Below are 103,688 nucleotides of genomic sequence, written 5' to 3' on the forward strand. Positions count from 1 at the left end.
GAACAAGACACTTGACTTGAATATTCTTGATCTATATATAAAACAACTGTCCAGCTTTATAGCCAACAGCCAAATGATCCAAGACTTCTCAGAACTAAGTTACTTATTCAATACAAGTCAAAAACTATTCTCGGGGCAAAGCAATGAAATAAGAAGTGCTGCTTTGGAGCTGCTTCCATTTTTCTCTCCTACCAGCCTGTACAATATTAGCAAGGATAGTGACAGCTTTGTCTCCACATTACTTAATGTTATGTCTAAGGACTTACCACTTGACCAACAACTTACCATCAGAAATTTCACTGATACCGTATTATCACTGATCAAGCTAATAGAGAAATGTAGCAATGACTCGATAGCCTGTGACAGCGCAATATCTGACTTCCAAGTGTTGGCTATAAACTTGGTTGAGGTCTTCACCACCATTGGAAATGGGACACTTAATTTGAAAATTTCCAATGAAACTTTGGTGGAATTGGAGAAACTAAGTAGTTTACAAATATCTCTGATCAATAATATCTTTTCATTGCTTTGGAGTCTGCAAAACACCACTGATGATATGTCTGGAGATCTACAGAACATCTTCCAAGATATCCTATCAGCAAGTCAACTGATATTAAATATCACCAAAGAGCTAAATGCAGCTCAGTCAGACTTGGAAATTCTTAAGAATTACACACAATTGATGGTTACTATTGAAAAAGTTGCTTCGGCCAACAATGTAACAGCGACGCTTCTCCAGATATTGAATTTATGGAAGGACTTTCAATGTACTAACCAGAACTTGTTGTGTATGGTAAATCTCACTTCCCACTTCTTAGAGTTCCTTCAAACACTAAAAGTTCCTAAACCACTCATGGGACAAGTGTTGGCCGCCTCTTCCATTACTAAATACTGGATGAGTGAAATAAATGCAACTGCTGATGTATACCAACAGATAGTCTCTCTGTATGAACTTACAAGAACTACCTTGCAAAGTGAACCTACCCTACAAACAATACTCCAAACAATAATGGATATTTCCAAGATCATACAGGATATGAAGATCGACAACACATCCTTCTCCACAGTGGAAGACCTCATCTTAAATATTTTTAAGACGTTGCAAGATGGTGACCTCCTCAACTCAACTGCAAGTCTTCCCCACATCAACAGCACACAATTTGAAAAGGTGCAAACTGAAGTCAAGATTATAGAGTGGTACATTATGTATATCAAAAATATGACAGAAAACCAGAATATATCTGGTGATCCATATGTTCTGTATAGACTGATACAAATTTCGCTGATGGATGTCATGGCAGGTGTGCATAACTGGGTCGAGGTTTGGAATAGATCCAACTTTTCATCTCATGAAATAGAGAATTTGCTTCAACTATTGACCAGAAATGAGACAGAAGCAATGGGTCAACTATGGCTCCATTTATCAGATATCCTCCAACATATGAACTCATCTCAAGGTCTTAACACTGCGGAGTTTACAACAATCTTGCAAATTATCAACGGACTCTTGGCCGGAGAGATGAATGTAACACAGATAGATGATATAGTGAAGGTTTTGCAGACTGCTATCATGACACACAATATCACCGAGGGTGCAGAACTTTTCCAGCTTTACAATCTAATTCTCGAAGTTCTTAACCAAACGTATTCCAATGGAAATATGAATCTCACGCAGTATTTCCAATCTTTGTTGGAGTCATTCCTAGCAATGGATTGCCAGGACGTTTCCAGAACATTTACCCATATATATAAATTTATATTGAATACCACCAACCTGAAGAATCCATGGGTGGATGAAATGTTTATTTCAAACTTCACTCTGGAGGTTTGTAGGTTGTTGCATTGGAATAACTCACAAAATGACTGGTTTACATTGCTCCAAATCTCTCAAGGCCTCATCTCCTATGCAATTCCTCTTGTACCTGATAGCATGAGTAAATATTTGACTGCATCCGAGTATATCCTTCAGGTGGCCTCAGAAATACTTGCAGAGCCAGATGTGACACAAAAGAACATAATGAATATTCTGAATGTTGTGCCGGTCATAAGTGAACTATTCAATATCAGTGTCATGGACTGGGGACAAAATGGGATTTTCCAGAAACTGGCTTATTTCTTACTGGATCTTGCTTGGACTTCATCTTCTCCCAAAGATGTTTTGCTTCTTAAACTGCAAAATTTTGCCCTCACAATGGCACAGGATATACAAGATATACTTAAGGCACAACCGCCCTCTTTGCACAAGGCTTGGATGTCGTTTGCATTGGAAGTGGTGGAAAACTTTATGAACGGTACACAAGATGGATCTTCTGAAGACAGGTCAGTTCAATGATATGTTCATAGACAAAATAAGGGGGACACACCAAGTGGCATATAGTGTAGTATGTTACAATAAGTCGAGATATAAAGGTAAGAGGGCCTGATTCGCTCCTTACCTCAGGGCATTGTGAGTGGCCACAACAGCCAAGTAGTGTGAATTTAGACCCCAAATTATGGTGGCAGTAACTCTTGTCCTTGCATCAACAGTGCATTGTATCAGTGAATACAATATCATCTGGGTTGGGGGCCCATGTAATGGAAGGAGTTGGACAATGCATGCGCTGGAACGTATGATGGATCAGACACTGTATTCATGAAAATAGGTCAAAGTTTATTCGATCAACAGGTACTCCGCGTTTCAGGAATGCTCCCTTGTACAAGTGCATGTGGCTTGTTGCTCTTTCGAGGAATATTGAGCGACAAGCCACTTTATGCACTTGAGAAAGGGACCATTCCCGAAACGCGTAGTGCCTGTTGATCGAACAAAGTTTGGTCTGTTTTCACGAATACGGTAATACGGTGTATGATGCATCGTACATTCCTGCGCACACATTGTCCAACTCTTTCCATTACATGGACCCCCAACCTAGATGGTATTGTATTCGCAGTTCGATGATATGTATCTCCGAACTTAAGTTTACGACAATATGACTGGAAGGTTTACAATATTGCTCAATCACAACCACATTGATGTTGAAAATGAATATTAGAGAAACATTCTGGGAATTTTTTTTTTGTTTAATGTTTGGTACATTTGTGTTTCGGGTAAATTGATGTCTATTTATATGATTTATAGGGGTAGATTGCCATTCGAATACATTTCTGGAAGAAGCCTAGGAGACACAGGATAGTTCCTAATAGTGGCCTAATATGGGGCTTTAACTTTAAGTATCATTTGCACAATATCCAATAGATGACTGGAGATCCTGAGATGTTTTATGTCCGTTAAATTTATGATATATAATAAAGATTTTATCATTTACTTTCCAGATTACTAAAACAAGTTTGGAATTCATTCAGACAAAGTGGCCTGGAGAATGCAATACTCTCCGAGTTCAGTGACCTTGTTCTGCATAATAGCTATGCCAGTTCTGAGAATGCACAGCTCCTGAAAGACCTGCTGCAACTTGTATTCAATATTACAGATTCTGTCATATCTGAGGCACCTCTCACCACAAACACGACCATAAATGTTCTGCAAATGGCCCTCAGTAGCATTCTACAGACTGTTCTTACACAATATAAGAACGTAACAATGGAATTGAGTGGTCTTCAAACTGGAATGGACATGGCCATGATTTTCCATGACCTCCAGTTGTTATTGGACAGTATGCAGATCCCAACCAATGCCAGCAATATTGAAGCTAGCCTTTTCAGTCTTATCTCAAAGTATGTTCAGATTTTCCTTTCTAATGATACTCAGCATATGAAGCTTCTTCTGGATGCAGAGAAGATATTCAACGAATTTGCCCAGATGAACACCACCATTTCTATACAAGAACTTTCTGCCATCCTTGCGAATTATCTACCCCTAGCAGGGTCCAACAATGAAACACAGGCGTCTCTATATACCATCCTTAATATGTGGCAGTATCTTAACAATCTGACAGGAGCACAGTCCAATGACCTGAGTAACATCACCGTACAAATGCTACCAATTATCCAGTCCATACTACACAAATCTAGCAATGTTAGTGAATTAATGTCTTGGCTTGTCAACATTATCTCTGACCATATACCAATATCAGAACAAGAAGGGTTTCACCAAGTCGCTAATGCTACACAGCTCCTTATTGACGCTGTGCAGACATGTAGTGTTACTACGATGACCTGCCCAGGTCTTGCTGAAGAAATACAGAACTTTGTTCTAGATGTAAGTCAGCTTGAGGCCTTCACACAAAACAGAAGCCTGGCGAATGGTTCTCTTCTGCATTTCGGACGTTATAATGAATCACAGATCTCCTTGATAAACAAAATATTTCTCTTACTTTCATGTGCCATGGGATATCCATCTAATGCTTCACTAAGCCAAGGTGGAGTCTATGAAGATGTTCTTAGTCTACAAGACTGGATCTTTAATACAACAATGGAAGAAAGTCTAAATTTCACCACTAACTTTTCTCCTCAAACTATCAAAGAAATACTAAACTCTGTTAACATTACCAAGTTTATACTCCAAGTGGAAAATGTTCTTCAAGCCTCTAAGTGTGCCAACTACTCTGACAAAGATGAATTATTATGTAAATTAAATGCAACACTTCAGCTGACATGGCTTCTGAATCAGCTACCAATAGGACACACAATTCATGGCAATTTATCAGTCATCTCCTCAATATTAGGACGATGGATAAGTAACTTTAATACTGAGATCTCAATCTACCAACAGCTCATTGATCTCCATAATGTAACAGTTTTAACACTTCAATATCAGCCCATACTGCAAGCGCTCAACACATCTCTGGTTAATATTGTGCATGTTCTGCATGACTTTGGCATATTGCAGAATATCAGCATGATAGAAACAGATATAGTCACCAATATACTTTCAGGGATAATACAACAGCTTGAGTTTGGACCAAACATATCTAACCACTCAAGTGTCTTACATTATAACGTCAGTGATCTTCTAGAATCCATGCAATTGGAGTTCGGTATTGTCAACTGGTTGTTGCTTCACTTAGAAAATCAGACAGGACTTTTTGCCAACTCTTCAGGAGCCACCATGATAAAGTGGATGATGACTAACTACCAACAGATCGCCATCATAGTAAGAGATGTAGAGTCTGTGGTCAACTCGTTTGACCAACTTTCCCCTAATGCAACTATAGATGCTGTGAAGATGTTGTTGGAAGATCTGCTGATGACCTACTTACCACAAACTGAAGATGGACAGTTAATAAAGACTTTAGAGACTGTTATAAATGTCACAAGAATTCTGCTTGAAGTAACTGGCCCAGACATGATCAACCAGATCCATAAGTTCATTAACAACTTTATAACACTTCAGTCAGATATTTCCAATGACCCAACTAAACTTCTTGATCTTCTCTCAGCCATGAATCAAACTGGTCTTATTTCTGAAATAGGACAGTTCATCAAGTCCTTCAGCGTTTCCAACGATATGCAATTTCTCCAGCAGTTCCTGGATGTACTAAATATATTTAACAATTTTGCTCAGAAAAATAAAAGCATAAATGTTCAAGAACTTTCTGCCATCTTGGTGAAATACCTACAACTTTCTTCAGAGACGGCTAGTGATGTACAACATTCTCTAAATGTCATCTTCAACCTTTGGGGGTATCTTAACAATGTGACAAATGGACAGTCCAGTAACTTAAGTAATATGACTATACAACTGTTACCACTTTTAGAGTCCCATCTTCTACTCAATGAGAATACCAATATAAGTGAAATAATGTCTTGGGTTGTCTACACTATTTCTCGACACGTACCACCAGAAGAACTGGACATGTTTGAAAAAGCAGCAAATGCCAGCCTGGTTGTTATTGAGGCGTTGGAGACATGTGTTGGTAACTCAGTCACTTGTGTAGATCTTAATAAAGCAGTCCAGAACTTTATGGCCAATGTAGTCCAGCTTGAGACATTGGTGCACAACAGAACTCTAGCGAATTGTACTCTTCTACAGCTTACATCTTATAACCAGTCACAGATTGTCCTAATAAATGACCTATTTCTAATGCTTTCCTATGCAATGGGACAATCATCCAATACTTCTACAAGCCACAATGGAGTCTATGAAGATATCTTCACACTACTAAACATGGTCCTCAATACAACAATGGAAAAAGAACTTAACATCACCATTCCTCTTCATCTTCAGGGCCTCTCAGAAGTATTAATGTCTGCCAACATTAGTCAGGTCCTTCTACAGGTTCAAACACTGCTCAGTACATCTATTTGCACCAACCGGACTGACATGGAACCATTTCTGTGCAAATTAAACATGATATTGCAAGTTACACAATTTCTGAGCCAACTTCCACTGCCACAACCAACTCATGATAACATTTTAGTCATCTCTACAATGGTCAAAGACTGGTTAAGTCATCTAGATAATATGTCGACCTACCAACAGCTCCTTGAGCTCTATAACGTGACGGTCCTAGCGTTTGACCAACAGTTCACATTAGAGGCAATAAACACAAGCTTGGTAAATATTATGTATACGTTACATGACATGGGTATACTACAGAATATTAGCTTGAACGACAAGGGCATTGTCATGACCATTGTGTCTGAGATGATACAGATATTTCATTCTGGAATCAGTACGAACAACCTTTCCAGTGTTTTACAGTATGACATCACTGGAGGTCTGAAGGCCATACTATCCCAACTTCAGACAATGGACTGGTTAATGCTACAAGTTGCCAAAATACAACAGAATTTCAATAGCTCTTTGACTGGACATACAATGCACTCAATAGTTCAATGGTTTCAAGATAATAACCAACATATTAGTCTGATTCTGAAGGATGTTGAACTTATGATCAATTCATTTAATAATTTCAATAATTTGACAGATATGATCCAGGTATTCAGTATGGTTATTCAGAATCAACAAAGCCTGATACATCAGATTGGAGGAGAACTTCAGAGTTTTACTAATATGTCTTTTATTTGGAATCTCTTGGATAAAAACTTACAAACTGATGCAAAAATTGCTTGGCTCCTATTACAAAAGATGGAAAGTGTCAACATGTCCTCGATTATAACTTCTGTAGATCATCTGCAACAGATCATACAGAATATAAAAGGTCTGGATTTGGGATACACGTTTTCCAACAATCCAATCTCGGAAAAAATATTTACTATAATTATGGAAGGGATGAAGATCCTCAAGAATATCCAAATTAATGGACCCATAACAAAGGAGGATATCTATCAAATGTATGACTTCACCTATTTGTTAGTTCAGGATGAACAGACTTGGGTTCCATTTCATAATATATCTACAATGGAAGCTGAGCTTTTGGATGTTTTGTACTTAGCAATGACACAATTCTTAAGAGGTAATGGTTCTCTGGCCAATAGTGCTCAAGATGTTCTACAAATACTGATACAGGACATAGTCAAGAATACTACTATAAATGGAACAGAAGAAGTCACAACGTGTAAATGGCCGTCCATTTATAACAGTTCTGATGCCAACGCCACCGGAAACCACACTTTGGGTGACTTGATTTATCTAACATTACAGAACTCCCCTGTGTTCCACAATGTATGCCGTAATGGTAGTTTGGCAGAAGAGAGAGCATGCTTAATCCAAGTGTTGAGAATGTCCATGACAATCCTGGCAGAATTAAACAACATGTCAGGGCTCCGGGAATCTCTAATTCAGTCCCTTAATGATAGTCTCACCTTTATCTGCAGCAGTCTGCCAGATCACAATGCCACACAGATGATGACAAATCTCGAAGCTTTGCTTTTCAATCAGTCCAGCCCAGTCCACCTTCTCATTGAATTTATTGTCCAACACTACAATTCCACCTTTCAGACCTCCGATTTACAGCAGGCATGGACACAAATATCACAGATCATCAAAATTTTAGTTCCAGTTGACAGTCACATTTATGACCTCATTGAGACCGCAGTCAATTTGACAATCCAGCCCAACTGGTTAGGATCCTGGCAGAACTTGGAGAATATTTTTGCCATGAACTGGACAGTTTCCACTATTGACTTATCTCTTTCTGTACTGGAAACCATGAGAAGAACAGTTGTTTTCGTAGATGGGGTCATGAATGGAGAGGCACTCCAGATCTATCAGGCAATAGCATCATTTGTGAACAATCCAGTCTTCTCTGCCCTCCTCAATATGGCCACCTCTCAGCAGATTAACACCACTATATCCTCTGCGGACGAATGTAGAGATGTTGTAAATGCGGTGGCCAACTTTTCCAGCTCTGTTTGGCCAATGTTGAATCAAACACAATCAAGCATAGAAGAAATCCTCTCTAACGTTGGTTTACTGGCCTGTGATACACTCTATATACAGTCCACCAATGATTCCTGGATATTAGGCCTGGAAATCATTAATAATGTATTATCCAATGTGGCCAAACACATACCTGCTGAACTGACTGGTTATTTTATGGCTACCGAGAAGATTGTTTCCTTCATGTCTGGAATTCTTCAGTCTTCAAACATCTCCCAGGAGAAGTTATGGAATAGCATTTACGATCTACTAATCCAACAGTTGAAGATCTTTGATAAGACAACATTTGTAGCAGACTGGTTAGAAAAAATTCCCGTACAGAACATAACCTCTATTTTGTTCAACTCTGGCAATGTTTCTGTGTTTGATCAAGTTCTTGTTTTAGAGACTGAGCTTTTGCAATTACTGTCAAGCAGCCTTAATGCTTCAACGTACTCACAAGGAATTTCAATTTTATCCGATTCCTTGATGAATATAGGAAACAATATCAGCAGCTTAAGTGGAAGGAGTGGAATATCTCAACAGTAAGTATACGCAAATGTAATGATTAATATACACACTATAGAAACCATTATAACGTCACTACGATAGAGTCCTACTGCTTAAAAGGGGTTAGGGCGGGTTCACACCTGTGCCCGGTCTCCGCTTTTAGGTTTCCATCTTTGCCAACAGGAGATGGAAACCCGGTAGATAGTGTCCGCCCGTGAGCGCCTGTGATTGTTTTGTGGTCTCCGCGGCGAAACCGTTTTTTTTTTTTTTCAAACGGACACAAAGTCGACTTTGTGTCCAGTTAAAAAAAAACAGTTTTGCCGCGGAGACCAGAAGACGCTCACGGACGTACGCTTTGCAAACCCACTCAAAAGAATGGGTTTGAAAAGTGACTGCAGGTTTTTGTCTCCTGTCCAGTTTCTCGGGTAGAAGACAGAAACCTCAAAACGGAGACCAGGGCGCAGGTGTGAACCCGCCCTCACTATCATAACATCAGATATCCACAGAAAAGATAGCAAGTGCCTGAATGCTTGGGTATCTTTTTTGGGACCTCCAATAGGTAAGGGAGGTCTCTCCTGTTGGAATGATGGTCAGGGATGTTTGCTGACTCTCCATTCCACCTCTTTGGGACTGGTGCAATATGCCATGCTCAGTGCTTGGCTATCTTAATCCCATGGACTCTGAATTGTTGGACTCCTTTACAGCGTCACATTTGTAGATGGTAAATAACACATATGACTATTACTCTAACTACTGCTGATTCATCTCCAAATGAGATTTTTCTAAAATTATAACAGATTGGTGACTTAAGTTACATACTTAAAGGGTTTTCCGACCAAGACAACTAATCCCCTTTCCCCATATGTGGGTGTTTGACTGCTGGGTACCCCACCAATCATAAAGAAGGATATGCCTTGGTCTTCATACTGAATTGAGCGCTGATCATGAAAAGGTTCTATAAATGAAACAAACTGTTTCCTAAAGCTTTTACTAATAGAGAAGAGCGAGTAGTATTAGATCGAGTAGGTATTCGATCAAATACTACGGTATTCGAAATACTCGTACTTGATCGAGTACCACTCGCTATTCGAATGGAAAAGTTCGATGCAGAACCAGCATTGATTGGCTGAATGCTATACAGTCGGCCAATCAACGCTGGTTCTTCTCCTACCTTTAGAAGTCTTTTCCGCGCAGCGTCCCCGCGGCGTCTTCCGGCTCTTCATTCACTCTGCCAGGCATCGGGCCTGGGCAGAGCCGACTGCGCATGTCCACTTGTAGTGCGGACATGCGCAGTCGGCTCTGCCCAGGCCCGATGCCTGGCAGAGTGAATTCAGAGCCGGAAGACGCCACGGGGAGAAGACTTCTTGGAGGATCCAGCCCGACCCTCACTTATGTACTTGGTAAGTATAATTTGATCGAACGTTGCCTACCCCTGAAACGAGCATTTTCCCCCCATAGACTATAATAGGGTTCGATATTCGATTTGAGTAGTCGAATATTGAGGGGCTACTCGAAACGAATATCGAACCTCGAACATTTTACTGCTCGCTCATCTCTATTTACTAATAATTATTGATATTGATACAATTCTGTATTATCTTTTGCAGACTTAATAATGCCCTGACAACATTCGCTGTTAGTGTGCCGGTTCCTTCATTGACAGAACCTTATGGAACTGTCATGACGTGTGTGAAAAATGTGGCCGCCGACCTTTCCGATCATCAAACGGGTATAGTGAATGTCACTTTGTAGCCAGCACTTCAATGTCTTCAGCCATTCATTATACAAACTTTAAATGGTCTTGGCACTAAAGTATAATAAATAGCTCCAATAGCCAAGGCAGGAAAACCACTAATTAAGCAGGATTCTATAATGCAATATAGATTTTCCTGCAATTAATGCACTTACGGAGGATTCCAGAATGTGCACTAAAGAACTGATTTCAGTATGGATTTTCTTCTTGTAAAGTCTCTTATTAATCATCTTATCTTCTTTAGGGCACCTTGACGTGGCAATTCAGGATTTATTTAATCAAAACGATGTATTAGCAAATGGATCGATCGTTCCAGAGTTACTTGACCAAAAGGCAAGTTATCTAAAGCAATGTCACTTCATATAACACTATATATTTTCTCACATTCATCCTCATCTCATCCATAGACCCTTTTATTCACTTTGGCATATCTGTCATGGCGGCAGGCCAGATTATTGCTATGTGGCTCATAGATTAATAATGTGGGCTGATCCGCTATCAAACAATAGATTACAAGTCTGTTTTATGCTAGTGGTAGGAGGTGAGATAACAATGAAGAATAAAATAGATTGTACGTCTCTTCAATAATACTACAGCAGTCCAATTGTCATAGGAAAGTGTCCATGGGCATGAACTAAGACCATGCGAGGGCCCTATTCCTATCAAAATATGACCATTGGGGTCTGGTCTCTGGGATCTTCTTCCAATACTAAGAACAAAGAATATGGACTGAGGTCCATGGTGATTGGGACATAGTTGTAGCTAAAGGGGGCTGTCTCACCCAGACCCTTGTACTTAAGTGGCCCCAAAGTCCCCATTGCCACATGGGAAACAGTATATTTGAAATGGCACATGGTAGGTAGGAAACTTGCTGCAAAAGTTGCATTGCTGCCTGGGGTTTCCAAATTAAAGTACTTGTCCTGGAGTTGCAAAAATTGAGCCAAGAGCAGAGAATGTATGGATACTAAAAAGCCCTCAATGTTCACTGTTTCAACCCCCTGCTTCTCCAGCTCCGATTAATCCCATTGGTTTGTGCCTACGACCTGTAGCAATGTTGTGTCATACATGTACATATAAGTGCTACAGCCAATCCCTGACTTCAGTGGTCACAGGCCACTGCGGCGACTAGTAAAGTGCTGCAGTAGCCCCATGCACACATATGCTTGAAATAAGCGGAGACCAGCAGGGATCATGGGAGTAAATGCCCTGGAGCAGCAGGGAACAAAACAGGTAAGTACCGTAAGTATAGGTTTTTCATTTCATCAGTTTTAGTAACCCCTTTACGCCTCTGGGATTGTGTTACTGCTTGTTGCACTGTGGATGGATGGGATATCCAAAATGTACTATAAGACAACACTTTTAATAGTAAGAAATTACATGTGCCATCTTTAGTTATAAGTGATGATTTTTCTTCCCTACAGATAACTCAACTGAACAACCTTACTACAGTAATCTGTGGACTGGGTACATCTAATAGTACAGAGTCCTACTGCTATATACCATGCCAATACCTCACAGTGCTACAAAGGGTGGCTGATGTCACAACTCCTGGGATAAAAGCCGCCCAGAAAACACAAACAACACAAAGCAAGAGTATACCAATGATGCTCCTATCGCTGCTAGAAAGTCTATACCTGGCTCTTGAAGATGAAGTGAATAAAATAATAACTTCTGCGTAAGTTACTATAGAAGACAATAGGTGGATAGGAATAAATTGTACCTGTAAAGTGTGTAAGTATAGATATTGTTTGAAGAGCTCAGAACAGGGGACGCCTAGGATAAGAGCCCCGATCATTTGTGTCTTATTACATACAAGATGCCAAAGTTCTAATTGATCTATATTAAATATTATATTGTAATGGAATTATCCGAAAGCGAGACAGGGACGCCCCGGCCTGACATATGTATTATAGCTCATACCAGTTTTCCAGATCTCTGATGTGCCCATGGGTGTTGTGTGTTTAGTGAGGGCTCTGTAAAAGCTCCAGAACTTTAGACTTTGGTTAGTAAAATGTCTTCCTTTTCCAAGTTCCTAATTACTTTCTAATTACATCATGGAAAATAGACTTGCACATTCTCAGTCAGCGCCCTCTATTGGTGTGCATACTTGAGGCACTGGCATCCTAATTACATCATGGAAGTCAGATTTGCATATTCTTCCCATGTTCCTTTGCAGTGGAGCGCTCATGGCTTAATAAGACTCCACACACCTAAATGGTGGTCTCTCCCTATGGAGTGACAATATCCCCTCAACCCTGTCTAAGCCTCTCACCTCTGCCAGGTCAGTCCTCTCTGCGCCAAGCTGATGAGATGCAAGTACATCGAAACAGCTGTCCTTGGCTGAGAGACTGTATCTGGTAAAATCCCAACATCATTGCAAACAAAGGCCTCTGAGAAGGTTGGCATGATGTTAAAGGGAGCGCCCCCTATAGGTTTGCTTGACTGAGGCGCTATCTTCCTAATTACATCATGGAAGACAGACTTGCACATTCTCAGTGAGCGCCCTCTATTGGTCTGGCATCCTAATTACATCGTGGAAGTCAGATTTGCATATTCTTCCCATGTTCCTTTTCCAAGTAAGTGATTCTGATTTACAACAGAACCCAAGTTTTGTGTCAGTAGACATGTCTAGGACATATCTAGGATTAATAGAACAATTATCTCCCCCATTTTCTTTCAGACTTCCAGTAAGTCAATTATCAAACATCACGGCAATTCTAAGCAACCTTACCAACTCAATGAATGGAACAATCACAGCACCTAAAGGTACGATGCAAAATAAAATAATCACTTACCAGGGTCAGACCGTGAGCGATCTGGACACCCGGGGACTACAAGTCATGCTACTTTAAAGCGCTACAACCAGGATACATTTGGCGTAGCTTTAATAAATTCCACTTGAGGAACATTTAATATATCACTTGCAATTTTTTGCTGCTGTTTTATAGCAAACTCTAAAGAGGTTTTAGTTCTGTGAATAAGGGGCTGTTCCCACATAGGAATTTGATGTTGATTTGGATGGGGGGGGGGAGATTTTTCCCCCAAATCAGCTGCAGATTCCACCCAGATACTACCTCCCATTGATCTTGGCAAGGATTCCATGGCTAATTCGGCCGTGGTGTTGACGGCTCAAGACTCCTCGGGAAGCTGCAGCAGAATGCCGATGCCATGGATAGCCAGTGCCAAAGAAATTGTAATGGGAAAATGAAAAGAAATTCCTCTTTATTCTCCGACATGTGAGCCTAAAGGTTTTGAACTTCTCTTAACCATTAGTCGTGAAATGGTTTTCCCCACCAATCTGATATTGATAACCTATTCTAAGGATATGTCATCATTATTTTAGCCTTGCCATACCCCTTAGATGGCAAGTGCTTAGGTCACCACTCCTACATCCAATATTTTCAGTACGTTATTTATGAGTATCATACATAGAGACAAAAAAAATGCAGATTCCTGTAAAAAACATAGACCACAAGTATGGAGGTATCAGGCCAATAGAACTCTACATGGAGATTTAAAGGGGCTCCAGGTTTGTATATGTTTGGGAAAAAGGTTTTTACAGTACATTCACTGCACTAGACAAGTAGCATTACTTACATAGGTGAGAGTCACAGGCGTCTGGCCACCCCTACCGTGATCTGCAAATCTAATAATCGGGCAACGGTGGACCGCCTATAGGGATAAAGCTGGTTATCCAGGTCACTGTTACAGCTCCTTATTTTCCCCCTACAGAAAGCTCAAAGCCCTATAAAACATATCTTGCAAGCATGAAAGTTCTGGTCTATACATGTGATACATCCAATGCTATTAATAATAAAACATATATTAATACTATCTTTAATTTTCTTACAGTAACGTTAGCAAGTATATTCCACAACACTAACCAGGTCAAGAAGGAGCTAAGAGAAAAAGTGAACCTGAGCGAGCCAAGTATCAATGCCCTGATGGATGTGGAGATCCCAAGTAACAAAACGGACGTAAGTTTTGCTTTAGCTTTTAATAAATACAGTCCTATGAAAAAGTTTGGGCACCCCTATTAATCTTAATCATTTTTAGTTCTAAATATTTTGGTATTTGCAACAGCCATTTCAGTTTGATATATCTAATAACTGATGGACACAGTAATATTTCAGGATTGAAATGAGGTTTATTGTACTAACAGAAAATGTGCAATATGCATTAAACCAAAATTTGACCGGTGCAAAAGTATGGGCACCTCAACAGAAAAGTGACATTAATATTTAGTAGATCCTCCTTTTGCAAAGATAACAGCCTCTAGTCGCTTCCTGTAGCTTTTAATCAGTTCCTGGATCCTGGATAAAGGTATTTTGGACAAACAATTCAAGTTCAGTTAAGTTTGATGGTCGCCGAGCATGGACAGCCCGCTTCAAATCATCCCACAGATGTTCAATGATATTCAGGTCTGGGGACTGGGATGGCCATTCCAGAACATTGTCATTGTTCCTCTGCATGAATGCCTGAGGATTTGGAGCGGTGTTTTGGATCATTGTCTTGCTGAAATATCCATCCCCGGCGTAACTTCAACTTCGTCACTGATTCTTGAACATTATTCTCAAGAATCTGCCGATACTGAGTGGAATCCATGCGACCCTCAACTTTAACAAGATTCCCGGTGCCGGCATTGGTCACACAGCCCCAAAGCATGATGGAACCTCCACCAAATTTTACAGTGGGTAGCATGTGTTTTTCTTGGAATGCTGTTTCTTTTTGGATGCCATGCATAACGCCTTTTTTTTTTATAACCAAACAACTCAATCTTTGTTTCCAAAATGAAGTTGGCTTCTCCAAATGTGCTTTTGCATACCTCAGGCAACTCTATTTGTGGCGTACGTGCAGAAACGGCTTCTTTCTCATCACTCTCCCATACAGCTTCTATTTGTGCAAAGTGCGCTGTATAGTTGACCGATGCACAGTGACACCATCTGCAGCAAGATGATGCTGCAGCTCTTTGGAGGTGGTCTGTGGATTGTCCTCGACTGTTCTCACCATTCTTCTTCTCTGCCTTTCTGATATTTTTCTTGGCCTGCCACTTCTGGGCTTAACAAGAACTGTCCCTGTGGTCTTCCATTTCCTTACTATGTTCCTCACAGTGGAAACTGACAGGTTAAATCTCTGAGACAACGTTTTGTATCCTTCCCCTGAACAACTATGTTGAACAATCTTTGTTTTCAGATCATTTGAGAGCGGGCTGTCCATGTTCGGCGACCATCTAACTTAACTGAACTTGAATTGTTTTGTAGTAAGAAATGGTCCAAAATACCTTCATCCAGGATCCAGGAACTGATTAAAAGCTACAGGAAGCGACTAGAGGCTGTTATCTTTGCAAAAGGAGGATCTACTAAATATTAATGTCACTATTCTGTTGAGGTGCCCATATTTTTGCAGCGGTCAAATTTTGGTTTAATGCATATTGCGCATTTTCTGTTAGTACAATAAACCTCACTTCAATCCTGAAATATTACTGTGTCCATCAGTTATTAGATATATCAAACTGAAATGGCTGTTGCAAACACCAAAATATTTAGAACTAAAAATGATTAAGATTAATAGGGGTGCCCAAACTTTTTCATAGGACTGTATGTAATGACCCAACACACCATAAGATCTAGTGGTCAGAATAAAAGACAGAAACACTTGATATACTGAGACAACTGCTCACAAGAAGACAGATAAAGCTCCCCCCAATGTAGGTTATCATGGTGATACAATGAATCCTATACATGGTTGGATGGAGAGATACATTGGACTACATTGTGCATTGGATCATATTATATAGTAGGAAGAGTATATAGGCCCATGAAAAACTGATATTTTTGATTTTAGGCCATAGACATTAATCTTCGTATTTGTTATGTCCCCTATTCAGATTGGCGATTGGTTTGTCACTCTGTATCGGTGTAAAACAAACAACTCTCTGGTGGCCGAACCATTGCAAGTATTTTGTAACTTACCTCCAGATAAAGGATACCAAATGGCCATAATATTTCTCAAGAACGTGGATATTCTTCAGTTAGTCTACAGGGTAAGTGTACACAGTAAGACTAAAGCTATAGGTGTCTGCATTACCTTATGGTGCCTTTATATATATTCCAGTCCTTACAGCGATGTGGTGTGTTATCTTGCAGATGCTGGTTCCATCAACATGGCAAACTAATATTGAGTATATCATTGCTGCGCTGAATAACTTGCTAAAGTCACTTGACGAGCTCTTCGCAAAAATGCCTTCCACAGACGAATTAAAGAATCTGATGCAAATCATGAACTTAATTTCTGGAAGTCAGACCAGGCGGAAAAGAAGCGTGGTAAGTTTTACAGAAATAACTTGAATGTCAACAAGATATTAAGCAAGTCTTCTAAGAAGGATGGGGTTGTGTTCCCCACGAATCTTGAAAGTGGATTCTGATCCAGTTGGACTCTCCTCCATCTATTCCCTACCTCTTGCTAGTATTCATTAGGAAGAAGCCTGACAAAGGCAAGTGCACCTGTCGAACCTTGCATTGCATTTAATGGATGCAAGTGCTTTCTGCACTTTCGCCGCGTTGCGGAAACGCAGCTTTTTTTGTTGTTGCAGTTTTTTGAGCCAAAGTAAGAAGTGGATTGAGCAGAAGGTAGAAGTATAAGAACTTCCTATACATTTCCCATTCCTTTTGTAGACACTCCTAGGTTTGGCTCATAAAAACTCAACAAAATCAGCAACAAAAGAAGAACGTAGGCCCTCAACCTTTCTCTGTCTTCTATTAGATTTGGATTGGCTATCCTAGTGGCCATGTCCATACCAAGGCTTACCATCGTGCTCTTCCTTCTTCCACGTGTGGATTTCATTCAGAAAATTGGCAGTAGGTAGAAGACAGATGGCACAAGATTAGACCACACAAGCATTGTTTATAGTCTGTTACCTGGACGAGATGTAGACAGAAGATTTTAGGAATTTGTTACCCAAAGCTGTTTTTTGAGATGCCAAGGTACCTTTAATAATATAATGAGTATGGTATTTTGCTCGTCCCTTTTCAGGATCCTCTAGCATCTTCCAGTAGCCGAGCGACCACTTATTCAATAACTGATATTGCAAGATTTATGTGTATGGGGAACTACAAGGCCGTGTTCAAGGCGCTCTACTTACTATACCCATCGATAACACAGTCATCTTCCTCTACAACCCGAACCAGCGCGCGATCCCAATCCATTAACCAGTTATATGGCATACCTACTGACAGTAAGTGCTGACTTTGGAGACTACAGGCGTTCAGGAAGTTTCCTTTCTCTGCAATGGATTGATGTTATTTCTCTATTTTTCAGACGCTTTCTGCTCAAACTTGTTCACAACTCTTGTTCAGACGAGCAGCGGAGCCGGTACCTGGATGTTGCTGAAGCCGATGTTATATGGACAAATACTTTACACACCGTACACTCCTGAAACTATGCAGATAATGAATACGGTACCAATTCAGTCTACGTTACTGCTCTATCTATCACATAGATAATATACGAAGCAGCATAGACACATAGTTGGGGTACAGGCAAAGAATAAGATTTGATGTAGCTCACAGTAGGAACTTTTCATTCACTGCTGTCAAAAAAACAATGGTGGACAGAAGTGACATCAAATGAGTTTCTGCTATTCTTAGTCCTGCTGGAAATCGCAATTTCTCCGTAATCCACACATTATTGACATAGGGCTTGGCATTACCATCTAGCAATGGTAGATTGCAAACCCATAAACCTCCACCCTTATATACATTTTTAGGTTCCATTCAGATCATTTTTTACAACTAACACAGTAATGGCGAACCTATGACACACATTGTCTGAACCAATTAGGACGCATCTTCCATGAGGCGACCCGAGGCGATGGCCTCAGGCGGCGCCATGAAGCGACCCGAGGCGATGGCCTCAGGCGGCACCTCATGGAATAAACTGCGGCATGTTCACTTTCTTCCAGAAACAGCGATGCCACCTCTCCATAGGTTGTATCTGGTATTGTGGAAGTTAATGAAGCTGAGCTGTAATACCACATACAACCTGTGGACAGATGTGGCGCTGCTTTTGGAAGTTCACAGGCCAGTTTTTGTAATACTGAATATCTTCACCTTCTTAATATTCTTTCATTGTTCTATCATTTTATTATATTTTGGCAGACGGCTACTATGCTAAGTGAAGTGGAAGGTTACAAGATAATGTTCACTACTTTATCGAACGATATTCAGCTGCTTATGGATAACATGAATAACATAAACCAAGCCATGAAGCTCATTAACTTATTACAGGTAGGTAATACACTCACGGTACAGACGGTATAACACGGAATATTACATGAGCTATGTTTGTTTCATGGCTCTAAAATTCATATAAAGTCGCATACTATGAAAGGGATCCAGTTGTTTGAATCTCAGTTGGGGAGGGCTATACATGTTATTATATCGTATAGAATATTTTTATACATGCGGTAAGGTTATCATACTATTAACTACTACGACTCAACCTCCTACCTCGGCTACATTCATTGCTCCTCCAGCTAAGCTTTAAGAGCATGAAAATGAATTCATTGTGGTCCGATCTTAGACTCCGCCTTGTCACAGACGAGCCTCCGGCAGAACCAGCGTTGATTGGCCGAATGCTGTACAGTGTATAGCATTTGGCCAATCAACGCTGGTCAATGCATTCCTATGAGAAAAAGTCAGCTCCCGCATAACCGCAAGCTGCCAGCTCTCCCAACTAGCAAAGACGAGCCTGCTGCAGAATCAGCGTTGATTTGCCGAAAACTATACACTTTATAGCATTTGGCCAATCAACGCTGGTTCTGAATCGAATCTTTACTGTGAAGAGAGAATTACTCGCTCATCTCTAAATGACATAACTGTTGTGTCCTTCTTTACTTTTCTTTGTAGCCGGACACATCAAGATATGTGTGTTATGGGATGATCAGCTTTTCAAAACAACGTGACTTTGCAATATATCATACCTCTATGTATGGCCATCCAGCGTTGTCAATAGGGTTTTTCAATCATATCACAATATTGAATCTAACTGGTTTCATGAGAATTTTAACCTAGTTAGGGTAAGGGTGGACATATCTGTAGCAATATGTGAATTATCTAGATGGGGTGGTCAGCTCTTCAGGACAGGATCAGATTATAGTTTATGTAATGGGGGTGTTATTGCTTCAGTGTTACTCTTATATGCATGTGTTCAATCTCTATACAGTAAGCACTGATAGACAAGTACCTAGTTGCACTAATATCTGACTCTATGTGCCAGTAATGTTGTATGATTTGACGTCTGAGCATTGTGACCCAAATGATCATAGACAATGGAAGTCGTGCTAACAAAGTGCTTTGCAACTTCGACTCTCCTGGGTTTTATCCTGGGCATCATGGCAGGGGTCAAAGTAACACCATGCTTTCTTAGGATTATGCACAGTCAATGGTCTAACAGTAGCCAGACCTACACCGATAATAGAAATATCCTCTTAATATTAGGATTATAAGATTGAAATACTGTAATGATAAAAGAGATTTTTAGTATTATCGTTAGGGTTGAGCCGATCTTGAGATTTCAGGATTGATTTTAAAATCCAATTTCCGATCATTTTCCAGCCGATCCCGATCGTGAAATTTGCTCGATCGCCGATTGGGATCTGGTGTTTCTCAATCCCGATTGCTCGACCCTAATTGTATATTATATATAGTAGGGTTGAGCCGATCTTGAGATTTCAAAATCCGATTTTCGATCATTTTCCAGCTGATCCCGATCGTGAAATTTGCTCGATCGCCGACCGGGATCCTGATCGCTCAACCCTAATTATCATAGTTAATTAATAATGCCATGATATTCATGATTTTATCCTTTGCATCCTTAGGGTTTTCTGAACAATACTGTTATTACGGGATTTCTACAGGATTTTCTACAATTTAACACCACTGATCTATCTGCAAAAATAGCCGCAGCTAGTAAGTGACTGAATCTAATGGTATTGTATCTACAGTGCGAGAACAGATGGAAGGCCGCTTAGTAAAAACGGCAGATTCAGTGCAAAATGAATATAGTAAATTGGAAAAAGATTAGCCATGTTCAGAAGTGCAATGTTGTATTAATGCACTAGAAGGCGCTGTCTACCACAGAAAGATTCTCGGAACAGCCATTGAGCTATTAACACTGCTCATGTCCAATGTACAGTATAGCAGTAATACTACAGACAGTGTCCGCAACTGTATAAAGTGAATATAACACCGTATATAGCGGGAATATAACACCGCATATATACAGATGGGAATTCGCATGTGTCTGGAGAACTTCCTCAATGTTTCTATAGTTGTAGCTCACAGTTTATATACCGTAACATCAGAACTACAATATTTTACCGTTCGCTTTTTCAGATGTTGCCCCATTTAAGACTCTGTTTTTCATGTGTCTTTCCACAGATTCTTATATACAATTTTTGGTTCAAAATGGACCTACCATTGCATCCAGTCAAAGTCTAGTTCAAGTCCTGGAAAATCTCTTGTCCTGCGTCGCGTATAATCGTATTAAACCTTTCAACAGCGTTACTCAGATGATGGTAAAGGCCAATGAGCTTCAGGACACCAATGAGCTCTTTGCAGGTGATGAACTGAAAATATTTTTATTTTATTGAAATTTTTAGATTTTTTTGCAGAAAAATGAAAATAACATAAATAATGAGTTGCATGTAATAGATTTCGGGGAGACTATAGTAGCGTGCACCTAACCTCTCATTACGATCACATAATCAAAGTGGGAATGAATGGAAAAGGTTTTTTTCGACCATGTATCTATTAAATTGTATCTATTATTAAAATATACAGATATTTATCCAATGTGGTCAAAGCCATAAAGACAAAACGGCACAAAGCCAGAATTTTATTTTGTAAAAGTGGTAATGTACCAAAAACTAGATAAATTTGGTACCAACCTTGGTATGACTCTTGAAGTAAAGAAGCGCTACAGCTTCTGAAGTCAGACCGAGTGTTAGGGAATTGCTTAGATGACAATTCCCCAGTAGCTGCTGGAGAACCCTGGAGGAAGGGGCACAAGAGACAGTGAGCTCTAAACAGAAGACCCCCACTGTCCCTTCCTCTTGCCAGACCCTATCCTATGTAATAGGCGGAAACTTGGAGACGACCCCTTCCTATATATGTGACACACAAAACATAGACAAGACAAACAACAACAAAGGGAGGTCAGCTAGCCAAGGGTTCGGTAACAGTAGAGCAATGCAGTGCCAAATCGAAGTCCAAAAGAATAGTCAATAGGAAAAGTCAAGGTCAGGATTAAGAATACAAGAAAACTAACAGCAAGAGAAAGCCAGCAAGCACGAGGCAATAACAGGCACCAGGGTGAATGTAAGCCAAGACTAAATAGGGGAGGATGAACCCTCCCTGGACCTGACAGGAATCAGGCAGTCAATCATAGGGCAAGACCAAATTTAACTACTTCACGGACTGAGGCAGACAAGGGCAGAAGACAGGCGTGGTGCAATTCAATCAATTACAGAACTAGAGCCGTGTTCACACAGTGCAACCAAAAACTCTAAGCAAGGAACTAAACTGCACACACCTCCTGCACCATCGCATGCAAGCAGAGGGTGGTGCAGTGACTTGAAGAGGCAGAGATGTTACACTGAGGTAACATTTATAACACGGAAGTCACATATCACATATCAAGAGTGACAAAAGTCATTTAATGAAATACAGATATTGCGATAGCAAAGAATGTAATTACAGTATTTAACCTTTATTGGAGAGTCGCAGCTCCATCTGAGGTTATTTTAGGAGTCTAGGACTTTTTGTTTCCCGAAAAATGATGGAGTCCTTTATAGTCTAAGTGTTCTATCAGGATCGGTTTGTATCTGTCATACGACATCCATTCTTGTTGGGATCTTAATACAGATCTGAAAGTAGACTTTTATTGATTCTTCAAGTCTTTCCTTCATCGTAACAGTAATTTCTTTGTCCACACAGCGGTTACTTTCCACCTCTCGGGTACCAGTAGGGACGGACGCTCTGCTTCTGGATTACCTAAACAAATAAAATATACTATCAGCATGCGCTCCCTACTATCAGAGGACACCAACTACCTCCGAGATTCTAACTGGGTTCCTGGGCCACATACTGCGGTGAACAAATACAGCCGCGGCTTTGTGTACTTGCAGGAAAATATTGATAGGGCGATCATTCAGATGCAGACAAACAAGACACTGGACAATGTTGGTGTACAATACCAGCCCATGCCTTTCCCCTGCTACACTAAGAACAGGTACGTTGATACAAGACCAAGACTGTAGAACCAAGACTGTAGGACCAAGACTGTAGAACGATTCTAAAGTCTTCTATACTTCTCTATCATGGTGTTATAGTTAACAAACGCCAATTAATATCTTGACCCTTTCTTATCTTGGCAGTTTCCTCTATAGCATGGCCTTCTCACTTCCCATCGCCTTGATGATTTCATGGGTGCTCTTCATCGCAGCCTTTGTAAAGAAGCTGGTTCACGAGAAAGAGCTTAGGCTACATGAGGTATGGCAGGCTAGGATAGGCGTTTTCTAGAATGATTCTTGTAGACTGAAGCATGGGGAACGGCTTAGCCATGTGGTGGAGCATAGCAATAGGCTTCTCCAACTGGTGTATTAAAGGAAGTCTATCACCACCAATGACAGATGACCTCCCAAGAATTGTTTAGTCTCGGGTTCCGGTGGCTCAAGTCCAAGATTCCTTGCAGGTTAAAAATCTTTGGATAGAACCAGAAGTGAAATTATAATACTCTGAGTCTCTTCAGACCCCAGAATATAAAATAAAAAAATTATACACCCCCAGGGCCGGCATCAGCACACGGCATAGTCGGGCAAGTGCCAGGGCCCACAGAGCACATGAAAAATGAATGGGAAAGGGCGGAGTCTACTTAAAAGTGGGCAGAGCTAAATTTGCCGCGGCGCGCCGCACATTTTGTCCCTCTTTCTACTCTTCAAAAGTTGGAAGGTATGGCGTAGGTGACGCCGCGCTCCTGCGTGACGTCACTCACTTTGTCCGCCCGCAGCGGCGTGCAGTGTCCCGAATCCTGCCTCATCCACAAGGGGGCCCACTGAGGCTCTGTCACCCAAGGTCCCATAAAAACCTGGAGCCAGACCTGTACTCCCCTTCCCTCCAGTCAGCGTGCCCATGTGTCCACTGTGGACCAATCACAGACCTCAGCAGTGACCCTGGGGACAAGACGTCATTAGGAGAAAGCCCCAAAAGGTGAGCAAAGTATAAAAGTTGAATGTTTTTTTTCACCTCCCCTTTACCTTTTATACTTTGGTGTCTGAAGAAATCCCAGAGTATAATAATTTATCACAATGCATGTAGCGGAGGCCATTTAAGACAAATCCCCAATTGTTCGATTTCATTACATACCAAACAATTTGGAATATTTGTGTTGTACCGTGCTTGGAACTAATTGTTTTGCCCATGTCTACTGCTGACAGTCTTCTGTTTGCCAAAACTATGATGTTCCAAGTTGGAAATTTTTTAAAATTCTGTAAAGTATTGTTCAGTAACATTCAATTTTCTCCTTGCAGTATATGAAGATGATGGGAATAAACTCCGGCAGTCACTTTTTCGCTTGGTTCATTGAATGCGCTTGTTTCCTGATCATCACGGTTGCCATTCTTGTCCTCATCCTTAAGTTTGGCAAAATTCTGCCGAACAGTGATGGCTTCATTCTGTTCCTATTCTTCTTGGACTACAGCCTGACAGTGATAGCGATGGGTTACCTCATCAGCGTCTTCTTCAACAACACCAATGTGGCGGCTCTTAGTGGCAGCCTCATCTATATCATCACTTTCTTCCCATTCATTGTTGTGGTTTCGAAGGAAACTGACCTGTCATTTGCTGGAAAAACCTTGTTGGTGAGTTTCAACCTTGTCCATTTTTTCCTGGTTTGTTGCTTATATGGCTCTATTCACACCATGACTGATGCGTCCATTTCATGTATATTTGGGACAATCTCCCTACACATGAACCAGACATATAGCTTGGATTATGCTATATATTTCCATCATTCTAAGGCCCGGTATTCAGTTCGGGGGGCCACTTGGGGACTTTTTAATGCGTTCAGTATTCCATTTGGGGGTCTCCAAGTGGACTCCCTGAAGGGAGATGTGAACCAGGTCTCGAATGGGTTTGCAAATTGAGCGTCTTCTGCCTCTCCGCGGTGAAACCGTTTTTTTTTTTAACTGGACATAAAGTCGGACAAGCAGGACTTTGTGTCTGGTTAAAAACAACCGGATTTGCCGCGGAGAGGCAGAAGACGCTCATGGGCGGACACTTTGCAAACCCATTCAAGTGAATGGGTTTGAAAACTGACTGTCGGGTTTCCGTCTCCTGTCCAGTTTCTCGGACAGAAGGCGGAAACCCACAAAGCGGAGACCGGGCGCAGGTGTGAACCCATCCTCATTGGTAATAGGTGTACACTGTGTGGTGTATATTTTTTGCAATTGGTCCCAATAAAGTTGAAGAAAAGGTACACGTATGCCATCCAGACACATGTAAGAAGAGTAAGCGGCATATCCTGGCTATACAGACATCTATGGATATGTCCAAGACTTTTCCATCCTATGCCCTGAATGTCGGTACTAAATATGGTGTCAACAGAGTCTTAACTATTAGCATGGTAAAACCGACACAATGGCCCCAAAATGATGAAATTAGTAATTTCTTGTCATTATTTTAATTATATTTAGAGTCTTTTTTCTCCGACGGCTTTGAGCTACGCCACGCAGTATATTGTTAGCTACGAGGAACGAAATGAAGGTGAGCGTCTCATTAATAAATGTGTAATTATTAGAACACACAAAATCTCTATAGTCTTTGTGTTAACCATATAATATCTGCACAATACATCAATCTGGGAGAACTCATTCAGATATCAATGTCTATCCTGAAAATTAAGGTTGAACAATCTGTCGGATCTGCACAAAGCATGTTATAGGGCAGGAGGAGCTGAGCAGATTGATGTATAGATTGGTGGGAAAAGATTCAGTATAACTTAATTTATTTAAATTCCTGTATATTCTGGACTTAGGAGTCCAGTAGGCGGTCCTACTGAGTGATTGACAGCCTTTGTATGAATACACATGAGCAATAAATATCTGTCAATCAGAGAGTAAAACCGCCCACTGGACTCCTAAGCCCAAAATGATCCAGAATCCACGTCCAACAAAACAGATTCCATTAACAATAGCCAATAGCTACAATGTCCAGTCTGTAGCAAAAGTGATACAGTAAATCCAGCTTAGGAGAAAGACATGATGTGCATAAAAAACATTTATCTCCATGGAAATCAGTGAACGTATCCGTTAATTAAAAATGTTAATTAACAGAATTTTAGTGTTCCGCTTGGATAATTATGAAAAGATATGGTAGCATGGGAAAATTTAAGTCCTATTCATTGTAGAGGCAGAGGTGTAACTTTTAAGCTCCTGGGTTATAAGGTAAAATCTGTAGCTATGGTGTCTTATATTGTAATGAAGCCTTTGGGCCCCCCAGCCTCCATGGGCCCGGTAACAACTGCTACCTCTACACCTCCTATAGCTGCGCCCCTGTTTTATATTTTGGAAATTGTAGTTACTACAGATGAGCGAACAGTAAAATGTTCGAGGTTCGATATTCGTTTCGAGTAGCCCCTCAATATTCGACTACTCAAATCGAATATCGAACCCTATTATAGTCTATGGGGGGAAAATGCTCGTTTCAGGGGTAGGCAACATTCGATCAAATTATACTTACCAAGTCCACGAGTGAGGGTCGGGCTGGCTCCTCCGAGAAGTCTTCTCCGTGCAGCGTCCCCGCGGCATCTTCCGGCTCTGAATTCACTCTGCCAGGCATCGGGCCTGGGCAGAGCCGACTGCGCATGCCCGCACTACAAGCGGACATGTGCAGTCGGCTCTGCCCAGGCCCGATGCCTGGCAGAGTGAATTCAGAGCCGGAAGACGCCGCGGGGAAGCTGCATGGAGAAGACTTATAAAGTTAGGAGAAGAACCAGCGTTGATTGTCCGACTGCATAGCATTCAGCCAATCAATGCTGGTTCTGCATCAAACTTTTACATTCGAATAGCGAGTGGTACTCGACCGAGTACGAGTATTTCATATACCGTAGTATTCGATCGAATACCTACTCGATCGAATACTACTCGCTCATCTCTAGTAGTTACCTGTTGTTTGTCCATAACATATTACTTGTATTGCCGGACCAATCCTTTGTTTGCCGTTGCAGGGATGCAGTGGAAATACATGTATACTTCCCCCATGCTCGATGATTCCTTTTCTTTTGGCTGGTTGTGCTGGATCATGGTGATCGATACTATGATATACTTTATTATCGGCTGGTACATAAGGATCGTGTTCCCTGGTAAGTATATAAGACTTTTCTGATTACATGACTCCCATCACTTTTACATCTGATGTTTTCTATGCTTCTTTAAGGAAAATACGGCATTGGCGCTCCCTGGTACTTTCCTTTTCTGCCATCTTTCTGGGCTGAGTGTTGTGGATTACCAAACGTCTGCTCAAAGAAACCAAGTGGATTGATGATGTCTAATATTGTTGCTCATGGCATCACCGAGAAAAAGGGTAACTAGTACAAAAATCAGCAAATATCCAAACTGCTTTGAACTGAATGCTCGGCCAACGGCTGTTCCCACTCCCCCATACATACGCTTTCTCAATTGAGTCTAGCATGTTTTGTCAATGGGGATGAAGCTACACGCCCCTAAAAACAAAAGGATCTGTTGTTGAAATACAACATGCCCGATGCCGAAATCGGCAGATCCATTTTTCTTTTATATGTATGGAGTTTATTGCTTACCAATGGATTGTGAACTGTATATTAATGCAATAAACTGATTTCCAAAATGGGCTACACCTGTCCATGGGTTGTGTCTAGTTTTGGAGCCCATCTCCAATGCACTGGGCTCAGCTGTAATACCACACACAACCTGTGGACAGGTATGGCACTGTTTCTGGAACACAGCCATGTTTTCTTATCCTATAGAACAGGGGTGCCCAATACGTCGAACGCGATCTACTGGTAGATCGGAAAAGACGTATGGGTCGATCGCGGGATACAGGGATCCCTGGTGTCTGCTTTTTCACAGTGCAGGCTGAGAGTCATCTTCAGACACTGGCAGGCGGGGCTGCCGCAGCCCCAGCCTGCCAGTGTCCAGAGATAACTCTCAGCCTGCGCTGTGAACAAACATACACCGGGGATCCCTGGGTGGCCACAGAACGCCGCTGTCTCCTGCTCTCACAATCCGCCCGGCCCCGCCCACATGCCCGACTCTGCCCACAGACACGCCCTAGTAGATCTTTTGCCATGGTCAGCTCACACGCTGAAAAAGTGTGAGCACGCCTGCTATAGAAGAACCATCCATTGAGATCCCCGAAAAATATCATGAAAACACTTAGCTTGGACTACAAATCTAGTACACCCCGTTATACTATGTCTATGTATTCTATGTCTATGAAATCCTATGGTCCACATGTGAGTAGCGAACATGCTACAGCCAGACTAACTTACATTGGTATGAACCCTTCTGCAGGAGGCGACCTCTATCCACACAATGAGCAGGAACCTGAAGATCTAGACGTAGGCGTTTCGCTTCATGGCCTAACAAAGATCTACCAGGCAAAGGCGGCCGTGGAGAATCTGAACTTAAACTTCTACGAAGGCCACATAACGGCATTGCTGGGACATAATGGAGCCGGAAAAACAACCACACTGTAAGTTATGGCTGGGTTGCTTTGATGGACAGACATTGTTTTAAAGGGATACACTTAAATTTAGGGAATGGTCGCTTTACGTGTCTTCAAGATTAAGCCCAGGTAAATATATGCCTATAGATTGGTTCAATATATTTGTATATGGTCTTATCTACATTAGTGGATTATAAGGTTAAGTTCAACATGGGGTTTCTTGGTCAGGATTTTGAAGCCATATCCCCCTCAAAATCCCCTCAAAATCCTGACCAAAAAGACAGCTCCCATTGAAATCAATGGGAGCTGGTCAGTTCTTTTTTCTGGGAGCCATTTGTTCCGGCTCCCGGAACAAAGAAGTGACATGCTCATTCTTTCACGACATCCGCCTGAAGACACTCCCTCCCGACTAGGCCCATTCATTTGGGCCTAATCTGGAGTGGAGTGCGGAGTGGATGCCGGTGCATCCAGTCGCAGGTACCCGTATTTTGGTCTGGAACCTGTGGTGCCCTCCGCCTCTGGTTCCGGACCAAGAAACCCTGTGTGAACTTACCCTTAGTGAGCAGGTCTGTAGATATCTTAATCCCCCACTCCATAAACTCTATATATTGGTCAGAGTTTTCTATATACATTAATTTCAACAGTAGACACTCCTGAGCTCCCTCTAGAGGCAGGTGTGGAGAGCTTGAATTCTGACCTTTAATGCTATTAGAAAAGTGTCATGATTTTCTCTCCCTGTAAAAGATTTCACAATTGTCCATTTTTTCTTCAGTTCCATGTTGACAGGGCTCTTCAGCGCCTCCTCGGGAACCATTTATGTTTACGGAAACGATATAAGAACGCATCTTGATCTGGCCAGAAAAAGTATGGGCGTCTGTATGCAATATGATGTCTTATTTGACTATCTCACCACAAAGGAACATTTGTTGCTCTATGGATCTATTAAAGCGCCACAATGGAAAAAAAGGCAGCTGCACGAGGAAGTCAAGAGGTACATTCATGATATGTAGTTAGGTTATCCTTAGACATACCACTACTATAACTAATAGGAATGATAATAATATCATATTAATGGGGTTTCCAGATTTACTTTAGAAAAATGTCTCCAGAAACAGCGCCACTCTTGTGCATGGGCGGTGTCTGGTATTGCACTTTTTCTAATCCTGGCAATCCCTTTACCTCTATCTATGCAGGCTGTATAAAGCTTGGTTTTTCAAAAAGGCAAAACAGATTTTGGTCAAAGTGATACAATAACATATACCAAGGTTATATATTTAATAGGCCGTGTACAATAGCTCTGTCTCTTCTTGTATTAAAGAGCTAAACTGTATGGAAGAGGAAATGAATAGTGTTTCAGGAAAGTATATTAAACCAAAGAGGTATTACAATTCTGGTACTTGACAGTACTTTAAATTACATCTCTTCTAAAGCAAAGGTTAATAAACTAAGGTAAATAAGGGCCATAAATCAATTGCAGAAAGCAAAGCGGAAAAAAAAAGAAGAAGAAATATAAAAGGCTCGTTGGTAATTTTTTTTGAAAACTATCAAGTGTGTATGGCTCTAGGCAGTTATTGAAAACAAAGGATGCGGAGTAATTTCAGTGGGTGCCCTATAGCCCAGGTTCTCAGCCCATAGTACGTGTTGCCGATCCTCGTGCTGTGAACAGGTAGCACAGTGTACAGTACGGTCATAGCCTCGGGGGTACTTTGATGTCATCTGTCTGAGTAGCGGTACTTTACATAGGTACATTGATAGACTGCTTGTAATAGCAACCCCCGGTGATCAAGATGGATAGGTACCATATATACTCGAGTATAAGCCGACCCGAATATAAGCCGAGGCCCCTAATTTTACCACAAAAAAACTGGGAAACTCGAGTATAAGCCTGGGGGGGGGGGGGGGGGGAGTATGCAGCAGCTACTGGAAAATTTCAAAAATTAAAATGGTCGGAGTTTTTGGGTGCAGTAGTTGCTGGGGAAGGGGAGGGGGTGTTTTGGTTGTCTATCTGCCCCTTCCCTGAGCTTGAGGACTGAGGTTTTTTTTCCCCCACTTTGAATTCGGCCTGGCTAAATATAGGGTATCTGCAGTGCTCCTATTAACCCCTTCCTGATGGAACAGGAGCACTGCAGATCCCCTATATTCAGTAGACCGGGCACTGCCAGACACAGGGATACCTAATGTGTTTGTGTTTCACAGTCATTTTCTACTTTTATATGTATTCTAGGGAAAGGAGGGATTTAGAACTTTACATTTTTTTAAAAAAGCTTCTTTATTTTTTCCCACTATCTTATGGGAGATTCTATACATTGATATTGCAGCTGGTCATAGACCCCCCCCCCTCCTAAAAAAAATAAAAAAGCTTTTTTGCTGACTCGAGTATAAGCAGAGGGGAGCTTTTTCAGTACAAAAACTGTGCTGAAAAATTCGGCTTATACTCGAGTATATACAGTATGTATGTTATTCCACTTAGGCTTTATTAGCCATGCATGCACAGTAGAATACAGTACAGCTTATACTGTGTTCTCCATAAAATAAGCCCAGATATCATTATCACTGTCCATAAAATTTCTCCCGCTTTATCAGATAGAAAGCCCTGCATTATGTCCGTAAAATATTGACATCCAGTGAGAGAAAAAATGAAGGAGCTCACCATCTCAGACAGGGACAGAGATATGACTAATGGCTCAGGATAGAGCAGAAGCTGTACTGTACACTGCTGGGGATTCATGACGTGGCCTTAGTGGAATAACACCAGATTGATATGCACCAGATAATTGTGAATTTTTTCAAGAAATTTTGTTTATTTATTGCTATTTGTTGATGTCATGAGCTCTTTTAGGCAGTAATACATACATAAAGCACCTTCCATGGCTCAATTGGTTGTTGATCACCACAGAGCTTTATAGTGATCTGTTGTAAATCTGGTTTAGCAGGCTTAGCTATGTTTTGGCGTATTTTACCCCTTACGGTGTTTCTAGAAGATTGCTTATTGGGAAGAATGTATTAGGTGACATATGTACCATATGGTGGCACACAGAGTGCCTACAGTTCTATTATATCTGTGACATATTGCAGGGTTTGTAAAAGAAAATGGGATGTTAAAGGGATTACCCAGGGAGTGTAAATTAACTTACGTCCTCTGTTGACTTTTAAGAAGCTTGGACCTAGGGGTTTCCTGCTGTGGACAAATGGCAACGATCCCTGGCCAAAAACAACCAAACTAAAACATACTGAATGTTCGCTGCGACAAGTGTAGATTTTTATATTTTTTTGATATTTTTTTATATTTCCTATTTTGACGATTATAAATAAAATACAATAAAATATTAGAAATAATTACAGTAAAATATTTGATAAAGACATATTTATCTTCAGTATTTGCAACCATGGCAGGTGATCAATGACCTATCCAGCGGGTCGTAATTGAAGTCCTTTTTTTTCTGGAAGGATCTGGAAGCATTTAGCGGTTTTCCTCCTCTCGGTCTCATGTGGAAGTTACAGGCGGAGGTTCTGATTTATCACTGTTAAATATCTGCGGCTCCGAACTTTCTGATCAATGGTCCAGAAAAATGATAGAAGATGGCAAAAAGATGCCTCATTGCATTTTTTTCTCTACCGGATGATCCTATATTGATTGCGAAATGTTGTGGAGCACTTTGGAATGGCGTATACACATAAAACACAATATAAATGCAAATTCCCATTAGGGGCTCAATCCTAGTGCACTTGGAATAGTCTGAATGTGAAGACTCCGCAATAGGGATGAATATTTTTACTGGGCACGTTGCCTGAGATCTAGGAGTAAAATATGGAGTTTATGTGTCTATGATATTTAGATGTAGCAGAGCTGTAGGTGTCATTAAACTGTTTTCTATCTTCCTTGCTTGTGTACTCATCTACCTTACTGTGGTTAGGTAGCGCGGTACATTAAAGGGAACCGGTCAAGTAGAAAATGCAGCCTATAGAGCAGGAGGAGCCGAGAAGATGGATGTATAGAGTTCTGTGGGAAATAGAATTCAATAGAATATATCATTTATTCTAACTCAGAGACTGAATGTCCATACACATATAGATGTCAGTCATTGAATAGGACCGCCCACTGGACTCCTAATCCCAGAAAAAGAAGAGAAACGTATCTAAGGTGGCGTTCTAAGGTGTCCGTTACTAGCATCCATAACAAAGTATCAACAACGGACACTGTTCCGTCATAAATCCGTTAAAAATTCCATTGATTTCAGCGAGATTTTATCAGTCCATCTTGATCAAATCCGTCACCTTTCTGTTTTTTTAGCAGGGTGCGTTTGGTCAAAATAATGGACTTACGATGGAGTTTCCATAGGAGAATCCGCTAACAATCGGCAGAGAGAAAAGTCCTGTAAGGAGGATTTTTCTCTCTGGTGATTTCAGTATAAAACCAGCAGAAACCAGGCGGAAATCTGTTGGACTCCATTATAATCTTTCGGACGATGGAGACCCAAATGCTGGTGTGAACCTAGCATTAATGTCCGTTGTGATAGGCGTCCATTTTTATTTAACGGACTCTATGAGAACGGACATCCAATGGTAGTGTGAACACCCCCTAACAAAACTATACATCAGTCTTCTCAGCTCTTCTACGCTATAGCGTTCTGCCCACAAATAGAACTATAGTTATGTGATAAGTTATTTTTAAAGGGATTCTATCACTAGAATCCCTTTTTTTACTAAGTACACATAGGAATAGCCTTAAGAAAGGCCATTCTTCCCTTACCTTTATTATTCTGATCCGCCCCGCCGTTCCTGAGAAATATCTTCTTTTTTCCAGATGTAAATGAGTTTTCAGACAGCACTGAGAGCGTTCCCTGTGCTGTCCGAAAACTCTCCAGCAATGCCCAATCTTCTCCTCCGGACCGACTCTTCTCCCGCTTAATTGTCACGTCTTCATCCAAAAGAGCAAACTAATCATGTCCGCCAGCCATTTTCCTGTGGCCGAATGACAGAAGTCACAGGCAAATGGCCCAGAGACATGCGTAGTGAGCCATTTTCCAGTGGCTGAATGGGAGAGACCACAGGAAAATGGCTGACAACATGTACAATCGGCACTTTTGGAAGAAGACGCGACAGTGACATGGGAGAAGAGGTGGTCCGGGGAAGAAGATGGAGGCGTCGCTGGTGAGTTTTCAGACAGCACAAGGGACGCCCCCAGTGCTGTCTGAAAGCTCATTTACATATGGAAGAAAGAAGAAATTTCTCAGGAATGGCGTGGATCAGAATAATAAAGGTAAGAGAAGAATGGCCTTTCTTACGGCTATGCCTATGTGTATTTATACGATAGAATCCCTATAACATGCAGTCCTATATAAAACTATACATACCATGATGATAAATTACATCAATGATAAACCAAGCTCTTGGGCCAGATTAGTACATGGAGGTCGTCATTCAATTGCCATCTGTTTAGCCTTATGTAGACACGCGCAGGTCTAGTAATAACTAGAGATGAGCGAACACTAAAATGTTCGAGGTTCGAAATTCGATTCGAACAGCCGCTCAATGTTCGTGTGTTCGAACGGGTTTCGAACCCCATTATAGTCTATGGGGAACAGATACTCGTTAAGGGGGAAACCCAAATCCGTGTCTGGAGGGTCACCAAGTCCACTATGACACCCCAGGAAATGATGCCAACACCTCTGGAATCACACTGGGACAGCAGGGGAAGCATGTCTGGGGGCATCTAACACACCAAAGACCCTCTATTACCCCAACATCACAGCCTAACAACTACACACTTTACACACTCAATACCACCTCTCTGACAGTAGGAAAACACCTTGAAACATGTGTATTTGGCACTTGCAGTGAGGAGAGCTTGTCACCAGCAGTGAATTTGGCCCTTGTAGTAAGTTGAGGTTGGCACCAACATTTGTTTTGAAAATCAGGGTGGATTGAGCCTCTAACCAGCAGAGTTTGGGCAAATTCATGGTGGAGGGAGCCTCTAAAAACCCCAGTTTGGACCAATTCATGGTGGAGGGAGACTCTAAAAACCCCAGTTTGGACCAATTCATGGTGGAGGGAGCCTCTAAAAACCCCAGTTTGGACCAATTCATGGTGGAGGGAGCCTCTAACCAGCCCAGTTTGGGCAAATTCATGGTGGAGGGAGCCTCTAACCAGCCCAGTTTGGACCAATTAATGGTGGAGGGAGCCTCTAACCAGCCCAGTTTGGACCAATTAATGGTGGAGGGAGCCTCTAACCACCCCAGTTTGGACCAATTCATGGTGGAGGGAGCCTCTAACCAGCCCAGTTTGGACCAATTCATGGTGGAGGGAGCCTCTAAAAAACCCAGTTTGGACCAATTCATGGTGGAGGGAGCCTCTAAACAGCCCAGTTTGGGCAAATTCATGGTGGAGGGAGCCTCTAACCACCCCAGTTTGGACCAATTCATGGTGGAGGGAGCCTCTAAACAGCCAAGTTTGGACCAATTCATGGTGAAGGGAGCCTCTAAAAACCCGTTTGGACCAATTCATGGTGGAGGGAGCCTCTAACCAGCCCAGTTTGGGCAAATTCATGGTGGAGGGAGCCTCTAAACAGCCCAGTTTGGGCAAATTCATGGTGGAGGGAGCCTCTAACCAGCCCAGTTTGGACCAATTCATGGTGGAGGGAGCCTCTAACCAGCCCAGTTTGGGCAAATTCATGGTGGAGGGAGCCTCTAAACAGCCCAGTTTGGGCAAATTCATGGTGGAGGGAGCCTCTAACCAGCCCAGTTTGGACCAATTCATGGTGGAGGGAGCCTCTAACCAGCCCAGTTTGGGCAAATTCATGGTGGAGGGAGCCTCTAAACAGCCCAGTTTGGGCAAATTCATGGTGGAGGGAGCCTCTAACCAGCCCACTTTGGACCAATTAATGGTGGAGGGAGCCTCTAAACAGCCAAGTTTTGGGAAATTCATGGTGGAGGGAGCCTCTAACCAGCCCAGTTTGGACCAATTCATGGTGGAGGGAGCCTCTAACCAGCCCAGTTTGGACCAATTCATGGTGGAGGGAGCCTCTAAACAGCCCAGTTTGGGCAAATTCATGGTGGAGGGAGCCTCTAAAAAACCCAGTTTGGACCAATTCATGGTGGAGGGAGCCTCTAATTAGCCCAGTTTGGACCAATTAATTGTGGAGGGAGCCTCTAACCAGCCCAGTTTGGACCAATTAATGGTGGAGGGAGCCTCTAACCACCCCAGTTTGGGCAAATTTATGGTGGAGGGAGCCTCTAACCAGCCCAGTTTGGACCAATTAATGGTGGAGGGAGCCTCTAAACAGCCAAGTTTTGGGAAATTCATGGTGGAGGGAGCCTCTAACCAGCCCAGTTTGGACCAATTCATGGTGGAGGGAGCCTCTAAACAGCCCAGTTTGGGCAAATTCATGGTGGAGGGAGCCTCTAACCAGCCAAGTTTGGACCAATTCATGGTGAAGGGAGCCTCTAAAAACCCGTTTGGACCAATTCATGGTGGAGGGAGCCTCTAACCAGCCCAGTTTGGGCAAATTCATGGTGGAGGGAGCCTCTAAACAGCCCAGTTTGGGCAAATTCATGGTGGAGGGAGCCTCTAACCAGCCCAGTTTGGACCAATTCATGGTGGAGGGAGCCTCTAACCAGCCCAGTTTGGGCAAATTCATGGTGGAGGGAGCCTCTAAACAGCCCAGTTTGGGCAAATTCATGGTGGAGGGAGCCTCTAACCAGCCCAGTTTGGACCAATTAATGGTGGAGGGAGCCTCTAACCAGCCCAGTTTGGGCAAATTCATGGTGGAGGGAGCCTCTAAACAGCCCAGTTTGGGCAAATTCATGGTGGAGGGAGCCTCTAACCAGCCCAGTTTGGACCAATTCATGGTGGAGGGAGCCTCTAACCAGCCCAGTTTGGGCAAATTCATGGTGGAGGGAGCCTCTAAACAGCCCAGTTTGGGCAAATTCATGGTGGAGGGAGCCTCTAACCAGCCCAGTTTGGACCAATTAATGGTGGAGGGAGCCTCTAAACAGCCAAGTTTTGGGAAATTCATGGTGGAGGGAGCCTCTAACCAGCCCAGTTTGGACCAATTCATGGTGGAGGGAGCCTCTAAACAGCCCAGTTTGGGCAAATTCATGGTGGAGGGAGCCTCTAAACAGCCAAGTTTGGACCAATTCATGGTGAAGGGAGCCTCTAAAAACCCGTTTGGACCAATTCATGGTGGAGGGAGCCTCTAACCAGCCCAGTTTGGGCAAATTCATGGTGGAGGGAGCCTCTAAACAGCCCAGTTTGGGCAAATTCATGGTGGAGGGAGCCTCTAACCAGCCCAGTTTGGACCAATTCATGGTGGAGGGAGCCTCTAACCAGCCCAGTTTGGGCAAATTCATGGTGGAGGGAGCCTCTAAACAGCCAAGTTTTGGGAAATTCATGGTGGAGGGAGCCTCTAACCAGCCCAGTTTGGACCAATTCATGGTGGAGGGAGCCTCTAACCAGCCCAGTTTGGACCAATTCATGGTGGAGGGAGCCTCTAAACAGCCCAGTTTGGGCAAATTCATGGTGGAGGGAGCCTCTAAAAAACCCAGTTTGGACCAATTCATGGTGGAGGGAGCCTCTAATTAGCCCAGTTTGGACCAATTAATTGTGGAGGGAGCCTCTAACCAGCCCAGTTTGGACCAATTAATGGTGGAGGGAGCCTCTAACCACCCCAGTTTGGGCAAATTCATGGTGGAGGGAGCCTCTAACCAGCCCAGTTTGGACCAATTAATGGTGGAGGGAGCCTCTAAACAGCCAAGTTTTGGGAAATTCATGGTGGAGGGAGCCTCTAACCAGCCCAGTTTGGACCAATTCATGGTGGAGGGAGCCTCTAAACAGCCCAGTTTGGGCAAATTCATGGTGGAGGGAGCCTCTAAAAAACCCAGTTTGGACCAATTCATGGTGGAGGGAGCCTCTAATTAGCCCAGTTTGGACCAATTAATTGTGGAGGGAGCCTCTAACCAGCCCAGTTTGGACCAATTCATGGTGGAGGGAGCCTCTAACCAGCCCAGTTTGGGCAAATTCATGGTGGAGGGAGCCTCTAAACAGCCCAGTTTGGGCAAATTCATGGTGGAGGGAGCCTCTAACCAGCCCAGTTTGGACCAATTAATGGTGGAGGGAGCCTCTAAACAGCCAAGTTTTGGGAAATTCATGGTGGAGGGAGCCTCTAACCAGCCCAGTTTGGACCAATTCATGGTGGAGGGAGCCTCTAAACAGCCCAGTTTGGGCAAATTCATGGTGGAGGGAGCCTCTAAACAGCCAAGTTTGGACCAATTCATGGTGAAGGGAGCCTCTAAAAACCCGTTTGGACCAATTCATGGTGGAGGGAGCCTCTAACCAGCCCAGTTTGGGCAAATTCATGGTGGAGGGAGCCTCTAAACAGCCCAGTTTGGGCAAATTCATGGTGGAGGGAGCCTCTAACCAGCCCAGTTTGGACCAATTCATGGTGGAGGGAGCCTCTAACCAGCCCAGTTTGGGCAAATTCATGGTGGAGGGAGCCTCTAAACAGCCCAGTTTGGGCAAATTCATGGTGGAGGGAGCCTCTAACCAGCCCAGTTTGGACCAATTAATGGTGGAGGGAGCCTCTAAACAGCCAAGTTTTGGGAAATTCATGGTGGAGGGAGCCTCTAACCAGCCCAGTTTGGACCAATTCATGGTGGAGGGAGCCTCTAACCAGCCCAGTTTGGACCAATTCATGGTGGAGGGAGCCTCTAAACAGCCCAGTTTGGGCAAATTCATGGTGGAGGGAGCCTCTAAAAAACCCAGTTTGGACCAATTCATGGTGGAGGGAGCCTCTAATTAGCCCAGTTTGGACCAATTAATTGTGGAGGGAGCCTCTAACCAGCCCAGTTTGGACCAATTAATGGTGGAGGGAGCCTCTAACCACCCCAGTTTGGGCAAATTCATGGTGGAGGGAGCCTCTAACCAGCCCAGTTTGGACCAATTAATGGTGGAGGGAGCCTCTAAACAGCCAAGTTTTGGGAAATTCATGGTGGAGGGAGCCTCTAACCAGCCCAGTTTGGACCAATTCATGGTGGAGGGAGCCTCTAAACAGCCCAGTTTGGGCAAATTCATGGTGGAGGGAGCCTCTAAAAAACCCAGTTTGGACCAATTCATGGTGGAGGGAGCCTCTAATTAGCCCAGTTTGGACCAATTAATTGTGGAGGGAGCCTCTAACCAGCCCAGTTTGGGCAAATTCATGGTGGAGGGAGCCTCTAACCAGCCCAGTTTGGACCAATTCATGGTGGAGGGAGCCTCTAACCAGCCCAGTTTGGACCAATTCATGGTGGAGGGAGCCTCTAAAAAACCCAGTTTGGACCAATTCATGGTGGAGGGAGCCTCTAAACAGCCCAGTTTGGGCAAATTCATGGTGGAAGGAGCCTCTAACCAGCAGAGTTGTGGGAAAGCAGGGTGGAGGGAGCCTCTAACCAGCAGAGTTGGTGGAAATCAGGGTGGAGGGAGCCTCTAACCAGCAGAGTTGGGGGAAATCATGTTGGAGGGAGCCTAGTATTAGCAGAATTGTGCAACGCTTATGGTGGATGAGTATGAGGATGCGGAGGAATTGGAGAGGTTGAGTACAGACATGGAGTTTCATGTTGGGGTGCTTTACACAGGTGGGCACAAAAATGAAGGCTCTATCCAGTGGTGGTTCATTTTTATCAAAGTGAGCCGGTCGGCACTCTCAGCTGACAGACGGGTGCGCTTGTCAGTGATGATGCCACCGGCTGCACTGAACACCCTCTCAGATAGGACGCTGGCGGCAGGACAGGACAGCACCTCCAAGGCATATAGGGCAAGTTCAAGCCACAGGTCCAACTTCGACACCCAATACGTGTAGGGCGCAGAGGGGTCGGAGAGGACAGGGCTGTGGTCGGAAAGGTATTCCCGCAACATGCGCCTATACTTCTCACGCCTGGTGACACTAGGACCCTCCGTGGCGGCACTTTGGCGAGGGGGTGCCATCAAGGTGTCCCAGACCTTAGACAGTGTGCCCCTCGTTTGTGTGGACCGGTGAGAACTTGGTTGCCTACTGGAGGAACTGCCCTCCCTGCCGCCAACGTCACATGCTGGAAACATCTCCATCATATTCTGCACCAATTGCCTGTGGCAAGCATTGATGCGATTGGCCCTCCCCTCTACCGGAATAAAAGACGAGATGTTGTTTTTATACCGGGGGTCAAGGATAGCAAAGATCCAGTACTGGTTGTCCTCCATGATTTTGACAATACGCTTGTCGGTTGTAAAGCACCCCAACATGAACTCAGCCATGTCTGCCACAGTGTTAGTTGGCATGACTCCTCTGGCCCCACCGGAAAGTTCAATCTCCATTTCCTCCTCATCCTCCATGTCTACCCATCCGCGCTGCAACAATGGGACGATTCGAAGTTGCCCGGAAGCCTCCTGTATCACCATCACATCATCGGACAACTCTTCTTCCTCCTCCTCCTCCTCCTCCATTAAACGCAGTGAAGCGGACAGATGTGTGGACCTACTCTCCAGCTGTGACGGATCGGATGCTATCCCTAACTCCTCTGTGTGATCTGAGTTATCCCTGATGTCAATCAGGGATTCTCTCAGAACACACAAGAGCGGGATTGTAAGGCTCACCATCGCATCCTCAGAGCTCACCCTCCTTGTGGACTCCTCAAAGACCCGTAGGATGTCACAAAGGTCTCTCATCCATGGCCACTCATGGATGTGAAACTGAGGCAGCTGACTTTGTGGCACCCTAGGGTTTTGTAGCTGGTATTCCATCAAAGGTCTCTGCTGCTCAACCACTCTATTCAACATCTGAAACGTTGAGTTCCAGCGTGTGGGGACGTCGCACAAAAGCCGGTGTTGTGGCACATGCAGGCGTTGCTGGAGAGATTTTAAGCTAGCAGCGGCTACTGTCGACTTGCGAAAGTGGGCGCACATGCGCCGCACTTTCACCAGTAGCTCTGGAACATTGGGGTAGCTCTTTAGGAAACGTTGCACCACTAGGTTGAAGACGTGGGCCAGGCATGGAACATGTTGGAGTCCGGCAAGCTCCAGAGCTGCTACCAGGTTCCGGCCGTTATCACAAACGACCATGCCTGGGCCCAGGTGCAGCGGCTCAAACCATATTGCCGTCTCATCGAGGAGGGCATCCCTCACCTCGGAGGCAGTGTGCTGTCTGTCCCCCAAGCTGATCAGCTTCAGCACAGCCTGCTGACGTCTACCAACGCCAGTGCTGCAACGTTTCCAACTCGTAGCTGGGGTCAATCTAACAGCGGAGGAGGAGGCGGTGGCGGAGGAGGAGGCGGTGGCGGAGGAGGAGGCGGTAGAGGAGGAGGAGGAGGGGGGTGTTCTTCTCGTGTCCCTGCCAGGAATGTTAGGCGGGGAGACGAGGTACACCGGGCCAGTTTGGGAAGCAGTCCCAGCCTCAACTACATTCACCCAGTGTGCCGTCAGTGAAATGTAGCGTCCCTGTCCGCATGCACTTGTCCACGCGTCGGTGGTCAAGTGGACCTTTGTGCAAAGCGCGGAACTAAGGGCCCGCCTGATGTTGAGTGACACGTGCTGGTGCAAGGCGGGGACGGCACACCGGGAGAAGTAGTGACGGCTAGGGACGGCATAGCGAGGTGCCGCAGTTGCCATCAGGTCCAGGAAGGCGGGAGTTTCAACAAGCCGGAACGCCAACATCTCCTGGGCCAGCAGTTTAGCGATGTTGGCGTTCAAGGCTTGCGCGTGTGGGTGGTTAGCAGTGTATTTCTGCCGCCGCTCCAATGTCTGAGAGATGGTGGGTTGTTGTAAAGAAACGCCTGATGGTGCCTTTGATGGTGCAGGAGAAGGAGATAAGACAGGACCAGGGGAGGATGAGGTAGAAGTCAACAAAGTGGCGGAGGCAGATGAAGTGGTGTCCTGGCTCGTCCTCTGGAGTGCATCGCCAGCACAGTCAGCAGTGGCAGTGGCAGAGGCAGAGGCAGTGGCAGTGGCGTGAACGGCAGGCGGCCTTTGTCCTGCCGTTGCTGCCTGCCACTGATTCCAGTGCTTGGATTCCAAATGACGGCGCATTGAAGTGGTGGACAGGTTGCTCTTCTCAGAGCCCCTAATCAATTTCGAGAGGCAAATTGTGCAGACAACACTATATCTGTCCTCGGCGCATTCCTTGAAAAAACTCCACACCTTCGAGAAACGTGCCCTCGAGGTGGGAGTTTTTCGGGGCTGGGTACGAACTGGAACATCTTGGGAGATTCCGGGTGTGGCCTGGCTTCGCCTAAGCTGCTGACCTCTGCCTCTGCCTCTAGCTACCCTTTTTGGTGCTGCACCTGCCTCAACATCCACACTACTTTCCCCGCTTGACATCCCCCCTGTCCAGGTCGGGTCAGTGTCCTCATCATCCACCACTTCCTCTTCCAACTCCTGTCTCATCTCCTCCTCCCGCACAATGCGCCGGTCAACTGGATGCCCTGACGGCAACTGCGTCACATCATCGTCGATGAGGGTGGGTTGCTGGTCATCCACCACCAAATCGAATGGAGATGGAGGAGACTCTAGTGTTTGAGCATCTGGACACAGATGCTCCTCTGTTAGGTTCGTGGAATCGTGACGTGGAGAGGCAGGTTGAGGGACAATGAAAGGAGCGGAGAACAGCTCTGGGGAGCAGGGACAGTTTGGGTTATTGTTCTGTAAAGCTTCGGAATTTTGGGAGGAAGGAAGACAAGACTGTTGGGTAATAGGAGGAGAGGAGGCAGAGTCTGACTGGCTGCTGGACAATGTGCTGTAAGCGTTCTCTGACAGCCATTGCAAGACCTGTTCCTGGTTCTCGGGCCTACTAAGGTTTGTACCCTGCAGTTTAGTTAATGTGGCAAGCAACCCTGGCACTGTGGAGTGGCGCAATGCTTGCTGCCCCACAGGAGTAGGCACGGGACGCCCTGTGGCTTCACTGCTACCTTGCTCCCCAGAACCATTCCCCCGACCTCGCCCACGGCCTCGTCCACGTCCCTTTCCGGGAGCCTTGCGCATTTTGAATTCCTAGTTAGAAATTGGCACTGTATACCAGTAGTAAAAATTGTGGGTGCACGTAACCCCAATATATTCTTTGAATTCCCAGTCAGAAACTGGCACTATATGGCAGTAGCAAGAAATGAGGGTATTTGTATTCCCAATATACTCTTTGAATTCCCAGTCAGACAATGGCACTGTATACCAGTAGTAAAAATTGTGGGTGCACGTAACCCCAATATATTCTTTGAATTCCCAGTCAGAAACTGGCACTATATGGCAGTAGCAAGAAATGAGGGTATTTGTATTCCCAATATACTCTTTGAATTCCCAGTCAGACAATGGCACTGTATACCAGTAGTAAAAATTGTGGGTGCACGTAACCCCAATATATTCTTTGAATTCCCAGTCAGAAACTGGCACTATATGGCAGTAGCAAGAAATGAGGGTATTTGTATTCCCAATATACTCTTTGAATTCCCAGTCAGACAATGGCACTGTATACCAGTAGTAAAAATTGTGGGTGCACGTAACCCCAATATATTCTTTGAATTCCCAGTCAGAAACTGGCACTATATGGCAGTAGCAAGAAATGAGGGTATTTGTATTCCCAATATACTCTTTGAATTCCCAGTCAGACAATGGCACTGTATACCAGTAGTAAAAATTGTGGGTGCACGTAACCCCAATATATTCTTTGAATTCCCAGTCAGAAACTGGCACTATATGGCAGTAGCAAGAAATGAGGGTATTTGTATTCCCAATATACTCTTTGAATTCCCAGTCAGACAATGGCACTGTATACCAGTAGTAAAAATTGTGGGTGCACGTAACCCCAATATATTCTTTGAATTCCCAGTCAGAAACTGGCACTATATGGCAGTAGCAAGAAATGAGGGTATTTGTATTCCCAATATACTCTTTGAATTCCCAGTCAGACAATGGCACTGTATACCAGTAGTAAAAATTGTGGGTGCACGTAACCCCAATATATTCTTTGAATTCCCAGTCAGAAACTGGCACTATATGGCAGTAGCAAGAAATGAGGGTATTTGTATTCCCAATATACTCTTTGAATTCCCAGTCAGACAATGGCACTGTATACCAGTAGTAAAAATTGTGGGTGCACGTAACCCCAATATATTCTTTGAATTCCCAGTCAGAAACTGGCACTATATGGCAGTAGCAAGAAATGAGGGTATTTGTATTCCCAATATACTCTTTGAATTCCCAGTCAGACAATGGCACTGTATACCAGTAGTAAAAATTGTGGGTGCACGTAACCCCAATATATTCTTTGAATTCCCAGTCAGAAACTGGCACTATATGGCAGTAGCAAGAAATGAGGGTATTTGTATTCCCAATATACTCTTTGAATTCCCAGTCAGACAATGGCACTGTATACCAGTAGTAAAAATTGTGGGTGCACGTAACCCCAATATATTCTTTGAATTCCCAGTCAGAAACTGGCACTATATGGCAGTAGCAAGAAATGAGGGTATTTGTATTCCCAATATACTCTTTGAATTCCCAGTCAGACAATGGCACTGTATACCAGTAGTAAAAATTGTGGGTGCACGTAACCCCAATATATTCTTTGAATTCCCAGTCAGAAACTGGCACTATATGGCAGTAGCAAGAAATGAGGGTATTTGTATTCCCAATATACTCTTTGAATTCCCAGTCAGACAATGGCACTGTATACCAGTAGTAAAAATTGTGGGTGCACGTAACCCCAATATATTCTTTGAATTCCCAGTCAGAAACTGGCACTATATGGCAGTAGCAAGAAATGAGGGTATTTGTATTCCCAATATACTCTTTGAATTCCCAGTCAGACAATGGCACTGTATACCAGTAGTAAAAATTGTGGGTGCACGTAACCCCAATATATTCTTTGAATTCCCAGTCAGAAACTGGCACTATATGGCAGTAGCAAGAAATGAGGGTATTTGTATTCCCAATATACTCTTTGAATTCCCAGTCAGACAATGGCACTGTATACCAGTAGTAAAAATTGTGGGTGCACGTAACCCCAATATATTCTTTGAATTACCAGTCAGAAACTGGCACTATATGGCAGTAGCAAGAAATGAGGGTATTTATAACCCCAATATATTCTTTGAATTCCCAGTCAGACAATGGCACTGTATACCAGTAGTAAAAATTGTGGGTGCACGTAACCCCAATATATTCTTTGAATTCCCAGTCAGAAACTGGCACTATATGGCAGTAGCAAGAAATGAGGGTATTTGTATTCCCAATATACTCTTTGAATTCCCAGTCAGACAATGGCACTGTATACCAGTAGTAAAAATTGTGGGTGCACGTAACCCCAATATATTCTTTGAATTCCCAGTCAGAAACTGGCACTATATGGCAGTAGCAAGAAATGAGGGTATTTGTATTCCCAATATACTCTTTGAATTCCCAGTCAGACAATGGCACTGTATACCAGTAGTAAAAATTGTGGGTGCACGTAACCCCAATATATTCTTTGAATTCCCAGTCAGAAACTGGCACTATATGGCAGTAGCAAGAAATGAGGGTATTTGTATTCCCAATATACTCTTTGAATTCCCAGTCAGACAATGGCACTGTATACCAGTAGTAAAAATTGTGGGTGCACGTAACCCCAATATATTCTTTGAATTCCCAGTCAGAAACTGGCACTATATGGCAGTAGCAAGAAATGAGGGTATTTGTATTCCCAATATACTCTTTGAATTCCCAGTCAGACAATGGCACTGTATACCAGTAGTAAAAATTGTGGGTGCACGTAACCCCAATATATTCTTTGAATTCCCAGTCAGACAATGGCACTGTATACCAGTAGTAAAAATTGTGGGTGCACGTAACCCCAATATATTCTTTGAATTACCAGTCAGAAACTGGCACTATATGGCAGTAGCAAGAAATGAGGGTATTTATAACCCCAATATATTCTTTGAATTCCCAGTCAGACAATGGCACTGTATACCAGTAGTAAAAATTGTGGGTGCACGTAACCCCAATATATTCTTTGAATTCCCAGTCAGAAACTGGCACTATATGGCAGTAGCAAGAAATGAGGGTATTTGTATTCCCAATATACTCTTTGAATTCCCAGTCAGACAATGGCACTGTATACCAGTAGTAAAAATTGTGGGTGCACGTAACCCCAATATATTCTTTGAATTCCCAGTCAGACACTGGCACTATATGGCAGTAGCAAGAAATGAGGGTATTTGTATTCCCAATATATTCTTTGAATTCCCAGTCAGACAATGGCACTGTATACCAGTAGTAAAAATTGTGGGTGCACGTAACCCCAATATATTCTTTGAATTACCAGTCAGAAACTGGCACTATATGGCAGTAGCAAGAAATGAGGGTATTTGTATTCCCAATATATTCTTTGAATTCCCAGTCAGACAATGGCACTGTATACCAGTAGTAAAAATTGTGGGTGTATATAGCCCCAATTCTATTGCTAGGGGACTTGCAGGGTATTTCTGGGGTGAAGGTGGGGGGGCACACCGTTGGAACGGGTATCGGGGTATATATCGGGTATACGGGAATACACTGACAGTGTATTCCATTCAGGATCCTGGGAAAGCTGGGTTGCGGCGATTGAGCCCGTCAGTGCCACGTTACACTGACAAGCTTCTCCCTGGAATTTAGCTCTTACAAGAGCTGTTGGTTGTCTTCTCCTTCCTATCCTAGCCTGTCCCTGCCTACCCAGAATCTAAGCCCTAGCTAGCTGGACGGAAACCTCCGTCCTCGGTGAATTGCAAGCTCAGAATGACGCGAAGCTGGGCGTCGCTGTTCTTTTAAATTAGAGGTCACATGTTTTCGGCAGCCAATGGGTTTTGCCTACTTTTTTCAACGTCACCGGTGTCGTAGTTCCTGTCCCACCTACCCTGCGCTGTTATTGGAGCAAAAAAGGCGCCAGGGAAGGTGGGAGGGGAATCGAGTAATGGCGCACTTTACCACGCGGTGTTCGATTCGATTCGAACATGCCGAACAGCCTAATATCCGATCGAACATGAGTTCGATAGAACACTGTTCGCTCATCTCTAGTAATAACCATTCCGACATGGCGTTCCGGTTTACACCAGGCATATTTCTACATACTGTGGTTAACACTGAGTAAGTCTCTTACAAGGAGCAGATTACCGCAAAACAAATGAATTAATTCACTGTCTCATTTAGACAAATGTAATTGGAAAATGTAGTGCGCTAGTGGGGTTTGCTTTTTCTTGTCATTGTTATGTACGGTTAGGCTGAATAGTTTTGTACTCAACAATAACTCACTATAATGACATCTTCAACAATTAAAATCACATACACTGTAACCGCGCTTGTCAAAATACTGCAGAAAAACGGAAGAAATAGTAACCTGTGGCTACAGGACGATACAGGAGAATAGCTGTATCTAACACTGACTAAGCTTAAAGGGAAAGTCATGGGATATATATATATATATATATATATATATATATATTAGAAATTGGCATTATCCTGTTGATAGGTTACTATTAGAGATGAGCGACTAGTACTCGATCGAGTAGGTATTCAATTGAATACTACGGTATTCGAAATACTCGTACTCGATCGAGTACCACTCACTGTTCGAATGTAAAAGTTCGATGCAGAACCAGCATTGATTGGCCGAATGCTATACAGTCGGCCAATCAACGCTGGTTCTTCTCCTACCTTTAGAAGTCTTCTCCGTGCAGCTTCCCTGCGGCGTCTTCCGGCTCTGAATTCACTCTGCCAGGCATTGGGCCTGGGAAGAGCCAACTGCGCATGCCCACTTGTAGTGCGGACATGCGCAGTCGGCTCTGCCCAGGCCCGATGCCTGGCAGAGTGAATTCAGAGCCGGAAGATGCCGAGGGGACGCAGTACGGAGAAGACTTCTCGGAGGATCCAGCCCGACCCTCACTCGTGGACTTGGTAAGTATAATTTGATTGAACGTTGCCTACCCCTGAAACGAGCATTTTCCCCCCATAGACTATAATAGGGTTCGATATTCGATTCGAGTAGTCGAATATTGAGGAGCTACTCGAAACGAATATCGAACCTCCAACATTTTACTGTTCACTCATCTCTAGTTACTATGCATCTAATATGCAAATAACAATGCATATGCAATATGCTGAACCTTGAGACGGATATAGGGTTGAGCGATCGGAAAAGATCAGATCCCGATCGGCAATCGAGCAAATTTCACGATCGGGATCGGCTGGAAAATTATCGGAAATCAGATTTTAAAATCGATCCTGAAATCTCAAGATCGGCTCAACCCTAGACGAATATGATTATCTATTCTATTTCCATGTTAAATGCTATAAAATATATTGCAGGCTACAACACCATACATTGCATTAGCAAGGAAGTTATAAGACAATCTCTGGTATCTGTAACATAAAATGCGTCGGATTGTTTTCTACAGCAGACATTTCAGTGCTTTCCTCCCCGTGAATACTGTCATGTATTTGTCAGAAAACAGAAGTCCTTGCCACGACTTGACCACTGGGTGTCGCTCTTTCACTGGCGGCTGCACATGACATTGAATTCTCCAGGAGCCAGACAAGCCGCACCGCAAGCTGTAACTCGCAGCTCCCACTCTTTAATAAAACATAAATATGCAGAGAGATGAAATTCCCCTTGAAGAATATGTAATCCTCATGCATACAGTGTTCCATAAAGACACACAGAGTAATACTGATTCCAGTCTTGGCCTATTAATATTCAGCTTCCAAATGTTTGTTACTTTGTTTTCAGGACATTAAAAGAGACTGGATTATACAGACATCGCCACAAACCAGTGAAGGCTTTATCCGGTGGGATGAGAAGGAAACTGTCCATATGTATAGCTCTGATAGGTGGCTCCAAGGTGGTCATTCTAGATGAACCCACCACTGGGGTGGACCCCTGTTCAAGGCGAGGCATCTGGGAAGTCATTTCCAAAAATAAAAAAGGTAAGGGCTAATAGAGAAGCGCAATTGTTTTCAAGATGGTGAAGTAAACCCGGGCAGGAGACTGTCCTAGGAATATAATCCCCAAATCTGTTTTAGGCTAAGATCTCCTCTGCAGACTTTCTGCTACCATTACACCGATAGGGAAACCGCCAGCATTTACGTAGATGCAATTGACATGCTTCAATTTACAAAAATGCAATGGTTTTGGAAACCGTAGCGAGTTTGCTGCCAATATTTTTCTGCAATGTGGATTAGTCAGAATCCCATCCTGTAAGATGTTCCATTTTATGCCATGGCGTTTCAGCTGTGGCAAAATCGTAGCGTTTAGGCTATGCGGGACCCCGGCCTAAATCTGGAATAATAAGCAAGTACAATACTTTCAGAAGAAGGGGGCTGACATTATTTCTGGTGGCATTAACTCATAAATGGGGTTGAGCCGATCTTGAGATTTCAGGTTCGATCTTAAAATCTGATTTCCGATCATTTTCCTGCCAATCCCGATCATGAAATTTGCTCGATCGCCGATCAGCATCTGATCTTTCCCGATCCCGATCGTTCAAGCCTACTCATAAAAGATGAGATTTTACATTTTCGATTGTTAAATTGTCCATAAATTGGAAAATCTTACATATAGTAGGGTTGAGCCGATCTTTCTCGATCATTTTTTCTGATCATTTTCCAACCGGTCCCGATCGCGATTGTGAAATTTGCTCGATTGCCAATCGGGATCCGATCTATCCCGATCGCTCAACCCTAACATATAGGCAATACTTCGCCAATCCTTATATCACCTTCCTATTAGAAAATAGTAGGGACTCGGACAAGATAGATACCAGCAAATAACAGTGCGGGAAGAGTACAAGCTAAAATAATAGAAATATACCAATGACCCTGAAGGAGAACTGGGTTTACAACTTTCTTCTCGTACCTACCATCTACAAGTCTCTGTTTCCTGCTGTCTGTTGTGTCCTGTTATCCTCGTCACAGTGACAAGTAACAAGACACCGTTACAGTAACCTTCGGCTCACTCCATGTTAGTCACAGATCTAGGAGCTTTGTTTCACGCTGAGCATTTTTTGTTACAAAACTATCAGTATATAAGAGACAGAAGCTGAGCTCTGATATATAAGTTTATTGGACTGGCATCAGGATGCTGCCCGGACTCCTAGTAGAGACAGTGAGAGTCCTGATGACTCCGCCCACACACAGCCTGCATAATTCGTGTGTATAGCAAAGACTGTCAATCATCCTGTGTGGGCGGAGCCATCAGGACTCTCACTGTCTCTCCCAGGAGTCCTATCAGGATTTAGGCTGAGGCCCCACATTGCGGAAACGTTGCTTTTTTTGTTGTAGATTTCGATGTGGTTTCTGGAGCCAAAGTCAGGAGTGGCTACAAAAGGAATGGGAAGTATAAAAGAAGTTCTTATACTTCTTCTTTCCATTCCTGGCTTTGGCTCAAAAAAATGCAACAAAAAAAGCAGCTTTTCCGCAACGTTTGGCCTCAGCCTTACTCTTCTTATTACTCAGAAATCCTACTCCAGATCATATAATACTTTACATCCCAGAGCTCAGTTTTTCTCTCTCTACACCACATCCCCATCTTGGTAAATCACTGATGTTACGGGAAAAACGACATGTTGGGTGGGACTTAAAGGAACTGCAATGCAGTACCGATCTACACTGTTTCCGTAAGTCCCATAGAGCTGAAAAGGAGCTTTGGAAACAGCACAGCTCTTATTTACCTCTATAGGAATTGCAGAAACAGCATAGGCCAGCACTGTGTCTGCAGGAATGGGAATAACCCTGTAAGCTTTGCATCCATATCTGCGATACGTCTCCGCACAAGATTAACATATTTTACTTTCTATTTCTGGTTCCATGTTATTTCAGACAAAACAATCATCTTGTCTACTCACCACTTGGATGAGGCGGAAGTGCTGAGTGATCGCATTGCTTTCCTTGAGAGGGGAGGCCTGAAGTGCTGTGGTACACCAAGGTTCCTCAAAGAGAGATTTGGAAGTGGATATCATCTTACTCTTACCAAAAAGGTAAGTTCTTATGAATCTGGAAAATCAGATTAGATGATACAGTATTGGTATTGGAATACAGTTCATCCTACCATTAGTAAGCCGCCATTAATAGCAATGATGGCAGCCCCGGATTCACATCAGAAGAGCATGTAAGCACAGACTGCCTCAAGGTGGGCCTACACATTACATGAATATCAGCCACACCTAACAATTTTGACAGGACTTGACATCCATGTACAGTATTTAGGAATATCCTGACTCGCCGCCAACTCAAATGAGATCCCTGTTTTGTCAAAGGAGAAAGGAGTCTGACAGTGGCTTCTTTCCCTCTCCCCATTCAGAACCCCAAGCCAAGTGGACATGTGTATTGGGGGGTCAGAAGAAACAGCAGAACGATCCTTTAGCTGACTCAAGGCTGTCTATGGTGTATGGCCATCTTTGGATAGCACATTATATGATATACAGCATTATAACATGTCTCAATTCTTACATATGAAATAGAATAATACGGGGCTCTGCTCATAGCATCTTACCCCTTCACCTCTTGTCACTGACAATCACTGTGATCAACCAGTTAACATATTAAAAACATATATGTCATTTTCATAGGGATACCTAATGTTCAGTTTAGCCATACGAAGATTTTCCTATCAGCCGGATCCTTTCCCCACCATTCCTCCGTAAGGGTGCCCATAGGCACTGACCTACTGTGCCTGTATGTAAATCCAACCCCACTACTGACATACAAGCCCAATATATCCTACACTGTAGATTCCCCTAGCTAGGGTAAACCTTTAGGGCCCCTTCACACGGTTTAGCCCTCAGCTCATTCCAAGCCGTATACACGAGCGCTTCTAAACACTTCCCATTCACTTCAATGGGAGCGCGCGTAAAGCCGGCTTTACGAGCGCTTCCATTGAAGTGAATGGGAAGTGTTTAGAAGCGCTCGCGTATACGGCTTGGAATGAGCCGAGCACTTACGCCGTGTGAAGGGGCCCTTACTTCTCTTGCATTCTGCTATTAGGCTTTGTTCCATTAGGTTCCCATCGCTTGTAACATTAGGATAGGTTACTTGTCTACTCCGCCATCCTAATGGAAACCCAGAAATAAAAAAGCCATGATAGATCAATTGGATCCTTTAGGATCATCCCTACACATCATGGAAGCCAACATGGAAGTCACGTTGGTATATATTTCTAAGATACCTGTTTGGCATTGATACCAGCAGGGAGACATTGTCTAGTGCGATGCAGCTCCGTAAGAACAAATGTGATAACTAAGACACTTTCCGATGCCATTCATTATTCATTATTCCTTTATTCATGTGATTGCGGCTCATCAATTCAATACAAGTCCCGGCTGTCATTACAGCAAAGTGGCCCATACATATTAGTGAGACAATGTATAAATAAAATCAAATGAAGAGGTTTTCTATGGAAAACATTACATCTACAAAAGAGTTAACAGCGATGCGTTTCGGCCGTCTTCTTCCCCCCAACTCAGCCCTAACTCTGAGAACAAAAGTTACCAAACAAAATTAATTCTTCTCTGGTCTTAAAATACCGGGACTGAAGCATCTTATTGGGTTGACCTCAACTGTGAACCAGCTTATCGACTCCAGAAGTTCTCATTCACAATCCAGACATGGCTTGATCACAAGGCCATGAAATAAAAGCAAAGGCAGAATAATGATGCATCGTGCATGCATAAAACTATGATAAGTGGGCGCCAGGACAAGTAGCAGATTCCGACGTTACTTTCATAGCCCCGTCCGCCTAGGCATAAAAGAACTTTGTGATTGAATGCAAAGACCATATATTAATGAAGGCACTGGAGATATACAAGGCCAAACAATTAGACACAGACATGCTGCTCTTTTTCCATGGAAACCCGACAACTGAGAGTTGAAAACTGTACGCTAAATGCAAGGGTTTTGCAAACCAATTAATAATCTCATTTGTATCCATTCTGCACTTCTCTGCTATCGGAATGACCTTGAATAAACAGACCAAAGTCTTTAAATGTCTCTGAAAGTTAAAGACATTGTTTTTATGTCACATCTACATAAAGCTATGGAAAGGTGTTTATCGATAGCATTAACATTACAGGTAGTCGGTAACGATACCTAAGGGCACAGGGAGCGGTGGAGGATACATTCGTTTGCACTGATGTTGTGGCCATTACCACCAAGGATGTTATATCTTATGCCTTTACAGGTTTCCTGTTTGTATTCAAAGTCTTACAGACCATACATACTATACTAAGATTTCTGGAAAAAAACCCATGCAAATAAAATCTCCTTGGTGAATAAAGGAATACGTGCTCTAGCACCACCTTTTGGAAAGTAGTAATTTAGTGACATGACCTGGGGTTAAAGCCCAACCGGAATATCTCCTCCAAAAGGAAAGCTATTTCAGGCACATTGCAGGGGTCCCATGTACCGGAAATTAAACCTACACTCAGTGGTGTAACTAAAGTCCGGGGCCCGCTACCTCATCCCTACAGTGAATTCTCGATAGTGATGGTGACGGGTGCTAAGGAGTATAATCCACCTTAGTGTGGTTAGGTGGATCTGGGGGTCTCCTTGGCTTATGGGTCAGATGGAAGCTGCAATCTCAATACTGATGCCAGTGCTTATGGGCACCCTAAGGATCCTGGGCCCCAATGCAAATGCACCTCCTGCACCTCCTCAGGTTATGCTCTTGCCTAAGCCAGTCTAAAACCTGGAGTAGGTTTCAGCAATAGCTTGCGCCAATATAATAAATCTGGCAAGCCAAGGCGTCTCCATCATCTGTACAAACGTTTTTGAAAAGGGGTGAACAGGGCATAGAATGGGAAAACACTGGCCCGATTTATTCTGCCTCGGACACCAGTCTGGTATACAAGGTATGAAAAGTTGCAATTTTTTTATTTCATGTGCCTGGGTTTTTTTTTTTTTTTTTTTTTAAATGTAGATTGTGAGCCCCTTATAGGGATTATAATGTACTTTTTAGAATGTGTCTTTGTAGAATAGGAGTAAATCCATGCAAACACGGGGAGAACATACAGACTCCTTACAGATGGTGTTCCTGGCGGGATTCGAACCCAGGAATCCAAGGTTGCAATGCTAACCACTGAGCCACCATGTTACCCCCTGGGTTTTTTTGTGCAAAAATAGCTCCTTGTCATGTTATGTATACCAGGCTAACACTGACACCCAGGGCATAATAAACTGGCTCCAGTGTCTTTAGAACTATAGATGGGTTTCATAGACGTTTCTATTGAAAACTCTCAATGTTTTGACTCCCCACACCAAAACCCTCTTTTAAGTGATACATACCTTAGTTGCTACAAAGTAACAAGATGGTCTGTACATTTAGAATTGATGTTGCAAGAAATAAAACAATCTATATTTTTTTACAGTTTCCAAATAAGAAGGATGAATCAATCTGCGACTCAGAACAAGTGACTGCTTTAATCCAATCACATATCCCAGAAGCTTCACTAAAGGAAGATGTTGGTGGAGAACTAGTGTATGTCCTTCCACCCTTCAGCGCAGAGATATCAGGTGCTTATCTTTCACTCCTCCGTGCTCTGGATACTAGCTTGGATGACCTCCATATTGGCTGCTATGGAATCTCAGACACCACCATAGAAGAGGTAAGCATATACAATATACAGTATTTATTCAATATGAATCTAAAAGACTTCATTGTATAACAATACCATACAATTCTGTCAGACACATGCTTACAGATAGACACACAAATACATAATTATAATGTCACCAGTGCCGCCATATTGTATACCTAGATAATATCACCAAACAGCACACAGAAAAACATTAGTAGCAGTTTATCAAGTTTCAAGAGAATTGTCTATCCTGCATTGCATGGTAATAGGTAGCGTTGAGCGATCGGGATCGGGAAAGATCGGATCCCAATCAGCGATCGAGCAAATTTCACGATCGGGATCAGGATCGGCTGGAAAATTACCGAATATCGGATTTTGAAATCTCAAGATTGGCTCAACCCTACCATATATATAATATAAAATTAGGGTTGAGTGACTGGGATTGGGAAAGATCGGATCTCAATCGGCAATCGAGCAACTTTCACAATCGGGATCGGCTGGAAAATGATCGGAAATCGGATTTTAAAATCGATCCTGAAATTTCAAGATCAGCTCCACCCTAGTACTAGGTGAATAGTACTCGTAATTGGGGATTGTCGGGTTTTTGTTGAGGGGTCGACCTTGAATAATAAATCTGGTCATTCAATAGTCATCAAACTTACATTAGGTTGACACCTGCGCTTGGGTTTCCATTCTTCGGGTCCACTTGGGGATGCAAAAAATGGAAACCCAATTGCTTAAAAAGTGGGTCTGTCGGGTTTCCACATGGTTTCTGCCCGAAAAATGCGGAGATAAAAGTCCTGCTTGCAAGTGGAATGGGGAACTCAAACCAAGAGCTAGAGCTTGAACCTCATCTTCCCCAATACCTGCTGTCAGGGAAGAGATGTGAGCACCCTATAAACATTAGAGGGTCAGCCGGTCCCAAAATGTATCTAGTGTACGTGACCAATCTAAAATAAACTTCTCTCCATTCAATGAAGTGGTAGCAAAAGAATTGTAAGAAAACAAATTACATTTTAACACACCAGAATTACATCTTACATTGGTATCTCCAGAAAAGAAAGAAACGCTGTCGTGCCAGTACGTTGGTTGTCTTTACATTTTCCGCTCATGTTGCTTTCCAATTTAGAAATAATGCTTACAATATAATCATATAATGTGCAGTAAGTTAGTGCTCGGGAAACAAACATAATAAAATTAATATTGTCTTCGGCGGTGTGAATATTCCTTCAGATGACTTCCCTCTCGATTGTGTCTTCTATGAATTAACATATACAATGTAGTCAGTTATCTAGAAAGTGGATTTCAAGTAAAACTATCATTTCTGACAGTTCTCTGCAAAGGGGTTATCATGGGAAGACCACAAAGTGGATGCAACGTCAGACGGGATTCTTTATACTATATCATTAGAAAGCTAACCTCTTACTAGTAACTAACTAATAAGCTAATAACTAACTAGAGACCTAATCTTACTAATAGTCCCTGCGTAGAGATCGGGTTGCCTAAAGTTTCCCCTTCTCGCCCTGTCTAGATGCATGTACTACATGTAACAGGAGGGTCTCTCTGTGCTGTACAATACAGGGCTTACCATTGGTGTAACCTTCAGGGGGGCTCGGTGGGTCAAGGGGCCCTATCTACTATTAGATTCAGGGTAAATGGCTAAGATAATGAACTTCATGGCTAATGATCACTTGTGAATATTTAGACAGATGTACTTTACGCTGAGGTTCTGTAGAGCAAGATGCCCCTAACTTTTGTTGCTCAGGTTCACACGTTTGTCTGTATCTGCCCCTGATACAATACAATATTCATCCATAAAACACAACATCTAATGATATGAGATTATATTGTCACTACATCCTATGTCATATTCATTATCTCATAATAGATAAGATTGTTCAAGAATTTAGGCATCCGCTTTAAACAATACTTTCTTGATAGAACCCCCCAACCAAACCAAAAAGTTGCTCATTGCTTGTTAATAATAAGGTAGATACTATAAGGGTGTATACACAATATCTAATCCATTGGTTTATTACCTTTCTTTTGTAGGTTTTCCTAAAATTAACTGATGGACTGGATGAAGACGATGAGCTAAACTCAAGGGCTGTGCCCATCTCTAACGTGGACAATCTCATAGTAGACGATGAATCTTCCACAAGCTCTTACAATTTTTTCGACAGAGACGGTACGTTTTGATGAAACCATTGCCGTAGACTATAGTTAGTTTATAGTAAATAAATATATATACTGTATATATATACTGTATATATATATATATATATATATATATATATATATATATATATATAAAATCAACACATTGGATGGAATTAGTTATAGTGGAAATCCACCACTTAGATCCTAGATACTGTACAACACGGCATACAAAGAGTCTCACCTTGGACGGTGTCGTTATCCATTAGTGTTGTACCTCGCTATTACTTAACTCGCCCGGACACATCAATTGCATCTTCTCACTATATAAAGTAGCATCCAGTGAGGTTGTAGTGCCACTTAAGATGGTATGAAATAACCTTGTTTCATTAAGTGATTTATTGATCTGATGATGTTATCAATCACTTCGAGTCCTTGTCAATTCTACACTTTATTTATATGGCTACACAGATCAACCATTGGACAGAAGTGAGAATATAACAGGCTTCAAGCTCCTACTGAAGAAGATAATGGCCATGTTTATAAAGAGGTTCCACAACTCCAAAAGGAACTGGAAGGGTTTGATATCTCAGATTCTGCTGCCAGTATTATTTGTCATTGCTGCCATGGGATTGGGATCGCTCTCATTAGGTTATGCAGTCTACCCGGAGCTCTTATTGACTCCGGAGATGTATGGCACCACAGATCAAGCGATAGTATTTGGGTAAGTAAGAGTCATTTATTTTAATATTTGGCCAGTTGTGGCCTCAAGCTGTGAGCAAGTAGCCTATATGGATACACCAGTAGATCTAGTAGGGATGTTCTCCTCTAGGATCGGTCTGTTATATACGGTATGAGAACAAATTGAGATGGATGTAATGCATATTATGGCCACCAATCTTTCCTGGCTATATCCCTAGTCCTACGATGACCCCTATGATACGCCTATGATACTCAGTTGGGATGGGATTTGCAGCCATACTATTAATATGACCTCATTATAAAGAGTAGCTAGCTGCACAATTCTATAAATATAATATTACATCATCGCACAACTCATTGCCAATATTCATCTGAAGTACCGTCTGATAGGACTATATAATTTTGATAAATCTCTAAAGAAAGCGCATATAAATGTAGACCCATAATTTATTTGCTTAAAAACTCCTGATGGCAAAGTGGCATCGGGACTGCCTTCGCCTCGATTGTCAGAACTTTGCTCTCCCGTACGCCGCTCTTTTTGTGACAGCAAATTTTTCATGTTTTGCTTAATTGCACTTTGATTCATTTTGCAGACTTTCTAATGACACAAGTGACGACCTGATGAATGCAATGAACTCGTTCCCTGGCATAGACAACGCCTGCTTGGACCAAAACTCGTAAGCACAGTAGCATGCTATTCTATTCAAACCGTGTTTTAAGTAAATGAAGAGTTGGCAAGGTCCATTGTGTAGACTGGACTGATGGAGAAAAAAATGGGGGGATTTATCAATCCCTCCATGCCAGTTTTCTGGCATACAGGGATTATATTATAGTGCAACTTTGGTTTAAGGCTCTTTCTTGCCCAGACATGAGCCACAATCCTCCGTTCTGCACCTTAATCGCCACATTGTGCAAATATTGGGGTGGGCCGGGCAGGGGACATATTCATTATATCTCATGCCGATTTTCTGATGCCAATTAGATTGGAAATTTACGCCAGTTCCTAGCTAGCTAGCATAGATCTCCATTGTTGCGCTCAGGAGTGCTTCATAAATAAGTCGTACCCTTCACCTGTCGGCGCCCTTATTAAGACTGGTGTACGATACGCCAATCTTAATAAATCTGCACCAATGTCCTGGGTGGTCTCACAACTGGTGAGACGTCTCTTCAAATATTGGAAACCGTTTACTACCGGGGGGTTTGTGTCGGACCCCCACAGGTCTAATACTTACGGCCTATCCCAAGTGATAAGGATTAGAGATGAGCGAACAGTGTTCTATCGAACACATGTTCGATCGGATATCAGGGTGTTCACCATGTTCGAATCGAATCGAACACCGCGTGGTAAAGTGTGCCAAAATTCGATTCCCCTCCCACCTTCCCTGGCGCCTTTTTTGCACCAATAACAGCGCAGGGGAGGTGGGACAGGAACTACGACACTGGGGGCATTGAAAAAAATTGGAAAAAGTCATTGGCTGCCGAAATCAGGTGACCTCCATTTTAGACGAATAGTGGATTTCAAATCCGGGTCATATGAGAATGTGAACTTTGTGACTATGAGACAGGGATAGCTGTACAGGCAGGGATAGCTAGGGATAACCTTTATTTAGGGGGGAATGTTATTAAAAATAACTTTTTGGGGCTCTATCGGGTGTGTAATTGTGATTTTTGTGAGATAAACTTTTTCCCATAGGGATGCATTGGCCAGCGCTGATTGGCCGAATTCCGTACTCTGGCCAATCAGTGCTGGCCAATGCATTCTATTAGCTTGATGAAGCAGAGTGTGCACAAGGGTTCAAGCGCACCCTCGGCTCTGATGTAGCAGAGCTGAGGCTGCACAAGGGTTCAAGCGCACCCTCGGCTCTGATGTAGGAGAGCCGAGGGTGCACTTGAACCCTTGTGCACCCTCGGCTCTGCTACATCAGAGCCGAGGGTGCGCTTGAACCCTTGTGCACACTCTGCTTCATCAAGCTAATAGAATGCATTGGCCAGCACTGATTGGCCAATGCATTCTATTAGCCCGATGAAGTAGAGCTGAATGTGTGTGCTAAGCACACACATTCAGCACTGCTTCATCACGCCAATACAATGCATTAGCCAGTGCTGATTGGCCAGAGTACGGAATTCGGCCAATCAGCGCTGGCTCTGCTGGAGGAGGCGGAGTCTAAGATCGCTCCACACCAGTCTCCATTCAGGTCCGACCTTAGACTCCGCCTCCTCCAGCAGAGCCAGCGCTGATTGGCCGAATTCCGTACTCTGGCCAATCAGCACTGGCTAATGCATTGTATTGGCGTGATGAAGCAGTGCTGAATGTGTGTGCTTAACACACACATTCAGCTCTACTTCATCGGGCTAATAGAATGCATTGGCCAATCAGCGCTGGCCAATGCATTCTATTAGCGTGAACTGAGTTTGCACAGGGGTTCTAGTGCACCCTCGGCTCTGCTACATCAGATTGCTACATCTGATGTAGCAGTGCCGAGTGTGCATCAGATGTGTAGTTGAGCAAAACTGACTCAGCACTGCTAAGTCTCTGCATTCGCATAGGAATGCATTGGCCAGCCTTCGGCCAATCAGCACTGGCTCTGCCGGAGGAGGCGGAGTCTAAGGTCGGACCTGAATGGAGACTGGTGTGGAGCGATCTTAGACTCCGCCTCCTCCAGCAGAGCCAGCGCTGATTGGTCGAGTTCCGTACTCTGGCCAATCAGCGCTGGCCAATGCATTTCTATGGGGAAAAGTTAGCTTGCGAAAATCGCAAACTGACAGGGATTTCCATGAAATAAAGTGACATTTATGCCCCCAGACATGCTTCCCCTGCTGTCCCAGTGTCATTCCAGGGTGTTGGTATCATTTCCTGGGGTGTCATAGTGGACTTGGTGACCCTCCAGACACGAATTTGGGTTTCCCCCTTAACGAGTTTATGTTCCCCATAGACTATAATGGGGTTCGAAACCCATTCGAACACTCGAACAGTGAGCGGCTGTTCGAATCGAATTTCGAACCTCGAACATTTTAGTGTTCGCTCATCTCTAATAAGGATACAAGGACATACAGTATTTATTGTAATACACACCTCAGCTGCTGCAGAAACTCTTTTTGAAGAGGAAGATGTCCACCCTGGATAAGAAACCCAATCAATATTTTTTGGTTTAAAGGTGGTTAGCAGTACCTGACGTGTGCTATTATGTTGTTTTGATGTATGCTGCAGCTGCTGAAGAACCTCTTCTTGAAAAAAAATAGAGAACACTGCATGTCAGTCAATCAATCAGGGGCTTCCTGTAAACGCTATTTGTCATAGAGAGATAACTAGTGTCTATATAGCGCCGCTTATCTCTCTATAATTGTCAGAGGGTGATGTTTATACAGATATTATTCCTATTGATCTACATTACAGTATTTAGCCCACGATCCTATATTACCGTATACTGTGAACTGTATGAAATAGTAAAATGCAGTTACCCGAGTGTAATGGGTCAAGCATTGAGATATTTAATAGATTAGAGAATGCACCAGAGGACTGATGTGTTACATCTGTTACTTCCCTTCTAGGCAATGCTTGGCTGCAAACAGCTTGGGGTCATGGAACTCTACAGGCGACCAGACGATCGCATATGGTAACTGCAACTGCTCCACTGGCTATGCGGTGAGTGTAACAAGACCTACGAGTTGTGCTCCTGACATGAGGATCTGGAGTGAATATGGTCACCCCGACACCCTGGAGCAAAATCTTTGGTTCTTTAGTTTTTTGAACGGCTCACAAAAAAAAAGTCACATAAAACGACTTTCTTTAGAAATCTATTTAAAATGGCGGGTGTTAAGATTCCCCTTGTCGAAGGGAATACAATACTCGTGGGTGGCCGGGGTTGGTGTAAAATACAAGATACAAAGGGGCTATAGCAAAGAATGGTTGGGGGTGGGAGAAGGGGGTGGGCGTGGTTTGGGGGTTCGTGTGTTCTTGGGGTCTCATTGTTCTTGTTTGGGATGTGTGGGTATGGGTGTAGAGTGGGTGGGGGGGCATAAGGATCTTTGGGTGGTGGGGTCTAATAGTCATTGGGGTCACCATTATTCCATTGTCCGTTGCTGATGTCGGTTGGTGCCACAATACTGGTAGTCCCGAGCCTCATGTGACTGCTGAGACTAGTGGCCATAGTGGTCGCTGGAGAAGGTCCGGTGACATCATTTAGCGGTCAACTGAGGCTCAGGACGTTTGGTATTGATGCGCTGGCACGAGACTCCAATTCCTGGACAACCCATTTAAGTCTGAGACCCCACGTTGCGGAAACGCAGCTTATTTTTTGGCATTTTTTTTTTTGAGCCAAAGCCAAGAGTGTCTACAAAAAGAATCGGAAGTATATAGAAAGCTCTTATACTTCCATCTTCTGCTCAATCTAGTCCTTGATTTGGCTCAAAAATCCGCAACAAAAAAAAGCTACGTTTCCGCAACGTGGGCCTTAGCCTTATGAAGTTTTATGAAGTTCACTCTCTATCATTCACATGTCAGAAAGGATCCATTCACACGTGCTCTCTGAAGGCGTGGGGCACTGAGTACTTTCTGTGTACATATGACCCACCATTCTAGCAGTACACTTACCATGACTAAATGTGTCCTCGTTGGGTTACAGTTTCATGAACACACATGTCCACAATAGGACTTTATCATATATTTCTTTGTGCACCATCACAAATGCACCTGGATGCAAAGTTATGGATAAATACAAAGTAGAAAATGATGGTTAGACATATTGTTTCATTAAATGCAGCCATTACTGTAGCTCTTTATTAAGACTACAGAACAGGATTCCAAATTACCGTTCCCTTTGTGATGTGCTTGGTAAATAGAGCAATTAGCGACATTCACAGAGAAAACATTTTTTTCCTATTTACTTAGTTTATATACAACATGGAGTTAGTTATTGCTCGTGACATAGAATTACAGCCCTAACTGTGCATATTATTACCGCACATTATGTGCCTTTACCCTCGTACGTTGCTTCTTAAAGAATTGCGGAAGACATTGTATAACTTGTATGTGCTAGGATCACACTAGCATTCGGGTCTCTGCAGTTCGGGTCCACATGGGGACCCGAAAGATGGAGAACCAGTCCACTTAAATAGCAAATAACCATGAACCTCATAGACTATAATGGGGTCCACCGGTTTCCACCTCTTTGCAGGACTTTTATCTCCGCCGATTTCAGGCGGAATCTGTGCCGGAGTCTCCAATGTAGATGTGAATCGCAGCATTTACGCTGAAGTTTGTTTTCTGCAATGTGTGGATAGTATTAGGCCTGGTTCACATCTGCGTCGGTAATCCGTTCAGGGGAGTCCACATGGGTACCCCCTGAACGGAATACCGAACACATTGGCAAGCAGTGTGCATTGAAAGCACATGGACCCCATAGACTATAATGGGGTCTGTGTGCTTTCCACACGGTCTCTGCACGAGTCATGTGGACAGGAAAGTAGATTGTGAACCATTTTGCTGTCTGCATGTTCCCTGCGGAGACCGTGCGGAGAGCACACAGACCCCATTATAGTCTATGGGGTCCGTTTGCTTTCACTGCACACTGCTTCCCAATGCGTTCGGTAGTCCAGGGAGTCCCCATGCGACTCCCCCAAACGGATTACTGACGCATATGTGAACCAGGTCTTAGCCAGAGTCCCATACTCTTTGCAGCAGCCAAAACACCGCAGTTCGCAATGTGGGGCACCGGTCTAATGATAAATTTGCAAAATATATATATATAAAAGGTATTGATTGTTACATATGAATCAGATATTTGTATCACGTTTTTAGTTTATTATGTTGTATTATCCAGATGTGTCAGATGTCCATTCCTCCCCATCGGATGACTTATTCCAAACAGATGATGTACAACCTTACCGGAAGAAACATGGAGGGCTACCTCATGTCCAGCGCCATGCAGTTTGTCCAGAAACGGTAAATTCGCGCTTGTTATTTGACTACCTTGGGTTTCTTGAACACTTCTCTCCATTGTCTGCGTCCATTTGCTTTCTGTACCTTAATGTACAGGCGATAATATGTGTTACGCATTCATTCGTAAACGTATTAGAAATGAAACATAATAGGGCAATCTATAGCGCTATAGAAATAAAGATGATAAGTATCGCTTTTCACTTTTTTGTAATGTAAATTCTTGAATCCATTGTAATCCAGAATTGATGCAGGAGAATACAGCTATAGCAAATATGTGGCTATGATTAGGAATTCCGAGCTTTGCTGCCGAGGTATAGGCGGAAATGTCATTTTTTCCATTTTGTTTTCACAAATGTTTAAATGTCCGCACAGAAGGAAAACAAGGAAACAATTGGTATAATCTGCGTGCTGACATCTTTAGCCTAGTTTTTTCATATCTCCTTGGAGACATACCATGTTTAGACAAACATATGCAATAACAGCAGGTGTGCCCTCAATGTTAAGTGTATTCACATCCGGCTTTGTTTCCAGAGAGCTCAAGTTCATCATTGCCACACAGATTTATATGTTCTTAAAGGGAGTCTGTCACCGGAACCAGCACATCAACCCAGCCCTGCAGATAGCGAAGGGTTACGGAGATATGCAAATTAGCTCTTTGCACAATGATGGTGTTGCCTTACCTGTATGAAACAACAGCAGTGTCCTTGTTGCGTCAAGGAGCTCTTTTGCATATTGATGAAAATAATGATATCAAATCCTTCCAGGGCCCCTGTCTGCCTGTGGCGGAAATGTAGTCGATGCACTGTGATTTCCAAAACCATCGCAGTTTTGGAAATTGCAGTATGATAATTATACCTACGAAAATGCTGGTGGTTTTCCTGTAGGTATAAATGAAGCAGAAAGTCCAAAGAGGAAACCTCTGCAGATTTTCTGTGCAAGGCGCTACAGGAAGAACTGCAATGCGGTGACCTTGGTTTTCCCTACAATGCTTTTTTGCTGCAGGGCTCCACATGGGGCCTTAGGCTAAGTTCACACTGGGTTTTTGGTCAGGATTTTGAGGCTGGATCTGGCTGCCGGAAAAAAGAAGCAACGTGCTCATTCTTTCAGACCCTTCCGCCTCGCGATATCCGCCTGAAGACATTCATTAGGCCTAATCCGGTGCGGAGTGCATGACTGGATGCCGGTGCACTGCACCGCTATCCAGTCGCAGCTACCCGTATTTTGGTCTTCGCCTCAGGTTCCGGACCAGAAAACCCCGTGTGAACTTACCCTTAGCATCATAAGGAAAAAACATTGTTTGATTCAGGTGACCCCAATCTTTCTATTTGCGGGGCTGGGTTGATAAGATAAGATAATTCTTTAATAGTCCTAAATCTGTAACAAAAACCGCTTCTTTTACGTGGGGTCTCAGCCTTAGGGGGAGTTCACACGGAGTATTCTGGCTTGTCATTTGGTCCGTAGACGCCGCAGGAGGATTTGCGGGCCATATACGCTCCCATTGTTTTCAATGGGAGCCGGTACCGTACACGCGGCGCTGTTTTGCGGCCGCCGCAAAATCATGGCCGCAAAATAGCGCCGCGTGTACGGTACCGGCTCCCATTGAAAACAATGGGAGCGTATACGGCCAGCAAATCCTCCCGCGGTGTCTACGGACCAAATGACGAGCCAGAATACTCTGTGTGAACTCCCCCTAAATGTTACTGCCCCAGCTCGTGGAATTGAATCCACAGTAATCCATCCACATCTTTTAGCAGACTTACTACCCATTAGATTTCCCCTGTGGGTATGAATTGGGGTAACAAAGTTATTGGGAATAACTATAACCGCACCAGAATATTTAGGGCTTGATCATCGATATATCGCTATGATAATAATCCAAGTATTTGTGTTCTTATAGGTACGGAGGATGGAGCTTTGGCATTCCAACATCACAGATTATTAGTCTGGTGCCAGTGCCTGATAACCTGACTCTGAGTAAGGTAATACAAAAAGTGGCTGAAACACTTTATGATAGTCTAGTTTATGTTCATACCTGTTCTATGAATTCCGGTTTTCTGTTCCACCATAGAAGCAGACAAATAGAATTCAAGCTGTGAAGGATCCATCGAGTGATGGCTACCAATGGCAGCTGATGAACTCCTTTGACTTATAATGGAGACAATTGTCTTCTGTTATGATGTCTGTTATTTCACCGGAAAAACAGCATTATTGTTTCCAGCATGATGCATCCTCTGACGCACGGGAGAACCTCGCCTTACTTACATGCTATCCTTAGTAATAAAAATGTTTTCATCTCAAGTGGTCTTCACAATATCAGCTTCAATGTCTTACTGGGAAACATCTGTCTACTTTGATGTTATTATTTAGTTTCTACAAAAATGTGCTCGTTCCCTCGCTAGAAATCCTTCCGTTTCAAAGGAAATATTCTCTCAGTTATTCCACAGTAGAATACAGTTGCTACACTATATTAGATTTCATTTTTTTTTTAAATTAATTTATAGTTTGTATTATGACTCAATCGGTTCACATGTTACAATTGCTAACTGGAAAAATATAAGATAGATGGTTTCATCGCAGGCCACTTTTTTAACGTTAAAACAACACAATAAAAAATAGCAGCGAGCTGCACATTATGTGATACCGTTTATGGTATAAAGAAAAGCATCCAGGAAACCAAAGGAGTGGCTGAAGGGGTCACAACTCCCGTGTAGGCTGTATGGGGACGGTAGCTTGGTAGAAGCAGGGGTGCAGACCCAGTCAGGGACAGGGACGCAAATCTTGCAGCAAAGTGGTTTATTTAAGAAAAATAGCTAAATAAATAAAGCTGTACATCAGCTACAAAAATGAGCAAAATAATATACAGCCTTAACTTCAGGCAAAATAACGTCAAACAAAATCCTGCTCGTCTGAGCACTAACTAAATAGAAACTACTAACTGTAGGTGTGGCTTACCCCCGGCCACCCAAATCAACCAAAAAACACTGTAACGTAAAGGCTCTCAGTGTCAGGACAGACCCAGTCACTTGCTCTTCTCCCAGGATCTGCCGTGAAGTGCAGGCTCTGCAGCCTTTTATGGGCCAGTAATGAGCCTATGACCCAAACCTCGGGCTGAGGCCTATTGCAGACCTGACCTAGACCACACATAGGAAGGAATCTGGGGCTGATATAGCAGGACTCCAGCTCTTTGCCTTTCACCTTCTCACAGAAGACAAAGTGGTATAGTGGTGGACATTAGAGATGAGCGAGTACTGTTCGGATCAGCCGATCCGAACAGCACGCTTGCATAGAAATGAATGGACGTAGCCAGCACGCGGGGGGTTAAGCGGCCGGCCGCCGTCAAAGCGGAAGTACCAGGTGCATCCATTCATTTCTATGGAGCGTGCTGTTCGGATCGGCTGATCCGAACAGTACTCGCTCATCTCTAGTGGACATGTCTCAGCTGCTCGATCTACGCCACTCCAGACATATCATGAAGCAAAGCAGAATGGACCAATTCCAATGGAAAAAAAGAACAGCATTTACTCAAAGATTATGTACAAGACTCCCTTATTACTTACCTTGTGTTTTGGGTAAGCGCTGATCTTCTTTCCATCCATTGGAATTGGTCCTTTCTGCATCACTTTTTAACATGGGAGCTGTCATTGCTCATAGGCCCAGCTTCGAAGATCTCCTGGCAAACAGGAGGGAAGTGCCATCACCTGGTCATTTCCCCTGCAGTGGCCTTTACAACAAAAATGCAGTGTTGGTGGCCACTCAAATGCTCGTATTGACCGATGTGAGAGTTGCTGCTTGTATCCTGGCTCTCCGCTCTGTATGGCAAATGGGGGCTTAGTAGGGAACACTTCCTCTACGTTAGCCATGTATATTGATATTGATGTCACATGAATGGTTTTTACCAATTAAAGGGGATTTCCAAGACATTCAAAAAGTTGTCCATCTTCGGGAATTGTGAAAAATAAGAAAGAAAACTTAATTTAATCCCAAGGTGTCTCCAAAGGTCATGTGCTATATACCCCTGAGATCAGCGACTGCCTGCACCCTTGACGTGGGACATAAAGGCAACTCGTTGCTACAGCTAAGCATATCTTCTTTTCATATATCACAGTTCCTAGTGATAGGCAATTTTTTCAGTATTTTTGAAACCTCCTTTAAGTTTTTGTAGATTATTTTTGGACCAACTGATGGTTAGAAATCCCCTACCAGTTACTAATATTTTGTAAGATTTTTAGGGTAATTTTATCTGCCATTAGACTTTTCAGTCTTTACCGACGCGTTTCTGGATCTCATTGCTAATAATTTATTACCATTTCTCTTGATGTTCAGGTATGGTACAACAACGAGGGCCGTCACAGTCTTCCAGCTTTCCTCAACAGCTTCAGCAACTTCCTTTTGAGGGCCAATTTGCCAAGCACAGACGCGTCAAAATATAGTAAGTAAAACCGTATCAAATAATCTGTTTGAGAAGAAGGTGAAAGGACATTCGGGTAGATCTTTGTGAGGTTTGAAAAACAACATCAGCGGGTTTATTTTAGTATCATAAGCCGAAGATATAAAAATTCTTGGTGCAGACAAGGACAGCTAGTACATAAAGGTTCGCTATCCGACATTTCATGTAAAATTGATGCTTGGCGCCAGCTTTTGAAGTTACACCAATGTACCAAGGTACCTCCATGGGGTGAATATGAATAAGTAGCACGCTGTTCACACAGCTGTAGCCTTCTTCACATGCGAGGCAAATAGCCCCCAACCCCTGCAGTGCTTAAAAGACTTGAATCTGTGTTTCCTCTTTCTTTACGTCTCTCAATTAAGGTCTAAATATGCATTTTACTACCAAGTAAAGATGTCTTCTACAGCTCTAAAATGCTCAATTTTCCATCTGAAACGCAGACCTCTAATTAAATGCCGAAACCTCCCACCAAGCTGTGGGCAGCCGCCGCTAAATATTTGATAAAAGTTTAGTCACTGCAAACAATAGCAGTGGTAGGAAGTGATTCTTGGAGGACTTGTAATATTTTTTTTTACCGGAGAAAATAAAGCATTTTGATGATCTCTAGACACCGCTTATTTTCCATAAACACGTTGGATTTAGGCCTGCATTTATCTTGCAGTGAGAAGCCATTATGCAGGTCCTGCATTCAATCCCACTGACATTACAGCTTAATTATACCACTATCTATCATGATTATAGCTTTTACTTTCTCCTCCAGATCGCCAGGGAGATTCCCTTGAGTCAGTTTTGTAACTACTCCACTTGTGCCACTGTTCTGCTAAAAATAACTCGGTATTATCCCGGAGATATCCAGATGCTTCGTTACTTTACTCCTCGTTGGTCATATTTAATGAATATAGTTGAATATAGTTTTACAAACTAGATCATGAGCTTAGGACATATGTACGCCAGTCTAGAAAGAGCGTGAAGTAATAATAATTTTCTTACCTATGTGACAATTGGGGCAGTGGCGTAACTAGGAATGGCGGGGCCCCCCTTTCTGACCGACACCAACGACCTTGACCGACCGACCTCCCGCCGCATTCCTGCGTGCTCTATTATGCCCCATAGTGGCCCCAGTACACAGTATTATGCCCCATAGTGGCCCCTGCACACAGTATTATTGCCCCATAGTGGCCCCTGCACACAGTATTATTGCCCCATAGTGGCTCCTTCATACAGTATTATTGCCCCATAGTGGCCCCTGCACACAGTATTATTGCCCCATTGTGGACAAACATGTACAATTATTATACTCTGGGGTCTTTTCAGACCACAGGGGTAGCGGCTGTCACCGGGCCCCTAATGTCCCGGGCCCAGTGGCAGCCGCTACCCATGCTACCCGGTAGTTACGCCACTGGATTGGGGGTAATATAGCGTCAAAGGTAACGGTTTTCCTGGATTTACACAGGTGTTGGTGGCGATGGGTGCCAAATAAACAGCAGATCAAGAGATGCAATCCAAAACAAGTGGCTTTATTCAGCTTAAACAGGAACAAAAATAATAAACAGCCTAGGCCACAAACAGGGCGCTACCTCTGAACCCTGACTAATCTCTGGAGTTGAGCCCCTTTTTTCTCTCGTATGGGTGTGGTCAGGGTCCTTTTTAACCCTGCTTTTGGTCTCTCTACAGCACCCTCTAGCTTCACACCCTTACACCAGGTACACTCTAGTCTAAGGTATATTTCTTCTACTTGTAAAAAGTACAAGTCAAATCAAAATAGGGCCACATCCAGGCTCGGACTATCCCACAGTTGACCAGATGAATCCCCTGGTGGGCTCCTGAGCCAGATGGGCCCCTGGCATGCCACAGTACACTAATTTTACTTACAACAGCATCTCAACCAGGCTATGTGTCGGTATAATATACGGGGTAGATTATTAACAAAATACCCAGTTTATTTTTATATACTGTAGGCACACTGGATGGCTGGGATGACATCTAGGTATCATGTCAGGCCAACCAGTATCCTTCTTCCCTGAGACCAATCCTCTCAGTCACACTACAGGGGCCTTAGTCACCAATAATAGTAAGGAGGGCCCTAGTCCAAACCTAGAGCTACTTGCAGGACCCCAGGACAGAAACAATCAAGGGTTAGGCAGCAAGTTACTAGTGAATAATACATTTACGTTTGCAACATTTTAGGGATCAACGAATGAGTGTCAAGTAATAATTTCATATATCTAAATACTGCCCCCAGAATTAATTTTACTGGTGGACAAAAGGTACCCCAGTCCAACATGGCCACATCCCTGGAGCTATGTGTACCTCTAATACCTATATCTCATCCCATGGCCAGTATACCATATCAGCACTCCATTCATCGAGGAGAACTTCCTCCCTCCATAATGAAGCTTGGTTTGTGTTACATTGTAGGGTGAGAAGTGACTAAGCACTGATTTTACAATTGACAAGCGGGATTGACAATACCGGTTAGGGGGCGTTTACACTTGCGCCTGTGTCCACTCTCCGGGTCTCCATCCTATTCCCTGGAGAAACGGGACAGGGGACAGATTCCCAACAATATGTTTTAAAACCCATTCATTTGAATGGGTCTTTAAAGCAAACAGCTGGTGTCCATATGCAGCCTCTCTGCGGGGAAACTGTTTTTTTGCACGGACACAAAGTTGGACATGCAGGACTTTGTGTTCATACATAAAAAAAAACAAAAAACTGTTTCCCTGTGGAGAGGCTGCATACGGACCCTGGCGGGTTGCTTTAACAACTGATTCAAATGAATGAGTTTTAAAATTGACCGCTGAGAAGCCGTCCCCTATACAGTTTTCCCGGGAAATAGGATGGAGACCTGGCGCAAATGTGAGCACCCCCTTAGAGATGATATTGTAACACCGCTCCCCCTACTTCATAGAACCCATAATAATGCCATGACCTGCTTCTGTGACAAGTGCACCATCATACTACCAAGAGCACCAGAGTTTGTGATTTATTATAATACCAGTGATTCATTCCAAGTTTGGTAACAAATTGGCATATTAAACTGTATTTTAGAATCTGAAGAATGTGACCAAAAGCCTTTTACATGGGCTGATAAACATCCAAAAAAGTTGTCATTGCCCCCATGTATACATGCCAGTGCTAACAGCTGATGTGCTGCTGACATATATACATGTATGTGGATGGTTTGTCCCCCAAAATTACGATCACTGTGTCATTTAAGTACATTAACCTAGACCCAATTGACATAATATCATCACTGATCAGCACTCCAATGACAGCTGCTCCTATCATACACCTAAGGTTATTAGTACTGTATTTTCCATCTCCGAACCTTCGCTTTTATTGCTTGAACCATTGGGCTGGTCTGTTAGCCACTCACTGAATGCCACTCATACTGTACAATTCATTGTCCTTCCTGCTGTGCTTTCTGTTCCTTTACTTTCCCATTGGGAATAAACGACAGACTCTGCTACAATGAATGGAGATAAACTACTCTGAAGTACAATGCATCAAAAATCCCTCCTAGTAGAAGAGCTTTTGACACTTGAAAAAAGGGGGGATTAAAATGGCCAGATAAAAGTCTGCTGCGGCTTTAGTGATTTGAAAGGGAATCAAATCCTATTTTCGAGGTTGGACTTTGGCTTCCTATAAGAAAAATAATCATAAAAAGTCCAATAAAGGGGATTTTCACCGTGCCACTTTCCAGCTTTAGAACTCCGGTTCACGGGCTTGGCCAGGACATTTGGATTTCAATGCAATTTTCAACCCGTGAAACGCATTGGAAATACAGCGTCAATTGTATGGTTCATAGTCGGTGGAGAATCTTTCAGTCCAAGAATAGTGACTTATTTCTTAAGAGTAGAGGTCTTGGCTCTTTGAACACGTTCTATTCTGTATTAGTAACATAGTCCTTCTATCTATTGACACATGACAGTTCAATATTTTAGATGCCGTCAATCTTTGCTATAAAGAAACTAAGCAATGGGTTTCCAATGTCCAATCTCTTGTTGGGTTCCGCAACTTTCTTATATAAGCTCTCCTGGCATAGTTGTTTATAGGTGCCCATACATTCATAAACAAGTTACACTGTCTAATATGGTAGGACTGGAAAACTAATTTATATGGAATAGAGTATGTCAGCCCCCCTAACAGACAATGCTAGGGTGAGCATGTGGAATATCAACATGCCTGATCCTTTGTATTCATTGGAGGTAAGACAAGACCAGAGGAGTATGGCAGCGGGTACCATTACAAATATACTGCTGAATGAAGCCTGTATGTGTATGGGTGAATTGGGCCCCTATAAAGGTGTATGGGTTTATGTATTATATTTTGCATAGAAATAACAATTCTGGAGAACCTTTTCTTAGTACTCTGCCTTACCCTTCATTCACATCTGCGTTTTGTATTCCTTTCAGGGGGGTTCTCATACAGACTCCCCTGGACGGAGTACCAACACAGATGTGAATGAGGCCTTATTCTGTTATTCCTCCTAGAAATATATTACTAAATTTAGTGGTGACACTATCATACTGTATACGGACACACCCTGTCAACAAGTAGAACAGTAACATATGGTATATTCATACCGTTCCAGGAGGAATAAGAGAGGCACTGCACAATGTCGAGTCCACAGAACATCCATTGTATGACTATATACCTGCAATAAAGAACAGCAGGTGTTCCTAACCTGTTCATGGATACTGTTATACTATCTATGCATTCCTCTAGATAGTTCCCGGTCATTCTTCTTTTCTCCTTTAGACCCGGTTCGCATCAGTGTTCGGGTTTGCAGTAATTTTCTCTCTGCATGTTTCGTGCGGAAACCACACAGACCCCATTATAGTCTATGGGGCCCATGTGGTTTCTTAGGTAACCGCTCTTTAATGCATATAGGTTTCCATTTGGGGGATCCCCAAGTGGACTCCTTGAATGGAAACCCAAAGGCTGATGTGAACTGCGCCTTGATAAACAGCATTTTCCATATACAGTAAATGTATGATCTACTTTTAGATATATAACTCCATTCAATCTAGTCATTTGCGCTTTTTGTGTCTTCTCTAAGGAATGGGGAAGAATGATCACAATTATCTAATTGGTTGCTATGGGAAGGATCTTGCACTGTTATACAGTAACATCTATTACTTATAGAACATTGTGTGTTATCTCAAAGTGACAGTCACCGTGATATAGTATATTGTATTACATGACGATTGTTAAGATCATTAAAAGCGCTAAACATTATTATAAAATATGTTTCCTTTAGGTATTTCAGTGTACAATGCACCTCTCCCTGGAGCCGTAACACAAGGAACCACGTAAGAGCATTTCAATTCACTACATATACTACATATATTATTAATATTCTCTACATACATGTTATACTCTACATTATAGCCGGGGCCCCACGTGGCATATCTCATCTACACATTGCAGGAAAATACGTGCAGCGGAAACGCAGCGTATTCCAAAACGGCAAACCCAATCCTAACTTTATTTCCAGCTGGTGATACATCTGTAAATAATACAGACCTGCTGACAAAACTCATTTCTCACATGATACAAGACATATTTGGGGCAACACGGTGGCTCAGTGGTTAGCACTGTAGCCTTGCATCACTGGAGTCTTGGGTTCGAATCCTGCTAGTAACAACATCTTGCAAGGAGTTTGTGTGTTCTCCCCATGTTTGTATGGATTTCCTCCCATTCTACAAAGATATAATGATAGGATAAAAAAATGTACATTGGGATCCCTATATGGGGCTCACAATCTACATTAAAAAAATGATACAAGACATAATTATTGAGCTCAATCCCCCCCAGACTCAGCTTTCCTGCATTACACAGGAGCCACTCCAGGGAAAAGCAGTGTACAGAGCTTAGCTTCCAATAGAGAAAGTAGGAAAATAATAAATAAGTGCCGGATTTCACACAAAGGAGACTAAATTCATTAATAAATTATATTACAATTTATTAATTACCGGTAATTTAATTATTTATTAATATAAATTATATTACAATGTATTAATTAATTTAATTATTAATTTATTAATATAAATTATATTACAATGTATTAATTAAATTAATTATTACTTTATTAATATAAATTATATTACAAAATGTATTAAAGATAATGTTTGAAAGTTCAGTTTTGCCTTTAGACAAATTTGTACTAATGTATATTAAATAATACACAGACATATTATATATCTATATATATCTATATATATATATATCTATATATATATCTATATATATATATATATATATATATATATATATATATATATATACACTGTATATCTATATATATATATCTATATATATAAATATATACAGTATATATATATATATATATATATTAATTATAATTATTATGTGGGACTTTGAGTTAATTGGGAGGGTGAAATAATTTCTTGTCTGTAATTTAGTGCTTAGCGAAAACCATAACACAAAAAAGAATCCCGTAGCAAAGCCTGCATACAAAAACCTCAGCCGCACACAAAATATATTGCCGTCTTTTATGTAGCTTCGTGCTCCTCTGGGATTCCAGATTTCTAGAAATTCTTCTTTCTGTTAGGGCTTTAATACGTTTCTGGGTATTATGGTCACACTCATAATTTAAAAGCCGTGCCGCAGTAATGCAGAAGATGTATTTACCTGTCTGGTTTTCCAGGCACCATTATTTATCTCTTTAACAACTGTGTAGCAGTCCTCTCTGTGTTTTTATTCATAAGTAATAGCTGAGAAATGAAGGAAACCAAGAAGTGTACAGCTGCCATCTGCTGAGTGCGAGCGCCCACCTCATAGGCTCATCCTTCTCTCTTTACAGGACCACTACCTTGGTGAATACACTAGTGGCACTGTCTATTCTGGTTGGCTACTCCATCACCACGGCAAGTTTTGTCACCTACGTGGTAAAAGAGTACGACAATGGGTCAAAGAGGTTGCAGCACATTGCCGGCATTGGAGAAGTCTGCTACTGGATGACAAATTTCCTTTACGACTTGGTAAATATTTATAGTAATAAGAGAATATGACCAGTGGAGGTGATAAGATGCTCTGGGAAATTTTGCGTTCTACTAGAGACGAGCGAAACGATTCCTCAGAAATTGAGTTTGGTCCAAATTTTGGATTCTGGGGAATATAGACAAATCACTCAAATGGAGGGACTACGTTCAGTCATTGAAAATAGGTCACTGACCTACTTTTAACAACCAAGAGTAAGTCTGCCGATGTGAGATGTAAGCTATACAGCTATCATTGGCTGGTTGGCTCGGTCATGAAGCCACGTCATTGACCTAGTTTTGGTGACCAAGAATAACCTCAAGATCAAAACCATCTCACAGCTGTCCTTAGTTATTTTAGATCAGTCATTGTAAGCAATTCAATGATTGAGAGTTATTAGTTGAACTTTTTTTCTGGAAATGGGCTATAATGTGTTCAAAAAGGTCATCAGGGTAATGAGGGTATTTTTGATTCAGATTGTACAGAATCTGCTGGAACTTGACCCAAAATAAGTATCTGGAGATTTGATCATCTCTCATCCTGACCTGACCATGTTGATGGCCCCATCTTGCACGTTTCAGGACTTTAATGGTGTACTGTTAGAATTGTGGTACATCTTATAAAGTCGATGCCTGGGTTCACATCTGCATTGAACTCCAATGCAAATTCTGCCTAAAACTGGAGTACTTTTCTCTCCATCGGTTTCAATATAGTTTATGGGGTGTCCATGGGTGACCACGTTTTAACCAGATAGGCTCTCCATCTTCTGGGTTCCCATGCAGACCCGAAAGACGGAGAGCCAAACGCTTGTGTGAATCTAGAGTCAAAGGTCTAGTTCACACGGGGCATGGGACCGCGTATTTTGGTCCTGATTTTGATGCGGGAAATGAATGGGCCTAGTCCGGAGGATGCTGTCACGAGGCGGACGCCGGGGCTGAATCAGGCGCAGAATCCATCTGAAAAAAGGGAAGCTCGCTTCTTTTTTCCATGAGCCGGAACATACCGCTCAAGGAAAAAAGGAAGCTAGCGGTCTACATAGACCTCTATTGTGAGGGGGCGGATTCTGAAGTGGATTCGGCATCAGAATCCGTCCCCTCTTTCCCTGTATGAACGAGCCCAAAGAGCTATTTTGGCATCATGATGAACTAAACCAGGGGTGCTCACACTTTTTCAGCATGTGAACTACTTTATAAACTGACCAAGGGATAAGATCTACTACCCACATCTTGTGGGCGGGGCCTGTGGGCGGGGCGGAGCGTGAGAGCATGGGGACAGCTCTCCGGTGTCTGCTTGTTCACAGCGCAGGCTGAGAATCATCTCTGGACACTGGCAAGCCGGGGCCTTGCACTCTTTCTTGGCCCCGCCTGCAAGTGTCCGGAGATGACTCTCAGCCTGCGCTGTGAACAAGCAGCACCCCGGCTCCCTCCATTACTAAGAGCGGGGAGCGCGTCATCCCCCGGAGCTGCTGCTGCCCGGCCTGCAAGTGCTTGTTCACAGCGCAGGCCGAGAGTCATCTCCGGACACTTGCAGGCGGGGCCACCGCAGCCCTGACTGCGAACGAGTGCAAGGCCCCGGCTTGCCAGTGTCCAGAGATAATTCTCAGCCTGCGCTGTGAACAAGCAGGCACCAGGGATCCCTGGCTGCATCCCACGATCGACCCATACGTCCTTCGCGATCGACCGGTAGATCGCGATCGACGTATTGGGCACCCCTGAACTAAACAATACTTGCCAAGACTGCCTGTTGTATTTCTAGTATACATAGTTATATAGATTTACAATATTGAATTTTTATACTAGTTTCCTATTCGTGCCCCTATTTACTCCGCTGACTATACAAGCTATTTATATTAGTTTTATATTTCTGCCTCAATCGACCTGATAAGTGAAAGGCCTGCAGTCTTGCCCAGTGCCCATAGTGTAATGCTTCAAAAATAGATATGAATATTTATTAGAAATCATCTACCTACCAGACAGCTGCCTTAAGCCCTTGTTTAGGAAAGTAAAGCTGCATCCAGCGCGAAGTCAAATGTCTCCAGTCATGCAACTCCATCTGTGATACTGTAGCGACATTACTTGTCTCTTACACCTCATTAACCCTAATAGGCCCAGTCACAGCCAGAACTCCACGACTGACCTTGGCGTTGTCAGAGACAGGGTATCTCACTAAGAAGATCAGCGAAGGACAGGTCCTTGTCATTTGTCATGTGTTTGTCACTACACTTTATAAACCGGAGGCTGCAAACTGCTGACTGAGCATTTTACAGACACAAAAATAAAAATGAGGAACAGAAGCAGTTCAGGCTTAGCCGTGTGTATGGGCATCAATTTTGGGAGCTGTAGGGTGTAGGCGATAAAAGGCAAAAGATTTCAGAAAGCTATACACATGGTATATACAGAATCTATGCAATAAGTATACATTGTGTAAATTTGGATACAATCTAAGTTCTATTGGTCATAGGTCGGAAGGATTACTATGTCTCCTTCTTCTAGCTTTCTGGAAAACAAATCATTGACTGATAGGAAGCTACCTTCCAAAAGGTGGCACTAGAGAAAGTTTTCATTTTTCTACTGTATATCTAATTACATGTTTCCTTGTTTTGGCTTGACGCTATTTTCCAGAAGTCAAGCACTGATCTATAGGAAGCTCCCTTCCAAAACGGGAAACTAGGGAAAGTTTTGCTCTTTGCATATTCTTTTCCCAGAATCCTTAGCGGGCTATGTACGGTATAGGTCCCGTAGACCAAAAGATGGCCTACAAAGAGACAATGTAGAACCCTTCTGACCCAGGCTAATACAGGTCACATTTGTTACATGATTGACTCGTGGTCCACCAAAATTCCATAGCCCTGAGTCTAATAGAGGGACTAAATTCATTGGTTCAGTAACATCTTATTTTTGCTCCAAACTTCTAGCAATGCAATGACATATCAATGTATATATGTAACTAACAATGTCTGTATTTTCTTACTCAGGCAATCTACTTTATACCGGTTGCACTTTCCATTGCAATGATAGCAGCCTTTAAGCTACCGGCATTCTATAATTTTCCCAACCTAGGAGCAGTGTCCCTACTATTTATATTGTTTGGGTGAGTAGAGTGTCTTCTGGAGAGCAGATACTATGTCTTTCATCCCCAGAGTTGAAGGCCTATAATCTTCTTTTCTATCTTGTAGTTACGCAACCTTCTCATGGATGTACTTGATAGCAGGAGCTTTCAAGAACCCTGGAATGGCTTTCATTTCCTATGTCTGTATCAACTTGTTCATAGGCATCAATACCATCATCTCTTCTTCTGTGGTTTATATGCTCCTTCAACAGACGAGCACCACTGACAAGGATTACCAGGTATTACTCCATGTTACAAAATACAGATGATATTTAAAGGGATTCTACCATTAAAATTCAATTATTTCTCGTTGACACATCGGAATAGCCTTAAGAAAGGCTATTCTTCTCCTACCTTTAGATGTCTTCTCCGCACCGCCGTATGGTATAAGTCCCAGTTTTTGTTGGGATGCAAATGAGTTCTCTCGCAGCACTGGGGGCACACCCTAGCGCGCAAACAGCACTGGGGCGTCCCCAATGCTGCGAGAGAACTCTCCAGCGCCGCGTCCATCTTCTTCAGTAATTGGCATCTACACGTGTCTTCTTCCGGCGTGGGTGGTCAAACTTCTTGGCTTCGGGCCTAGGGCAGAGCCGACTGTGCATGCCCACAGGCCACAAGAAAATGGCCACTTACTTACTGTGTAAGTGGCCATTTTTCTTGTGGGCGCGGGCATGCACAGTTGGCTCTGCCCGAGGCCTAGAAGTTTGACCGCCCGTGCCAAAAGAAGATGCATGAAGAGGCCGTTCCTGAAGAAGATGTAGGCGGCGCTGGAGAGTTCTCTCGCAGCATTGGGGACGCCCCTAGTGCTGTTTGAACGTGGCGGACCGCCCCCAGTGCTGTGAGAGAACTCATTTGCATACCTATGAAAACCGGGATTTATACCGAACAGCGGCGCGGAGAAGACACCTAAAGGTTGGAGAACAATAGAATTTCTTAAGGCTATTCCAATTTTAATGGTAGAATCCCTTTAAACGAGTCTTGATATTATTTTTTATCTTAACACCCATGCACAGCATCTTTGACACTATGTCTTTTTGTTTACAGAGCCTCAATAACACCTACAGCATCATCACAAATGTTTTTAAGATCTTCCCTCAGTTCTGCTTTGGGTATGGGTTGATCACACTGTCACAACAACAAACTATAAAAGATCAATTACAGATCTATGGAAATTCCGATCCTGTAGATATTTTTGGAATGGATATTTTGGGCTATATGTATGTAGCTATGGTTGTCCAGGGGACATTCTGCTTTATACTACGGTTACTGATAAATGATGGGATCATCTACAGTGTAAAGTAAGTGAATTTCGTGAATACTCCACTTATTGACAAAAATTATAATGATTTTTGTAGAGACTTTAGTACACTTTTTGACTTTACTACAGTGATGTCAACAATACTTAATATAGGAGCAAGGTACCCTGATGAGGTAAGGGGCATTAACACTTGCGCCCCTGTCTTCCACCCGTGATACCGCCAAAATTGCAGGAAACACAGACTGGGGACGGCTTGGGTTGTGGTGTCCGGGTGCAGCCTCTCCGCCGTGAAACCGTTTTTTTGCACAGATACAACGTCCTGCATGTCTGACTTTGTGCAAAAAAGTGGTTCCATGGCAAAGAATATTATGTTTTAAGATTTGAGGGGTTGACATAATTTTATAGGCAGCACAAGTGCCAATTTGAGGGAGTAGACTGGAGGACTGAAAATGAGTCCAAAAAATTTGTTAGAGGTTCCCGTGTTCTATAGACAATCATTTTTGGCTGGGAAACATTCACAGGATTAAAAGGGAAAGCAAGTCAAAACCAAAAAGTTGGCTATTTGGTTCATATGCCCTAGCGTTGAGATGTTGTTCTTTTAATACACCAGGACATTCTTTAAGAAGAGGATCCTGAAGAAGAGCTATTTTACAATAAAGGACCCTGAAGAGGATGAAGATGTAACAGCAGAAAGAGACCGGGTTGAGTCTGGCAATGCCAATGGAGATCTATTGCTTGTGCAAGGTCTCACTAAAGTTTTCCATCAGGTCCACAGAAATATGACTGCTGTAAACAACATGACCCTGGGTATTCCACCTGGAGAGGTAAATAGCCGCTTTCTATGTAGTCATTTACAATATGTCTGTAGATATTTCAGAGACACTTAGAAAAGTAGACAAGGCGGTCTTTAATTGGACCAGATCCATCAAAGTGTCTGTTGCTGTTTGATAAATTCGGCCTATTGTTGGCCTGTCTGGTCTAACATTACACCACTTATACACCCTTTTCCTATAAGGTCACGCCCCGTTCTCCATAGGACATGCCTTTCTTTCCATACTAGGTGCAAAAGTGTCCAAAACACTTGACAAATGCGGCCATAATAATGTCCCACACCGAATACCGATCATATGGTTATCTCCTATGAACATCCGTGAACCTAGTACCTAACAACTACAAGATATTCCTTAGAAATCTATTGTTCCTTACTAATGTATCCTAATAAATATCATACTCCTTAGTGTTTTGGACTTCTTGGTGTGAATGGCGCTGGCAAGACAACAACATTCAAAATGCTGACAGGAGACACATCTCCATCAAGTGGAAACATCCAAATCAGAAATCATTTTGGGTACGTAGAATATTTTCCAGTATACCAGTGATCTCCTATATGTTTTTTTGGTGATTTTGCAGAATAATATATCCCAGCTTACCTATTTCTTTGTATCTATTGTGCAGGAGCTTGGTGAATGTTTTAGGGTTCAACAAAGACTGGTCTTCCTTTGGGTATTGTCCACAAGAGGATGCACTGGATGAACTGATGACGGGAGAAGAGCATTTGTATTACTATGCCAGAATACATGGAATTCCAGAAAGGAGGATCAAACATGTAAGCAAACGGGATTTTTATAAAATAAATACTGCTACTAAAATGCAAGTACAAAATTGACCCAATTTTGACTGGTATTTCAATTAAAACTCAGCTATTCCCATCTATATGCTATCTGGCTGTAAGACAACTGGCTGCAGCAAGATTGTCAAGCCCCTCTTAGGGGGAGTTCACACAGAGTTACGTGCCGCGTGATGTGGCACGTAGACGCCGCGGGACCCTTTGCGGGCCGTACACGCTCCCATTGATTTCAATGGGAGCGGGGATCGTATGCGCCGCGCTAGTTTGCGGCCGTGCATTTATTCACGGCCGCAAACTAGCACGGCGCATACGATCCCCGCTCCCATTGAAATCAATGGGAGCGTGTACGGCCCGCAAAGGGTCCCGCGGCGTCTACGTGCCACATCACGCGGCACGTAACCCCGTGTTAACTCCCCCTTACTTAGCTGGAACCTATCTATTGGTCAGTCTTTAGGCAAAGAGGCCTCAAACTGATATCTAGTAATGGTATGGCCCCCCAGTAGGAAGGCCATCCAGAATCTACTTGTCCTGGGATAATCTACGATGGATAATGGGATTGTCTAACCCAAACAAGGTCTACTTGCATTTACATTTGCATTTTGTGTCTGTTGTCACAGGTAGTCAACCTGCTACTTCACAAACTACAGCTTGTACAATACAAAGACAGAATAACTGTGAATTACAGCTGTGGGACCAGGAGGAAACTCTCTACGGCTCTTGCTCTTATCGGAAAGCCATCCATTCTTCTTCTGGTAAATACTACCCCTGATTTATTTCACTGATTTGTGAAGATTTTTGTACAATTACAACTACAGGTGGCTTAAAGGGACCTTTCTGGTGAATACAATAATACAAAGTAAAGGGGTCTTAAAGGGGTTTTTGCAAGATCTATGTATGGTGACCTATTCTTAGGCTAGAGCAATATTATATCAGTGGGGACTGCAATATTTGGGTGAACAATGCAAGCACATCACTGAATACCAATTAAGCACCATACATTGAGTAGGGACTGTGTTTAGTATTGCAGCTCAACCCCATTCACTTGTATAGGACTGAGCGTTAAACAGGCCATGTGACAAACGAATGTGGAGCAGACACTTCACGTAGCTGATCCTTATGTATCCTGGGTTTTGCGTCCTAAATAATCAGTTATTGATGATCTATCTTTAGGTTCCTGAAAAACTACTTTAGGCTAAGGCTCAGGAAGCGTGCAAAAAAGCGCTGCAGGAAAAACCATGGAGGCAACGCATCACGATTTTTCCTGCAGCGCTTTTAACAGAAAGTCTGTAGAGGCTTCATACGTGGACTTTCTGCCTCAATTATATCTATAGGGAAACTGCCGATGTTTCCTTAGGTGTAAATGACATTCAGCAATTTCCCACACTGCAATGCGTATTTTTCTGCAATCATTTGCTAGAATATCATCCACTTTGCAGGGACTGTAATAACCAGCCTTAACCTGTAATCTGTATATAATATGTAAATAATCGACTTGTATTTTCTTATATTACACATCAAAGGAATTTTCCCAGTAACATGTCTGTGACTAATATTTCTATAAACATCCCAATTATACAGAAACAGGTTGTTCTGTATATACACTACTTATCTCTTCTTCTAAGAGCACTTCTCTCACGGACCAGTTTTGCAGGATGTCACATTTCTTGTGTATGATACAGTTGTGTACCAGCTGCTGATATAAGACATAGCCTGGCTTATATATTAGAAAAAAATTTAAAATCAATAAATCTAGGACAGGAATCTCTTACTGTTCACAGGTTATGTTACAATGTAGCATCAGCCACTTGTAGGAAAAGCACTGCCGACGTGCAATAGCCAATGATCTCACGATTATACATGTAAATACCGTATATACTCGAGTATAAGCCGACCCGAATATAAGCCGAGGCCCCTAATTTTACCACAAAAAACTTGGAAAACTTATTGACTCGAGTATAAGCCGAGGGGGAAATGCAGCAGCTACTGGAAAATGTCAAAAATTAAAATGGCCGAGTTTTTAGGTGCAGTAGTTGCTGAGGTAGGGGAGGGGGTGTTTTGGTTGTCTGTCTGCCCCTTCCCTGAGCTTGAGGACTGGGGTTATTTCTTCCCCCACTTGGAATTCAGCCTGGCTGTATATAGGGGATCTGCAGTGCTCCTATTAACCCCTTCCTGACAGAACAGGAGCACTACAGATCCCCTATATTCAGTAGACCGGGCACAGGGATACCTAATGTGTTTGTGTTTCATAATAATTTTCTACTTTTATATGTATTCTAGGGAAAGGAGGGATTTACAACTTTTATTTATTTTCATTTATTTTTCTAAAGCTTCTTTTTTTCCCCACTATTTTATGAGAGATTCTATACATTGATATTGTGGCTGGTCATAGACCCCCCCCCCCGCAAAAAAAATAAAATAAAAAAGATAAAAAATAAAAAACATTTTCTGCTGACTCGAGTATAAGCCGAGGTGGGCTTTCTCAGAACAAAGACTGTGCTGAAAAATTTGGCTTATACTCGAGTATATACGGTACCTATACTTACCTGCATAATCTTAAGATTGTTGGCAGCCGTATGGAGATAGGATTTTCGTCTGCACTACTATCTTGGAACGCAGCCTTGAGGAGATTGTTAAAGCGGGTTTCCCACTAATAACGCATCCCATTTCCACAGAGCAGTAGATAAGTATTGGATTGCTCAAGGTCTTAGTTATAGGGACCTCTAGAAAGCAGGAAATCCTTGAGTGTCCCAAGTGAGTGGAGTGGTGGCGCAGATATGTGGCCACCATTCCGATCATTTCCATGGGACTGATACTGTACCAAGTTCCGACACTTGTGAAACCCTGTTCTTGTGTTTTGTGGGGAGTTGAATGTTAAGACCTCCAGAAATGGGACACTTACCTCTTATCCTAGGGGATAAGTGTTATCAGTAGGAGAAACCTTTTCAAGCTGCTGAGATTGGAATTATAATAGATAATGCCGCCATACTATACATCATAAAGAATATTGAACCTTAGTGTTTCATGACTGCGATTTTTTTTTAGTAGGGGGCTTTTATCTCATACTATGGAGTTACATAGTTCAGGCAAAAGAGACCAAAACTTAATATATTGATAACATTTCTGGCAAATTAGATTAAGTATTTACTTATTTTTTTTCCTCCAGGATGAGCCAAGTTCGGGAATGGACCCAAAAACAAAGAGACATCTATGGAAAATTATCTCGGAAGAAGTCAAAGAAAAATGTGCGGTGATACTAACATCTCACAGGTAAGAAGCCGCACAATCAACCATCCGTTACAGGGGACACCATCGAGGGCTGTCACGAGAAACCATGGCCCAGGAGCGGCAGAGGATTACTTAGTAGAGATGAGCGAACACTAAAATGTTCGAGGTTCGAAATTCGATTCGAACAGCCGCTCACTGTTCGAATGGGTTTCGAACCCCATTATAGTCTATGGGGAACATAAACTCGTTAAGGGGGAAACCCAAATTCGTGTCTGGAGGGTCACCAAGTCCACTATGACACCCCAGGAAATGATACCAACACCCTGGAATGACACTGGGACAGCAGGGGAAGCATGTCTGGTCAGAGTACGGAACTCGACCAATCAGCGCTGGCTCTGCTGGAGGAGGCGGAGTCTAAGATCGCTCCACACCAGTCTCCATTCAGGTCCGACCTTAGACTCCGCCTCCTCCGGCAGAGCCAGCGCTGATTGGCCGAAGGCTGGCCAATGCATTCCTATGCGAATGCAGAGACTTAGCAGTGCTGAGTCAGTTTTGCTCAACTACACATCTGATGCACACTCGGCACTGCTACATCAGATGTAGCAATCTGATGTAGCAGAGCCGAGGGTGCACTAGAACCCCTGTGCAAACTCAGTTCACGCTAATAGAATGCATTGGCCAGCGCTGATTGGCCAATGCATTCTATTAGCCCGATGAAGTAGAGCTGAATGTGTGTGCTAAGCACACACATTCAGCACTGCTTCATCACGCCAATACAATGCATTAGCCAGTGCTGATTGGCCAGAGTACGGAATTCGGCCAATCAGCGCTGGCTCTGCTGGAGGAGGCGGAGTCTAAGGTCGGACCTGAATGGAGACTGGTGTGGAGCGATCTTAGTCTCCGCCTCCTCCAGCAGAGCCAGCGCTGATTGGTCGAGTTCCGTACTCTGGCCAATCAGCGCTGGCCAATGCATCCCTATGGGAAAAAGTTTATCTCACAAAAATCACAATTACACACCCGATAGAGCCCCAAAAAGTTATTTTTAATAACATTCCCCCCTAAATAAAGGTTATCCCTAGCTATCCCTGCCTGTACAGCTATCCCTGTCTCATAGTCACAAAGTTCACATTCTCATATGACCCGGATTTGAAATCCACTATTCGTCTAAAATGGAGGTCACCTGATTTCGGCAGCCAATGACTTTTTCCAATTTTTTTCAATGCCCCCGGTGTCGTAGTTCCTGTCCCACCTCCCCTGCGCTGTTATTGGTGCAAAAAAGGCGCCAGGGAAGGTGGGAGGGGAATCGAATTTTGGCGCACTTTACCACGCGGTGTTCGATTCGATTCGAACATGGCGAACACCCTGATATCCGATCGAACATGTGTTCGATAGAACACTGTTCGCTCATCTCTATTACTTAGGACTCAGTTTGATATTTTACACCATTGTAAGGTTCTGGATAAAAGTATAAAGGGGCTGAGCAACCAACTGCTTTACTAAGAGAAGCCTGCGGTAGAAATCAGGCTTCTCAAGTGCGCCCTGCAGGCATGTCTGTATGTAACAGTGTGCATTCTGGAATTGTGCTGCGCCAACCTGTTTACAGAATACAAGCAGCCATAAATGAAATTTTTACTTAACTGATGACACCTTATTTTATAACTCTGAGATCTCACTTATTCTCCTTCCGCAGTGCCATCTTGTCCTATCTGGCGGTCTCTCTACAAAATGTTATGATTTCGTACTGTTTTACCTAGTGCATAAATTATTACATTCTCCATACAAATAGTAGGGAATAATAGGAAATACCTGTTAGGCGTGGTTCATATCTGCGTTCAGTATTCTGTTCGGGTAGACCGCTTGGGGACCCCCTGAATGGAAACCTATATGCATTAAAAAGGGGTTAGCTAAGAAACCACACAGACCCCATAGACTATAATGAAGTCAGTGTGTTTTCCACACGGTGTCTGTATGAATCATGCGGAGAGAAAAATACTACAATTAGTAATTTACTTGCTTGGTTCTGGGATCGCTGATGATAGACATTGGGGTCCGGCAATGTCACAACCTCTGGGTCATGCGATCTGAGGCAGGATTAGGTCCCCTGGGTCACCCCACCGCCTCCTCAACAAATCTCAGAGGTAATTGTTTGCCCGTGCTATGGACGCTGGCTTTACTATAATAAATTAATTACCTCTGAGATTGGGGAAGGAGAGGGGGCAGATAAACCGGGGGGGGGCAAACGTTGTCTTGGATCACACAACCTGGGGGTTATGATGTCACTGGAACCCCAGTGTCCATCATCAGCGATCCCCCAGATCAGGTAAGTAAATTTCTACTCCCTGGACAACCCCTTCAATATCCTGCTGGTCTTCTCTGTCTGAAGCAGTTGACTAGGCAGGGTGGTGGGCTTAACAAAGGGTGTAGGGCTGATCTTTTGTCCAACTGCAGAAAGAAAAGGTTCCTGACAATTGTTTAATCTGCTGTCACGGGACAGTAGGAAGGAGGTAGGGGGAGAGGAAGAATGGCCGAGCCCCGTGGGACTCATGGGGAGACTACATATTTCTCAATTATATTTGCAATATAACGGAAGAGCGATGGGGTAGTCTTTTACGTTTTTGTGCATTAGTGTTTTTCCAATGAGGTCGGAGCTAGGGTTCTGTCGGAGTACGTTACATTCCCTTTTGTATATCTTTAACAGGCATACTTTTTTGCCGTAACGTAAAGTGTAAAAGTCATCTATACCAATAAAAAAGAACCGTTCCAGATATCTGCCATAACAATGAATGCAACCATATCAAATAGCGACTATCTGATTACTGGCTGTGCAAGCAATACATACACAACGCAGTGAATGGGGATATTTTTAAAACAAGCAGCAGAGCTATTTATGAAGATGTACAATTGATACAGTACAATGGTACATCAGTGGTTTTGTTTCGGATCTTAACATTATTAGTTATTGTGAGAGCTGTGGAGGCAGAGAAATAATTCCATTTTTTTTAAATAAAAAAAAAAAACGTATATTTCTTGGCTAATGTTTTCTATACGGTTTTTGATTCAGCTGCTTTTTCGCTTCTTCTTATCTCTTGATTTCCATTTTATCACCTAATAAGCCTCTCCAGAATCTGAAATTAAAGATCTGGGATTGCATAGCCGATGTCTTCCGAGAGGATATGGAAGAGTATGTACAAGTGATAATAAATCAGATGGACCCAGCGCACCGGCTCTGTTTGATTTAGTGCTGTGATTCCATCACATAATGACTGCACATGTCTTAGTTTTCGCAGTATTTTGTGCACCCTATAAAATCCCTCTTGCTCTTTACTATAATATGACATATTGAGGTGCACATGTCAAGCTTAAGAAATTGAAAAGTGAAGCAGGAAGGCATCGCTAGGCTGTGTCAATAAATTAAGATGTTTGCTTCAATTTGCTTTTTATTCTTTGTATGGGGGAATAGGTTGGAGAGCAATTCAGTGATAGGATGTGAGGACAATCGCAGGAGGGAGAATACGAAGCGCTGTAATAGCCTGTCATGACATGGGGCAACAGGCAGGGTAATTGGTTTTAAAAATGTAAAAGAATAGGATGATATGGGAAACGGTCAGACAGAAATGAGAGAGGGGATAAGGCTTTGGTTTATGTTTTACCCACAAAATAGGAATTTAAGGGCTGGAACTACATTTTGCAGCACAAAAACCTGTTATTTGCTGCAGTACGGTGTAATAAAAACCAGGGTCTGGTGAAGGTCCACCAAATGCTAGGCTGATATCTGACGGAAGAACATATGCAAGTCCATTGTCATACTCATTGTGTTCGGCATTGAGGTTACATGTACTAAAAGGGGGGTTACATTAACAGATTTACCTATTAAGGATAAGGCCCCACTTAGTAAGCCGCAGGAAAAACTAGATTCCTATGGAACTACTGGACTGAGTGTATCAGTATTCAGGACCCTCATTTTTGTGATGAGTTGGGGTCCCTGTGTTTGGCCCACACCAATCAGCCACTTATTTCCTACCCTGTGGATAAGGACTAGGATTAATTTGTGGTCTACCATATTTGTACCCCTAATTACTCTCTATCAGAGGCCACATTCATCAAAACAAGGGGGTTTGGAGCTCCATGCTAAAAACAAAACCAGTGATCAGACCACTATAAAGTTATATTACTAAACTAACCAGCATATACTATGAGTATTTTAAGATTACAAAACACAAAATGGGTGGGGGGGGTCACCCTACAGTATCTATATGCATATACACATGGGCTTGTATATTTCATGAGATATTATATGCATATGATAAATTATTGTACGTATCAATTAGTAACTTATTACAGAACTGTAATGGTAAAAAAAAGTCTAAAAAATGCTTTCTTACTATCGTAACAGAATCCGCAACATTATACAACATGGCATGTACTAATTCTCTTTCTATTCTGTATTCTCAGCATGGAGGAGTGTGAAGCCCTGTGCACCAGGCTGGCCATCATGGTGAGGGGGAAGTTTCAATGTATCGGCTCTTTACAGCACATAAAGAGCAGGTCAGTGACTTGTGTACTTATCTATCAGTTGCTTTATAGATTGAGCTTATATATCTTGATAATGTAAGCATTTCTATCTATCTATCTATAGCATCTATCTATATCATATCTCTATCTATCTATCTATCTATCTATTTACTATCTATCTAATATCTATCTATATATCATATCTATCTATCTATCTCCTATCTATCTATAGCCTATCTATCTATCTATCTATCTATCTACCTATCTATCTATCTATCATTGTTACTAGGCTATATATTACTAATGTGGATTTAGGGCACATATATTACTAAGTGTGTTTTTTGGATATAAGTTTCTGTCTTTTAAATGGTGGATCAAACTTTATCGTCCGTGCACCACATTCAATGAATATTAACTGTGTATATTTAAAATTAACGATTTTTTTTTATTATTTTGATATTATAATGAAATATTAATTCAATAAGGTTACTACTCTCTCTACATGGATGGACCATTTATATCCAATCTTGGACATCCCCTTTAAACTATGGGCAAGAAAAACTTTGTCCAAATGTAAACGTTAGGATTTTTTTTTTTTTTACACCATTCTTAAAGGTGTTGTCTCCTTAAAGACGCTTATTCCCTATTTTGTGGATAGGGGATAAGTGTCACATTGCTGGGGGTCTGGGAATGAAGCGCCAGTACACTTGTGTGACCGATGCTTCATTTACTACTATGAGGCTGCCAGGATTGTAGTCTCCAGGAGCCCCATAGCAGTAAATGGAAGCGAACTGGTGTCTCATGCAGGTGGAGGAGGCTTGGGGGACTTTCAATCCCTCGTTCTTCTCATCACTGGGGGTCTCTGGCATTCAGACCCCCAGTAAAGTGCCACTTATTCCCTATTCACCATATAAGAAATACATTTCTATCATGGGACAACCCCTTTAAATGACAAAACATGACTATTTTTATACATATACCCAACACCCCCATAATCATTGTTTGGCATCTCAAACAGTAACATCCACCATGAGCAACTCATATAACTCAGATAACAGCTCAGATAACTTTTCAATGCCATGCAAATATATTGCTGACTTATTATGCCAGTGAGAAGTCTTGATAATCCATATAACAAAGCGAACTCCAATTCACCGCAGCGGCGTGCGAGGCTTTGTAGAGGTCACCGGAGCTGGAATTCATATTTTATGATGAAGTGCTGAATGTTACAGTATTTCACTCACAAGGATATCCAGGAAATTCTTCATCCTTTTACAATTTTGAAACTTTTTCATACTGAATTATGTATCTGTGAAGGTCTCAAATTGAAAACACTGGAAAAGACAAGATCTTGATATGAGGAGATGTATTTAGGTGCCCAGCAAATGAAGTTTTAGCATTTCAGCTAAATTCTATTGGCTTTTTTCTTGGGGCTAAAATCACACATGAAGTTTTATTACAGTTATTTTTAATTTTTCAGCCAAAAATTATTGAATACAAAATAAAAAAAAAATGTTTTTAAGGCTAAGGCCCCACGTTGCGGAAAAGCAGCTTTTTTTGTTACAGATTCTGTTGCTGTTTTATAAACCAAAGCCAAGAATAGCTACAAAAGGAAGGGGAATATATAGAGAAGGTTCTTATACTTCTAACTTTTGCTCAATCCACTCCTGGCTTTGGCTCAAAAAACTGCAACAAAATCTGCAACAAAAAAGCTGCATTTCTGCAACATGGGGCTCAGCCTAAGGGAGCCTTCACACGGAGTAAACACGCGTGTATTTTTGCAAAATACACGTGTAAAAATAAGACTCCCATTGACTTCAATGACATTTTACAGGCGTATCATGCAGACAGGAAAGTAGATCACAGAGAAGTGAATAACTAGCAGATGGGTGGGGGTGTCTGACTGCTTTGACCTATCAGGAGAACCAAGGAGTTTGATCTGAAATTCTGAATGGAGATGTGGTCCAGCAGCAGGTGCACTGCTCCATTCATTTCAATGGGAGGGCGCCGGTTGTGGAGCACTGTAGGTCAGCCATAGCTGTCACTTCCATTGAACTAGATGGAGTGGTCACTGCAATGCTCCATTCAGAACCGGAAAAAAAACCCTTATAAGTTGGGGTCTAAGTGGTCCGAATCCTGCCAACCGAAAGTGTTTCGTGTTCCTATACCAAATTTGTGATCAGTGATTTTTTTTTTTTTTTTTTTTTTAATCAAAAGGATTTTTCCATCTGGCCAAAAGTTATATGCTATCCTATGGGGGAAATCTTTTTGAATAAAACAAAATCACTGATCACAAAATTAAAGTGCTTTACTATGGACTGTAAAGAGGAACTTTCACCACCCCTGGAATCTGTTTTAGTAAACATATGACATCCCTATTAAATAATAATTCTTAAGAATTATCAGATTGGACAGTGTCAGATTGCCTAGACGTACATCCTCCAAATGGTAACACCCACTTGTCAATTTATTCATAATTTTCTTTTTTTATGTAGATTGTGAGCCCCATATAGGGCTCACACTGTACATTTTTCCCTATCAGTGTGCCTTGGGAGTATGGGAGGAAATCCACGCAAACACGAGGAGAACATACAAACTCCTTGTAGATGGTTTGTCCTTGGTGGGATTCAAACCCAGGACTCCAGCGCTGCAGTGCTAACCACTGAGTCACCATGCTGCCCCATAAATGTCTAGTAAGAATGCTACAAAGCAGAGATCAAGGAAACAAGGCTCCAGAAGAACTAGCAGGTTCCTATTAAATAAATATCTGGCTCCAATGTTTATTCCATAGGACAAAGCTTAGAAAAAGCACAACTCAGAAAACGGCCTAATGGAGCTGTCCCATCATGTTTGCAATACAATATAGGAAAGCGCGGGCCACAAAAAACAAGTTCAGTGTCGGAAAATGGCTGTGAATGTATTTTAGAACTTAGTAAAATGTCTGCGAGCTTAAGGCACTAAAGAAATAATCTGCAATGAATTCATTTCTATCCAGCGGACTTGCACAATGTGATTCTACTCGGTGACGCACTGTGTACATTTTGTGAGCACTTGACATTTTGCAGTTGTGGCTCCGATGTCCTTGTCACTCAGCTCTCACTACAGGACTGGATTTGTTTCCTAGCTACAGAAGGCTCTGGGCTTCTCTAATAACATGTGAATGGTGCACTCCGCCATATGGTACAATCTGATCATCCTCTCTTATATTTTCAGATTTGGAAGTGGGTTCACAGTGAAGATGCATCTGAAGGATTCCTCTGTCAGCATTGAGACAATTACCAGCTTTATGCACTCACACTTTCCAAATACGTTCTTAAAGGTAACGTTTAAGGAAGCTGTTGCATTTATTATAGGTTGTGCATCGTGCTTTTAGATGGCTATGTCATAGCATAGCACACAGTGATGTCACACTGCAGAAGTAACACACATGGTGATGTCACAGGACGGCAAGAATGTACCCAATGATGTCACTATATGCAAATAATGCCAAGTACAGCCATAACACACAAAGTGATGTCACTGTACAGGAAATGATGTCATATTTTTATACACGGGCAAAATAATTATGGAATTAAAAGTACAGTATAGGGGAAATGTACAAAGTTATATTAACAGGAACAACGTAATAGTTCAGTAATCCAAACAGCATTTCAACCGAGAGGGGGTGCCTTAATTGTCCACATGGCCTGTTAAGGTATACAGTATACATGTCATAGAGGAGGGGAACCCATTAGGTCCTTGACCATATGGGAAAACTCTGCCTTCATAGATTATATCCAAAGTTCATTTCAAAACGTCAGACTATAGGAGGTGATGATAGGCCAAAAAGAGAGACCACATTTATCTGATGTCAGGTCAGGCAATGGTTCACGGCAGGATGCAGACAGGCCCACGTGGTACATGGTAGAGGCTGCACATATTGATATTACACACACACCTTATAGTCCATGAGATGGGTGGATACCTAGTATTCCCAATGCAAAGAGATAAAGCATATATAATGAGCACCTATATACATACACCCCATATATACATACACCCCATTCTCATATACCCCATTCAGATACACCCCTTACCAGCACCCCATTCTCCCCCAACCAACAGAACAGGGCCTGGTTGCATGCTACAAAAGAATAAGTCAATCATCATTAGGTATTCATATTTTGGCCCAAATATGCAAGCTTGTAACCTACGTCAAGGGTCCCCATGTCTTGCAAGTCCGTGTGCTAACATCAAAAACCGTTCACTTACGTTGACATCCTTATCAATCATGTCACTGAAAAAAAAGGCCACATTTACAATGTGCAGATAAATAATACTGTTATAATATCCAGCTACTCACCTACAATACATTCCAAATCCACACATATAAGACTTGTCACATGATACAGGAGGTGTCAGAGAAGTGCAGATGGTGTTTATGGCCTGTGGATGGGCGTCACTGGACCCCCCTCTTAATAGTCTACTGACAGTATACACACGTCAAATCCTGTTTAGCGTTGACAGTATCTGGGCACGGGCAAGAAGTCCGAGTTATTATTACTTACTATGAATAATTATTACCAAATCACAGCTGCATATACAAAGATCAATCCCTAAAAGAGAGAAATTCACTTGGCACTGAAAGAGTAGGAGCCCTCGGGAAGGGTGTTCAAGCCCCATTAGTAATGCAGGTCTGTAGGAATTCATATATAATACACTTTGCATTGTATTGAATGTAAACACTTCAGATCAGTATAAGAAATCTTTAATTCTGACACTGATTATTGATACGAACCCTTAAGTATTGGATTACTGCCCCCTAGCTCTCATCTGGCAGAGCATCATGGGAGTCCTAGCTCCACAACAGGCAGATAACGTTAGGATGTCGGACTGCCGAGCGCATTTTCCTTATCTAGTTCTTATAATGATGCTCCCCGAGCACTCGCTGCCAAAACAAATATCCTACTTTGCTATTGCCTAGAGCTGTTTCTGTGCAGCAAAAGAGCAAAGTGAAAAAAAAAAACCCTCTGCCGTGATACATCTTAATAATTCTGGATAGGTTTCCCCGTATCGAGTACAAGAAAGCGGATCGTTTAATTAATCACCCCTGATGTGGTTTTATTTGCTTTATATACCTATTAACATGCAGGGGAATTCATGAATAATGGACCCCATACGGTTAAATGCTTCTTCATAAAACCAATGGAAAAAATTACATTAAAAAAAAAAAACACAACAATCTCTTACAATTATTCCTTTGAAACTTTATTCTTCTGAATAATTGAAGTTTTATTTTATTTTTTTTTTCCTTCCTTCTGGGTCGCTCTCAGTTTTCAAGGCCTAAAAGTCCTTTAAGGAAATAAGTAAGGAAAAAAACCCCGGAAGATTTCAATGTACTGAATGTAAAAATGACAAAGTATAGGGTTTGTGATTTCTGGCAATGCAAATGGTTTATTCGGAATAAAAGATTATTGTTTGCTTTAAGCACACTGATTCTCTGCTCTGTAAATAACATGTTTGTGTAGAGGATTCTCCATTGTGTGTAAAGCAGCGGACTGTGAGAGCAGAGTAAATGTGAGTTGGAGCTGAAACAGAGAAAAAAAAAAAAAATCACATTTATATGGAACAGACCCTCCAGCTGCAACGAATACACGTTTTTTCTTATAATGCCGAATAAGGCCTACTTCTTATCCACCCAAAATACTGGAAGACTTTCTTAGGTCTTATGGTTATGATGAATTTTAATACTTTCACAAAATGTGACCCCCTTCCTGCAAATGGGCATACCATTACTTCTCAATTGACGTGTCTTTACCGCAATGGGATATAATAGTCCATCCAATGGATGGCAGAGTAGCTGAGCCTGTGTCATGGGCAGTCATATACCAACAGTCCACAATGTTGTCACAGTGTCAAAGTTGTTCAATCGATAGACGCCATCAGCACCCTGTGAAGCCATTGCAGGGTACCGATAGCTTTTTATGGCAGTGAGGAGCAGGATAAAGGCGGGTCTTGTCTACTAGTCTATGCCGGGCAGTCTAACCCTGTTTCCCCAAAAATAAGTCATCCCCCGAAAGTAAGATATAGCAGAGGTTTTGTTGAATTGACTAATATAAGGCACCCCCAAAAGGAAGACATCCCCCAATAATAAAATTCTTTCTGCGTAAGGTTGTATGAAGAAAAACATTGCAGCCGGCTGAACACTGTGCGCGATGTTCCGTGTGCACAGGTATGCTGGCTGCTGACGCCGCTGCGATACGTTGTATCTACTGTTCCTGCTGCTGTAGGATGTTCCTGCTGCCCACTGTGCATACACTAAGCATCATATCTACTCTCCCAGCTCATCCCACAGCAGCAGGAACAATGGATACAACGTACGGTATCACAGCAGCCGGCTTTCCTGTACACACGGAGCACCGCACACAGCGATCAGCCGGCTGCAATGTTTTTCTTCATAATGTCTTTGCACAGAAAGCACATCTCAGCGCAGCAGCACACAAAAATAAAATAAGACATCCCCTGAAAATAAGACATAGCACATCTTTAGGACCAAAATTTTATATAAGTCACTGTCTTATTTTCGGGGAAACACGGTAGGTACATAGTTACATAGTAGATGAGGTTGGATGAAGACATCAGTCCATCAAGTCCAACCTATAACCCTACAGTCCCCTGAATGTTGATTTAGAGGAAGGCAAAAAAAAAACAAAAAAACACAGGCTTATGCCAATTGCCCCATTTCAGAGGAAAAAAATTCCTTCCCGACTCCAATCTGGCAGTCAGTATAAAAACCCTGGATCAACGTGTCCTTAAAATCTAGAATCCAATTTTGCTTTGGAATAGTGAGTATTCTAAAGCATCTCACCATTACCTTGTATTCATCTAGTGGGGCATAACGTACCGTGAAATTGGATTCAATAGAAATTAATCAAACAAATATTCTACCTTCCCTTAAAACTATTTTTTTTGTGTCCATGGCAGGATTCAAACCCAGGACTCCAGCACTGCAAAGCAGCAGTGCTAACCACTGACCCACCATGCTGCCTTATAATAATACTGTGATATAAGATAATGAAAAAATATCTAGACAAATGGTAAACCTGCAACTCATAAATAGGTTAAGTGATCGGGAAAGATTGGATCCCTATCATCGATCGAGCAAATTTCACGATCAGGATCGGGAGGAAAATGATTGGAAATCAGATTTTAAAATCGATTCTGAAATCTCAAAATCGGCTCAACCCTACTCGTAAAGGCAGAATTTCTGATTTTTTTCCAAGCCACACCAACCAAAAAAAATGAATATGTGTATCTCAGATTATGGCCAATGAAAACACAATGTAATAAAAATGTAGAGATAGTTTTGTAAAGTTAGAAATTTAGAAATGTATCATTGAAAATATTTTTAAAACTCACTTGGTCTTTGAGGCTTAACATAGGCTGGGCCGAAGCACTGCGTCAAAGATGGCCGTGATTTGCAAAAAAACACTAGTGGTTCCACTGCAGATTTTTTTTTCTGCAATGTGTGGATGAGATTAGCCAGAATCCCATCCACTTTGCATGTAATGCAACGTGGGACACCGGCCTAAATAAATTTTGGAAAAAACATGGCGGCTTTAGCAGCTCAGCCCCATTCCGCAGAGATTTAACGTTCATACATACCCAAGACAGTAGAGGTGAACATAAAAGAGAAAAATTCTCATTTTTAAAATTTTTACATTTCTATAATATTGTAAAGCATTTCCTACATCTCACAATGGACCCAAATGACGGGAATGCCCTCCGTTATACCATGCCTAGCAAACCCAATACCGTGCCAATTTTGGAAGCGATTTGTCAAACGAAACTCTCTGTTAACTAAGGTCTACTAACACAGGCCCAAGTACAATGGATACTCATGTAGAATTACATTTCCTTACAGGAACATCATTTCACAATGGCGGAATATCATGTTCCGGTTTCTGCTGGAGGAGTCGCCAGTATATTTGACCTGCTTGAATCTAACAAGAAAGACTTGAACATCATTCACTTTTCAGTCAGTCAGACGACTCTGGATGAGGTACTTGGAAAAACTTGTTTTCTATTTTTTGACATAATTCTGAATTGGTCTTAATAGTATAATCTCAATGATCGCGACTGCAATGATTGTACAGAAGTGACCGCCTGTATATTCAATACAATATCACAACATGGGCTTGGTGGGCACAACCTCCGGATAGCCAAACGTAGACACATAGAGGATAGACATTTTGTCACAGTATCGCAAAATCAAGTTGTTTTTAAAGATGGTCTTTTGGTCTCATATATCTCAGGATACATTGTGCCAAGGGAACCGGTAAGAGCTGTATGTTTGTCAATTAACTTGGTAACGCTTAGTTAATAACTAAACTTTTAATTTTCTGACAGTATTTGTTTAATACATTTTGTGATATATTTTTAAAAAGAAATTGTGGCTCCTTTCTGTGAAATCCTTCCCTTGTTTCTCTATTGAGAGCTGAATCTAGATTAGGTGTATGGGCTGTATTACAGGTGTATGGGCTGTTGTATATTGCAGGAGAGAGAGTCACTTTATGTAGTTATATCTCAGGCACTATAGAACCTAGAACAGTGTTTTAGTGTCATATGAAAGATGGGATTCTCAACAGAGATGTCACCAGTTGAAAACACAGTCGGGATTGGGAACAGCTACCTATAAATATATCAGTCCTGACTAATGATGAGCGAATAGTATTCGAAACTGCAGTTTCGAATACCTCGCTCCAAAGGAACGAATGGAAGCGGATGGCACATGGCCAGGGCGCGGCATGCGCTTAAACCCTTGCTGTTCGCCCGCTCCCATTCATTCCTATGGGAGCTAGATATTCGAGACTATGTTTCAAATACTATTCGAATCAACTCTAGTCCCGACTAGTGATTCCTTTGTAAACCTCACAGCTAGAACTGCGATCTTAGTGTCATATGAAAGCTGAGCATCTCATTTTTCATATGACACCCCCAGCCTTAGCTTTCCTGCATTACACAAGAGTCCCACCACACTCCTAATGAAAGCAGTGTTTGGTGTGACCTACCACCCATTCTCAGCCTCCGAGATTTATACAACAGCCCATAAACCTGTATTCCATATTCAGCTCTTACAGAGACAAGGGAATGAGTAACGAAATGCAGGATTTCAAAGAAAGGAACCAAAATTTGTTAACCAAGTTTATTTCAAATTGTATTACACAATGACACATATGATGCCAGAAAAGTTGTTTGAAAGTTTAACAACACTTTAAGAGATAGTAGATATCAAAATGTCAGCATACTGTGGGTGGGTGGGGGTAAGGAGATTGATTTCCTCCACCTTTAAATCACTTGGGTTAAAAATCTATTACAATGGAAAGCAAAGTGATCCTGAGTAGATGTTCTTTCCTCCATGATGGCCTTATGTCGTAAAAAGGCAAATGTATAGGTTGAGAAGTCCTAGAGAGGTCTAAAGCATCAAAGTCCTTGTAGTAATGTTTGCTTGATAAGTTCTGTCTTTTTATTATACCAGTATTTTTGATATACTGCTCTGTTTCTTTTCCAGGTTTTTATCAACTTCGCCCAAGACCAGGCAAGTCCTGATAACTCAAGGGAAAGCAGTCAAGGATCTCTACAAAACGTGGCGATTGCCTGAAGCACTTCTTCTCCACCTGTGAGGCTGGCCTCACCATTGTGTAGTCCATCATAAACTGCACAGGCTTTTATATGGTTGCACAAAGCTCTAGTTAAGCCACTGAACTGACTCTTCCTGAGCTTATTTTAATGTTCGGGTGAAATCAATTTAAGATAAATTTAGGTAAATTTAAAAAATTTGAACAATGGTGAGGACTAAACATCACCATATTCTGCCTTGTGAGGTCCCAGGGGAAAAGCTTGGTAAGCTGTGGCCTAAGGAACTCACAGCATGAATGTTTTATTTCCGTTAAACATGTCACTTTAGATTATTAAAATGTGACCGTATACTGAATCGACATCGGGGTCATCACATTGTTTCCAGAAGAAAAAAAAAAGATGTCCTTGTTCTTCTTGCACTTTTATACCTCATACTTATAAATTAGGTTTAATAGGTCTGCGATATTTATAATGCAACTGCCATAGATATTGTGGGGGGTAGTAGTGTAATTGATTCTATATTAATGCCATATACTTGACACATAACTATAATCACAGAAGCAATGGGTCATGTCCTGCATTGGTCAAGACATAAAACAAAGGAGGCCGAATCTACAAATTTAATACACAATCCAGTCACAGTAATGTGACCACCTGTCAAAATCCAGAATAACCCCCTTTGGCAGAGCGGACCGCTGCGAGACGTGCAGGAAGAGAGGGGCTGTTGTGATGATGGTCACTGGGATGTTGAGCCATGCCAACTCCAGTGCCATGGCCAGCTGTGCTAGGTTACGTGGTTGAGCATCCATGGCGCGAACAACCCGATCGAGGTGGTCCCACAGATTCTCGATTGTGTTCAAGTCCGGGGAATTTGCTGACCAAGGGAGTACGGTAAACTCATCCTGGTGCTCCTAAAACTACGCACATACACTGCGAGCTTTATGACACGTCGCATTGTCCTGCTGGTAGATGCCATCATCCTGAGGAAAAACAGTTCGCATGTAGGGGTGAACATGGTCCGCAAGGATAGATGCATACTTGTGCTGATACATCGTGCCTTCCACAATGATGAGTGCACCCAGATGGCTGATGACACGTGCCTTCTGCCATTGGTTATTTAACGCTCACGTCAAAAGTAGGCGGTGGTCACATTAATAGGACTGGACTGTGTAGTAATATTAAATATAATTAAATCTAAATATAACATTACTTCTAATGACCAATAATACAAGACCTAACTGCAAAAGAAGTCCCATCTTTACATTTTGGTAATATTTTATATTAATAAAGGGAATAAAAACATTTCACTACGCCACCATTAAAGCTGCTTTTCAGTTTCCGTTCTCTATAGCTTTAGTGTGTGCATAGGGTACTTAGATTCGTAACATTTGTACCCTTATCTACTGGAACTTTATATACAGCATCCAACTATACTCCTGAGAATTGTTACATAGTCCTGAATTACAGTACCTGTGCACATTACGTCGCCGGCTTCATTACTTATATTAGTTCCAAGTGAATTCGGGTTTTTTTTTCTACTTATTTTCTCAACTACCTATCAATGAATTTTCTCAAACCTTAGTAATTTAATGTAAATGTCATATTTATTTTCTGATTGTATGGAAAGAATATAATTGTGAACCAAGAGAATATTGGTGGGCAGAAAAAATCCAAGAAAACCTTGTGCTCATACTCTGTTAGGCTACGTCGAGCCCTTCCTCAGGACGCTTTTAGTGCCAAGAACCTCTAAAGATGGCTATACTTGGCAAACATGTTATGAAGTTTCACTGTTACTCTACAGACTTTGTATAACGCATTATTGTATGTATGAGGTTGCTTTATTACTGGTCTAGTAATTTCAATTCTTTGAAGATCTATATTAAGACAATGTTGGATTTAATGTTCATCCATTGTTATGGATGTTAGCACAGTACTGGTCACGCATATTTAGATTTCAAGTTATTCAATGAATGAAAATATAGAGAGAATTATTGCACTTGTTTCCAAAGAGAATGTATATTTTTATGACTTTATGCCTAAAGCTGGCCATACACGTTAGATTTAGACCATCACTCGTCTGTAATGAACTGTGGTTGGTTTGTCGTACGGCCATCTGTCCCCAACGCGTGAACAATGGCCAATTTCCCACTGAGTGTTCTGGAAAAATAACAGATGAAAGTCGGACATATTGTGGGTGTGTTACTAGAATGCACATGCCCAAAATACAAAGTCTACAATAGATCATGGCAGACAAAATCAATCACAACAGGTTTGGGTTCTGACCAACTGGTTGGAGTTATGGGGCAGGCGGTCGTAGGTTTATGTACGACCGACCAACAGTGGACAGTCATAATCTGCCAAAATCTATGTGTATGGTCATCTTAAATTGAGTGGAAGGAAAGATTCCACTTTTTGTGCACACAACACTTCATGACCCTCAAGATATAATGTACTTCACATGTTTATTAATATATCTGAACCTTAATAGGTGTAAGAGGGAACCATGGATGTGTGCTTCAAATATTATTATATAAGAATGATGAAAGCACTTACAGCAAGAATCTTTATGCGAGCAGCAACAAACTTTTACCTAGGTTGTTATTTGCCTATTTATGTTAACAGTGCCATTGTAACTGATCTGATGCCTGAAGAAATTGATTTTGAAACAATGTGTTTACAATAAAGTTTAATGTTTCTTTATATGGTGTAGGTTTGATGATTTTGTGGATTATTTTGTTTTAACCTTATGGCACGGTTCACATGGACCAGGTGATTTTTTTTCAAAGTCAGGAACAAATTCTAGAGGAAGGGTTTTAAAGAAAAAGGCTCCGACTTACTACTCGTTTTCTTATAAACATCTTTTGATAAAAACATGAAAAGGGAACATATACTGAGCAGGAGCCTAAGGGGTCATATACTGTGATGGGGACAAAAAAAAGAGGGTCCTATACAGTGTGGGAGCAAGAAAAGGGATCATGTACTGTAGGGATAAGAAAAGGGGGTCATAGACTATGTGGGCAGAAAATAGGGTCATATACTATGGGGGGAAAAAAGGGGGGTCATATACTGTGTGGGGGACCAGAAAAAGGTGGCCATTTATGTTGTGCAGGGTCAACAAAAAGGGGGTTGTATACTGCGTGAGTGCCAAATATGTGAAACTTTTGGTTTGCAAACAGGTGGGTATAGATACCCAACCCTGCCATCATGCAACCAAAGATGGCAGGGTTGGTTATCCATTTTTAATTGGGGAGAACCTTTCTATAGTTCACCTTAGGATAGGTTCATTGCTGCTTCTTCTGCACCCTTTCCTCCAGTCTCCATGCAACAATGGCAAAAATATAAATCATATACTTGTATCAGGTATAATTCTTCCTTCCAGTATGTTCAATTTCACATGTGTGATTGACAACAACATTGAAAAACCTTCAGGTTTCACATAATAGCATATTAAGTGGTCAAAATAAAGTTTTTCAATCTGTATGCCTTATATTATCACTAGGGCAATCTGTGTCAGTGAGACTAGGCCTGGAGATCCAATTATAAGCTCATCTATAGAAGGTGGTGTCGAGTACGGACATTCCTAGCATGTGATGTGGGTGCGGCTGTTAGGGGTCAATTCACTTGACTCAAACCTCAGTAACGCTGAAAACTGAGCGTAAATTACACCCCAACACAGTCCACACACCCCAAATACATGCCACCACCACTACTGGTCACCTTCTCTCATGTCTGACTGCCCAAGAAGTTGTAAAGCAATATAAGAGATAAGAATAATTGAATTTATGAGTAACATAATAACAGAATGTAAGAATCAAATCATACACATCATCTCAGTATTTTGATAGAATTGGGCACAAACAAATAATATGCTGGAGGTTCACAGTTACTCCTGAGGTATTTAGCATGAAGAAGCATACCCATTTTCAATACTACTTGAGGAGCTCAATATACTCTTTGGATTAGATATAATTGGAAGTTTCTGTGGGTAACACTTAGAACAAAGGTTTTGCACTGTCTTCAGGATGTCATTCCACATTCCAGCAGTTGGAGGGCCCACTGACTCCAGCACCCTCTTAAGTCAATGCATTTAATAATTGCTGGTAGGCAAAGGATATTAACGTGTGTGAAGCTTGGGCCCCCGCAATAGTCAAAATAGTCAGTGGAACTTAAGATTAATGGAGACGCCCAATGCTGGCACGGTGCATTACTGTATGTCACAATTGCAAAAATTTGTAAAAGGCTTACTGTAAAAAATTAAATTCTTCTTGTACTTGTGGAAAGCTTTTAAAACTCGCATCATCATAAAGTTGGAAGGCATTTTTAAAACCAAAAGTAGTATTACAAAGCCTGTCTCAGCTCTGCACTATTTCTGGATTTGCACAGATTTTTCTCATTTTTCTGAGAAGTGCCCCAACACTGTGCTTCTCAGATAATCCCCCACTTCTTACCCGCACGTAACCTCTGATTCTTTCCAGACTTCCTTCTTTGCTCTTATTTACTCATCATACAACCACCTTCAAGACTTCTCCCGTACATCCTCTGAAACCCTGGAACTCGCTACCATGACATACACAGTCCAGTCACAATTATGTGACCACCTATCAAATTCCAGAATAACCCCCTTTGGCAGAGCGGACCGCTGCGAGACGTGCAGGAAGAGAGGGGATGTTGTGATGATGGTCACTGGAATGTTGAGCCATGCCGACTCCAGTGCTGTGGTCAGCGGCGCTAAGTTACACGGTTGAGCATCCATGGTGCGAACAACCCGATCGAGGTGGTCCCACAGATTCTCGATTGTGTTCAAGTCCAGCGAATTTGCTGGCCAAGGGATTACGGTAAACTCATCCTGGTGCTCCTCCAACCACACACATACACTGCGAGCTTTATGACACTGTCCTGAAGGTAGATGCCATCATCCTGAGGAAAAACAATTCGCATGTAGGTGTGAACATGGTCTGCAAGGATAGATGCATCCATCGTGCCTTCCACAATGATGAGTGCACCCAGATGGCTGATGGCACGTGTCTTCTGCGATTGGTTATTTAACGTTGACGTCAAAAGTAGGCAGTGGTCACATTAATAGGACTGGACTGTGTATAAGACTGTCCTCTTCAATCACAACCTTCCAAGAGGACCCTGAAAGCACACAAACTTCAGTAGCCTTGCTGCTACCACACCACCATCTAAATAGCTTCTACCCTCACCTACTGCCTCTATCCCCTTATTCGTAGATTGTAAGGTCTCAGGACCCCTATTCCACTGTACCAGTTAGTCACTATGCGAGTATTGTGTATTTTACATGTAAATCCTGAAATGCACAGCATTACGGACGTAATGGTGCTCTAAATATAAAGAACATTTGTGGCTATCTATCAAGGTCCTCAAAATTGCAGATAAATATGCATTTTCCCATATTGGTATTGGTACAGCATACTCAAATATACTCAAAACAGCTCTGCCCTTTATCCAGGTTTGGTACATTAGTCACAAAGTGAAGTCCAGTGATTCCAGTAGGGGGTTTCTCCTCCTAAAATAAACTTGGTTGTCTTCCTTCTGGAATCGTCCCATCTACTCCCCAGCCCTGCAGATGTTGTGAAGACTAAGGCTGAGTTCACACGGGGTATTTTGGTCAGGATTTTGAGGCCATATCCACCTCAAAATCCTGACCAAAAAGATGGCTCGCATTGAAATCAATAGGTCAGGTCTTTTTTCGGGGAGCCGGAACAAACGGAAAAAAGAACGGACATGCTCATTCTTCAGTCTGATTCACCTCTGAAGAAAATCCCTCCTCCCGACTTGACCCATTCATTGGGCCTAATCCGGAGCAGAGTGCTGGTGCACTGCATCGGCATCCAGTCGTGGCTATCCGTTTTTTGCTCCGGAAACTGAAGCGGCCTCCACCTCAGTTTCTGGCCCAAAAAAAACCCGTGTGCACTCAGCCTAAGAAGCACATCCAGGCATGTGGAATCCAAACCATCTCCATCCTTGGATAATTGTAATTTTTCTAGATAAGTTTTCCAAATATTCAACCGATCTTCCTAAAATGACTGTCTAGAAGCCACACTGGCGAGTTCTGTAATCGAAGGGTAGGTGTGTCATTGGAATGATCAACGTTATGGCGAGTTCTGTAATACGCAGGGTAGGTGTGTCATCGGAATAATCAACGTTAGGTTCGCTGTCATAAAAGAGCTCCATAAACACTTCCATCCTGTTAATACATTCGAGAACAACACAGCAT

General features: G+C 42.5%; 1 protein-coding gene and 1 long non-coding RNA gene across 2 annotated transcripts; both read left to right on the forward strand.

Moving 5' to 3' along the window:
- Positions 1-17,630: 17,630 nt before the first annotated feature.
- LOC142216535 (uncharacterized) lies at positions 17,631-18,800 on the forward strand. Its single transcript, XR_012717352.1, has 3 exons — positions 17,631-17,754; positions 17,838-17,977; positions 18,677-18,800. It is a non-coding gene; the product is annotated as an uncharacterized LOC142216535 (long non-coding RNA).
- A 3,787-nt stretch (positions 18,801-22,587) lies between these two features.
- ABCA12 (ATP binding cassette subfamily A member 12) lies at positions 22,588-97,472 on the forward strand (the record flags this gene model as incomplete). The annotated part of the gene is made up of 32 exons (XM_075285395.1): positions 22,588-22,811; positions 22,957-23,071; positions 24,109-24,438; positions 25,273-25,342; positions 26,805-26,939; positions 27,014-27,160; positions 28,129-28,309; positions 29,055-29,273; positions 48,012-48,208; positions 50,099-50,256; positions 53,641-53,877; positions 55,903-56,038; positions 56,479-56,731; positions 57,303-57,386; positions 60,259-60,352; positions 62,529-62,650; positions 64,545-64,626; positions 66,971-67,076; positions 72,361-72,412; positions 73,927-74,104; positions 77,077-77,192; positions 77,278-77,449; positions 78,255-78,508; positions 79,079-79,292; positions 79,707-79,816; positions 79,924-80,074; positions 80,713-80,847; positions 83,259-83,362; positions 87,773-87,865; positions 91,046-91,151; positions 95,736-95,873; positions 97,383-97,472. Coding segments are annotated over 32 exons (4,803 nt in total), but the record flags the coding sequence as incomplete, so codon positions are not given.
- Positions 97,473-103,688: the final 6,216 nt, after the last annotated feature.

This window comes from Leptodactylus fuscus, chromosome 8, assembly GCF_031893055.1.
Source record: "Leptodactylus fuscus isolate aLepFus1 chromosome 8, aLepFus1.hap2, whole genome shotgun sequence".
Lineage (NCBI taxonomy): Eukaryota > Metazoa > Chordata > Amphibia > Anura > Leptodactylidae > Leptodactylus > Leptodactylus fuscus.